A 132112-nucleotide genomic window follows, 5' to 3' on the forward strand; every position below is an offset into this window, starting at 1 on the left:
CGAGAATACTGGAGTGGGTTGCCATTTCCTTCTCCAGAGAATCTTCCCTACCCAGGGACTGAACCCACATCCCCATTCTTTACCACTGAGTCATTAGGGAAGACCCACACTCACTGGGTATATCTTGTCAAAACCTGAAGAATGAGCTTCCTCTGGGTCAGTCACGTCAGGTTATATCTGCTTTGAGTGGGAGGAGGCATTACGTAGCTATTACAGTGGGAAATTCCAGTGGAAATGGGGGACTACAGAAGTTTACACATAGGCAGTAAGGACAAAGTAGGTCAGAGCTCTACAAAGACCAGAACCAGGCAACTGAAGTGGAATGATGTTAAACTTGATGGCCAGGAAATGACAATTAACATCCAAGTGTATGACAGTTATAAATCCTGAGAAGTCCTAAAGACTACAGTAAGGAAGGGAAATGGTGCTCATCACATGCAGGAAGAGACAGCAAGACGATGTTCAGGGCTCCAGAGGCACTTGCAAGGACCTTCCCTTCCATTATTGTTCTTGAAGGATTTTTATCTCTCTGGACCTGGGAACTCTGCAGAACTGACCTGGAGCTCTGCAGTTATGTGTGCGGATACAGGGGCCCATCAAAGAAAAGACTACTTTCCTACCATTGAAAAAGGAACTTCTGTTTCTATTTAATTGATGCAATCATTTAGAAAACTCTATTTAGAAGGTACATTTTTATTTTTTTACAGTTGGCATTTCAATGTCCCAAATCCCTTTGCAGATGTTTCTTTCAAGGATCCCTGAATATAAAAGGTCCATAAATTTAAGGTGAGACCATGAAGACATAAGTAAGAAGACATGAGATGATATCTTTCAATAGTCACTTTGAAGAATTTCAGTTCATATAAATATTTTGCACTGCAAGAGTAATCACGAAAATAGAAATTTCTACAAAACATTCTCTGTAATGTCAGTTTTGGATTGCCTTTGAGAGTAGGCTCCATCCAGGAACAATTAGATGTTGCTAATCTTCCATGGTTCTAAAAGTTTTCCTTAAATCCATATCATGATGATAAGAACATGCTGTGGAAATCAACCAGGCTCATGGGACTGGTATTAGAGAATAAAGCTTTGCCTTTATAGTCTTTTGACCAAATATACTTTGTGAAAACTAATTGCTTACCAGCAGTTTAGTAATTAAGGTCTGCACAAAAGCAAAGCAGAACACATTTAGTTTCTGTGACTGAAGACACATACTAAATATTTTTTAATTAATTAATTTATTTTAATTGGAGGCTAATTACTTTACAATATTGTAGTGCTTTTTGCCGTACACTGACATGAATCAGCCATGGGTGTACATGTGTTCCCCATCCTGAACCCCCCTCCCACCTCCCGCTCCATCACATCCCTCTGGATCATCCCAGTGCACCAGCCCTGAGCACCCTGTCTCATGCATTGAATCTGGACTGACGATCTATTTCGCATATGATAATATACATGTTTCAATGCTATTCTCTCAAATCATCCCATCCTTGCCTTCTCCCACAGAGTCCAAAAGACTGTTCTTTACATCTGTGTCTCTTTTGCTATCTCGCATATAGGGTCATCATTACCATCTTTCTAAATTCCATATATATGTATTAATATACTGTATTGGTGTTTTTCTTTCTGACTTACTTCACTCTGTATAATAAGCTCCAGTTTCATCCACCTCATTAGAACTGATTCAAATGCATCATTTTTAATAGCTGAGTAATATTCCATTGTGTATATGTACCACAGCTTTCTTATCTGTTTGTCTGCCGATGGACATCTAGGTTGCTTCCATATCCTGGCTATTGGAAACACTGCTGCAATGAAGGATACACATGTCTCTTTCAATTCTGGTTTCCTTGGGACACATACTAAATATGAAAGATGCAAATTAGATAGTAAAGGTAGATTAACACAAATTTGTAAAATATAAATAAACTCAATTCTCTCTTAGAAATAATGTTGAAATAGTTTACCTTTCAAAGCAAGTAGTTTTAGACTTGGCTTCTCAAATGTATGTTGAGAAGTTAAAGAGAAATATGCAGATCTTATGACAAAGAGAAAACAAACACATTAAATCATTATCATCATCATTATCATCAGACATTACTTAATTCCATTTCTGCATGCTTGTGTTAATCAAACACAAAATTTTGGGCCCAATGACTTAACCGCAGTATTAAAATGCTATGAAATAAGACTGAAAAAAATACAAACTTCAAGCTTCCCCTTTTGACTTTAAGTATGGAAAATGTTGTTTAATCAGAAGAAAATCTTTCACCAAATTTCACACAGAGAGAAAACAGGATAGTTGGACAATTTAATGATAAATTCAATCTTTTATTTGAATAGATATGAAAATAAACTGTGCTTAGAAATAAAAGCAATACTGTCTTCCTTCATAAAATAAAGGAGATAATAATACTTACCTCATCAAGAATTGACCTAAATAAAGTCCTGACATGAAGAGATTGCTCATTATATGTTCATTTCCTTTCTTCAGTGACAACTATTAAAATGTAACTCTGCATATTCCTCTAGATCACTTAGGAGAAAATAAATTGTGATAGGAATTTAATTATATTTCATTTTTAGTTCAAAAGCCGGAAACTACAGAGGCAGGGAAATCTGTAAAAAAATATTTCCTCTCTTTCAAAGATGCACTCTCATCTACCCTCAATGATACTGTTGAATTTGGCAATAGTGACTAATATACTATCCAGTATTTTGTAACAGTTTGTAAGTAACAGAACTAAATGTTTAAGAGTTAAAGTAATTCTTGAAATTTTTTTTTAAATAGAATTATAAAATAATTAAAGGTGAAAAAATGACAACAACAAAAGAAAGACAACTTAAAGTCACTGATGGTGTGATGATAAACACATAATATCTATAATCATGAGATCTGGGTTTCAATTCTAGCTAACACATAAACTCTGTGTGCCTTGGAGACTTAATTTCCTTGCCTGTGAGATAGAGATGATGCCTGCCCTGAGAGTAAAATAGTTCATATAGAACATTTAGCCCACTGCTTGTCTCACAATCACTCATTCATTCATTCAGCTATGGTCAATGAGCTTTTACACTACATCCCACAATGTGTCAGGCATTGGAAATACAACAGTGAAAAAACAGTCATGATTCTGCTCTCATGAAGCTTAAAAATATGGCAGAAGAGGCAGACATTAAGAAGGTCATAAATAGTTTGATAAATAGGTAAAAGTTAATTCTGACTAAAAATTAATTCTCTTTCCCTTCTCCTCATTTATAGTAAAGGGAACACCTGTGCTTTCTACTTTCACTTATGAGAATTCAATGAATTAAGTGAATCAACTTTGTAAAGTGAATCAATTAAGTAAACTTTAAAGCTTTCTACAAATGTCTATTGCTATATTTGTAATGAAAAATGATCAAGTATGTAGTAATTGCAAGGCCCTAGGGTGAAGAATCTGGAGAAAGCGATGGCACCCCACTCCAGTATCTTGCCTGGAAAATCCCATGGACAGAGGAGCCTGATAGGCTGCAGTCCATGGGGTCACGAAGAGTCGGACATGACTGAGCAACTTCACTTTCACTTTTCACTTTCATGCATTGGAGAAGGAAGTGGCAACCCAGTCCAGTGTTCTTGCCTGGAGGATCCCAGGGATGGGGGAATCTGGTGGGCTGCCATCTATGGGGTTGCACAGAGTTGGACACGACTGACGTGACTTAGCAGAAGCAGCAGCAGGGAAAGTAGAAAAAATAGCTGGATGCAGGCTCTTCCTGCTCCTATGGAGGGAGGTAGGACAACTGGGCACTGTGAGCCAGTTGTCCAGACGTAAAGTACTCAAGGTGCTTTGAGAGAGGGAAGGGTGAGTCACTGGATATTTGGAAGAGGCAGAAGTGGACTCAGCTGGGAAGACTCTGTGCAGCAGGTGCATTTGGATTTGACAGGGGCCACATGGACTTGAGGAGATCAGCCAAAAGAATAAGCAAAGTATAGAAGGAGATCATCAAGGGGCAACGAAGAAACAGTATGTAGTGCATTTTGACTAGATTGAAGAAGGCTCTACAGGGAACAGTATAAGCTAAGCTAAGCTAAGCTAAGTCACTTCAGTCGTGTCCAACTCTGCGAGACCCCATAGATGGCAGCCCACTAGGGCATATACCTAGAGAAAACCATAATTCAAAAAGATACGTGCACCCAGTATTCATTGCAGCACTATTCACAATAACCAGGACAAGGAAGCAACCTAAATGTCCATCAACAGAGGAATGGATAAAGAAGATGTGGAACATATGTGCAGTAGAACATTACTCAGCCAAAAAAAAAGATTAAAACTGTGCCATTTGCAGAGATATGGATGGACCTAGAGACGGTCATACAGAATGAAGTCAGTCAGAAAGGGAAAAACAAATATTGCATATTCATGCATGTATGCAGAATCTAGAAAAATGGTATAGGTGATCTTATCTGCCAAACAGAAATAGAGACAGACATGGAGAACAAACATATGGATAAGGATACTAAGGGGAGAAGAGGGGATGGGATGAATTGGGAGATTTGGATTGACATATATACACTACTATGTATAAAATAGATAACTAGCAAGAACCTACAGCACAGGGAACCTATAGCACAGGGAACTCTACTCAATGCTCTGTGGTGACCTAAATGGGACAGAAATCCCAAAAGAAAGGAGATAAATGTAAACATATAGCTGATTCACTTTGCTGTACAGGAAAAATTAACACAATATTGTAAATTAACTATACTCCAATAAAAAATAATTTTTAAAAATTATGTATAAAACACGAAGGTGCTAATGGCAGTAGTTGGCAAGAAGAAGTTGGACAAGAAGTTTGAGATTAGATCCTGCTGCTGCTGCTACTGCTGCTGCTAAGTCACTTCAGTCATGTGTGAATCTATGCAACCCCATAGATTATAGCTCACCAGGCTCCCCCGTCCCTGGGATTCTCCAGGCAAGAACACTGGAGTGGGTTGCCATTTCCTTCTCCAATGCATGAAAGTGAAAAATGAAAGTGAAGTCGCTCAGTCGTGTCCAACTCTTAGTGACCCCATGGACTGTAGCCCACCAGGCTCCTCCATCCATGGGATTTCCCAGGCAAGAGTACTGGAGTGGGGTGTTATTGCCTTCTCCCAGATCAGATCCTGCTGCTGCTAAGTCACTTCAGTCGTGTCTGACTCTGTGCAACCCCAGAGACGGCAGCCCACCAGGCTCCCCCGTCCCTGGGATTCTCCAGGCAAGAACACTGGAGTGGGTTGCCATTTCCTTCTCCAATGCATGAAAGTGAAAAGTGAAAGCGAAGTCGCTCAGTCGTGCCCGACTCTAGCGACTCCATGGACTGCAGCCTACCAGGCTCCTCGGTCCACGGGATTTTCCAGGCAAAAGTACTGGAGTGGGGTGCCATTGCCTTCTCTGAGATCAGATCCTAGCAGACTCTAAATGCAGGGTGAAAGAATGTGACTTGTATTGTTGACAGCTGCAAGCCATTAACGGAGTTTGAGTAAGACAGTAAAATGACTGGAGCTGTGAGTTGGAAGAGTAATCATCCTACAACAGTATATCAAATGTATACAAATAAAACACTCTTTGTAATAACATCTCTCATTTGACTTAGCACAGGCCACATTACCTAAAATCTGTACTATAGACATAGGGAAGAGAAACACCAACAGTGTATCAAATGGATGTTTACCACTGCTGCTATGATTTTAGTTAAGGCTTTGGGGAAACCGCTTTTGAGGTCTTATTTTTTGGGGCTCCAAAATCATTGCAGATGGTGACTGCAGCCATGAAATGAAAAGATCCTTACTCCTTGGAAGAAAAGTTATGACCAACCTAGATAGCATATTGAAAAGCAGAAACATTACTTTGCCAACTAAGGTCCGTCTAGTCAAGGCTATGGTTTTTCCTGTGGTCATGTTTGGATGTGAGAGTTGGACTGTGAAGAAGGCTGAGCGCCAAAGAATTGATGCTTTTGAACTGTGGTTTTGGAGAAGACTCTTGAGAGTCCCTTGGACTGCAAGGAGATCCAACCAGTCCATTCTGAAGGAGATCAACCCTGGGATTTCTTTGGAAGGAATGATGCTAAAGGTGAAACTCCAGTACTTTTGCCACCTCATGCAAAGAGTTAACTCATTGGAAAAGACTCTGATGCTGGGAGGGATTGGGGGCAGTCGGAGAAGGGGACGACCCAGGATGAGATGGCTGGATGGCATCACTGACTCGATGGACGTGAGTCTGAGTGAACTCCGGGAGTTGGTGATGGACAGGGAGGCCTGGCGTGCTGCAATTCATGGGGTCGCAAAGAGTTGGACACAACTGAGTGACTGAACTAAACTTAACTGAACTGATTGATATTGGTCCTCTTGAAAGCCAGAGTCCTGAAGCTAACACAGTTGGAGTGGTCTGGGGAACTTGAAGTATTTTTGAACTGGGTTGGCCAATGGCCAATAAATTCGTTCAGGTTTCCATACGATGTAATAGAAAACCCGAACGAACTTTTTGGCCAACCCAATATTTGCTGGTACTGAAGCATAAAGAAAATAAGCTTCCTTTACTGAATACTATGGAACTCATAAGGTAGATCCAAAACACATATGTGTTTGGTGAAAATAAAGCACTCGGTAATTACATCTCTCATATGCCTTGCACAGGTCACATTATCTAAAATCTGTACCATAGACAAAGGGAAGAGAGACACCAAGAGGTAAAAACAATTGCTCTGAAAACAAAACTGCTATGACCCACCATTCCAAAAAGTACAGATCCTCTGCCTGCTTCACCCACACATCATCCAGTAATGGCTGATCAGAGCAGTTTAATGAAATATTCCTACTCCTGGAACTCCCATGGGCTACATGCACAGAACAAGCTGACCCTGACTTCCTCCCTCCCCACACTCCAACCTCTCAGAGGCAAAACAGCTGTGGGAGACAATGATGACTGGTCAGCCAATCAACAAGCAGCTGACAGCCGACAGGCTCCATTTGTCACTCTGCAGAGGTGGCGGAGGAAGCCAAGTTGCCCTGCCCAGTGTTCAGAAACTTTCGACTGAAAGAGAATAACAGATGTTCATTTAAAAGAACCAGCTACAAACCCCAAACATAATTTTATTACACAAATTCATTGCCAGTGAATATTTGGAGAATAAGAACACTTTTGCCAGCCCTCACAGGGTGTCTGGAAGACAGACACAGAGAAGGGTCTACATATTTCTAATCTACGTCTTGTTTCCATGATGAACTCCACAGAGTGTGAGACACTGTCTTGGTATGTCCCACAGAGGAGCTTTCAGGGATTGCTCTGGGTTTATTTAGAGCCAGGGGAAACAGGGGACTGGGTTTCCTATTCTTAAAACAAGGAGAACTAAGTAGGAGCAAGATAGGTGGCTGAAGACTTTATCCTATTACTTCATGTAAAAGTCATCGTGTTAAATAAACACATTTGGAATGAATTTACCAACATAGAGGGAAATGACACTAAGCCACACAGATAAGCCTTTTAAAAATTTAAAGTCCAATATTTAAAATTCTCTTCATCCAATTAAGCAACCAGCAACTAGGGTTGGGCCCTCAGTGAAGAATGGATTATGTAATACTGTAAAGGGAGGCAGCCAGAGGTTAAGTCCTTTCTTGCAGTGATGAGCAAATAAGTGAAAAATAGCCATCAAGGAGAATGCTACCTTAGGGTCTTTCTTCCAAAGTTGCACTGTGCTGCCTTGGCCCAAATGCCAATGTATTTGTGGTCATCATGTGAGATCATGAGTTCTGTAAAGAGAAAGGGAGATACCAGAAAGGTCAAGAAATGCTGTTTGGATTGATCTTTGGGCTCTTGTCTACATTTGAAGCTCTGTCTTATCTGAATCTTCCTCCAAAGTCTTCCTAGCTCAATTGGGAGAAGACCTAAACATCCACCTCTGTGCCAGGATTTCTGACCTTCCTAACTCTCTCCAGGGCATTATTCTGTGGCTAGGGAGGAACCAAATTTGCTTCCAATAAACTAGAAATTTTGACTGGCCCAAACAGTCTATCTTAATAATTTACTGTTAAGATGGAACTCTGGGGTAGAGATATATTTACTTTAAGGTAAATACCTGTAGAAGAATTTAATCTAAACTAGAACTGGAAAATATAAAGAAAATCTCACAGATGCCCTCAAGGAAGACAAAACATAAAGACTAAGAGTCTAATTACAATAAACCCCTGATTTACAGAAAACTGATGGTGTCAGAATTTTCTGATATGATGGGGGTTGGTCAGAGTTTGTCTCATAACAACCTTAAAAAGTTTTGTCAAAAGCACAAATGAGAGATGAGTCAGGTCATGTTGGATCTCACAAAGTGGGTTGAATTGAGCTTTGTGTGGCTAGGTTGATTTTGTCTGCTCAGAAAGTTTTCAAGGCTGATCTTCATTTGTTTTTCCATTTTTATTTATTTATTTATTTGTTTTTGGTTGCGCTGTGTCTTCATTGCTATGCTAGGGCTTTCTCTCGTTGTGGTGAGATACCGTTCATTGCAGTACATGGGCTTCTCATTGCCGAGGCTTCTCTCGTGGAGCATAAGTTCTAGACTTGAGAGCTTCAGTAATTGCAGCAAAGGGGTTCAGTAATTGTGGCTCATAGGCCCTAGAGCTTGCAGGCTTCAGTAGTCATAGCGCACGGGCTTATTTGCTCTGTCGCATGTGGAATCTTCCTGCACCAGACATCAAATCAGTGCCTCTGCAATGGCACGTGGATTCTTATCCACTGCAATACCAGGGAAGTTCTTTCACTTGTTTATTTTAACTGACTCTAACTGAACTCTCCCCTCAACATCCGCTGCCTATAATACAGCCTCACTTGACTCACCTGTAGCTTGTTGCAACTTGCATATCCCAATTGCAATTACTTTGCTATTTCCAAGTAAACTCATTTTTTTGAGTTTGACTCAGTTTACCTCTTTATTTAGGTCAACATATCTGTGAGGATTGTGGGAGCAGAAATTAACTCTAGTAGGCACTCAGACTGATGCACTGGACCCCAAAACACTAGAGGTTGGTCAAGAGGCCAAGACAGGGTAAATGGAGCAGAGGTCAGAGGCAGAGGTGGGACAGACTTTCAGTTCAGTTCAGTTGCTCAGTCATGTCCAACTCTTTGTGACCCCATGGATTGCAGCATACTAGGCTTCCCTGTCCTTCACCAACTCTGGGAACTTGCTCAGACTCACGTCCATTGAGTCGGTGATGCCATCCAACCATTTCATCCTGTCATCCCCTTCTCCTCTCACCTTCAATCTTTCCCAGCATCAGGGTCTTTTCAAATGAGTTAGTTCTTCCTATCAAGTGGCCAAAGTACTGGAGTTTCAGCTTCAGCATCAAAGATTTCTTTTGGCAAATGTCACATTGCACTTGAAAATGTGTGTGTTGTTTTCAAATATGATATTGATTTCTAACATAATTTCACAGGGATAAGAGAAGAGACTGTGCGATTTCAATACCTTTAGACCATGAAATCTGTGCACATTGTTTTATGTCCTTGGATGTGTTCTAGTGTCTCCTAGTTTATAGTCTGTGGGAACTAGAATAGAATTTTTATCCTACTGTTGTGTGAAAATTGTATAAATCTTAATTATGTTGAATTGGTTCACAGTTCAGGTCTTTTCAGTTGAGCTTTTCAGGTCTACCATATCCTTCTACTTCTCTATATATTCATTCTGTTAATTTTTGAGAGTTTGATATCAAAATTCCTACTAAAATTTTTAATTTATCTACTTAAAAAATAATTGTAATATATAGTGTGGAGCTATATGTAACCTTGTTTATTTTTCAAGTCTCCTGTAAATGTGTTATCAAACTTTCATAGTTTAAAAAAATAAAGAATTTTTAAAATAAGTAACATTTAAAAAACTTCTTAAAGATGATTCTGGATTTAAAATATTATTTGATGCTATATTTATGTTTATAATCACATACAGAAGTCTTGAAAATTTAGACATACTAGCTTACCATGAATAGTGTATATACATTATATACACTACTAATGTAAGAACATTACAATGTTCTTCTACCTTGATAAATCTTAAATTAAAAATAAAGTCACAATCTTTCTTTTAAAAATAACATAAATTATTTTATTTATAAAAATAAAATTAAAACCAAAATCTTCTTTTACTGCCTTTTTCCTTTTTCTAAGTTTCAAATATAACTGGGTTAATTTAGGTCCACCATGGTGGAAATAAATTCTTTTCATCTTATTCCAAGTTTACACTCAGGCAAATTTTCTAATAGCCAAGTTGTTAAGACCCATAATTAATGAAATCAGTGCTCTTCAATTTCCAAATCATACAACTGAGCTGCTCTTTAATTGGAAACAGAGGCTCTGGGCTCTGCTTTCCCTTCAAATATGGTGGTGTTCTTTTTTCAGTGTACCCAGTGAGATGTATCTCTACGGGGTTTGATAGTTCCAGTGAATTCTGTGCTGCTAATACTCAAACTATCAAGTAGTTTTTTCCTGAAGACCATGGCTTTGAGTCCACACATTTCTCTTGTTCCTCAAGGCATCTTCTACACCATATTCATCCGTTGATTAAAGCTCAAAATCTTCTTTGCAGGAGGCAAGCTCAAGGTGCCAGGCCCCACTTGGGTATAACATTGCAGGCATACCGTCTCATTCCTCCTTTCAACTTAATCCAACTTCATAGCATCACCAGGTTTCCATCGTTACTGCTAGCATCAATGTCAACTTTCCCATCTCACTTCTAGGCCAGAGGAACCTTGAGCTGAAGTTCTCTGCTCACTATTGAGGAATCTGCAGCAGGAATGAAGCATCAATGTTTGAAGACAATGAGAGTGACAATCATTTAGAGGATGGATTGTAAAGGATGAGTCTGGTGGCCAGAAAACCAGCTGGAAGACTATTACAGCCTTAGAAATGAGAGCCAACAGAAGACACAAAATGTAAACACTGCTCTGGTTTCTGATTTCATGACAGATTGGCACAAAAAATGTAATGAGTGAATCTCCATCCAACGCATAGTCATTCTTCTTTATGTTTGATACTTAGCACCTCTGTCTGACCCTTTAGCTCCTTCCCATATTGTTTCACTTGCCTTTTGCCTTAGGCTGGAAGTCTGAGTTTATGACTGCTCTGGTGTGAACACCATTTCTCCCACGACTGAGCTGGTATTACCCATATTTCATACATTAAAAATAGCCATTCTCAATAGAGACAGGTTCATAGAGACAGAAAGTAGAATTGTGGTTACCCAGGACTGAGAAAAAGGAGGAACAAGCAGTTATTGTTTAATAAGTACAGAATTTCAATTTGGGAAGATGAAAAAGTTTAGCAGGTGGACAAAGATGATGGCTGCATAACAACATGAATGTAGTTAATGTTGTCAAACTCTACACTTAAAATCATTGAAATACAATTGGTAAAATATTGTGTATTTCACCACAATAAATAAAAAAGACTTAGAACTTTTGAAGCAAATCAACCAATAATCTTCCCATACTTCAGGATGTTTTATTAGTGTGAGCTGACAAAGTTCCTGTCATTTACAGCAGTTAGCAGTAAATTTGCTAGTATTTGAACCATGAAGCACTCTGATAAAATAATCTTTAGAAAAAATTGAAGCCTATTATTTATATTAAAAAAACTATTCGCATTTTTGTAGATGAAGAAACTACAAAATAATTCAGAGAGGGTGACACCTTGCCCATGTCACACAGCTGGTGAACAGTGAAATGAGGACTCCAGTCTCAGGTTTGTCTGGCTGCAAATTTTGTACTCTTTTCTCAAAGGCAAAACAAATCTTATCCAATGAATGAGTGAAACCTCCAAACATGGAAACAGTTCTCTAATCAGGATTTTTTTTCAATCTAAGCTGCTCTTCTCATTTTGATGCAGTTACTCACTAACCTTTATTCGTGCTGACTGAATTTTCCCAATAGTTATTGCCAAGGCTTCTGCCAAAATCCACCATCACAAATTATTTGTAAAGGGGACCACATGTTTTTATTTCCCATACTTAACTTTTAAGTAAAAATATTATTTAAAACTTTGGAATGTTACCTGTTAACATATTCAGAAGGAATTCTACTTTGAGCTTTTTAACTTGCTTTGAAGACCACTTTATATTTGAACTTCATTCTGGAATTTTTGCAACAGATTTTGATTAAAAGCATTTAAGTTAGAACAATACCATTTTTAAACAGAGATTTTTGAAATGTGATTACAAAAAAACTAGAGTTCAAATTAATATCGTTGACTTCAATGTAGTCATCTTGGGAGACTGTAGATAATGATGTACCAATTATTCATTCATTGAAACGCATAGTAAGTCTTTATTCTATGCTAGACATTCAGAGCATTTTTTAAATTCCTTTTTCATATTTCCTCCAAAGCCAGTTAGTGAATTGTGCAGAAAACTTGTTACTTCATGGTCTTTTATTATTTTGACCCCAACCAGAATTATAAATTTGATCATCCACCTCATTCAACAGACTTAACTCCTAGAGAATATGACTAAAACTCAACTCCAGCATCAAAGGTTGAAGAATTGATGATCAATGTTGAAGGCATGCCTGATTCTTTGACATACAGCATAAAACCACTTTGATGAAACTAGCCCCTGACCACGTCTGATCACCCCATCTTAAATGGTATCTTTCTTCATTCACTATTGCTTTTCCCTTCATTGCTTTTCTTTAGAGTGCTTATCTCTCACTAACAGAATGTAAGTTCTACGAGAGGAGAGACTTCTGTCTGTTGCTGTATTCCCAATACTGAAATAAAGCCCAATACATAAAAGGTGCTCTATAAGTGGTTTTCAAATAAATGAATGAATAAAAGATTTATATTGTTACATAAAATGTTATGCCTCAATGTCACAATTTCATAACTCAATACAAGTATAAGGTTTAATTTTAATGGTTTATAGTGCTACATCTTTTGTTTCTAATATTATTTAATCAAGATAAAGAAATGCTCTGGTTCATTAACAGTGTGGATTTTTTTTTTCTTTTCTTTTCTTTCCTTCTTTAAAGTGTTATGTTGTACTTGGGTTGTGTTCTGGTATCTTGTCATTGCTTCTTATAACTGCATTTGATTGGTATAGATGTATAATACTTTTCCCCTTAACTATATGCAGGGTGTTAGGAATGATGCAAAATAAATGTTAGGCTATTCTATGTTCTCAGAAGTTTAAAGATCTCCTTGGAAGGACAAGAATCCATATTTTAAGGATGGAAAGTTCAGGAAAGTGATGCTCTACTGAATATCTTCTTAGAAAAAGGAAAGAGATTCCTATTGGAGTTTCTGGGGAAACTCTGTGGAAGAGAGAGTTACAGGGCCTGCTCGTTGCAGAATGAACTGAATACAATTTTCATTTTCGCCAAGAATTTTATTGAACAATGTATTCATTAACCAAATGAACCTTTTGGCCAACCCAATAAAATGGCTTCCTTCTCTTCATCACCTTTCCCTCCCTTCCCTCTTAAAATTTTCTTTCAAGCACATGTCTATGTCTGTATATTTATTCATATATTCTTGTCTGATTCCTATGATTGGCACAGAAGGTCCATGAAATCAGGGAGTGTTTGTTGCTGTATCCCCAGTGACTAGAACAATGTCTGGCAATGAATAAATATTTGTTGAATGAATGAATTGCCGTCCTCATGGTCAACCTCTTCTCATGTGAGGAAGGTGATGTCCTGAGTGATGAGACTGAAGCCTGAAGTGCCAGGTCAGTACGGAGAAATGAGTGAGAGACAGGGCAATCCCAGCAGGGCAGACGCCAGAGACAGAGCCAAGATGGGAACTGGGGCAGTGAGAACCAAAGGCCTGTCAGGCAATCCAGCACATCCTTCCAGACAGAGGATCTTGGACTCTTGTAGGCTCTAGTGTACTTTAGAACTGATGGAATAAACCAAGCAAGGTTTCTGGGTGCCACATAGTGGCTGCCATGGGAAGCCTCTTTCACGATAAAGCCTGCCCCGTGAATCAAAGAGGCAAAGTCTTCAATAGGAATAGAGCCATAGTCATGCACTGGATTTTTACATGAAGAGAAAGTTGGCAGTACTGCTGCAGACAGTATAATTGACTAATACTTGTTTATCTTCTCCAATGGGCTGTGGGCTTCTTAGGAGAAGAGACTGCCTGGTACTCTCTCATTCCTGGTATGAAGCCTGCACTCTTGACAAACATTTGAGAGAGAGGTTGAAAGAAGGGAGAAAGATATTGGATCATCACTCTTTACTGGGCTATACCTAAAGGCATGGAGAGCAACATACTCAGAATTGTCCTCTTGAAACCTGATTGAAATAAACTTTTGTATGCATTAAATAGCCAATAGTTAACCTTGAACTCAGTATAGTTCACCCCCTCCCAATTCACAACTAAACCTTCAAGCATCAAGTCGAGTGGTTAAAGATTTAAATTTTAAGCCTTAAAGATTTTAAAAGAGCCATTAAGTAATTCACAAAGTTCCTTAATCTCTACTGTGAGGGGGAGGGAACCCTTCAATTTTCTCTAATTAAGACCTCAACATTTTCTTAATTAAACAGCTTCCCATGGAAAATAAAAATCTTCAAGGCACCCCCCCCAAAAAAAAATCTCTGAAAGTAATCAAAACTAAGTGAATTTTTAAAAAAATTAAAACTATTCTTCCCAATAGTTTTGGCCACCATCAAATAACTTTTTTTTTTAAGGAAGTGTATGTATACCTTAACTTCAGATTCAACCTGTGAGCTTGTTGACATTTTGGAGACGATTTCAGAGTGTTTCTTTGTGGGGATTACCCTTTCTCAGGATTTCTCTGGGCTGAGTTCATGGTCACTGTGGGCTTTCCCCTTGACTTTGCCTTTTTTTTTTTTCTTTAGTTTGTCCTACACAAACTAAAAGAATGCTACAAAGAATGTGCTACAAATATTAAAAGATGTGAATCCTGAGAAGGAGAAGGGTTCACTTTCATTCATAATGATATAAATGTGGCTGGAGACTGAACATTAGTTACAGTTACAAACGGAAAGGAAAAGCACACAGCATTATCCTCAGGGTGAATATTGTTCTGTGTCTCTGTCACAAAAATGTGAAAAAATGGCTCTGTTATTCTTCCTGCTGAGGGTATAGGTTATCACAGAGTGGGAGAGGTGGTTTCCCTTCAAGACCACACTGAAGCGTTTACAAGTTTTTTTCTTCTTTAATTTTTTTCTGGTTTCCTCTTAAGCAAATGGTTTTTTCAGGCAATGGAATAATGCAATGAATCTAGTCAGTAAGGTCCATCAGGTGTTACTCTGTGTAGGGAACCAACTAGGCTAGAAATCAAAGTTTCTCTCCGGTGTCTGGGAAAGGATATCTTGCTCAGTCTTGGTCTGAGGTCACTGAAGCCTTGGTTCAGATCAGTTAGTCCATCCTCTTCTGGAAGCCTCCTTCCACTTACTCGCATTTTCATCAAATAATCACCCCCATCCTAGAGTCTCTAAAGCAAATCTGTTTTGCTTATTATTTCCTTCCCTGCTTCCAGATCACTGTGCTATCAGTGTCAGGCAGGGTCTTGTCAGTGAACTCCTAAATTAGCATTTCTAAAATCTAGTTTTGAATTTTGTTCTTCTTACCTTTCTCTGACTCAACATCAATCCCTCCACCTCTCTCCTTTCTTTCCCTTTTTTATCTGCCATTAGTGTTTCTTTCTTAGGTTACAGAAAAAAATGGACAGATCTAGGTAGGAGACGCTCTTAAATCATGGACTAGAAATTGATTTATTACAAATCCTATATCATTAAGGGCTTTTCCAGAGGGGTACAAACTAACTTGCTTCCTAACAGCTCTTATCAGACATGTGCTCCCAGAACTTGCCTGGCAGGCTTTTCTGAGGTCCTAGAAAAGGCCTTAGGTTTTGAGGCTGAAAAATCCTGAACAGGCAGGAGAAGCTGCATGTTGCCTGTGTGTCTGTGGGGTGGCTGTGGGGTATGGGGCGTTGGGGAGTCCCTGGAGCGTCCCTCTCCCGCATATGTGTTTAGCATGCCATCTAGTGGCAGAAGCTCATAGAAGGGAAGGGAAGAAAGAGAAAAAAGCCTGAGTCCGGAAGACACAGCTCAGGGTTGGGCTGGCTTCCCCTTAAGGTTAAGTACAGGTCAAATAAACTTAAGTGGTTTTATTTCAACTCTACACGTGGCATAGGTGACGAATGCTGTGCACACCGTTGGGAGGCTTCTAGAAGCCATGAGATATTAAAGAAAAAGGATAAAATATGTTAAGGACCTGAATTCTGAAAGATATAGGAAAACAAGACCACCTGACCTGCCTCTTGAGAAACCTGTATGCAAGTCAGGAAGCAACAGTTAGAACTGGACATGGAACACCAGACTGGTTCCAAATAGGAAACGGAGTACGTCAAGGCTGTATATTGTCACCCTGCTTATTTAACTTATATGCAGAGTACATCATGAGAAACACTGGGCTGGAGGATGTTAGGTAAAAGACCAGGACACCAACAAAATGTCTAATAGGCTTTTTAACGGCGAACTGCTCCCGGGCAGGGTTCCTGGACCCGAGCGAGGCAGATCGAGGAAGTCCACGCTCGGACCGTGTTGGGGGTGGCTTTTATACATTCGTTGCAAAGGATGGTCAGGCTAGATGGACGGGGGTTCGGATAGGTAGCCAAGTCGCGGCGTCGCGGGCTGACAGGTCCTTCTACGTGGCTGGGGTGGGGCGGCTTTAGCTGGCGAAGTGTGCTGTCATTGGTCCCCGGGATCTGGGAGGCGCCTTCCGTTAGGGACTTCCCCCGCTGGCAGGTGGGAGAGGAGGGGCAGCCCATCATGGCCCAGGGGTCTGGCCTTACAGAGGAAGCACAAGCTGGAATCAAGACTGCAGGGAGAAATATCAATAACCTCAGATATGCAGATGACACCACCCTTATGGCAGAAAGTGAAGAGGAGCTAAAAAGCCTCTTGATGAAAGGGAAAGAGGAGAGTGAAAAAGTTGGCTTAAAGCTCAACATTCAGAAAATGAAGATCATGGCATCTGGTCCCATCACTTCATGGGAAATAGATGGGGAAACAGTGGAAACAGTGTCAGACTTTATTTTGGGGGGCTCCAAAATCACTGCAAATGGTGATGGCAGCCATGAAATTAAAAGATGCTTACTCCTTAGAAGGAAAGTTATGACCAACCTAGATAGCATATTGAAAAGCAGAGACATTACTTTGCCAACAAAGGTCCGTCTAGTCAAGGCTATAGTTTTTCCAGTGGTCATGTATGGATGTGAGAGTTGGTCTGTGAAGAAAGCTGAGCACCGAAGAACTGATGCCTTTGAACTGTGGTGTTGGAGAAGATTCTTGAGAGTCCCTTGGACTGCAAGGACATCCAACCAGTCCTTCCTAAAGGAGATCAGTCCTGGGTGTTCTTTGGAAGGACTGATGTTAAAGCTGAAACTCCAATACTTTGGCCACCTGATGTGAAGAGCTGACTCATTTAAAAAGACCCTGATGCTGGGAGGGATTGAGGGCAGGAGGAGAAGGGGACAATAGAGGATGAGATGGTTGGATGGTGTCACTGACTCGACGGACATGGGTTTGGGTAGACTCCGGGAGTTGGTGATGGACAGGGAGGCCTGGCTTGCTGCGGTTCATGGGGTCACAAAGAATCGGACACGATTGAGCGACTGAATTGAACTGAACTGAATGTTAAGGACCTATTAAGAAAGGCAAAAAGTACTGCTACACAATTATTTTAGAAAGTAGACTCTAAAACTATAAGCGCTCTAGTTGAACAAATTAATGAGACTTTTCTGTGAATATAGGAAACAAAAACCAATTGAAGGAAAAGAAGAAAGAGAAGGTGTGGGAAGAAAATGAAAGGGGGAAGAGGCAGGATAACCCAGTGCTTTGTAGATAGTTCTACATCTGGGTTCAAATTTCAGGACCACTTCTTAGCATTTGTGTGACAGTGAGCAATTACTTAAATTCATTCAGTCTCAGGTTGCCCATCTGCAAATACGGGATGATCCCACCTGTCTCTTGGGGATGCTGTGAGGGTTAAATAAAAGCATATATGAAAGTGCCAAGCCCAGAGCCTCATGTGAAAACGCTCAATAAATGGTAGTTATTATTAGCAAGGAGAAGACAAAAGGAAGAGAAAGGAAGGAAGAGAGGAGGCTCAGCAAGGGATTGTGTAGAACACATTATGATGTGAGAAAGGAAGTCACATCTAGGACTGTGCAGTTCACCACTAGGCGTTTGATCAACTTAACAGGTGAATCCCATGAAAGGGGAAATCTCTGTCTTCAGGGGACAGAAGGTCTCTGCCTGAAGCCCATGTTTGTTCTGGACTCACAGAAGGCCAGAACAGAAAGGCTCCACAAAGGCTCTTCCTCCTTGGCACCCCCAGGTCTTCATGCTGTGGACTGACAACCTGACACCCAACCCTCCACAGATGTTCAATTCAGTGCCGGGAGCTCATGTGAAGGAAAAGGAAGTGACCAGTCGGAGATGGTGCTGATGGAAAGGAGCAACCAGGGACCAGGCTTATTCCAGAGAGAGTAGACATTAACATGATCTAGCTTACAAGGGGCCTCCTGAAAACACTGACTCGCCACTGTCTGGGGCAGTTAATACTGACTGAATACACTTGGAGAGGCTGGAAGAAATATCTGTGTAACCCAAGGCACCTTCCCTCCCTGCTAAAAGCTGATTCCTCATGGCAAATCTGTGAGGTGGATCCACAGAGCTGCTTCAGTATCTCCGATATAGCTATTTTTAAAGACTGTTTAAAGCCCTCTGGATACTGGAAGCCTCTGGAGTGCAATTGCAACACACACACACACACACACACACACACACACACACACACACATGTACGTACACTCGTGCCCTCTGAGGAAGCTCTTAGCCTACCACAGCCAGATCTCAGAATTGGAGGCCGTAGTGGCCTTTCCCTGTGTAATGGCTGACCACAATCTCAGGGGAACAGCAGCCATTGCTTGCATTTCTAACCTTTTACCAGCTTCCTTTCATGCCAAGGAGAAACTAGGAATAAGAATACAGTAATATGATCCCCAATTAGCATAAAATAAAAAACAACCCAGCCATGTTTTCCATCGGCATTTCCAACCTCAAATGAAACACATGAAGCAGGGAGAAAGAGATAAAAATACATTCACAGAACTATAAATATATATATACTGTCTGTGTATGTACAACCAAGCACCCTGACCCAAATGAGTTATCTGTCTCTAGGAAAACCAAGCAGTCAGATGTAGAAATCTGAGAATTTTCCCTTTCCCAAGCACAGTATGTGTACAGACAGGAAGGGACAGTGTCCTGATGACTCAGTAGGGAAGGGGTTAAGTCCTCAGCCATCCTGTTCCAAAGTGATTTATGATGATGTGCAGTGTTTCAACACCCCCACCCAAAGAACAGCCCCTTCTCTCCCTCCCAGTCCAGGCTCACCGCTCACCATGCTGAAATGGGAAGGAGGCGGTGTTCTGCTGATCTGTTAAATTCTTAGTGAAGTTTCCTTGATTTCCAGTGGCTGCTGTTGTTTGAGTTTGGTTTGGATCAAAACTGAGGTTGTCCTGGCATTTCTGGGACTGAATCCAGGCAAGAGGAAGAAGAAAAAGGAGAAGGAAGAGAGGAGGGAAAAGGTGGGAAGAAATAAAGGGAGGAGAGAAGCGTAAGGAAAAGAAAAAAGTCCTTTTCAACATCACATTCCTGTGTTTTCCCTCGGCCTGGAAAACATATTAATCCCAGTGCTTTTACGCTCGGAAACAAAGAGACTAAGCCAGACTGTGGGGGAAAGAGTGATAAGAAGGATCCTGGAACTCGAAAAAGAGAAAGAGCGAGATTTAGAAATAGCTGAGACTCCACTTTAAGGGGCGTCCAGTGCTGTCGGCCGGCCGGGGGGGATTGGCATTCGCAGACACACCGCCCGAGCAGAAACTGCAGACAAATGGAGATGCAACGACTTAAAAGGACAGCTCCTTTCACCTCTTTCTACTTGTCAAGAAGGTAAAAAAGCACAGCCAGAAAGAAAAGAAGAAAGTTCAGCCCTCAGGACCGGACAGGCGGTGGTCTGTGTGCGGCTCTGGGAGCTGGGGCTGCAGCACACCCCTTTGTATCGGCCAGCCTTGCAAAGGAGAAAGAGAATTGGGAGGAAAAGTATTTCGTCTAGGAACTGTCCTGGGAGCACACTTCAGATTGCTTTTTAAAACCTCTGCATTCCATCTCCATGAGCCACTATGTAAGTGTGTAATCCTGCCTGTCTTTACTGTGTTTGTTTGTTTCTTTGTCATTTATTTGAAGAAATGAAATAGGAATAATGTTGTCATAATTAATATGCTCAGTGTGCATTTTCTCTGGAGCATCAGACAGTTGAAACAGTGCAAGCATGCTGAATGGGGAACTGAGTTGAGTTTCCTGCTTAATGTAACTGTCTCTGCTAAGCACTGACAAATTACAGGGACTTAAAAGCAACAGGATCTCATCCGATTTTCCATTCTCTGACCTCCCTCCTTCTTCTCCAACCACCCCTTCCCCCTCTCCTTGGCCAAGATAGATAAAGAGATAATGCCCAGCTCTGTTTGCAATTAAATGATTTTCTTTCTTTTTTTTTCTCTGCCCTCCCCTTTCTGTGTTTTGACCCTGCTGTCTCCCCAAAGAGGACTGCACAATGACATGGAGAATGGGACCCAGTTTTACTATGCTGCTGGCACTGTGGCTGGTGTGTGGATCAGAACCCCACGGGCAGACCATGAATAGAGGGAGCCGCGGAGGGCAGAAAGTGCCTCTGGTTTCCGCCGTCAACAGAAGGCCAGCTCGGTTACTGAGGCACACAGGGAGGTCTCAGGGAATTGAGAGAACCACTCTGGAAGAACCAAACCTTCAGCCTCTCCAAAGAAGGAGGAGCATACCGGTATTGAGAGTAGCTCATGCCACCGCGCCGCCAGCCTCGCTGGGCATCCGTGGGGCCCCAGTGAGAACTCAGCAGAGGCCAGCAGCTCCGAGCTCTCCCCGTGAGATGGTCCGAGATGAGGGGTCCTCAGCTCGGTCAAGAATGTTGCGCTTCCCGTCTGGGTCCAGCTCTCCCAACATCCTTGCCAGCTTTGCAGGGAAAAACAGGGTATGGGTCATCTCGGCCCCACATGCCTCGGAAGGCTACTACCGGCTCATGATGAGCCTGCTGAAGGACGACGTGTACTGTGAGCTGGCTGAGAGGCACATCCAGCAGATCGTGCTGTTCCACCAGGCAGGCGAGGAAGGAGGCAAGGTGCGAAGGATCACCAGTGAGGGCCGCGTCCTGGAGCAGCCCTTGGACCCCAGCCTCATCCCAAAGCTGATGAGCTTCTTGAAGCTGGAGAAGGGCAAATTCGGCATGGTGCTGTTGAAGAAGACACTGCAGGTAGAGGAACGCTACCCTTACCCGGTCAGGTTGGAGGCCATGTATGAGATCATCGACCAGGGACCCATCCGCAGGATAGAGAAGATCAGGCAGAAGGGTTTTGTGCAAAAATGTAAGGCCTCTGGAGTCGAGGGCCAGGTGGTGGAGGAGGGGAACAATGGTGGAGAGGCAGGAAGGCCAGGCCTGAGCAGTGAGAAGAGGAAAGAGGAGCAGAGGAGAGCGCAAATGCCACCCACCAGAGAGAGTCGGGTGAAGGTGATGAGAAAACCGGCCACCACTGCAGGGGCCCCTCCCTCCGCTCCTCCAACCCCACGGGCCACCACGCTGCCTCCAGCTCCGGTCACAACAGTGACGCGGGCCACCTCTCGGGTGGTGACGGTAGCTGCAAGACCCACAACCACCACGGCCTTTCCGACCACCCAGAGGCCCTGGACCCCCCGAGTGCACCTTTCCTCGGCCCCCCACAGGCCCCCGGCAACAGCCGAGGTGACCACTGCCAAGGGGCCGGTGGCCTCCGAGAATCTCTACCCTCCGCCCAGGAAGGAGCAGCCCAGGGAAAGGCCGCCGACCACTAGGAGGCCCAGCAAGGCCACCAGCTTCGAGGTCTTCACAGCTGCCCCTTCCATCGCCATCTCTGAGCCCAGCACCAGGGCCGGCGCGGGCCGTTTCCGGGACAACCGCACAGACAGGCGGGAGCATGGCCCCCGGGACCCCAATGTGGTGCCAGGTCCTCACAAGCCAGCAAAGGGGAAATCTCCCAAAAAGAAAGCCCAGGACAAAATTCTTAGCAATGAGTATGAGGATAAGTATGACCTCAGCCGGCCGACCACCTCTCAGCTGGAGGAGGAGTTGCAGAGGGGAAACATGCCCCCCAAAAAGGCGAAGGAGTCTAAAAAGCACGAAAAGCTTGAGAAACCCGAGAAGGAGAAGAAAAAAAAGGTGAAAAGTGAGAAAGCAGACAAGTTACTCAAGAGTGAAAAGCAAGTGAAGAAGGACAAGGCTGAGAAAAAGAACAGGCAGGAGAAAGAGAAGAACAAGAAGAAAAAAGTGGGGAGGACAGAGCAGGATGGCCATCTGAAACCTGCAAAACCCTTCACTCAGAATCCCAGGAAGTCAGTGGCTGACCTACTGGGGCCCTTTGAAGGCAAACGAAGGCTGCTTGTAAGTAATCTTCTTGCTATTGTTCTGTAGGCTGTGGCAGTGTTAGGACTTGGAGTGTTATTTTTCTAAAATCACATTATTGGATAGCAGGCTATGGCTAAACAGGTAATCTGTCAGGAAGATCAGGAGGTTTGTCAAAGAAGGACAGCCAGGCCAGTAGCTCCTTTTGACTTAGATATTCTATGAACCTCTATCCACACAGACCCATGGCCCTAAGCAGTCAGTGACTGGGGGATCTTAGCCACGAGCTCAGGGAAGGACTCAGCTTCTTCTGTGCTCAACTTCTTCCAAACCCACCAGACCCATCCCCACCTTATGGCTCTCTTCCACAAGACAGTTCTAAATACAACTCCCTTCTGCCAAGTTCAAAGAAGAATAAAAGAATTAATAAAATGGAATGCATTGATGGCAGTCACAATTTAGGAAAAGAATTTCTTTCTGCATGAGCTTAAAACTAGAAGCATGTGTATGGGAAAATAGCAGGTCTATATCAACAGTTTAGGTCTATACCAACAATTGGGAGACTTAAAGGGGGAAAGTGTGGCAGCCTGGTTGGGGAGTGGGTATGACTGGTAGTGGGGAAGGGTCCTTGTTTGTCTGGCCCCACAAATATATTTTTTAAACCAGCTAGCTAAAATTTTCTCTCCTAAAGCCTGGCTCCCCCACAACTGCCCAACTACTAGTAAGAAGCAAAATGAACGAAGTGTGGAAGCTGGGTTAATTGCTCCATTTAGTGATCCCTTAGAGGCATATCTGAATTTGGAGTCAAGATGTCATGTCAGTTTCTCCTGGGCCTCTAAAATGTGTGTGTGTGTGAAAAAGGAGACATGCGGTCCTATTTCTACTCTGCCTGTGGTTCTGAGTGCCCTGGGTACTGAGCAAGTCCCAGGTCCATCTCAGTAACTCTTTTGGCCGTTCCTTGCCACCATCCAAAGAATGACACCAGAGTCTAGTCAGACCCAAGAGGGCTTTGGGCAAGAATAAGCATCATCTTAAATGTATGGGAAATTTTCATCATTGATGGGAATGATTCATCTTTTCTCAGTGTCTTCTTGCCCTTATTTTAGTGCCCTTCCAAGATTTTGCCCCTAGCTTCTTAATGCTGCATTTTAATCCAGGATGACTAGGAGGAAAAGGGCATGATGTGGTTAATTCAGAGAAATAGATCTGTAAGTTAATGCTGGGTAACCTGAGTCAGGAATAATTCAGCTAGCTGGCTGAGAGGGAGCTGTCTCATGTGAGGACAGCATCTATCCTGCTGCAGACACAAGGTGACTCCATGCCCTGCATTCCCACAGCTAAAAGAGATAGATGCTCATTTCTCAAGGCATCTCTTAGAGAGTCTTTTCAGTTTCCTAACTAAATTTGGATTAATGATCTGAGCAAAGTGACTCTGGTGCCCATTTATCTTTTAGGGGTTTCAAAAAGTTCAGTGTGCTCACTTTGAAATGTTATTCAGAGCAGAATCCCTTGTGATAGTTATCATGGATGGAGCATGTCCCCAAAGTCTCTTAGCTGTTCCATCTAGTCTATCTTTGTAATAGAACAAAACTTAAATTTTGATTGATTCTACAGATTCGTGTGTGTGTGTATGTCTTGTTACATATATTTTGTATGTTGGTACTCGTTTCTAACCAGAGCCTTAAAGTAACTCTATAAACTTAGGTTAACAGAAGATAGGCTATTAGAGTAGTTTAACAACTATTTGGTTATTGCCAGAGTACACAGGTTTAAATGGGAATGTTCCAGCCCAAACCAGAAGAATCACTGATTTTAGAGCAGAATTCTACCTAGTACAGAACTTTTGGAGGCAAACTGCTCTCTTTGGGGTGTGGGAAATCATCAGTAGCCTTTTCTGTTGCTCTCTTTCTGAGTACCTGGAACTTTGGCATGGTCAGGTTTTAACCAGGGGGGGAATAATCATGGGTAAAATGTCAGGATTGTAATTGTGCACCCATCTGGCAAATACTTCCACTGCCTGTAGCTCATGAGTCAGAAGAAAGGGGTTTTCATACTATATCCCTGATATTAGTCATGCCTTTCATTTCTTTCCACTCCCTTAGTCAGGGATTTGAAAGCCCGGCTGGGTCTTTTCTGCTTTTAACAGTATCCCTGATCATAAATTTCTAGCGAATGAAAGTTCAGACAGCAGCTTCTGCTGATGTCATGTGAGGCAAAACAGAAACCAGCTGGGCTTGCTCATGGCAGTGTTGCTCTTTGGGGTTGGACCAAGATCTAGGATTGTTATTAGAAAGAAAATACCAACAGGAGGCATTTTAGCCTTGCATTTCAGTCCCATGTGTGCCTGGCTGACGGTCATATCAGAACTGTGTTCTCTGAAGAGCTAATAGTGTCAAAAATAAAAATGGATTAGAAAAGACATTATAAAATAAATGCAGTGGAAAGTTGAAAGATGGAGAGGAGTCTTTAACCAGACAGAGAGGAGACCAGTGTCTGGGAGAAATATTTTGCTGGTACCGCTTATCTCTTTTCCATTCATTTTTCCTGTCAAACATGGCTGATGTTATTCAGGAAGTTTCAGTGATTTAATTAATATTCATTAAGGCACAGCAGCTTCCAAGCTATTAAAGTACAGATGACAACATAGCCCCCCCCAACTGGCCTCAACCTAACCCAGTTTGCTCAAACTGAAGTGAGATTTGCATCCAAGAAATTATGCAGGCCTTTTAGCTTCTCTTTCCAGATTTTCAGTAACCTGGTGCTCAGTGACAATAACCTAGTCCTTTGTGTTTATTTATATCCTTCTTTAATACTTAACTACTTAGAGAAACACTGGCAGTGATGGTATAGCTTATAGTTGGATGAATAGCATCCTAGTGGTCTTCAGAGGAGCTACAGGTAGAGCTAGGTCAGAGGTCACACCTCCAAACCTTCTGTCTCTCAGCCTGTCAATCAAAAGGGGCACATCCTGCAAGGTGCTTTGCTGAGATTGTGGATTAATTTTCACAACAATCCCATGAGGAAGGACTAATTAACTCCATTTACAGAAGCTTAGACAGATTGAGAAGTTTCCCAAGGTGTATAGCCAATCAATACATGACAAGGCCAGAATTAAAACTGAGATATGTTTGAGTTTAAACTCAGGGTCAATCACTTCCCCATTCTGCCTTCCCAGGGATGTGCACTTGCTGTGGGCTTGTGCCATAAAGGGAACCAGAAACTGAGAAATGAACCTGCTAGTAATACAAGTGTTTTAAAATTCCTTTTCAATGTTGAATTACTCAGAAAAACAGTAAGATATACCAATTGTCATCATTTTGTGCTGAGCACCAATGTAGAGTTTCTGCCTTTAATACTCAGCTAGTTCTTTGTACCTCAACTCACTGGCTTTCCACGTAGTCAAGTGGAGAACAATAGATTGAATCCCAGTTAATCTAATCCCTCAGACTGATCGATGCTGGTCTGGGGATGACAAAATTGAGAATATGGATGAGTCTTTTATCATGGAAACACTGGAATACGTAGGGTATAGCTGAAAAGTCATCATGCTGTTCTCTGTGCCCATTGACCTGTTTGTCAATGAACAAGAAGCCTCATCACACTGAAATACATAGATTCAAGTTCAAGGTTAAGTATTCTTTGGAGATTGGATCTCCCGTAATTCAAGTATGTTAGTACTTTTAACCTTACTACAGAAATTTGGATATTGGGACAATAATCTACTTACTTGGCTTAATTTTAGAAAAGAATATAAACCTCCTATTTTCTGAGGCAGACTACCAGCTGGAATGCCTTTTCTCAGAATCCTGTAAGAGTCTAATGTGTTTTGAGCTTAACATAGTACTTGAAGTAAGCTGACTTAAAATATCCTCCCCCCAGCATCTTCCCATTCCATTTGCACCCTTTACTTATGCAAACTAGCTTCCTTATAGCCTGAGGCTCCTTGTGCCAACATGCCAGTTGGAAAGTTGGAACAGAAACATAAAAAAGAACAACACAATTCTAGCTTTATGATACATGCCCTGATTTATCACCACCAGACTAGAAAGAGGCCAAGTGCCAGACAATAATGTTTACTGGGAAGTTCTGTGCTAAGTCTCTTCAGTCTTTTAAAATGCTCTTTTTTAAAAAAGGAGACTGGAAATGGTTACCATTTTAAACACTGTTTGAAGTACTGCCACGCTAGAAAATGAATGGGACATAGATGTCAATACACAGGGAAAGAGTCACTGAAATATGTTCAGATGATCAGCCTCCTTCATTTTGCAGCACTTTTTGTGCTGCAAACTCAAGGAGCAGATTGAATGTAAAAGAGAGTGTCTTTACCAATGGTCTGTGGGCTGCATCTAGCAGGGAACCACACCTCCAGCAGGAGTGATTGATGTAACGTGAGGAGCCTTGTGCTCCTACTACCTACTAAGCAGTAGTGGGGCTGGGGCTTCAGTGCCTTGGTGAATTGACACTCTAGTTACGGAGATGTGACATAAACATTAAAAAAATGGTAAATCAAGGAAATGCATAAATTCCAGGTGAGCCATGCACATAATAAGAACAGTAATTAAAAGGAGAAAGCGATCGTTGTGGAATAGATGAGACTTTAAGGAGGGTGCTGCATTTGAAGAATGACTCAGATTCTGATAAGGTGGAAGGGAGGGGAGGAGATTCTGGGTGAGAAGGTGACATGGGTGAAGGTAAAGGAAGGAATGTGAGTGAATTATTCAGAGGCAGCATACATCTATGATGCTTTGGTGTACATAGCCTGTATATATTTATGTAATATATATACTAATATGTATGCTTGATTCTCACTATTTTATGAATTTGTAGGGAAGTTGTTCCAAAGATGAGAAAACCAAGGTTTAGAAGGTTAAAAAGCTTTGTTGAGGCTACAGAGTAGCCAGGGGTTGAACTAGGACAAAAATGCAGGTCTTCGGATTTTGACTACCGTCACCCTTTCTCTGTGCCACTCGGATTCCTCTCATTTCATAATTTAGGCCACAGTCCAGCTACAGGGTGAAGAGGTCACATAAGGGAGGAATACGAGGAAAGTTTAGCAAGAGAGAGCCTGAGGCCAGGTTGTGGAGGGCTAGAATCCAGGAAGTGAATCATGCTAAATGAATGTCACCTCCCAGGTGGGTTAAGGCTTCCCTGGGCAAAGGGCCTGAGGTGAAAGTAAACATCAGAGCCCTCTACTTATTTAAGTGCAGTTCCCACTGGGTATCCACAGTCCAAGGCTACTGTGTTCAGAGATACATGGGAGAAGCTGCCTGGCAGGATACGGTTTGGTATGACTATATATTCTCTGAAATTCTCAGTTATGCACAAGGGGAAGAAAGAGACCAGAAGGGGCTTTGAGAACTCTTAAAATCTTGTCATAGCATGATCTGTCCATGGACTGCAAGGGTCCATGAATGGAATGGAGTCTATGCATGGATCTGAAGTTTCAGAGCCAGGGAGTTATCAACCATCTAGCATATATTCTAAATATGAGCCTATCCTTCCTTTGGGGCTTCCCTGGTGGCCCAGACAGTGAAGAATCTGCCTGCAGTGCAGGAGACTGGGTTCAACCCCTGGGTTGGTAAGATCCCCTGGAGAAGGGCATGGCTGTCCACTCCAGTATTCTTGCCTGCAGAATTCCATGAAAAGAGGAGCCTGGTGGACTACAGCCATGGGGTCTCAAAGAGTCTGGCAGAACTAAGTGACTAACACTTTTACTTTCTTTCATCCTTCTTTTAGGTCAGGGAGTCCAAAATCATTACCAGGACATGTTACTTTCTTTCTTTCTTTTTTTTTTTTTTTTTACTATTTTGTGTTCTCACTTAAACAGTCATTTTATGTATTTCAAAATAGTGTATCTGTGAGCAAAGAAAAGCCAAAAAGAAAAGACTAAAATATACCAACTGAAAACAAAACACCTGGATGTGGACTACCATCAAAACATAAAGAAATATTTTCAAATGCCATGTAGCTAATTAAAAAACTAACAAAGCAAAAATACCATCACTGTATCTTTCTACAGCCTCCTTAAATCCTTTTTAAGGCTAAGTGTGAATCAATGAATAAATTAAGGGGAATTTTATTATTTTTCCTCTTGGGGAATTATATTTCTAAACCAAGCATTTCCTACCCACCCTGTCCATCTGAAGAGGTTCATAAACACAAAATCGAAAATAAATGAAATCATGTCTTGTTAAAATAAATAACAATCTGAGAAAACATAAACAAAAGCTTCATCATGGAAAAATCTTTGTTAATGTTCTACTCAAAAGCTATTGAACTCATTTTGATTTCCATGAAGGATAGTATTTTTGTCAAGCACAGAGAATTCTTCGAAGGGAACGCCTGCAGGCCACAATAAATACATTTCAGACAGAGCAAAATAAACAGCAAAACGAGCTGGGACTAGATTTATTACTATCTTGATAAAGTATTTGATAAAGAGTTTAACAACATGGTGAGTTCCCTTCTGCAAAATGCCAAGCTAATAGCCACAAACTTCAGGAATATTTTGTAAGGTTAGATGGGATTAACTTTTTTAAAGTAGAAAAGTGCTTGATAAATTGATCAAATGAAAGGAAGTGTATAGATGGGGGGACTCTCTGGTGGTCCAATTCAATCCCTGGTCTAGAGGCTGGCCTCTGAGCTAATGAGAAACCTGCATAGGGTGACTAAACTGTGTTTTTTTGCAGACATCAGCTGATTAAGCTGTTTAGGGTTAGAGAGATCAAAAAAATCTAGTCATCATCAGAATAAAATTTCATGTCCTTCCACCTCAGGGCAAACAGCACATGCTCACACATTCGTCAGATGTGCTTCACAATCCTGGTTTCTGCTCAGGAAGAAGCCAGTAAAATTGGAGAAGACTCAGGAAAAAGCAACAAAAATAATCCCCATAGTAGAAAGGCTTTTATATCTGGCTAGATTACATCGTTGAGGCGCTCTTAGGGACAGAGTTCAAGAGGAACCTTGAAAAATAAGAGTATCCTCATTTTATCCAAAATAGTGAAGTCTGTGTTTTCCCACATAGCTGGTGACCAAAGCATCTCTTTTTATTGCTCTGTCTTCTTTTTCCTCAGGGGAAGTCAGGGGGTCAAACTGAGTGAGAGAGACACAGGGGCTAGGTGAAAAATGCCGGGTTTGAATTGGAAAGAATGCTGAACAGAAAGAGAAAAATTCATCCTCTTGGAGGGTTTCAGCATCACAGACATCCACCACGAGCTCTCTGCAGGCCCAATGTGACAATGATTATGTTCTGAGACAGAACTGGGCCAAAGGGCCGTTCTAAAAATTCTCTGAATTTTACCTAATGAAAATTCTAAGCCATGGAATGTTTTATAGTGCCCAAGACCTGGCTATGAAACTCAGCCCTGTAAGATGTGAAATAATAGTGGTAGCCACCGAATTCATGAATGTCTGAGCAGCCAATTAAGGTAATGAAGATCAAAACAAAAGGAGAGAGATAGCATTTATTGGACAATTATTGCATGCTAAGTGTCATGTAATGCTTACAACAAACAGCCTTGTGAAAGAAGTATTCCTGTGCAGAGTTCATAAATGAGAAAACCAAGACACGTGGAGACTGATAATGAAGGCAGACAATAGTGGAAGTGAGTAGAAACTCTAAACTGTCTGGAATCATTTTTTTAAAAAGGCATTTCCAAATGATCTCTTTTGGCTTTAATTATGCTAACTATCCAACAAAACGATCCAGTTTAGGTGTCAGTCTAGTTTAGGAATGGCAACCTACTCCAGTATTCTTGCCTGGAGAATTCCATGGGCACAGGAGCTTGGTGGGCTACAGTCCGTAGGGTCACAAACATGATTGAGCAACTAACACACACACCCTGTCAGTCACCATCAGTCCTCTATTCTAGATCTTCCCTTTGACTTTTCCCTCAGTGTGAAACTATCACTGTGAGTTAATTTTTTTGCTTGCTTTTGCCCTCCTCCAGCTGATCACTGCTCCCAAGGCTGAAAACAGCATGTATGTGCAGCAGCGAGATGAGTATCTGGAAAGTTTCTGCAAGATGGCTACCAGGAAAGTCTCCGTGATCACCATCTTCGGTCCTGTCAGCAACAGCACCATGAAAATCGACCACTTCCAGCTAGGTTCTCTGAAACAACTTAATGATTATATTACTGCTTTTCTCTTAGCTAAGGTGGGGCATACCTTATGGAGAGGTCGGTGGGGAATCAAAAGGAAAATTGGGGTTTCCAGAGGGCTATTTGCTTGTGGGAACAAAGGTCAGTCTGCCTAACTACTTATATAACTGTCCTGGATAGTTCTGGCTTAAGTTTTGAACACTAAAATGAAAAATATGCAAACAGTATACAGTTTGAAAGTCAGTAAGATGGAGGAGAAGGAGAGAAGTAATTCAGTGGGGCAGAGTGGGGGAGGTATTCTGATAAAGAATAGCCAGAGAGATATTCTGACACTTTCTTCTGTATCCTGAGTCTTCTTGCCTGTGAGCAGCACCCTCTGATCCTCCTTCAGCCTCTATGCTGTAGGTAACTCCCTCATAAATGGGGTCCCGCACACCCTTCGGAGTCCTTGACTCTGGCCAGGCTTGGGGAGAGTGAGCGGGGGCTGAGAGAAGCTGTGAAACTAAATGAAAAGTCAGTGGAAATATGGACTGAACGGCGCCCACGTCCTTTTGGAAAGCAGAAGAATTTGGCTGAATGTAGAGTTTTCACAATTTTTCATATTAATGATGCATATGAGGCGTACAACTCAGTGTTGGGCAGCTAAGGTCTAACTCGCCTCAGTTCTCGTGGGAACATGGCAAATTTACTGTGAGTAGTTATGCCTCACGGTCAGAAGCCCCAGATCTGACCCACCCAGTTTCTTTTATAACTATTACATCTCTAGAGCTTTATTTAAGAACAAAAATCTTTCTTTCTTACCTAATTTCTCTACTTTTGTTTACTGTTGTTTCAACTATAATGAAAATCCTTCTCGTGCCATTTGCATATCCTGCATATTTTTCATAAAATATATTTTGTCCGAAAGCACATAAAACATACTTTTTCCTGTTAGTTAGCAATTTGTGAGGGAGTGGGGGGCCTTACTGCGGCATGTGGGAATCTTACTTCACCTACCAGGGATCGAACCGTTGCCCTCTCCTGTGGAAGTACAGAATCTTAACCATTAGATCACCAGGGAAGTCACTCCATTAATTCACATTTAACTTCAGTACAAATAACATGTTACTTCATGGATTTTTGTGTCACATACTCTTGGTGCTATGAACACATATCGTTGTAATTAAGTCATGATAATGTCAGTTGATTTTTAACATAGTCTAGCTTTCTAAATCCGGAGAAGGCAATGGCACCCCACTCCAGTACTCTTGGCTGGAAAATCCCATGGATGGGGGATCCTGGTAGGCTGCAATCCATGGGGTTGCTAAGAGTCAGGCACGACTGAGCAACTTCACTTTCGCACATTGGAGAAGGAAATGGCAACCCACTCCAGTGTTCTTGCCTGGAGAATCCCAGAGACAGTGGGCCCCCGTTTATGGGTCACACAGAGTTGGACAGGACTGAAGCGACTTAGCAGCAGCAGCAGCAACTTTCTAAATCATATATATATATTTTTTACTTTTGTAAAGACAATTAGCTTGAGATCTATCCTCAACTAATTTTTAAGTGTGCAATACAGTATTGTTTACTATAGGTACAGTGTTGGCCAGCAGGTCTCCCTAATTTATTTGGGTATGAAGTTTCAGCTGTGTACTCTCTATTTTTATTAGCTCATTTTTCCCTGAGATAGTTCAAAAGGAAAATAAATAGCATCCTTTCCAATGTCTTAGGACCCCCTGGTGATTCAGATGGTAAAGAGTCTGCCTGCAGTGCAGGAGACCTGGGTTCTGTCCCTGGGTCAGGAAGATACCCTGGAGAAGGAAATGGCGACCCACTCCAGGATTCTTACCTAGAGAATCCCATGGATGGAGGAGCCTGGCAGGCTATAGTCCATGGAGTCACAAAGAGTTGGACACGACTGAGCAGCTTCACTTTTCCAATGTCTTAACATAAGTTATTAGTGGAGCAGTGATTGATTTGTGGACATTTATTTCTTACAATGCATATGTTTTTCAAGGAGAACAAAAAGAGAGAGTGTCCTTACCAACAACTACCAATAGTCATACCTGCAAAAGACACAAAAGAGGTTCTAGAGTCAAAGAGGTTCAAACCCACAGTCACAATGTATTTGCATGTAACCTTGAGCAAGTTACTTCCTAAGTCTCAGCTTTGAACATGGTTATAGGCATTTCATAGGTGATTATGAGGATTTAATGCTGTTACTGTGGTCAATGAGCTGTCAGAGGGCCTAGAGCACTATAATTGAAAAATACTTGCAATTGCTTTCTGCTAATTAACAAGGAATCCTCACAGCTGCTCCTCAGGGTCAGGCTGCATTAATCCTGTCGGTGACAAAACTGAAGCCCAAGAGACTAATACTGCAAAGCCACATATATGGTGCTTAACTGGGAGTCAACCTTTGGCTTCCAGTCTTGTCAAATAGTAGCAGGAGCCAGTGAGCTTGATTATAATCCAGATGTCTTGAGAGGAAGAAGGCATACAATCCAGTACAGAGACTTGCTGGCTGGTGATGAAAGCCTTCCTCCACCAGGTGTTCCTGGTGTCAAATGTGTCACTTACCAACTCACACAAAGAATTCTCGTTCCTTATTTCAGAGAAGTTTGGAAAAATCATTATGTCTTCCACCTCAACCTGTGCATGGTCCTAACTGTTACAAACATCTGGTGCTGCCTTGGCAACATGTTAGCATGAATCCTGCTGTCTTTTGGACATCTGGATTGAATATGAACTGTAGAGAATGAAGATTTTCTTTTCTGCCTTATTGGAAGTCAGGTATTGCGATTTGAGTGTTTGCCACTCATTGAATGGCAGCTTGGACATGATTTGAGGGGCCTTTGATTTTGTTCCTCATCTAATTCCTGGAAGGCCTGTCTCTCCTTGTGTCATGTCCCAGGTTACCCTTATGGGAAAGGCTGTAGTGCATTCAGCCAAGACTGGGAGTCAGCCATGAGAAAATAGAAGCTGGCATGCGCCATGGTCTCAGTAAACCAATCTCCAGCCTTGACCGATTTTCAGCTGGAAATCTATCAGATGGCCTTACTTTCCTTAAAAATAAATCAAGCACTGTCTACTCTTCCAGACTTTTACAGGGCCTTAAAAACAGAGGCCCACATCCAGCTACAGTGTGGGCTGTACTCACCAGCTGGTCCATCTTGCTAAATGTATTTTGAATTATAGGTGATGGACCTATAAACACCAGGAAGATTTAAGATTTCAGTCATTAGCCTAATGAAAGTTATTCATTCTTGAGCAAATTCCAGTGCAGAATAAGCCTATCCAATTTTGGCAGTCCAGAGTATATTATACGTGAGGGTTTAGAATGACCTAACATACACACACACACGCACAAATTAAAAATAAAGATAAAAAAATTAAAGATAAAATACAGAGTGACCTAACACATAAAGGCATTCTTAATTGTCGGAGATATTTAAAATATCAATTTGAGATAGGAATATTGGTGTCTATGCTAAGAGGATGGATTATAGAGGAAGTTTGTCAGGTGGGAAGGAGTTGCTGGCTAAAGGCATTTTATTACAGAATGAAAAGAGAAGAGAGATGAAAACATAGCGGGCATGAATATTTGTATATTTATATGCTTAGCAAAATAGGTGAAAAATATGTTGACACTGGTATTGATCACTAAACTTTAAGTGCTAAAACATAGGACATTTTTTGGAGGGGAAGGCAATTTTTTGATAGCTTCTTCTGAAGGAAGGAAAAAAGGAAGGAGGAAAAGCTGGTGAAAGTGGAATGTGGCCACAAGGAGAGGCAGTACTGATTCTTTATTCATGAGTAGGGAATTCCTAGGTGAGTCTCTGGAGTAACTTTTATACCTGAGACTGATAGAATCCATTTCAGCCTAGAATACTCTGTCTTTGATCCTGTTGAGAATTGTCCTTTATGGACAACCTCACAACCATCTGGATCCATAACAAGGCAGAAATGCTGCTTCCCCACAGAAGCATCTGAAAAATTGACCCTTTGTCCCAATTCCTCCCTTCTTCAGTGGTGACAATGCCTGGCAGCTGCCTTCTCTAGACCCTGCCACTCTGTGCTAGGAGACAAGGCTGGGTGAGTGATCAGACTTCCAAACAATGCCTTTGGTGTTGCTCTCTATTTATTCAGGTTTTGATTATCACCCTGTCCCCTAACTTGTGTGATCACCCATTGCACTGCCTTTAATACCAAGTTTATCGCTGTCAAGATCAAACCCTGACAAACAAGGGGTTAAAAGTATCTGATAAGTCAAGTGTATAAAACAAGTGCTTGAAGAATGTGGTGAAGGGACAAGCTCTTCTAGTTGTAGTTATCACAGTATTGTATGTATCACAGAGTTTTGAAAAGGGAGTGGATTTAAAGGAGGAACCTTGAAACTGAGTAGATTTTTTAGATAATGACTCTATCAAAAGTACTTTTTGTTTTTATTCAGGTTTTTAAACAAATGATACATTTTTTGGATTCCAAAGTCAACACTATATAAAAAGGCATTAACAGACAAGTCTTACACCCATTCTTGACCCTTATTATTCTCTGCTCCCACAGTAATATTTATGATTCCATCTTGATCCATTTAATGGCTTCTTTATGCAAACACAAATCAATATAGACACCTATATTCCCCTTCTCTCTCTTTTTTAAACAGAAAAATGTTTTATTACCTTGAGTAGGAAATTTTGTTTTTTAAATATAGCTGATTTACAATGTTGTATTAGTTCCAGGTGTATAGCGAAGTGATTCGTGTATATATAATTATAAACTCTTTTTCAGATTCTTTTCCATTACAGATTATTACAGAACATTGAATACAGTTCCCTGTGCTACACAGTAGTTCCTTATTCTTTTTCCTTTCTTTTTATACAAACAATCAGTTCAGTTCAGTTGCTCAGTCGTGTCCAACTCTTTGTGATCCCACAGAAGCATCTGAAAAATTGACCCTTTGCCCCAAAGGGTCTGCAGCATGCCAGGCTTCCCTGTCCATCACCAGTTCCCAGAACTTGCTCAGACTCATGTCCATCGAGTTGGTAAGGCCATCCAATTATGTCATCCTCTGTCGTTTCCTTCTCCTCCTGCCTTCAATCTTGCCCAGCATCAGAGTCTTTTCTTATGAGTCAGTTCTTCACATCAGGTGACCAAAGTATTAGAGCTTCAACTTTAGCATCAGTTCTTTCAATGAATATTCAGTACTGATTTCCTTTAGGATTGACTGATCTCCTTGGAGTCCAAGGGACTCTCAAGAGTCTTCTCCAACACCACAGTTCAAAAGCATCAATTCCTCGGCACTCAGCTTTCTTTATGGTCCATCCATACATGACTACTGGAAAAACCATAGCTTTGACTAGACGGACCTTTGTTGGCAAAGTAATGTCTCTGCTTTTTAATATGCTCTCTAGTTTTGTCATAGCTTTTCTTCCAAGGAGCAAGTGTCTTTTAATTTCATGGCTGCAGTCACCATCTGCAGCGATTTTGGAGCCCAAGAAAATAAGGTCTGTCACTGTTTCCGTTATTTCCCCATCTATTTGCCATGAAGTGATGGGACCAGATGCCACGATTTTAATTTTTTCGAATGTTGAGTTTTAAGCCAACTTTTTCACTCTCCTCTTTCACTTTTATCAAGAGGCTCTTTAGTTCCTCTTTGCTTTCTGCCATAAGGGTAGTGTCATCTACATATCTGAGATTTTTGATATTTCTCTGGGCAATCTTGATTCCAGCTTGTGATTCATCCAGCCTGGCATTTTGCCTGATGTACTTTGTATATAAGTTAAATAAACAGGTGACAATATACAGCCTTAACGTACTCCTCTCCCAATTTGGAACCAGTCTGTTATTCCATGTCCAGTTCTAACTGTTGATTCTTGACCTGCATACAGATTTCTCAGGAGACAGATAAGGTGGTCTGGGATTCCCATCTCTTGAAGAATTTCCCACAATTTGTTATGATCCACACAATCAAAGACTTTAGCATAGTTAGTGAAGCAGAGTAGATGTTTTTCTGGGATTCTCTTGCTTTTTCTATGATCCAGCTGATATTGGTAATTTGATCTCTGGTACATATAATAGTATATTATATATCTGTTTTGCTTCTTTTTTTTCACCTAAGTGTATTTCCTGGAGATCTTTTCTTCTGAGTACACAGAGATCTTTCTCATTCTTTATTAAGCCATTCTGAGATTCTACCATAGTTTATTTAACCACTCCCTTTGTTGAGGAACATTTGGATTGCTTTCAGTATATTGTTATTATAAACAATTTCAGAATTAACCTTGTACACATATCACTCTATGTATGCAGGCATTTCTTTACAATAGATTCTGAGAAGTAAGATTGTTGGATCAAATAGAAAGTATATCTAGCTTTGGTAGATATCACAAAATTTCTCTCCATGCAAGTTGTATGATATTGCAAAGCCACCAGAAATGTGTAAGAATGTCTATATCTCCAAACATCTTCAATAGAATGTATGATCAGACTTGCGAATGTTTTTAGCCAATGCTGTATGTGAAAAATGGTATCTTAGTGTGGTATAGTATTGGGTTGCATTTCTCTCTTTATAAATGTGATTGAAGATGTTTTTCATATGTTTCAGGCAACTTTATATTTTGTTTTTAGTGTCCTTTGCTTATTTCTCTATTGAGTTGTTGGTCTCTTTAATCTCAATTTATAGGTATTCCTTATAAGATATTGACCCAGTTTGGGGGGTGGAGTTCAGGAGTTTGTTTTAAAAGTGTTTCTCAAGTGATTCTGATTTGCAGTTAAATTTGGCCTAGAGCAGAAACTTGAGTGGCAGAGAGAATGGAAGAGAAGTCTAGAAATGTAGATTGGCACCCAATTTTAGAGAATTTCAAATACCAGGAGAGAGAATTCAAACTTAATTTGGTAAATTAAGTGAAGTCACTAAAGATTTCTAAACATATTTTTCAAATAAATTTTAAATAACTTCTTATACTTCTTAGTAGTCAGTCTGTAGGACAGAAAAGCACTTGACAGGCCACATTCTTCACGGATAAGACAAATTGTTCTTTCTAGGAACCAAATGCGAGCTTCAGCTTTGAGATCAGAAATGTCCAGGCTAGTCTCACATACTCATTCAAATCAGTCACTCACTCATCCCACAAATGGGTGCTAGGCAGGGAAACAACTCACAGAGTAAAACAGGAAGGAACAAGCGGATTGACAACAAAGTTAGTTAAGTTTATCCATTATCAACTAAAAACAATTCAGCCTCTGCTGGAGTCTTTACCTCCAGATTATCCAAAATGCAACCAAGAGATTTTTGGGCTATATTGACTTTTTGAATAGGATAATTATATTTTAAGTGCCTTATAAGTATGTTTTATTTACATTGTGCATTACTTCAGGACAGGGTTTATTAAGGTCTGGTTGTGCAGCAAAGTCAGAATGCCAAAGGAAAATGGAATATATTACTCATTCATTACTCAAAGAGGAAATTGCACCACACCTCACAAAGTCATGGGAGGAACACCAAGTTTTGGTCAGGAAGTAGAAGCCAGAGTGAAGAGAGAGCCTAGACCATGGTTATTATTGGGGTTTCCATGGGAAACACAGATGAGCTGGGTGAACAGCTGGTTAGGCTTGGGGCTGCAGGATATTTCCTAATTGCCCGGTTCCTGACCCTGAGACAACTGATTGGTGCTCCTGGGGCCATGAGCCAAATAGATCTGGGTCCAAGGATTGTAATTTTAACATGCACTCCAGGTGTTCATGATGAAGGTATACGGTGAATCCTACTTTGAAAAACTGCCAGAGCAGATTTGGAGCTCCTGAAGCAAACAGAGAGCTGAAGTTGTCCCAGGACATTGGAGGAATGGCCTGAATTTAGGGATGAGAAGGAGGAGGAGGAGAAACCATGGGTGTCACAGAGAGGCAGCAGTTACAGATGGAGGCTTTCGATACAATGCCTGGCATACAGTTGGTGTTTAATAAGTTGCCTTTGAAGCTGAATTTTTCTGCAGTGTCATTGCTGTCTATAGTCACACATGGAAAAACAAATACATGAAGAAATTTACTACTACCTGAATTTAACCACTGACTTTTGGAGCTGGGAGTTCTTAAAGGGTAGGAAACTAGGCAAGTGCTTCATTTATAGGGCCAGTCCTCATCAGCACACAGCAGAGCTCACCCTCCCTGCTGGCCCTCCTCAGAAATCTTAGGTCCAGGGGCAGGTTGTGTGAAATGACCAAATCCCACAAAATGGGCTTGGATCTATGAATCATTTTAGCTGGATTGGGACCATGTGGACAATTTATAGGATGTATTCTAAGGAAAGTTTGCTTTTAAGCCCTGCCACCCTTGACGAAGACTAGAGAGCTTCGGCAGAATCTGGATAAATTTAATAAGAAGTTCCAAATAAAAAAAACAAAAATGAATGTATGTTGAGGATTAAAAATAGCAGTTCCTAGGTTCAAGATAAAATCTGGTTTGTAAAGTGTTAAAATCAGAACATTAGTTGTTAAGGATGCTTACAAATCAGTTTTTTAATGATTTCCTTCATCATCATAATTCATATTAATATTATTAATTACAAAATAAAATATGCTCCTTGTTAAAATTTAAATAATATAGGCTCACATAAAGTAAACAGCCAAAGTTTCTACCTCACCTCTTCTCACTCCCCAGAGACAACTATTATTATTAGCTCTATGTCCTTCTGGACTTTTTCCTATGTATATTCCCATATGGATGTATTTTCTTTTGCTTTATTTCCTTTTAACCAAGAATAACATCATACTTTGGAGAAGGCAATGGCACCCCACTCCAGTACTCTTGCCTGGAAAATCCCATGGGTGGAGGAGCCTGGTAGGCTGCAGTCCGTGGGATCACAAAGAGTCAGACACTACTGAGAGACTTCAATTTCGCCTTTCACTTTCATGCATTGGAGGAGGAAATGGCAATCCACTCCAGTATTCTTGCCTGGAGAATCCCAGGGATGGGGGAGCCTGGTGGGCTGCCGTCTATGGGGTCACACAGAGTCAGACAATACTGAAGCGACTTAGCAGCAGTAGCAGCAGCAGCAACATCATACTTTGTATTTTATTCTTCAAGTTGCTATTTTTACTCAATACATAAACTAAACAAAAATCAACAGCATGTTGATGTGTGGCAAAACCAATACAGTATTGTAAAGTAAAATTAAAAATAATAATAATAATAAATTTTTAAAAATTAAAAAAAAAAGCCAACAGCATGAAGAACCTAACAATTCTTTTAAATGAACATATTTTATTAATGATAGTATTCTTTCCCCTCTCATTATGATCTACTTGGGAGAATCAAGCTTCTTATTTATATACTTTCAACAATCTTAATCGAGTAAACCAAAGTAATACCTAAATTATAATTGCCCCCTTTATATCAATAAAAGCAGAATAGTCTGTGATACTTGGCTAGATCACCTTTGTAGCTACAAAACTGTGGTTTTTTTCTACTGTAGTACTATTCATTGGGTAAGAGTGTTGATAATAACCAATAAGTTTCCTTCTGTAATAGATTTATTATTACATATTTGCTAAGTTTAATATCTGTAATTTTTTTAATACGGGGATAATTCTACCAATAAAAATTTTAATAGGGTTGAGGGAAGCCCTGTGACCTGTGTGGGAGGAAAGAAGTAAATAAACCCTTCTATCATTTCCAAAGTGTTTTCCAGGCGTAGTATTAATAGTTTCTCATGTTCATACTTCCCATTAACCCAGTGGCACCTGCAGGAACCACTCTGAATTATAATAGTTTTCAGGGCTTGATATTTGGAAAAAAAAAATATATATATATATAAAACATTAAGAACTTCTATAAATTTGGTAACATTTTACTTAACCTTGTATTCACTTACAAAATTTACCTTATGAATAGCTTGATTTTTGGGAGTCAAATGACCAGATTTGAACATAGGCTTTTTATTTTTCTCTATGGCAATGACTGGAGGATTCCATGGTCAGAGGAGCCTGGCTGGCTGCAGTCCCTGGGGTTGCATAGAGTCGGACACGACCGAGTGACTAATATACACACACATAGTAATGACATAGCTCACTGTGTCCCCAAACATGCTCTAATAAAAGGAAGAACAGACACCGATTTCAGACTTAAATAAATAACTAAAGCTAAAATAAAATTTTAAGTGAAATAAAGCTTAACCGAAGAATCTGGGTCTGTTTCCCTGGTAAGTGACAATAATGACTCATCCCAGGTTGAGCTGGCAATCTTCTTCCAAGAATGACTCAGTAGCTTCATTCCAATGTTGCTCCTTCTGATTCACTATAACCAGGGTGGGCAGAGATGGGGTTCGATCATCTTTGGAAGAGTGACTTTCAAAATGAGCTTATTTATTCGTTTGTTCCTATATTTGTTCACTTTGAAACATTAGTTCAAACAAAGTACTATTTGAATGTGTGCAACTAATGAAAGCAGTTCTAATTAACTCAGGATGGAGGCTCAGATCCTCCACCCTTTGGTTTCCCACTGATTTCTGTTTTTGTCACATCCATATTTATTCACATTTCATTTGCCTTAAGACAATGAGAAACCTATGCGAGTTGTGGATGATGAGGACTTGGTAGACCAGCATCTCATCAGTGAGCTGAGGAAGGAGTATGGAATGACCTACAATGATTTCTTTATGGTGCTCACGGACGTGGACCTCAGAGTCAAGGTACGGGTTCCTGTTTGGGATGGTGCAGTGCCATTCCTTAAGAGAGAAACTCATTTTGGGGGGATCAGTGAGTCTATTACAAATACAACTGAGCACAAATTATTTCATAAATGGGAAAGTTTGGAAATGGTCCAAATAGTTACCACTGTCCTCTAGAATTTGTGGTCTATGGAAAATATTGAACTGGATGACCCCCTGTAGCTCAGTTACTTGACTCAGACTAAACTCTTCTTTAACATTAAAGTCATGCATTCACCAGACACGTTTTGAATAGCTATGATGTGTCAGACCCTGGTGATAAAAAGTGAAGAGCATTTAGCTTCTGTTTTAAGAAAACTCAGATTTAATACAGGCATACTTTGGAAGAACCTGGAAATTTATCTCCTGATTCAGCATGGGCAAGACGGTAGGGCTTTACACCTAATTTCTTCCTATGATAGGGACAAAAGTTCTGAACCATGAAAAATTATGCCATGTAGTCATAATAACAATAATAACTAACTTTATTGAGTTCTTTCATTATGCCAAGCACTCACCTCGAATGTTTACAATTCTTATCTCAAACCTCTAAGAGAAATAACAAGTATTATCTTTGTTTCAGAGAGGCCAGGAATCTAGAGTTGTTAAGTAACTTGCCTAACTTTACCCAGTTAATGTTAGACTTCATATGCACACAGATTGGCTCCAGAGCCCATGCTTACATGAAAATCCTTAGGAAAAAGGCTGCCTGGGCTATTAGAATACCTGGTTCAGCCTGAAGTATTTTTCTGGATCTGGAGAGAGATCCCTTCAATAATTCATTCTGCTTTTGTGTTTTGCCACCTCTAATGTGAAAGTTTGGACTAGATGATCCCTAAGGTGTCTGCCAGCTTACACATTTCATGATTTACTAAATTCCCATTCAAGGCACAGCTCCAAGCCATGTCCAGACTTCTCTCTCTAGCTTACGCTGATTACGCTCAGCCAGCTCCCAAATCCATTTCAGGTTGCTGTTCTAAGTCCAGACAGCTTTGAGGCAGGAAACTGAATTTCATTATCCTTAACTTAGATTTCCAAAAATTTTTTCTGAGAATACATTAGCAAACATGACCTAATTTTAAGTAATGCTCACTCAATAAAATAGTCCCTGGGAATCACAAAGAGTTTATATAGATTGTTTATTCATTTATTTATTTACTTTTTTGGTTGTGCCACAAGGCATGTGTAATCTTCCCCCAACAAGGATCAAACCCATAGTCCCAAACTCCATAAGCATGGAGTCTTAACTAACCCTGGACCACTAGCGGCGTCCCATGTAGATTTCTGATGACCACAGAGCAGGTATCCTTCTGGTGGAAAATTACCCTTATTGCTGAGGTCAGATACTCTTACCTGTTCTTGCATTTGATTTTTTGTGTTAGGTACAGAGTTTCTGACTTTCCAGTTGTGTAATGAACAGGAACCAGGTTAGTCCCAGATATAGGGAAGTAAATCTAGGATATGTGTGGTGAAGAAGGCATGGACCCTTTCCAGTAAAAAGTGTTAAGAAGAAATCCTCATGGAAGGTAAAGGCAGTTGTTTCATGGATTCAGAACCTCAAAACATCAGCAGAGGTACTATTGCAGGAGAGAGTTTGTAAACGAATGAGCCCTCCAGGCTCTGTTTTCCCCAGAGCTCTCATGAATTCTCCCAGGCTCTCCACCCACTGGACAGAGGGAAGAAACACCTTTAATGTATTATATGCTTCTTATTTTTCCTCAACAGCAATATTATGAGGTGCCTATAGCAATGAAGTCTGTGTTTGATTTGATCGATACTTTCCAGTCCCGAATCAAAGACATGGAAAAGCAGAAGAAGGACGGTATCATTTGCAAGGAAGACAAGAAGCAGTCACTGGAAAACTTCCTATCCAGGTACATCTCCTTTGGAGACACTGAGGAGGAAGGCAGGAGAGCGTTCGGAGTGAGCTAATGAAAACCCCAGAGAAACTCAAAGCAGATGCATCTGTGCAGGGTGACCTTCCCTGTGAGAAGGGAAGTGTCTGTGTGCTTCACAGCACTATGCCCAGTAGGCTTATTCTTGTCCTGTTGGAAGTGGCTCTGGTTGCAAGGCTGGCTGGGATCAGTTCCAAGCTTGAGTGTTGATTTGGTGGCTTTGGATAAGTCTTTTCTTTCTCTTCTGCCTTTTTTGGCACACTGATACATACTTCTGACCTTCTGTGAGGGTTAATTCATTCAGTCAATTTGGGGGGCTTTGTATATTGTACTTATGTTTATTGGGCCCTTTCTAGTTCCAAATGGGATTTGGAACACTGCTTGATTTTCTGCTTCCTTCCAACTCTGCAGAGAACAACAGAAGTTCCACTAAGACCTTAAAAGGAGAAATTCTCTTGACCCAGATCCCTGATTCCTTGGGGAGTGTGGTTTGTTGAAAACCCTTGTAGGGAAACTCCGGTACATACACAAAAAAGTGTCTAAAAAAAATCACTCTACTTTTCCCCTTCATCCCTTCCCCCATGATGGATGAAAATTCTACAGATATTTGGGACTTTAAGGGGTACAGGGATGCAGAAATTTCACCTACAGCAGCAAAAATTCTATGATTAGGAAACAGATAATCTGAATTCCTCTAGATTTGGGAAGCTTAGGTCTCTTAGGAAATAACATCATGATGTGTAAAGAGCATAGGACTCACCATTCATCCAAGTTTTCAGTTTATAATTTTCTAGATATGTTGTCCCTATGCTTCCAATCAACCTGTCTTAAAAATCTCTCACCCATGAGAATAGCAAGAGCAAGTAGCCCTACCTCCACTCCAGTGTTGCCATAATCACCTTTTGTGCCAAGCACTTCATCTTCCCTCCTGTTGTTTCACAACAATCCCATGATCTAAATACTATAAGTATTCTCACACTAATGGAGACCACTCAGGCTAATGGAGATCAAATAACTTCCATCACTGAGTTAGAGTCAATAATACTGAAAGCTCGGCCTCTTTGCACCAGTGCCGAATCAAATCTTGGAGACAGAGTTTTGGGTGTCAAAATAGTCATTTTACATTTACCATATTTCTTTCAATTGCTTGAAATAAACACAATCTTTCTGAGTATTTATTTGATCCGTAAATTTAGTAAGTTAATCTTGTAAATACAGTAAAGTTTTCTCACATGTTCCAGTAACTGTATATGCTTAGTAAGATTTCAACCTAAAACCATACAACTAAACCACGTACTCAATCACACTTCCTAGTTTGGAGTTTCAAGGCTATTATTTCAAGCCAGATACTCTTAAGTTTCACAAGAACATAAATTTATACAGAAAATAGGATGCTTCTTAGAAAAATATATTATTACTATAATTTTGATTCTTTCCAAACTTCCTCTTCTTAATTCTAAATCTTCCAAGACTGAAAGATGAATACCTATTGAACCAACCCATTAAACTCAGATAGCCTGATCTGTAAAGCAGACAGTTATTGTCTAGCTCATTGATATTATTTACAACTCAGGATTTAGGCCAGCCATGAGACCTGCAGTTTCAAACATTAAGAAGAATTATTCGTGCCATTTCCAGGCAGAGGTTCTTTTTATAATCGCAATGTCACGGGTTTCAAAACTTCAAAGGAAGAGCTGGCATTATCTCACTTTTGTTCACTCACAAAGCTTGCAATGCTCGTTCAAGTTGGTCACTGATTTGCATTTGCATTTTTTTATTCTTAAGAAATTATACATATTTTGCATCTAAAGTCTTTTGAACTAGATAGGGCCCTACAACACATAAGCAAATGTATTTTCCTTCCAATGTGGAAGGCTACAAGTTCTTATATTCACTGCTGTTTCAAGAATATACATCTCTTATGGATATTCAGAATGGCCTATGATTATAATTTAGATGTCCTATGGCTATCTATGACTTATGGTCACAACTCATTGTGCTGATAATAATCATTGATCTTAAAAATTAAAGTGGAATAGTATATTACTTAATGGCATGGATAAGACAACCCTGACGTTGACTCCTGGTTTTCCACTTATCAGCTGTGTGACCTTGGATTTATTGCTTAATCTCTTTGGGCTTTAGTTTTTTCATTTGCAAAATGGAGATAATAAGTTTATCTATTCTTAAGATCATTATGAAAGGTAATACTAAAGGTAATGATAGCCTAGAACTTAGCACAAAGCAAGTAATTAATAAACACTGGTGATTAGTAGAATTCAGTTCAGGTCAGTAGCTCAGTCGTGTCTGACTCTTTGCGACCCCATGAATCACGCCAGGCCTTCCTGTCCATCACCAACTCCTGGAGTTCACTCAAACTCATGTCCATCGAGTTGGTGATGCCCTCCAGCCATCTCATCCTCTGTCGTCCCCTTCTACTCCTGCCCCCAATCCCTCCCAGCATCAGGGTGTTTTCCAATGAGTCAACTCTTCCCATCAGGTGGCCAAAGTTTTGGAGTTTCAGCTTCAACATCAGTCCTTCCAATGAACACCCAGGACTGATCTCCTTTAGGGTGGACTGGTTGGATGTCCTTGCAGTCCAAGGGACTCTCAAGAGTCTTCTCCAACACCACAGTTCAAAAGCATCAATTCTTCGGTGCTCAGCTTTCTTCACAGTCCAACTCTCACATCCATGCATGACCACTGGAAAAACCATATCCTTGACTAGACGGACCTTTGTTGGCAAAGTAATATCTCTGCTTTTCAATATGCTGTCTAGGTTGGTCATAATTTTCCTTTCAAGGAGTAAGCATCTTTTAATTTCATGGCTGCAATCACCATCTGCAGTGATTTTGGAGCCCCCCAAAATAAAGTCTGACACTGTTTCCATTGTTTCCCCATTTATTTGCCATGAAGTGATGGGACCAGATGCCATGATCATTTTCTGAATGTTGAGCTTTAAGCCAACCAGAAATGGCAACCTACTCCACTACTCTTGCGTGGAGAATCCCATGGATGGAGGAGCCTGGCAAGCTACAGTCCATGGGGTCACAAAGAGTCAGACATGACTGAGCGACTTCACTTTCTTTCTTTTCACTCTCCTCTTTCACTTTCATCAAGAGGCTTCTTAGTTCCTCTTCACTTTCTGCCATAAGGGTGGTATCATCTGCATATCTGAGGTTATTGATATTTCTCCTGGCAATCTTGATTCCAGCTTGTGCTTCTTCCAGCCCAGCATTTCTCATGAAGTGCCCTGCATATAAGTTAAATAAGCAGGGTGACAATATACAGCCTTGACGTACTCCTTTTCCTTTTTGGAACCAGTCTGCTGTCCAGTTCTAACTGTTGCTTCCTGACCTGCATACAGATTTCTCAAGAGGCAGGTCAGGTGGTCTGGTATTCCCATGTCTTTCAGAATTTTCCACAGTTTATTGTGATCCACACCGTCAAAGGCTTTGGCATAGTCAATCAAGCAGAAATAGATGTTTTTCTGGAACTCTCTTGCTTTTTCCATGATCCAGTGGATGTTGACAATTTGATTTCTGGTTCCTCTGCCTTTTCTAAATCTAGCTTGAACATCTGGAAGTTTGCGGTTCACGAATTGCTGAAGCCTGGCTTGGAGAATTTTGAGCATTACTTTACTAGCATGTGAGATGAGTGCAATTGTGTGGTAGTTTGAGCATTCTTTGGCATTGCCTTTCTTTGGGATTGGAATGAAAACTGACCTTTTCCATTCCTGTGGCCACTCCTAGTTTTCCAAATTTGCTGGCATATTGAGTGCAGCACTTTCATAGCATCATCTTTCACGATTTGAAATAGCTCAACTGGAATTCCATCACCTCCACTAGCTTTGTTCGTAGTGATGCTTTCTAAGGCCCACTTGACTTCAGATTCCAGGATTTCTGGCTCTAGGTGAGTGATCACACCGTGATTATCTTGGTTGTGAAGATCTTTTTTGTACAGTTCTCCTGTGTATTCTTGCCACCTCTTCTTAATATCTTCTGCTTCTGTTAGGTCCATACCATTTCTGTCCTTTATCAAGCCCATCTTTGCATGAAATGTTCCCTTGGTATCTCTAATTTTCTTGAAGAGATCTCTAGTCTTCCCCATTCTGTTGTTTTCCTCTATTTCTTTGCATTGATCGCTGAGGAAGGCTTTCTTATCTCTTCTTACTATTCTTTGGAACTCTGCATTCAGATGCTTATATCTTTCCTTTTCTCCTTTGCTTTTCACTTCTCTTCTTTTCACAGCTATTGGTAAGGCCTCCCCAGACAGCCATTTTGCTTTTTTGCATTTCTTTTTCTTGGGGATGGTCGTGATCCCTGTCTCCTGTACAATGTCAGGAACCTCCGTCTATAGTTCATCAGGTACTCTGTCTATCAGATCTAGTCTCTTAAATCTAAAGAGGAGACTTAATAAACACCTTCAGAACTGAAACTCAAGCAAAGAGAACTGAATTTTTTCCTTTATTTTCTATATAACAGCTCTATAAATAAACTAGTATCCAAATGGGAATTTTCCTTCAAATTTGCTGAGTTGGTGGGTCTACACAGCCTGGTTTCAGCTGACCAGACTCTGAAGCCAGTCTAGTTTTTAGTGACACTCATCTGGTTCAGGCTATAATTATCTTTTTCTAAGACAGAAGCCCCAAAGAGTGGGCACACACACACTAATTTGGGAATGCCAGCTAAGAAAAGCAAATATATACATAGCTTGAAGTTTTTATTTACTGACACACTAAAGTGACAAAAAACCAATCTGTCCAAAGTAAGGATCTGGCCACATTCACATCTCTTCTACTTCCACTGAAGTAGTTCCATTAACATTTGTTCCTTTAGGGCTGGGAGCTGGGGCCTTGGATCTTAATAAGAAGGTCTGTGGGATAAAGAATCACCACTTAGGGGAAACGATCCTCTCTCCGTTGTGTCTGCCACAAGTCTCAGATCCCAGCCCTCTCTAATCCGACAGCATTCAGTGGTGCACACAGGTAAATAAGCCAAAATAGACCTCACCCAAAATAGCTCCCTCCAGGAGACCCTGCAGCTCTGTATGGGGGCCAGAAAAGCTGGCCTGGTGTGGGTGCTGGCTGGGAAGGGGTAGAGGGGCGGGGAGGCTGGTCTGGCAGGCCTCCTAAGGAAGCAGGGGAAGCACAGGAGACCGTCTGCTGTGATCCAACACCAGTCCTGTCCCCTTTCCCAGGAAACCTTGGACAGTCTCAGACTCTCTCCTCCCTCCTTTGTGCCAGATACATTCAGACTCTCTCCTCCCTCCTTTGTGCCAGATACATTCATCTTCTATCCTCAGTGGAGATTTAAGTTTTTCTTTCCCTTTGAAGAAAAACAAGCGGAGGAAGCTAACGTAATGTCACAGCAAGCAACTCTTGGCGAGTCTTGCTAAGGCGTCCATTCAGATGTTGTATTTCATCAGACTATCATTTTCTCTCATTCACCCAAACCACTATTCCCCCAAGAGGCCATTTTCTTTGGGATTGAAAACTCTCCTGTTCACTGAGAGGCTAGAAGGGGCACATGGAGAGAAGCCATGAATATAATCAACTGGCTTCTGGCTCCTTGAATGCATTGACACCCTGCAGTCAGCAACACTGAAGGCAGAAAGCAAAAGCCCTTTCTCCAGTGAAGGTGGACTTTGAGACTGCACTCAGCCTCTCTCTGGATGCACACCCCTTCTCTTTCATATCCCCTTAGGGACCCTGACAGTGCCCGCCAAGCATTAGCACCTCTGAGAGAGGTAGACCAGGGAAAGCACTGGACCAGGAGTTAGAGAAATCTGAATTTTGGTACCACCTCTTAGATTTATTGGTTAGGCAAGTCACTTCACTTATCTAAACCTTGTTTTTTATGTGCAAAATGGGGAAAGCAAGACATGCCCTCGATGAACTCCAGTGAGGAATGTATGTTTTTTGTTTTTTAATTATTATTTATTTACTTATTTATTTTTGGCGGCGCTGGGTCTTTGTTGCTGCACAGACTACTCTCTAGCTGAGGTGCGTGGCCGTCTCATGTCAGTGGCTCCTGGTGTTGGGGAGCACGGGTTCTAGGGCGAGTATGCTCAGCAGTTTCGGTTCCCAGGCTCTAGAGCACAGGCTCAACAGTTGTGGTGCACAGGCTTAGCTTCTTGGAGGACGTGGGATCTTCCCGGATCAGGGATAGAACCCATGCCTCCTGTATTGGCAGGCCAATTCTTTACTACTGAGCCACCAGAGAAGCCGGCCAGTGAGGAATGCGTGTTGTGCAGGTGAAATTGAGCTATAAAATGATATACAAACATAAGGATTAAATTGATTATCATATGGCATCATGATAGATAATGTCCAAGATCTGTTAATGGACAATGGACGTTATCCATCTGTCAATGTTCTAAATCTAAAGCTTGCAGACTAAGGCACTGTCAATGCTAACACATGGATAACTTACATTGATGGATTTTCGAGTTTAGTTCTTAAAAAAAAAAAAAATTACTCATTTGACTGCCTGGATCTTAGTTGCAGTACTCTGAATGTATAGTTACAGCATGTGAACTCTTAGTTGTGGCATGTGGGATCTAGTTCCCTGACCAGGGATCAAACCCAGACCCCCTGCACTGGGGGTGTGGAGTCTTAGCCATAGGACCACCAGGGAAGTCCCTAGACTTTAATTCTTATAACACCTCTTTGAGGTAATGCTCTTTTTGATTCTAAAGCTAAGGAAAATCTATAACTTAGATGAATAGACTGACATGCTCAAGGAACCCAAAAAATGGAGCAGTGAGAAAATATAGAATATATCAAGTTTCTTGGCTACAAGACAAAATCTCTTTCCACTGCCCAATTGTGTTGGAACTATAAGAACAGGAAGAAGTTTACTATATATTCTAAAATCCTATGACTGTAGGTTTAGGTCCATTCTACTTCTTAGGGGTACTCTGTAGGTGATGGTTCTTACTATGATGATAGTGTACATCTTAGAACTAGCATTTGCCTCTGGAAGAACCACTGGCTACATAAAGCTTTATTTTTCCAGGAACCTTGCTTGACCCTTTAAGACACTTTTCTATTTTCCTTCTTACTGTCACTGCCATCTACTTAAAATTCAGTTCTTTTTTTTTTTCCTGTACTATTTCCTGTCCATATTCACCACCACCACCACCACCACCACCCCTGCCAAACTGGAGGGAATTCAACCAGAACTTCAGTTTTCTTCAGTTATTTTCTAATTCCTTTATTTCTGTTGCTATAATTTGACAAACAATTTCAGCTATTTTTCATTGTATCTGAGGATGTCTTCTCTCCCTAAGTGACCTCATCAGGCATGGTGACCAGACTCATGCCTGACACATCAGGCAAATGCTACAATAGGCAGACCATGAAGTTACAGAGGAAAAAGTGCAAGAAATGTGGTCATACAGTTTACTGTTAGGCTTTGAGGAGCTATGAAATATTTCTAAGGTTACTGGTTTTTTATTTGAGGCATAGGGAAAAAGTGACAGTCGACGTTACTCTGCTTTTTCACACTGGCCTCTATTGTTTGAAGCAGTAATTGTGGTCTTCTACTTCTTTTCCAGGTTCCGTTGGAGGAGGCGGTTGCTGGTGATCTCGGCCCCTAATGATGAAGACTGGGCCTATTCACAGCAGCTCTCTGCCCTCAGTGGTCAGGCATGCAATTTTGGTGAGTGGGAAGCCTCGTCGTCACTGCTTTCCCATACCACCCTCTTCCTGGTCTAAAATGGAACACAGAAGCTTAGGTCATCCAAATATTCCCCAGCCCAGACTGTAGATTCCCAGACACTTACTCAGTTATATTGAGGATAAAGTTGCTTTCAGGCTGGAATCTTAGTCAACTGGGGTCTGTTTTTCTTTTTTCAACATTCTGCCCTCTCAGGTTTTTTACTGAAATGTTTGAAAATACCTGCTGCTGCCTTACTTACAGTGATCTATATTATGTGTCTTCTTATTTGCTTTTTAAAAATTTCTCTCAAGATCATACAACTCAGATATCATCAATTACTTAGGTAATAATTAGGTACCAACACTGAGTACTCTTCCATAGATTTAAGTATTTTTAAGTAAGACAGGAATGGCTTTGAGAATTAATTAATGAACTGAACCCCACTGTACTATATTACCAATCTTTTTGAAAGGATTTTGATCTCTAACTAAGCACCAGGAAGACAGCAAGATTTGTTAAACAGTGCCTTATGCTTTAAGACAAGTAGGTCAAAGAGAAATGCTGTTTATTATTACTATCATTATTTGCAGTGAATTGCTCAGTGTTTTGAAAACTAATGTATGCTTTCTTTACCAAACATTATTATCCTAGTGGTCAGAAAGGGCTAATACTATTCTGAATATGTACATATAGAAAGGAAATGCATAATACGTAGAACATTATTAATAAGTTCAATGTTGAACCAGAGAGATAATGGTAATTTCAAAAGTTGGAATCACTACAAAAATTTTATTTAAGATATACCTCTGCAGAGGAAGAATTTTTGAGAGTCAGTAGAGGGGTGGACTGGAGAAGGAAATGGCAATCCACTCCAGCACTCTTGCCTGGAAAATCCCATGGACGGAGGAGCTTGATAGGCTACAGTCTATGGGGTCTCGAAGAGTTGGACACAACTGAGCGACTTCACTCACTTAGAGGGGTGGAAAGTAGCTAGTGGCCACATATTTAAAACTTCATAATTGGAACATAGATGAACCCACATTATTTTGATATTTCTATTAGGAAGAAGAATCATTTATTAGTTATAAAACTGTGTTTGATTTATAAAAGGGAGGGGTGGTTGTATAAGTTTTATAAAACATTAACAGAGACTGGGTCCTTGCTATGACCAGGTACCTATAAATAATAAAAACTTTTTAGTTTTAAGATGTAAAATAATAACTCAAAAAAAGGCAGAAAACAAGCTTATAACAGTAAGGATAATTAGAAAATTTGTAAATGTTTATTTATACTCTATCAAGATTAATGCTTTAAAAATTTATATCAACATATGTAAGGAAGATTTGATTATGCCAGTATTTTTAGGCATAATTTAAATTATTAACAGCCACCAACAGTGGTGGGTAAGACAGAAGTTCTTAGAGCAGTTAATGACCCTCCATGATATGAATATATAAATAAGATCATGGCTTGCTAATTTTCTAAAGACATCTTTGCAGCAGCTATTAGGTGATGTTTCGTTTTGAATTGCTACACAAAGAGTCTAAGTCAAACTCTTTTGTAGTAGATAGGGGAATGTGAACAAGTCATGTTTTAAAGGGATAATTAAATTCATGATCCTCCCTTTTGAAAACATGACTTAACATGCAGAACAGAAATGCTTCACTTCTCTGGGAGAAGAGTAAAGCCCATAAAATTTTTTTGAAATAGCATTTTGCCTGGATTTCAGCTCTTCTTTAAAAGAGCCCTCCGAGGTGGCTTTTAGTTTTCTCTCCTGGACAATCAACACTGTCAATGTTCATGTTTATTATTAATAGTTCCAAGTTACTACTGTGACTAGGCTCGGATTTTGTCTAAAACCATGAAATATAAATAGGATGACTCCACAGCCCCCTTGCCTTCCTATGTTCTTTCTCCTGAACCTTTTCATAAGGGCTTCGTCTTCAAAAGAATTCCAGCAAGCTACCAAGGCGTGACCTTCTTTCCTTTCCTGAAACTTTAGCTGAGGGTGGGCGGGAAGCAAGCTGTGCCTCCCTCAGTGCCACCCCTTTGAGTCTTCTAAAAAAGGGATAAAAACCTGCCCATTGAGCAGACAAACTTTCGTTTGAGGAAGCCAGAACAATTTCTTCAGCAATCACATTGGCTCACTCTGTAGTCTTTTCTTTGAGAGAAAATTAAATTATCCATGTAAGCTGTTATAACATCAGCCGTGACTTTTTTCCAGAACACTGATCAGCTTAGATCATCTCAGACACTTTAAAGTTCCAATGGCTTCATTTTTGTTTTGTCATTTAATAGAGTGAGAATCACAGTTTAAGAGCAAATTCTTTTTCAATCTGCAAAAACAAAACGAAATCACATTTGACCCTGTTGTTAATCCTAAAATCTGCAATTAGTCTCTTTTCAAGATTTTATAAATGTTTAAATGCATTTTTTATGGAAAAAATTTTAATGACTTGTTTTACTTAATCAGATTATGTTTTATATTCTTTTCAAACTTAAGAGATTTTAATTGTCAGATATCCAGTCTTTGGAAGTAAAAGACTTACTACAGCTTCTATGGCTTTCTTTTTTCTCTCAGGTCTGCGCCACATAACGGTTCTGAAGCTTTTAGGTGTTGGAGAGGAAGTAGGGGGCGTTTTAGAACTGTTCCCAATTAATGGTAAAGTTTTGTTACTTTAAAAGAGTATAAACTACTGATAAGTTCAATGAAGTTATATTAATTCATATGTAAGCAATAGATGTACCCTCAGTTGAAGGTCCTGGTGTGTGCCCCATGCATGTGTGTGTGTGTGTCTGTGTGTGTGTGTGTGTGTGTGTGTATGGGTGTGAGAATTTATGTATACACAGAATGTGAAGGGGAGCATAAGCACTCATGTTGTTTTTATTAAAAAACCATACACAAATGACAGCAAAGATAGTCATTTCTTAGTAGAGATATGTAATTCTTTTTTGTCTGCATGAAGCTTTATTGGCTTACAAAGCATTTTCACCTATGTTATCTCATTTAGTTCTGGTGGTAGTTTTATAAAGCGTGAGAAATTAAATATTTCCTGCCATATCAGTCAACAAGGGATGCCAGAGTTGATCTTGATGTCAGTTGATCTTGCAAGGATTAAATAAAGAAATTGGTTTTATATTTTATAACACTCCTATAAAGAGACATTTGCCTCAAAATGTGATCCATGTTGTAGAATAGCAGGAACATTTCATTGCTAGTAGAAAGACCAGCAAAGTTCCTAAATTGGATTTTTAAGCTGTAGAGAACAGACCCTTGGGTCCTTTCTCTGTTCTCACAGTGATTTCTTCTCACTTGATGCTTTCCTGAGTGTTGCCTCTTTAATCCACTAACAACTTTTCTAATCCTATTCTAGGGAGCTCTGTTGTGGAGCGAGAAGACGTACCAGCCCATTTGGTGAAAGACATACGCAACTATTTCCAAGTGAGCCCAGAGTACTTCTCCATGCTTCTAGTTGGAAAAGATGGAAATGTGAAATCCTGGTATCCTTCCCCAATGTGGTCCATGGTGATTGTGTATGATTTAATTGATTCGATGCAACTCCGGAGACAGGAAATGGCCATTCAGCAGTCACTGGGGATGCGCTGTCCAGAAGATGAGTATGCAGGCTATGGTTACCATAGTTACCATCAAGGATACCAGGATGGTTACCAGGATGACTACCGTCATCATGAGAGTTACCACCATGGATATCCTTACTGAACAGAAATATGTAACCTTAGCCCCAGCCAGTTTCCCCTGCAACTGTTAAAAAGTCACATGTGGCCAGCTACATAAAGGAGAGTTCTTCCACACTGCCTGCACTCCCTGCCTTTTTCTTTCAGTGTTCTTCCAAGATTAAATAAATAGCAACATTTTGCCTACTCATGAGTTGTCAAGAAACCTTAAATCATAACGATGTTCAAAAGAATTGCTTCTCTAACTGGAGAATAAGTATCTATACCTCTGTTTTACTCTTTTAAAAGTATTAATTGGTAAGTGAAAACTAGGATTGTTAAAGATCACAGCACAGATGTTTTCAAATAAACATCTGAGCAGATAGAACAGACGGAGCAGATAGCGTCTTAACCCTTTTTGAAATGTCAGTCTAAAAATGATTAAGATGACTCTGCTTTATACTGTGAGTTTCTTTCCTGAAGCTTGATACCAGAGGAGTCCAGTGATATTGACTTCCAAAGCCAGGGCAAGTACCAAACTCCACTTTGTTACCATAGCTACTTCCTGCCCTGTTTCTCTTATCTCTAGTGTCAGGGGAAAGGAAACCCTCAATCACCTCCAGAACTGGCTGTGCAGCTAAAGGTGACACTTTCAGAGTTCCATCAGGTACCATGGAATTCCCAGCATGGGAAACCTTGGCTCTTCACACTTGACTTCCTGAGCATGCTTGCTAATGGGCCCATTACACACTGGCACCTTGTAAAATAAAACTACAAAGGAGATTATTTCCAGGTATTCTTTTTTTCTTCAAAGGAAAGTGTTCCTAAATTACAGTGGATAAAATTATAACTGGAGTGCAAAATATAATCCTTGTCTTTGAAATAGAGCATTGATTTTCACATAGGGCATACAAACTAAATATTCTCCCTTCTTCCCTCCCTCTTTCCCCTCCTTCATTCTATACGATTTTACTTTTTACCAGCAAACAATGACCAAGTAATATGGACGAGCTTGCCTGAAGGCAAGGAGTCAGAGTCCCTGGATTTTAGCATCCTGATAGTGTCAGCCTCTGTCAGTAATGGGGATGCTTACTTTTTTTTTTTTTGTCACTGTGATTAAAATTGATTAATCTTGATTATTGGTTATTGACTTAGTGAGCCCAGATATTAATAACTGCTTTCAAGTCACATGTGAATACTACCAGCATTTAACTTATTTGTGCCTAGTTGCACAAATCTGTCTTTTACTTCATCTGAACTTTCTTATAATTACAGTAAAAGTGGAATTTCTACCTCAGATGAACTTGAGGGATTACTTATTTTGCCCTTTATTCTCCATAAAGACCATTCATTCTTACCTGTTTTACAGGTAACTGAAGTTCAGAAAGTACAAGTGACTTCAGAGCATACTTTTCTTATTGTATAAATTATGCTTCCAGTTCACCCCTCCTCCCATGGTGGGGATCTTTCCTCCTCTTTGCTAGAACAGTCTGTACCAGCTGCTTGAGGAGGGCAGGTGCAAGAACCAGGCTGATGTGCATTGCACTTAAATTGTTGGCAAGGTGAAGCACAGCTTAAAATTGCCAATAAAAATGGATTTATTTATTATTGCCTCTGAAATTACATAGGGGCAATATCTAAGTAAGGGGCCCAAATTGTCTCAATTTCAGGAAATACAATAATGAAGGAGTTTCATCTCCCAAGGAAACTAATTAGATAGGAATAATAAACATTTTCTTATAGAATAATTGTATTAAGGTTCTAGCTCCTGCACCCAAAGAAAGAGAACACTTTTTCATAACATGAGGTTACTTTTTCAAGCATTCTTCTGGATTCACTGGCACTGAGATGGTCTTTAGCAGTCCATTGGAATGGTTCTTTGCTCTGATGAGTGGGTGGAGAAGTCCTGGGTAATCATTTAGGGGACTGTAGAATAAAGAAGCCACAGCTCAGCAAAGGGACACATTCAGAGGAAGATGCTATTAGTAAATGTCCTCAAATCCTAGAATCTGGGAAAATACAGAGTAAATCTTAGCAAATGGGAGGACTGAAAAATAAGGTAACCTGAATCTCTGTTTTCTAGGGCTATAGATCTGGTAGTTGGAAGTCTGGGTATTGTTTTTTGTTTTTTGTTTTTTTATAAAAACATTTCCTTCCCCAAACAGCAACAACAACAACGAAAAAGGTAAAATACAAATAAATTCTAATTTTTGAGAAAGATTTTGGAATTATGGCATTTTGAAAGAAAAGCACCCAACTGAGTTAGGGAAATTTGAAAGACTGAAAAGAACAGTCTCACTCAAGTTGCCATAATTCCCTTCCATGAAATTCCAAGAACTGTTTTTCATCAGAGAAGTCCCAGGGCTCTGAAAGTGAAATGAAAGGGCTAGTCGCTTAGTCGTGCCCGACTCTTTGCGATCCCGTGGACTGCAGACTGCCAGGCTCCCCTGTGCATGGAATTCTTCAGGCAAGAATACTGGAGTGGGTAGCCATGCCCTTCTGCAGGGGATCTTCCCAATCCAGGGAGTGAACCCAGGTCTCCCACACCACAGGCAGATTCTTTACCGTCTGAGCCACAAGGGAAGCCCAGGACTCTAAGGTGAACGTTAATTCAGCAGAGAGATTCTTCCCCTGCCACAGAGGGTGGTGGCCCAGACACAGCAGAGTCGGTGGTGCCCTCTGATCTCATCCTCTAGATTATAGCTGATAATGAAGCCCATACCTTCTCAACTCCTGAAACCTTGAGCACAAAAATAGCTCAGGGCCAGGGTGAACGATGGCCTTGGCTGACCCTGATGGATAATCTCAGTACTTAGCAGTATATGGAGATTCCAGAAAAAGAGAAGCCTCTTGAAAAGAACCTCTGTCCATATCTGTGCCATCACTAATTCCCCTTTGCCTACTGAGGAATCCTTTCTGCTCTGTGGCTGCTCTGTGGTTTGGGGTGTGCAAATAGAGGGTGTGGTCAGTGTATACTCTTAACTTCCAACTCAGGTAAAATGCTAACTCCTTTCTTCAATCCTCTCAGAGTTGGTGCAAAGCTCCCAGTGCAAGATTTTCCTCTTAGTTTTGTACATGTTACTAGCTACTAAGAATTCAAGAATCAAAGTTGGGGTGGTGTTTCTTCTGATCTCAGTCAGTCGATAGTGATGCTATCAGCACTCACCTGGACCTGCATATTTGAGGTCGCCCCCACAGACATTTTCCAACAGGATCCAATGTTGTGGACTGGCCTTTGTGGTTTGTATCATGATCACAAAACGCACCTCAGCAACAACTGTGTTGATGAAAAGCTAATAGTTGATCTAAGAAAGAAATAGAAGTTTCTCTTTGAGCCAACCAGAGGATTATAAGCTGGGAGATGGTCTTTCCACCCATCAGAGATCAAAGTAGGTTTACGTGAGTTCTTGAGACAGATGATTATGTGTCATTTGACAGTTTACAGATCAACACGTACAGAACGAGTAGCAGGTTATGGGTCATGGTAGTCCCTGATGGGGTTAAGAAGGAAGGTTATCTTCTAGGGAGGCCTGATTAATCCAGACGCACACACAGTACACCCTACAGGGGGTGGGGTGAGGGGAGGAGGCCCAAATAGGCAAAGAAAGATGTTATGTTTAAAATTTTCTCATCTTGCCATAAAATACGAAGTTTATTTCATCAAACATCAGGAAACTTTGTAAGAAAAAAAAGGTTTATTACTCACAGGTCCTGGAGGATATATACACAACAAGGCTGGAGGGAGAGCAAAGACCTGAGGTTCTGCCTGTATTGGGGTTGAGGTGAGGTTTGCAGGTTACTCTTTATTGGTGAATTTAAAACAGAAGAGTGGGGGTTAGTTATGTAGGTGACCCAGGGGTCTCCAATAGGGGAACTTCATGGGTTTGCTGGATCGTTAGGTAGCTGTGTAGCTGGCAACATGCTTATTCGAGATAGATTCTTTGAAAATGGATGCCTTGACAATCAAAAACTTAATGTTAAGCATTTACATTACACTCAAAAAAGCTGTCAGGCACTTACACTAAAAGTGATTAGAGGCAAAGGGCCAGTTGTAACAGAATTCGATAGGTGCTTCAAAAAGGCCACTGGACTTGGGACAACTACTGGTCTTTGTCCTGACCTGTTACTTTCCCTAGAACTTAGTTTCTCATTTCCAAGTAAGATAGGCTTTTACGTAATAGAATGCAAAGTTCAGAGATTTCCTATCATCCAATCAATGTTAAATTCTCAGATAACTCAGACTTCATAATTCAGAATCCAGTTCTAAGTTGTTATGGGAATGGGGAAGGTATTAAGCAACTTCACTGCATTCTTCCCAGCACAGTGCACTGCTGCGGCAGAGATCCAAAGGGGTCGTCACCTCTAACACACTGGCATCCTCATCATTGCCTTCAGGCTTGAGCTTCCAAGGAATTCAGGCTGGCAAGGACTGTGAGCTTCCTGAACATTTAAGGAGTCCCTTCAACAGGCATATGCTTGTTCTTCAACACAAGTTTCCTAATTTGGGGACCACATGCATCACCTGAAGCTTGGAAAACTAGGCAGCCCTTGGGTAGACTCTAGAGTTCTTAACTATTAATGCTTCCTTCTAGAAAGCAAAAGAATGGTCCTCCATCCTCAGCCCATGGGTTAATACAGATGCCAAGGAGGCTGCTTGTGAAGGGGTGGGGGGATTTTAAACATCCAAAACTGACCTTGGGCAAAATTTTCTTTGGCTTTTCTCCTCTGCCATAAGCATTCCTTTCCTCTCACCTGGCCCTTTTCTCCTTCCCCCTTCTTTCATGAACCATTCTGGCTTTCACGAACAGATGGCTACAACTGATTAGGTATAACTGACAGGCTAAAAGTCCTACCCTTCCAAGGACATCTACAACACAGGGGAAGTTCGTTGAAGACAGGTAGTAGGCAACATCTTGCCAAGCCATTTCTGAAAGACTGCGAATCTCTGTAAGCAAGCCTCACTTTTCTTCCTAAAAATATTGGAGAAAGAGTAAATTCATCCTGCAGATTTCACCGTTGTTCTGTTTGCTTTCTTTTCTAGCTTTTCCAGCTTTGGCTTGCTTCTTGTTGTGAGCACTCTTCAGAGAGCCATGTTAGAAGAAGGTAGGCAGTGTGCTCAGTCACTCAGTTGTGTCAGACTTTTTGTGACCCCACGGAATGTGGCCCTCAAAGCTCTCTGTCCATAGAGTTTTTCAGGCCAGAATACTGGAGTAGGTTGCCATTTCCTACTCCAGGGGATCTTTCAGATGCAGGGATCAAACTTGTGTCTCTTTCATCTCCTGTACTGGCAGGTGCATTCTTTACCACTAGCACTACCTGAGTAGGCAGAGGCAGGAATACACCCAAATTTGACAAGACTTGATAAAAAATAGCTGAAAGCCTTGATGTATAAAAAGAACCATCTAGTCATTCCAGTTCTTAATCCAAGATACTATTTTCAGGTTATGCTCAAGTTACATGATGAATCTAACATTTATTATAGTAATGGTATTCTCTATGTTTTCTGCTGGAAACCAGGAATACAGAACTGAAGGTCATCTCTCAGTACAGATTAGTAGAGAACATCCATGTACACAGTCAATTATAAGACAGTATAGAGAAATACAGAATCAACGGTGGGGAGAGAGGTGTGAGGAAAGGACCGGGGAGAGAAAAGTGATGACAGTTCTTCAGTTAGTTCTTCAATCTTTTGGCGGCTAGAATTATTCCATTGCTCTTCCTGTCAGGTTCCACATGATTTGAACAAGTACCTCATATTGACTTCATTGTCACCATGCTCAATGGCTTTTGGATACTCACCGTGCAGGCACTTATACTCCTGGGAACTTCTTACCTCTCCCAGATTTAAGAAGTTGTCTGGATGTCCATGGAAAGATGGTGGCACTAATATTAATTCATTCATAAACACTACCCCCTCCCTGAAATAAACCAAAATGAACAATAAGTATGAATTTATATTAGAAGAAAACTTCAGGATTGGAACCAGGGAATAGCTTTGATCTCAAAGCATGAAATTGGAGTGATGTGTGCCTACTTACCGGAGAAAGCAATAGCACCCCACTCCAGTACTCTTGCCTGGAAAATCCCATGGATGGAGGAGCCTGGTAGGCTGCAGTCCACGGGGTCACAAAGAGTCGGACATGACTGAGCAAGTTCACTTTCACTTTTCACTTTCATGCATTGGGGAAGGAAATGGCAACTCACTCTAGTGTTCTTGCCTGGAGAATCCCAGGGACGGGGGAGCCTAGTGGGCTGCTATGGGGTCACACAGAGTCAGACACAACTGAAGTGACTTAGCAGCAGCAGCAGCAGTGTCTACTTACCATCCCCACCTGAGGGAAACTGAGCACTAGGAAATGCAAGAAATAACTTGTGGTCTATGGCCCAGGCAAGAATCAGCTGTGGCTGAGAGGTCAAAAATAAGTGTCATGCTATGTCCTGCCTTTCCCTTCCCCTAACTTCCTAATTGGAAAAAGGAGGTTTGGAGATAAGGGTATAGATATGGAAGACCGAGTTAGTTTACAGTTAGACTAGAAAAGCTCTCTTTATCTCTGGGGACATTATGGTGTCTGTTTTTTTTTACTCTTGGCCAAGTTAAGGGCAGTGAGATTTACGATGTTAAGTTTGAATTTACCCTGGGGATTCCCAGGGTTAATTTCTTTAATGATGGCTTTCCAACTGGCCTAATAGATTATGCAAACTTGATTGCATGGCTAGAGAGGCATAAAAATCCTGGGAAATTCTACTTTGAGCTCTCCCAAAGTCAGGATCCCTCCTATAAATCATGGTAGTTCCAGCTGGAGACAGTGCAGTCTCGGTATAATAAGGACCCTGGGAGTTTAGGCATGGGTTCTCTCTTGAATCCCAATGTCTACTCTCCTTTCTGCACTCTTCTTGCTGCACCTGTATCTTTGCCTTACACAAAAGTCTTACTTGAGTGCACTCTCTGGAGTCTGGTGATCTTTGTAGCAGGGCAATGACATTCAAATGTTAAGTTTGGAAACAAACAGTATGACCATGCGTGTATTCTCAGTCATGTCCAACTCTTTGCAACTCATAGACTGTAGCCCACTAGATTCTCTGTCCATGGGATTTTCCAGGCAAGAATACTGGAGTGGGTTGCCATTTCCTTCTCTAGGGGATCTTCTTTAAGACTTCTCCAGAATCGTAAAGACTTTGCATTTATCGTATAAATCTTCCCAATCCAGAGATCAAACCCACGTCTCCTGAATTGACAGGCAGAATTTTTTTTACCACTAAGCCAGCTGGGAAGACTATATACATACAGAAATACATACATGTATAATATAGCAGGGAAACAACTTCTCAGCAACACTACATGATAAAAAAAAGAGATTTCTAATGAAAAAATGGTGCCAAGAATGATTTTTCAGATAAGCCATCATTTATATTAAATAGTTATAGAAAGTAATAAAAATGCAAAACCTCTTTGAGTAGTAATATGACTAGAAAAAATTTCAGTTAATAAATAGCTATTAGACAATAAAAAATAAAGAAATAAAAAACCTCAGGAAGTGTATCAAAGACAGTCTCAGAAGAGAAAAATCTATTTTAAGACAGCTCCCAGCTATTGGAATGAACTGGCATTTAAAAGCCATGAATGAGCACGTTATGTCATGAACAAATAAAGTTTAATTAGCTATGATAACTGGAACTATAAACTAGAAGGCAAACTATTAATTCTTGAAAGGAACATAATAAATCATTTTAAAAAGAACTTCTGAATTTCATCATATCCAGGACAGCTCAAATCTAAGAGGCACCACCATTTTGTGTCATGCTAAGAAACACTGTTAGTTAAATATATCACTTTCCAGTCATTTAAAATTGTCCTTTTTTATCTTGTGTAAAGAGTCTTAAAGACTTTGTATTTCTCATGTAGCATTTTCTGATTGCATAAAAAAGGAAATACAAGTTAAATAAATTAAACTATTTATAAAACATCTTCCAGCCTGAATCTCTTGAATCACTTCTTGACACTCAGAGTTGTAGATGTCTGAGGTTTTCCAGGCAGAAAGTTCCCTATACCATTGAGAGATGTGATGATGCTAAAGCATTTTAAGAGAGTTTCTTTGCTGTCTCCAAGATCTTCTTCCAAGATACTGACACTCATTCTGTAAAATCTGATGCTGACATGTTCTTGATCTTACCAGGAGGTATCACAAAAGGTGTTCATACAACAACCAGGACTCTTATTCTCTCCTCAGATGGTCTCTAAGTGGTTTGTTGACTGAAATATCAAGAAGTTGTATGCCCATGCCAAATGCCAGCTTGTGTAAGCAAAGACAATTTCATCCTTATTGCCAGGAGGCAGCAGTTATATTAACATGCCATAGCTTAACACACCCCAACTTCAAAGATTGTATGAAAACATATGAGTCCTAGAATAGATAAAATACACTCTAGTGGACCTGGATAAAATTATCAGAGTTTATTAAGAAAAATTGGGAGTTGGAAGGAAATGCAATAACCTAAGTTTCACATTTTTCAATGAAAGGAGTCAATGACCATATTTTAATTTGAGGTTGAAACATTTTTATAAATGTAAAGTTCGAAGTTTGCTTTTTAAAATGTAAAAGTAAATACTAGCAATGAAATAGACTAGAAGTGTAAGTTGAATAAATCTAAAATATGACAAGAAACTTTCAAATTGGCATAAAACTAGTATCAACTTTCTCAAAAAGGTTTTTACACAAAGGATGAGTCAAACAACAATAAAAAAATTCAATAAAATATGCAAATAACAACAGGAAGAGTATAGATCTCACCTTCCAACCAAGTGTGTAAAAACTAGAAATTAAGAAAAGTATAAATAAAATTCTCAATGACACTGCTCTTGACTCAAAACAGAATTAGAAAAATAATGACAATTTTATATTTTAAAGTGTTTGGGATAGAGTCTACTTCCAGGGAATTTTTCTACTAGTTATAAACATGTTCATTAACAAGCAAGAAAGAAAATAAATGCATTTGAAGTAGATAAGATGGAAAAACAACAAATTAAACCTCAGAAAAGCAGGGCATAATAAATTTTAATAAAGTAAAAATTACTTAGAAACTGCTCATTGATCTATTTTTTAAAAAGACAAGAGACACTATTCAAACACAAAGTCAAAAATGAGAAAGAATATAGACTAGAGTAAAAAGGAAATGAAAAGAATTATGAGAATGATTCATAAATCCCTATGGAAATAAATTTGAAAACCTAGATGGTTAAAACATAAATGGAGTGAATCAAGAAGAGATGAGATGAAACAAAGAAAATTGTGGGGGGAAAAGTACCTGTCAAAAAAGTGCCATGCCTAGGCGATTTTATTGGTGCGCTCTTTCAAAGCTTCAGGGAACACATAAAGCTGACGTTTTAAAAATCTTTCCAGGGCATTGCGGGCAATGGGAGTTGGCAGCTCGACCCACACCACATCCGTATGGGATTGCTGGGGACATGGATTGATAAATCGCAGCAGGATTAAATGCATTACCAGCACTGTCAGCAGGTTTCAGTTATCTTGGCAGAGACAGGATGGAGCGTGAAGCTAGTAAAACAACAAGTGAGGACAGAAATTCCACAGATCTATTAGGGAGCTTATTGTTGAGTCCATCTGAGCAAAATAGCACCTTCTCACTAAACTATTTGAATTGAAAATTTACTGGTTAATTTATAGCTTTATTCTTTAATTGTAAGTGTTCTGTTTTCATCCAAAAGCTATAGGCAACATGCTTATACTTTATGTTTGTAGGCATTTATAGTAAAGTAGAAAACGGCTAACTCTTGAGATCTGGGAATTTTTTTTTCCTTTAAAGGAGGGATATTTATTATCAGGGGCTTCCCTGGTGACTCAGTGGTAAAGAATCCACCTGCCAATGCAGAAGACCCAGGTTCCATCTCTGGGACCGACAGAGCTACTGGAGAAGGAAATGGCAACCCACTCCAATATTCTTGCCTGGAAAACTCCATGGACAAGAGGAGCCTGGCGGGCTACAGTTCACGGGTCGCAAAGAGTCAGACATGGCTTAGTTGACTAAACAACAGCAACAAATGTTATTACTCAATTACAGAAAGTTTGCTCTAGGCTTTAGAGAAGGAAAACAACTCTCTTTCCTTTGGGTTTGATTTTTTCTGCCTCTGCTCCATACTAGAAAGAGTTTATAAGAAAAATCAGGACTTAAGTAAAAGGAGAGGTTGCCAAGGAGGACCTGGTATGTTTTGGGTCAAGGCTGGGCCTGTACAAGAGCAGGATTCCCTGCAGCCACACATGGCCCAACTCAGCTCCAAGCTGTTGCTTCCCCATGAGGATTCAGACACAAAAAGCCTTAGTTATAAACAAAACTCTTTCCTTAGAGTCTCCTCTGCATATGGACCTTGAAAACCTCTGGCAGCAGGACACAGCTGGCCAAGGATTTGGGATCCTGGGTCTAAGCCATCTTTCCCTCTACAACCAATGGCCACACCCTGCTTCCCCTTGGGATTAGGTGCATTCCTGGATAGAAGTTTGATCCTAGGACCAGTAACAAAGCTGCAATCAGGTCACTGCAGGACATACTTGTGGTCCAACCGAAGGCTATTCAAAAACTATGGAGAGAGCAGATTCAGTGCATTAGTTATAGGTCATAAGTGCTTAGAAGAGTATCTAAAAATAGGAAGTTCAGTTCAGTTCAGTCACTCAGTTGTAACTGACTCTGTGACCCCATGAATCGTAGCACGCCAGGCCTCCCTGTCCATCACCAACTCCTGGAGTTCACTCAGACTCGCGTCCATTGAGTCAGTGATGCCATCCAGCCATCTCATCCTTGGTCGTCCCCTTCTTTTCCTGCCCCCAATCCCTCCCAGCATCAAAGTCTTTTCCAATGAGTCAACTCTTCGCATGAGGTGGCCAAAGTAAATTCAGCTTTAGCATCATTCCTTCCAAAGAAATCCCAGGGTTGATCTCCTAAGGGACCTTGGAAATCACTTAGTCCAACTTTTATACCAATGACAGAATCGCTTCTGAATCATCCGGTTGATAGAATCTCTCCTTAACACTTTAGTGGTGGAGAGTTTACTACTCCTCTTTATTACTCTTCAGGAGGGCCCTCTCCATTGTTGCAAAGTACCATTTGTTAGAAGAGTCTTCTTATAAGGAGAGAATAAGCATTACCTCATAACTTGTTCTTTAGAACAGAAAAGAAGTCTACTTTTTCCAAATGACCTTCATTCTTCTCAGATTATGCACTTGATACAGGAACATCCAAGATGATAAGATGTGGTTTCTAGACTTTTTACCTTACGAAGGTATGAAGAGAATTATTCTCTTATTATTAAAACAGTAGCACCCACAAAGTACAGGTGTCCCTTGGGATCTGCAGGGGATTTGTTCCAGGACCTACTGAGGATACCAAAAGCTGAGGATGCTCAAGTCCCACAGACTGCCCTTCATTTCTTCAGTTATGTATCTGAGGATTCAACCAACCAGTGATCATATAGTACCGTATTTATTGGGGAAAAAAAATCTGCATGTAAGTGGAGCCATGAAAGTTAACCATGTTGAGGGGTCAACTATACTCCAGTGCATCCATATCAGAACTTCACATTTTATTTAGTTCCAGCTCCTTCCTTCTAATTTGTAAGTTAGCACAAGTAAACCTTACTTTAGGCAAGCAATGCTTTCCTGAAGACGGTGAAAAAAAGTAACTGTGAATGAGGAAACCAATCTCTATGAATTAGTGGAATCTGCTATTTAATATATTCTGTAAGCAATACCTTCACAAATAATACTGTTGCAATTTTATCTGTCTCATAAGTATGTTTTGTATGCTATATTTCTTCAAAGTGAGGTGTTCCTAGAACTGATTTTCTTTGCCTTTAAAATGAACTGCAATAATAAGGTAATCTTCCTGCTCACAGTACTCTGATGGAAAAGCTATGACTAAGGTAAGAATTTTGTTATTCTCAGAAGTCAAGATCTCCTGAAAGATAAAAGTTTTAAAACTTTTGAAATTAAAAATACTCTGTATTCCACCTCATATGACAAAGTGGCAACACAAGGTAAGGGTTTAATAATTATTTTATTTATAAATTTCCACCAACTCTTGCCATTCATATTATTCTGGCTATTACAGATGGATTAATAGCATTATATTTATCTATACGAAAATTAGGGGGAAAAAAGACATACAAACTACATGAAAATGACACCTTAAAGCTCATATTTACAGTACTCTGTAAACACACAGGCCTATTAGCTGAAGTCAGCTCTTGTCCTATCGCCATCCAGCTGTACAGTCTTGGGCAAATCATTTGTTTCCTCATTTTTAAATTACCTATCACCTGACTTTTCTAACTCATAGACTCAATTGGATGCATTCAAAAATACCTCTAAAAATACCATGCAGTTTAAGTGTGAAATGTTACCATAAAGTGCTTTATTTATGACTAGCCTTCCTCTTTTTAGAGTAACACTATTCATAGTTCAGTAAAAGTCATTTGTTTGCAAAGTGACCCTTTTAGAAGGAAGTCTTCGGCACTAGTCTTACCAGCAGTCTGGCAGGATTTGAAGCCAGTGGCTTAACCTTTAGGAACAGAATATGCTATAAATATATATAATAATCATAACTTCTATTTAATAACTAATAAAAGTGGCTTATTAGTTCTCTGAAATAGAATAATCCAAAAGTGACATGCTCAAACTGTGGAGAAAAAACCCATCACAGCTGTAACTGATGTAAAATACAAGAGATAACTGAGGACTGGAAACCAACTTTCACCTAAATTGAAGCTTTTTGTGTATAGAAAAACATCAAAGGATAATCACTAAAACTAAAATTCCCTGAAAATTCCTAAAAATTAAAATTCTGAGATTTTTGTTGAAAATTCTGTTTCTTTGGCAAAATATTTAGCACAGACTACATTATTCTCAAATCTATGTTGTGGCCTTCAAGCAAATTTTTACAAAGAGTCACATTGCTTTTTAATTACAAAATGACTATCTCCATGACCTCAAAATTCAAAGGACAACCTAAGTGACATTTATGATGATATAAAAGGGAAGACTATGGCATGCAGAGCAGAACTACACAATTATGAAAATCTAGCAAACTGATCTCTATTTGTATACTTATAGGGTAAAGCTAACATGATTATCACAAGGTTTTTTTGGAATGGAGGAAGAGGAAAATAATCTGCAAATATATCTTGACTTACTCTTTGAGACCCCATGAACTACAGCCTACCTGGCTCCTCTGTCCAAAGAATTGTCCAGGCAAGAGTACTGGAGCAGGTTGCCATTTCCTACTCCTGGGGATCTTCTCAACCCTGGGATTGAACCTGCATCTCCTGTAATGGATTCTTTATCACTGTGTTACCTGGTAAGCCCACAAAGTACTAAGTACCACGTCATTAATGCAGTCTCCATACTACTACTCTTATGTCAGTTCCTTAGAACTTTTTAGTCTTTAGGTCCTCTAAGCTTTGGTTGGAATCATTTTGGGAATGGTTAGATATATGCAAAGAGTTTTATGCTTTAGAAATGTTCTTGGTTTATCAAAGTGAAAAGATAATTACCACACATAGTGAAAATGTTTGTGAGAGCTGCCAACTATTTGGGTACCACTTAGAAAGTATCTTCATCTGATTCAATATCACTCTTGGGTTTGGTAAGTCTTTCCAGTTCTTCTCCATCCTAAAAGGAAACATGAAATAAGTAATTAATTAGGACAAAACTAGAAATGCTCCATTTTTAATGATTACTAATGAGAACCTTTACTAACAAATCATGGATCTTATTTAATTAAACTATAATCTGGCTAAATGAAATGAAATACTTATTCTTGTAAAGTTAATTTTAGACATATAATGAGATCATAAAAATTGGAATGCACTTCAATGTATTTGAATTTCAAAGTTAACAAGAGCAAAGTAAAGCGTGCCCTCTGCTGGTCCTGAAGGGAAATGACTAAAGGTTGCAGAAATAGATATAAACTAGGTGTTGTTACCTAAATTCATTTTCTTTTACCTAAAAAAGTAGGGCAAATGGTGTTATTAGACTTTTGGAAAAGAATACAGAATTTATAAATCTATACTCTGACTAAGATCAAAGCAGGCTTCTTGTTTTTCCATCTTAAGAATCTGTCGTATCATCACTTCAGAGGGAAGTTCTGCCATGAACTCTAATAAGCAATAGGCTAACTTTGTCTCAGAGTAAAATGTTCATTGTATGAACTATCACACGAAGTATGTTTATTGTGTGAACTATCTCATGGGTTCATGAGAACTGTAAATTTAAACCTAGATAGAGGACTCTATCTCATGTTTTATTTAAACATGTATCTAACTCCTAACTTGAGCCTTCAAAAGATCACTATTCATTTGCTAAGAGTATGACTGGCAGACCTTCCTAAAACAATTATAAGCACTTAGAAGAATATTCAGAATAACTGCATATGTACTTTTCTAGAAAAGAGTTTTGGTCAACCTGCAGAGATCCTTTTGGGGACTACCTTCTTAGTGAGATAAACAAGGCAAGTCCTTCAGGAACACTCTGGTTTATGAGTAACTACCAAGAAATGGAAGCAGCCAGGCTTTCAATTTAGTGATACATTTAACAAGACTTAACTAATGCTGAAGATCAACTTTTCTTACCAAAGAAGCTTTTTTCCTCAACTATGCTGGAGTGAGAAGAGTAACGAATGGATAAGGAGTCAGACCTCATGAAGTTCTTTCACTTACTATCTGTCACCCAGTAAGCCTCTTAGAGTCTGGTTCTTCATTGTAAAACTATGACAAGATAAAACTGGACAAGATAACCTATGAAGCATCTCTGGCTCTATGACTCTATAATATTCTATGATACAGCTAATGTATAAGGCCCTTGACACTCTGATTTATAATTTTTTTCAACCCCTGACAGTACTATCATGAGCCCTTACACCCAAGGAGTCCAACAAATGTTGAATGATTTTTTAAACTCACAGAGATCAGATAAATCCTGTGATAAAACAGCCCTGATCTATTTCTTTTCTCGTATAATCGTGCTTTGAATTTGGGAAGCAGCAGCATCCTCACAAACTTACCCCACTGGAGCGCTCCCAAAGAGTGCCACTTAGATCTCGAATCCTTTCTTTCCTAGGTACGTATTCCACACCTTGAGGATTGCTGGCATTGTAAATAAGTATTGAGAGAAGAACTGATGGGGCTTCTAAGAAAAACTCCAGGGAGGGCCTGAAGTTAAAGACCAAGACAGACACCGTTGTGATAACGACAGTGGTGACCTGTGCCATCAAGACATGGAACATGTTATCCAGGAACTTCAGAATACAGGCCACTGAAAGGCCCTGGAATGCAGTTACAAAAATAAGGGCTACTGAGAATGCATTGTGGCCATAAAAAATCCCACAATTCTTAATCTGATCACGGTTACCGCTCTGAAGGCCCAGGGTCAGTCCATTAAAAAGAACGCCAAAGAAATAGAGTTTGCTGTTCTGTATGAAAATGCTTTCGGTGATTTGGTTCCCTTCCTTCAGTATCTTTTCATTATAGATATTGGCCATCGAAGAAATAAAACACTGGACTATAATAAGAACATGGCCCAAGCCAAGACGGATGTGACTGAAAACTCTGGCTGTCGTGTTCCACTGAGCTTCAGAAAATGTCCACTCCTTTGCTGTGCAATTGTCTTTGCTGGGACACTCATTTCTGAAGAGAAGACAGGAATTGGATGGGCTGAAGAGGGCATCATGATGAAATCCATGTCCTGCCAGGCTATGCTGTGAGGTCTCAGTCCCAGAAGTGAGAGCCACAATAGACAAAAACAGAATCAGGAGGGAAGCCCACTGTATCCCATTTAGATGCCTCCTGTTCAAAGATGAAAAAGGAGATTTTTAATTACTCATTTTCTCCCCTCCCACATCAACTGTTTCTATTGAAAACTCAATTACTTGAGTACTTGGTTGCCTGAACCACACCATTTTTGCTAGCATTCTCTACAATTCAAGTTCAAAGGAAACCTGTTGGGTGAGTCTGTTTCTTGAACTTATTTTTATTCACTTTTTAGAGTAATTGTCCCTTAAGGCCATCCAGTCATTTCTCCTAGTTGTTGCTTAGTCGCTCAGTCATGTCTGACTCCTTTGCAACCTCCCCTAGGCTCCTCTGTCCATGGAATCATCCAGGCAAGATTACTGGAGTGAACTGCCATTTCCTCCTTCAGGGGATCTTCACATTGTAAATTTCCTTCTAACTTTTATGTTTAACCAAGTCTCCTTTTCTACCTTGAGAGCTGATCTTAGTTGTTTGGTACAATTACTTTTTATCTGGGAATAAAGTACGTTAAAGCAGGAATTCTTAATCTAGTTTCCATGAATTGGAAGAAAGCATGATGAACTTTTCTGTGAATTCTTACAGTGTGTGCCAAAGGTTCTATAAATACATAGGTCAATTTCTGGCCTTCCCCACCCTCTCCAGGAGACCCTTAAAAGCTCTGTCAAATTTTCAAAAGTATCCATGATCCAGAAATGATTTAAGGAGGAAGTTAGCTCCCTGATCCACAGCCTCATCATAAGGTATTACACCCCAAACTACTGTTGGATAAGACAAGTTAAAAATATATATATATTTTTTAGTGTTTCAGTTGACAAATTATTTATTTACTTTGTCCAACAACACATTTTGAGAAAAAGAGGATGTAATGATTATTATCCCATTTTCTGAATTCAGTTTAACAGACATTTAATGAGTAGCAACTATGTGCCAGGCATTCTGCAAAGAGAAAAAAGACTTGGTCTCCATTCTCTAAGAATTTATACTTTAACAGGGAGAGTCATACCTAAATGACAATATAACGTGTGACATGTGATACACAGAACAACTAGGGTACATTGAGGAAGGAACACTTGAGTCTGTAAATAGAATCAGGTATTGCTTTGAAGAGGAGATGACACTTAAGCTGAAAGATGAAAAATAAACGAAGTTTGTCACGTGAAAAGAGGCTTGATGATATATCCAGGCAGAGGCAAGAGTCTATGTAAAGGCTAAAAGAATGTACATTGACTAAGGAAAGAGGAGGATGGCAGTCAGGTGGGAACAGCCAAGGAGGCTTCTGGAAGTGACATCTTCAAGTTTGAAGATGAGTCAGTCAGATGAAGAAGAAGGATACCAAGAATAGAGCAACATAAACAAAGGCAGACGTGTAAAGCAACAGGTAAGAATTAAAAGTAAGAATTCTGGAGCATTTGTTGAGCATCTACCATGGGTCAGGCAGTTTGTTCTAGGGAAGGAAATGGTTCTCAGAGGTTAACTGACTTCCCTAAGGTCATGTATTCATGAGAACAAGGAAGCAGTCCGAGTCACGGTTTTCTTAAGTCCTCCTCCCAGACCAATGTACCTCTTATATATCAATACAATTCTGAGTACCCAGTATGCCTATATGAGAATACATGTTTGATCTCACCAATGCTTCCATGGAGTTTCATGCTGTGAAACTGCTAACTAACTACACAGTCTTAAAAGCAGCACTATCTGATCATAATATCATATCTTCTTGTGCAGACACTTTAAAATAACCAGATCTAGCATTTAGTGATTGGACTAGCATAGTCTTACTTCATGAGGTCAGAAACTGTTAACTAGTCACTTACATTTCTGAAGGTGCAAGTGGCATACCTTCAGTGGTAGAAAGCTAATGTGATGGAAATTGATAGATAAGTGCTTAATTTATAAGAATCATCATATAAGCAATTACTATGCATCAAGATAAAAGAGGCAATGATAATACTCTACAGGTCCTTTAGATGCTATAGATTTTCACTAATATTGACACTGAGAAAAAAGAACCTAAGAAAGTAAAGCATTATACAAGCTAAATGGTACCTAATACAAATAATTACTCATTAAAAATGTTCTGGGGAAGGTTAAAAATTACTAAGGACTAGGCTGAAAATAGATTTTCAGCAAAGAAAATATAACAGTAAGTTATTGTGTAAAGTGAGCTAAGAATCTGTGCTCTTAGAAATGATGACTGATTATGCCCAGAAGACTCCTCCTCAGTTTAGGGGATGGACTCATGCAGAAGCTGAAGCTCTAATACTTTTGGTCACCTCACTTGAGCCAAAAGCTGACTCACTGGAAAAGGCCCTGATGCTGGGAAAGACTGAGGGCAAGAGAAGCGGGCAACACAGGATAAGATGGTTGGATGGCATCACCAAGTCAATGGACATGAGTTTGAGCAAACTCAGGGAGATAGCGAAGGACAGGGAAGACTGGCGTGATGCAGTCCATGGGGTTGCAGAGTCGGACACAACTCTGAAACAGAACAGGAGACACTCAACTGACCTCTCCACTGCTCTGTGAAACATTCAGATTGGTGTGTGGAACTGAAGGCTGCTGACTGGAAGGCTGCCTGCTGAACCTGACGGCCTCTCCTCCCAAGTGAACTCTTTGCTCAAAAAGTGTCCATTCCAAAACTTGTTTTTGCAAGGTGAGCTCATTATTCTAATCATATATTTTAATGCTTATAGAAACCATAAATTATGTGTGAAAGAAAAGGATTGCTATTTTTATGAAAACTAAGTTGAAAGCTTTAGGAAGATTAAAGGCAAATCACAAGATTAAAAAAAAACCTGCCTTTGAATTAGGTGCAGGTGAGTTGTAAGATTGAGGAATGAATAATAAAGAATCTACTATAAAAATATTTTTAAGGCTTGTTCCACTTTAAAGAAATTGGAACTGGAAACCATGGATGATGTGTAATGAAGGTAGGTTCAAGCAAGAAAGAAGCCAAAGAACTCCTATCAGCAAATCCCAGATACACACAAAGGAAAGGCCTTAGCTCTTCATCAAAGGAATGATGAATGGAAACTCACATATCTTAAGTTAAATTTTCTAAAGTGTGTATATATGTACATACATATACACACAATACATATATACACCATATCTGGTGGTAAACCAAGGCAGAGCAAGAAAATATTTAAGTGGAAAAATACTTTTTTCAAGAAACCGTACATCATACCTTTCACAGAGGATGACCAGGGACATATTTATCATGAGAAATAACAAAAAATAGTTATCATGTGAGTGAATGGTTTTGGGGAAATGCTTGTATTACTGAGTGGCACTTTTGTTTTTCCTGCTACTTCTGAAAGTAAAGTTTACCACAACTTCCAAGATACCCATCAAAGTTTCAAAATCTGTTTTTTAATAATTTTTTCCCTGCCCTTTGAAGAAATCAGCGAAATTCATATACATATACATATATTCATATACAAACTCATATACATATACATATACATATAAATCTTTAGGTAAAAGTAAGTGCTGTTCCTGGTTCTGTTCCCAATTCTCAATGTCCAGGTTGAAACAGGATTCCCTAAAGCCTAGCAAACGAGATTATACAACTCTGCCAAGCTTTAAAAGCAAACCAATGGGGCTTTGAGGCATGCTCATTGTATTTCCACTTTGAATCATTAATTATACTTCAAAGAGGGAATCTGTGCGTTCACATGGGGTTTAGAATAAGACATTTGGATGGTGGTAGTTTTCTTTTTCCCACTTTCAAAGTCTTACAAGTATATTCCTGCATTAGTCATTGGACTTATTTTTTTCCTACCTGTATAGCCTTATACTCTTTACCTGTATGGGAAATGTATTTGATGGCTTTGCCAGAGTCAACTATAAGACAACATCTTCAATATTCTAAATGAGTTATTTATGGCAAACAAATTAAGAACTTGTGATAAAACTCAAACTATTTTTAGGTCAAAATTTTATTGCAAAAGACCATCAAAGAGTCACAAAAATTAAGTTACATAGGGGAAAACAAGCAACATACATTACCACCAATAAAAAGATCAAAACAGAACAAAGTTGATTTTAAAATTAACAGGTAATACTTAAAAGGTACTTCCATAAAATCCATTATTAGATTTATTATATTTTAGCTCTACTATTTTAAGTAACTTCAGGGCTGATTTGTGAATTACTCAAACCAAGACTTACTCTGGGAACTAAATTAAAGCTCCTGGAAATAATAAAAATGGAGTGATTTATTGTTTCTTTACCAAGTAACTTCTAAGTATTCAAAACAAAGAGATATTCACAAACTTACAGTTGCAGAGGGAAAGAATGGAGTGAACGGATACTAGGGAGTTTGCGATGGACATGTACACACTGCCATATTTAAAATGGATAACCAACAAGGACCTACTGTATAGCCTGGATGGGAGAGATGTTTGGGGAAGAATGGATACACATACTATGTATGGCTGAGTCCCTTTGCTGTTCACCTGAAACTATCATAACACTGTTAATCAGCTATACCCCCAATACAAAATATAAAGCTTAAAAAAAAAACCGAAAAACAGAGATACTAACAACAAAGTAAACAAATGCCTAAGAATCAATATTACTGCTTTGAATATTAAAAGGTAAAATACATGAAAAAAAAAAGTTTGAACTATAGTTCATGTCGTTTGCCCTTCTGCCCCCAGCCTATTCACCTAGACTCCCTCCTCTGCAGCCAAGGGGAGCTGCCCAAAGGCTGCAAAATGCTTAGTGGCTCTGGGCTCCAGGCAGACCCAGTCTAACTGCACCTACCATTAGTGGTCCTTATGGGATTAAGTTAAAATAGGGTGGAGAGGCCCTGTGGAGGCCTTAGGGTTTTCTGGTCACTGCCTAATGGAAAGCCTCCCTGCATAGATGCCCACATGGCAGTCAGGGCACCCTGGGCAGGGCTTTTCCAAGTGGCCCTCACCTCAGCCTATGGCCCTGTTCATGTTCTGGAGTCACACAAAAAAAACAACCAACCAACTCGGGGCACAGCTAGAGCTACTGGCCAATCTCAAGCCAGGCAATAACATACTTTTAACCTTCTCTTTGGTAAAATCAGTTTTAAATTAATGTAATTTTGGTATAACACTTATGCATTACATAGTAACACCATACATACTCATAAACTGTCATTTCATAGGAAAAAACGTTTTTTAAACTTAAAAGTAAAAAAAAAACCTCAAACAAAACAAAACAAAAAATGCATGTTTTTGAAACCACTGCTCCCCTAATAGTGAGCCTTTTTGTGTGTCAGAGCCAATATTTTTTCCTTTATGGAAATGAATCTCGATATTATCACAGGACTCAATATAAAAATATAATTGCTTACATATGTCTCCTCAGAAGCCAACTTTTATCCTACTAAGTGACATTCATGCTGATTTTAAAGACTATAAAATGTTTTTGGATGAGCATTCTTTACTTACTAGTTGGACTGAATTATTCTCACAATTCATAAATGAAGAGAGTGATCAAAAAGCAAATTTCAGTTACTCTACATTTAAATTGGTTGAAATGCTATGTTCATTTTTTTCCCCATATCTTACATCAACCATTAAACTGAATGCTTCCTCAAGGTAAAAGAAAATCTTTCAAGAATATCATATAATTTCTAAACTGAATGCATCAAGGGATTCCACAAATAACTACTGAGTGCCTATGTACCAAGCCTTTCACCCTTCTGTGCACATCAATTATGAAAACACTCTGTCAGAGTACAGTGAGAAAGAAATTAAAAACAGAAAGTGAATGTAAAATTAAAACAATCACAACAAACATAACAAAAAGTTATTTTATTTTCCATCATCACCACCATCATCAAATAACAAATTAAACCGGAGTTAAGTACCCAGATCCTATATTACCTTAGGACATTTTGGCCTTTGCTTTGCAGCACAGCCTATTTAAACTTGAAGCAAATCTGCTGCCAGTTACAGCTTAAATAATATACTTATCTCAAGGACTTTAATAACAATTTGTCACTTTTTATCATCTCCAAACTCCAAAAAACAAATATATTAATTTTAGGAACTTCTTGGTTCCCTATTAACGTACAGAGATTCTGTTTAAAAAAAGAAAAAAGCTAATGAATTCTTTGTTGAAAATCTGGCACTAAAAATTAAAATAATTAAAATCTAGTCATTCGTCTCTTTTTGAGATGCTAAGGAAAAACATTTCAAACACTGAATCGCAGGCTACCACTGTAGCTGCTTTCCAGATGGGTTAGACAACCTGCCCAATACACAATGCCAATTAGCAATAAAATCCAGGCCTTGGGATTCAGAGGGTATATCATCTGAAACAAGGCGGTGCTACTTTAAAGTATGATATATGCTTTCACAACACGTTACTTACTTCAGCACTATTCTGAATAGGAGAGCTGTTGTTATAATGCTAAAATTTGAGAAGATAACAGCCATGGCCTAGAAAGAAAGAGAAGATAGAGTTACAATCCAAACAAAGCAATGACCTCAGAAATCTCCCAGCTTGGTCCAAGTTCACCTGACAAAAAGCTTTTTGGTCAAAACCCAGAGGGGTTATTAGGGCAACTACTTCACTAGAGGATTAAATTCTATTTTTATTGCTGGTTGAATTTATGCAGATATGATCAAATCATCGTACAAGCTGTTGAAATGTGTTGAAGTTCAGCAAATGCCTAAGTAATAATCTGTATGAGCAGATCTGGAAATACTTATAAACTCTAAAGGTTTAAGTCCAGAAATAATGGTTACCATGACTATAAAGCATATTTTTTCAAGCTCTCAAAGAGATTTATATAGTCTTTTTAACGCTGATTCTGTGGGTAGAGAGAAAAAGCAAGTACTGTTAGGCTCATTTATACAATAGGAAGACAGAGGTATAGATTTTTAAGCATTTTTAATGTTCTAGAATGAAATCAATTTACTTGGTTTAACTATAGTGATTCAATATCAGTGATTCATTACCAAACTCATACTTGACAGTCCTTTGGATTTATTCCCATTGTTCTGAACAATGGGAAAAAATTAGAAAGGTGCTAGCCAGATTTTTATAAAGGTTTGTTTCTCTGAATTTAGTCAAATTGCACATATGAGAATATTAATCTGAATATATGTACATTTTGGCCCAGAAAGTATGAAATTTATCACTATCCTCATAACTGGATCTGACAATGTTAATTATTTTTAAAAACAAGTCCTACTGCCTTCCTCTTGTCACTTTACATTGATTAAACCCTAAAGAATTTCCACAATCTATACAACCAGTAAACATGACTAACATACAGCTGAATGAGAGAAATAAGTAAATCCAATAAAAACTAGCAAAAACTCCAAGAATACAACAATGCTCTTTTTCCACTCCATTTTTATGGGAATCATTATTTTAAGGTTTTCTCTGCAGATGAATGCTTGCGAACCCCTGGTTAAGAAGAGATGAGAAAAGTATGTGGCTGTTAAGTTGGAAAGTGGTGGCTCTGATCAGTCACAGTAACAGCAGTGCAAAGGTCCACAGTGAAACAGCCCGCTGGCCTGGGCACTGTATCCACTCTTTCCCGACAGTAGTACAGAATAAATAAAATATCAGAGCTCTTTGCCCCCAAACTGCCATGCATCTCTAATTCTTTCCCACTAGGCTTGGGCACAGCAATACACAGAATATGAGTGCCAAGGGATTTATTTTGTAGTATCTGTGGTTGTAAGCGATCAGGAAGGAAGAGCAAAGCAATAAGTTGTAAGAACAGGAAGCTGCAATCTTGCTTCAGTACTGGGGATTTAGCAAAGCGGTATAAATTTAGAGCTAGTCTGTTAGATAACAATGAAATGCAACAAGCATATACTTGTTGAATGTGAAAAATTATGTCGTTGGGTACAGGAATTCTCAGATCTGAAAAACAAAAGTGCAAGAATTTAGAAGGACACAGTTTAGATGCAATGAACACTTACTAAGAAAATGGACCACAGGTAAAGGAACTTCAGGTGCTCCTCTAGCCTAGGTCCTTGCCTTTGGCTAGTATGGTAACATATTCTATTTTTATCGAGCAGTTTGGTTTTGCCTGGTTCTAATCTTCTAAACTGTGCAAAAGAATCAAACTCCTGTTCTCTACCTCAGTGCCTTCTTGAACCCTCCTTTTCACCCCACTCTCAAACTGATTTGGCTATACCTAAAGAGGCTTCAACGGAGAAGGCAATGGCACCCCACTCCAGAACTCTTGCCTGGAAAATCTCATGGATGAAGGAGCCTGGTAGGCTGCAGTCCGTGGGGTGGCTAAGAGTCGGACACGACTGAGCGACTTTCACTTTTCACTTTCATGCATTGGAGGAGGAAATGGCAACCCATTCCAGTATTCTTGCCTGGAGAATCCCAGGGACGGGAGAGCCTGGTGGACTGCCGTCTATGGGGTTGCAGAGAGTCAGACACGACTGAAGCGACTTAGTAGCAGCAGCAGCAAAGAGGCTTCAAACACAGGATTAGTGTCAACAGAAATCCTACTTATAATCAAAATGAATGAATTTGCTCTTTAAAATAAAACACATTTTGTTAAATACAGCAACAGAAACCTTCATTTTATAAAATAAAGTTATAGAGAGGAAAAAGTACATGTGATCCCAAATGAATAATAAGTAGAAGCAGAAGTGTGTGTTAATTGCTCAGTTGTGTCTAACTGTTTGAGACCCCATGGACTGTAGCCCGTCAGGTTCCTCTATCTATGAAATTCTCCAGGCAAAGAATACTGGAGTGGGTTGCCACTTCCTGCTCCAAAAGCAGAAGACCAAGTTTAATTCTGATTACTAGTGGCTCTCTAAATTGGCACAGGGAATGCCAGGAAAAAGCATTTCTAGTATTATCAGTCATGGATAGCATTTAGATTGGGAGGACAGAATCTCTACCCTTAAACAATTGGTTAAATGACAGGACTAACACAAAAAGACAATCAAACCAATAGAACACATATCAGCCACATTAAAACAAGTATAAGAGCAGTACACTAAGAATATAATTTTCTGAGTTGAACACTGGAGTCAGCTTGGAGGTCCTGGGTATTGTGATTAGCATTAGAGGTGCGTGACCACAGAATGGCTCAGAAAATAGGCAGACAGGTTAAGATTACGCAGACAGAGATGGCTCTGGATTCAGGGATCGGGAAGCAGCTCCCTCAGATCAGTCAGCACCGTGTAATACAGTTATCCTTCACAGTGGGAGAGTCAGGCAAGTGGACTGGCTCAGACGATTCTGGTAAAACCTTAGGAAGGCCAGTGAGGCAATGAGAAACTAACAAAGGTACGGAAAACAATTAAAAAAGAGAAAAAGGTTAGTTCTGGGATTCATTTCTCTTGTCTTTTCAGTGCTATTTTCTTTGTCATTATTTACTTACAGGCTGAAGATAGGAAAGGACATAGAAGACAATCAAATTATCCAGGAAATAAAGAAAGGCAGGAATGGACCACTTCATGAAATTAAAGAATTCCTTCCAGGAACCACATCTCAACTTTCTATTTTGATGATCTCCTGGAGAAAGAAATACAGCAATAAATATATGACCTTGATAAGAATGCACATACTTTTAGAGTAAGTAACTTATATTGACTCCTGACACAATTCTTTAAAAGAGGCTTAACAAATTTGCTTTCGTAAGTGACTATTAGTCTTGAGAAATCAAGGACAACACAGGATTTCATTACTGTCTTTCTTCACCCCACCACTGTGCCCATCACTGGTATCAGCAACACCTTAGGAATTACAATTTTCTTAATTTTTGCTAACCTGAGATAGATGTATCACTGAAGAATGCAACTCAGGATACCTTTAGTTTCTCTTACTACTCTGAGCATAAAGCCAAAAGAGATCAACAAGTTAAAATTTTTAAGTGGAAAGAAAAATCAATCACTCGTGCTGGAATTTTTTTTACCCTTCGGGGCTGTGTGAGGGGAGGAGGGGGAGGGAATCACAAAAGGGAGATATGAACTAAAACAAATAGAGGGGAGTAGATAAAATTAACTTTTACTCATCCTAGTATGAGTTATTATCCTATCTCGAGGTTTCCAAAAACTTAGCAAGATACTGTAACAGAGAATGTAAAGTAAAATGAAAAGATAGAAGTCAATTTAAATTTAAGCCCTAGTAAATAACACATAAATTTTATGAGATAAGAAATGTATTCTACCAACTAGAAATGTCGCACAGACTGAAACTTTAGAAAATGAAAAGACATCTTTTGGGGCAAGCCTTTAGCAGTCTAAAGTTCTCTGTTTACCTGATGTGGGAAGGCAGACCAAAGTAGTAGAGAGGTAAGGTTCAGTAACTGGAGAATTAATAGCCACAAAAGGCTACTTACTTTAGATGTGAGGAAGGATTAGTACCCTTATTTGATAGCTAATGAAACTGGAACCCAGAAAAGTAAAATAATCTGCCCCAGAATATAGTTTCTCTGACTTCAAAGTGGTATGCCGCCTGCCCTAAAGGAAATGAAGACTGCTGCCCAGTATGCTACATACCAAGTTAGACAGCAGCGACTTAGATGATCCTGAACTTGAATACACACTCACTCCCTCTGGGACCCAGCACAGGAACAAGTCAGGAGGCAGAGCAGTGGACAGGATGCTTGGACAGCTGGGGCTCTGATCCCTCCTACCCAGCGCCGCCGCATACTTGCTGTCTGAGCCTGTTCCTTACCTGCCAAACATGGGTAATTGTACTTCTATTGGTATCTTAGCATCCTCATATATACAATTAGTGGGCTAGGCTAACTGACATAAAATGTTCCTTTCAGTTCTAAAATTTTTTGATCCTCTGATTTTTAACCAGTTATGTAGTACCATGTCAAGACTCACCTTTCTTTAAAACCCAGAATGACACAAGCGCACAGAAAACCAGCTTTACCAGTTCTGAGCACACATTCACAGTAGTTGGAAGATAATCATATTTGTTCTCTGAAATGAAACAGAAATGGTTTTTAATTATAAATTTTGGTCTACACAATGTTTGTTGTTGTTTAGTTGCTCAGTTGTGTCTGATCCTTTTGTGACTCATGGACTGTAGCCCGCCAGGCTCCTCTGCCCATGGGATTTCCCAGGCAAGAACACTGGAGTGGGTTGCCATTTCCTTCTCCAGGGGATCTTCCAGGGATTGGACACGCATCTCCTATACTGGCAGGCAGATTCTCTACCACTGATCCACCAGGGAAACACATATAATGCTTACATATACTAACAGTTAATAATTTAGAGTTGTTTCTAAACTTAATAGTTAGATTTTAATACTGGTTTACATTAAATTTCATCCAGCTGGCTTTGTTCTTTCCGATGTTTGAATCAATGCACCTCACGTGTTAGTTAGCCCTACCTCAGTCAGTATCTTATTATCCTTGAAATTGAGAACTACATCTCTCACGTTTTCATTCAAGTTGTTGAAAAATGTGCTGAGGGGGCTAGGGTTACCAGCAAAGAAAGCTTTGTGGTACGGCGTTAGAGACCACCTTTTAAATGGACTATTAATTAACAATCAGGGCCTGACTCATCAACCAGGTATCAACTTATGTAGCTGAATTATTACCCAGCTCATGGTTCCTCTTATGTGTCTTATGTGCCTTGCTTAAACCAACATACCTTCTGTGATAGTCCCTAACTCAGAGGTTTCCTATCTGTTTCATATCATGGTCCACATAGAAAACATTATTTGTTAGGCACTTTGGGACAAACAGATGTTGAGGTAACAAGAAGGAAGCAGCCTGAGGCAAGAGGCAACTGGCCCAGGGCTCTGGGGTGGACAAACACGCTCTCAGACACATCCAAACCCACTGACACATTAGGAAGAGATGTCCCGACTTACAAGTCAATCTAATTAGGAAATGAGATTTGGTTAGTATATATTGACTTAGCTGTTACTTCTTTTTTCCAAATACAAACAACTTGTTCTATAATTTTGCCAAGGACAAACTAAATTTTATCCAGTACTATTTTGAGGAATGGGTTTTAAAAAAAATATTTGCTTTGTTTCCCTTGGTTGTCATATGAAAAAACCAAACTGGCTAAGTAGAAAGGAAAAAAGCCAACTCAACATTCTTTCTCCCCAGAACATCCTTTCTTCCTCTATTCTGTGGTTTTCCCTGATCTTCTCAACCCATGCATAATCAATCCTTTATTCTTCTCCAATCCTGTAGCACTACTATAAGCAGATGAGGTGGGAGGTCCCTGGAGAGAGAGAACAGGCATGGCTCTCTTGACATAAGAGATGCCATTTTTAGCTTAAGTCATCTTGTGACCTAAACTTGGCCACAATGCTTATCTCTGAACAGGTCTCAGTAATTAAGAATCTTATGGAAACAAAAGAATGTAGGAATAAACTGTTATTAGTCAAGAAAAGTAACTGATAACAGTCAGTTTTAGTGTTACAATTTTACTGTTGTAAAGATATCAGTTCATAAGATATTCGATAAAAGTAAAGATATCAGTTCATAAGATATTCAACCATATCAGTTATAAAGACTCCCAGTTCAGTTTCAATGGTAAAGATGAGACTGCAGTGTTCAACCACCAGATCAATCAGAACCTAAAGGGACGGCGATGTTGATCTTTTCTGCCCCTCACAACTTCAGTCAGCTAGTCTGGATTCTGTCAATAACCCAAGCCCCTTCATAAAATGCAGCTTAACTTAAAACTTCCCCAGTTTTGCTGTTTGGGGAGACACTGCTTTGGGAAAGCTCTCAGGTGCTCTCCTTACTTGCTACAAGTAATAAATCCTTTCTTCTCCTGATCTTTGGCCTGGTTGTATCTTTTGGTTCAACACCCACCAAGAGATGAACCCAGTTTTCAGGTAACTATCTATAAGTCTTTTAACAGTGCTTCTAACATTGTATTATGTTTACTTTTTATGTTGTATGTCTTACCCTTAAAGTGTAAGCTTCTAATAAGACAGGGACCATGCTAGTCATCTTCCTATACCTGACAGTTAAGTGTTCTGTACTACAGGTACTTACTAACTGCCTCTTAAACTTCGTCCATCATTAAAAGCTTAGCTAAGAACATCTTTTCCTCCCTTTTCTGAGCTCAAAGCTAGACTGAAATCACATTCTATTATCCTCCATCAATACTTGCATTATTCTCTGGCATGATATACATGAGCATAAGTGCACACACAAAAATGGAGGGCCTCAGACCACAGCTTTCAAATTCTTGTCCCTGCTCTTTAACTCATTCTTGTTATTTGTTTTTTTTCTTGCATTTCTCTCATGGCTGATTCCAAATCATGCCATTCCACTCACCTTCTGCCCATACTCACAGTCTTGTCTACACCACACCCATTCTTACTGGTTTCTCTTCAGTCCCAGAGAGGACAGCCATGGCCTCATATTCATCTGTTCTCCCCATTAAAACCTTCCCTTCTCTTCAGGAGCTTTGTTACAGCAGGTATTTCCTCTGGCTTCAGTGTATCTTCTTTGTCTTTCTATTAACTGCCTTCTTCTCCTCTCCTACACATATGCTCAAAATTACCAACTTAAAAAAAAAACAACTCCATTACACCCACTTTCCACTCAGATCTTGTCTCCAAACAGTCTGGAGACAAGATCCCACCTCAGTACTCCAACTGTCTAGTCCCTGAGATTACACCTTCTAATTAGTAATTCCAAAGGGCAGGTTTTAATCCTTATCTCATCCTGATATTGCAATTCTCTCCCAGTCTTCAAACTCCCTTCTACAAGTCACGTGCATTTAGTTCTCTCATCTTTCTAATTCCTTCTTAAGATCCTTCTGAGTGTTCGCATGCCTGTTAAACCATTGGCATTCCTCAGATTTCTATCCTTGGCTCTTATTTTCTCATTCTGTGTGCTTACCCTGAATGAGCCCTCTGCTCATCAAGTTTTAAATGTCAATTTAATATTAATGTTTCCAAATCTGTATTCTGGAACATTTAATGCTCACTAAATATATCCACATTAATAACTATCTTCTATTTATTCACTGAACTGGCAGTTCCTTGACATGTGTGAAGTGCTAGACATTGCAGGACACAGCTCCTGGCCTCATGTGAGGTACAAGAGCTAAAATTTTCATCTCTATGAGCTCTGTCCAATCTCCTCTTCCTCCTTGGTCTCCATCTCAGTTGGGAGCATCATTAGTCTACTAGGCATCTAAACCAGAAACCTCTGAGTGAGCTATCCAATACTTCGTCTCCTTCAATCTCCACATTCAATACACTCTCCAAGTCCTGTCTTTTTTTTGGGCACACCACACAGCTTGTAGGATCTTAGTTCCCTCGACCAGGGAATAACTAGGGCCCTCTGCAGTGAGAGGGTAGAGTCCTAACCACCAGACCACCAGGGAATTTTCAAGTCCTGTGCTTTCTATGTTTAGAATATTTCTTGAATCTATTCTCTTTTCTCTATTCCTACTTTAAAATCTTTCATTAGTTTTCATCATCTGTGGCTCGAATTTGTAATAACTCCCCAACTGGCTACTTCTCTTTTCCTTTAGTCTTGTCTTCACCCAGTTATTGTAACAGTCTTTCTCATTTTACCCAGCTGTTTACACTTCTCCAAGTACTCCCTGTCCCCCAGAATCTACAGCCTAGAGAATGAAGTGTCAGATCCTTAGCATGGCCCGTGGAGTCCTCAACTACGTGATCATTACTGCCCTCTCTAGCCAAGCACTCCTTCCTCCCCTCCACCAAGTCCTTAAAATTTTTTCTCTGTAATTCTGAATGACATGTTCTCACAATCCATCCTGCTTCTTGATACATCTGTTCATTTTTACAGGCTGCTGGTTCTGTTTTGAATACCTTTGCCCACCTTGTCTTCTTGTATGTCAACTGTCACCTTAACAGAGAAGTGTTCCCTGATCTCTTTGCAGTCCACATCACGCTCTCTCAGAGAGAATATTTCACCTTCTACTCTAAACTACCTCTGCATCTTTGGTATAGAACTGCGCTTATTATACTGTATTTTCTTGATGCATTTACATGTATTTTCTCTACTAATAAACTGTGAATTCTTGAGAATAAGGTCTACATCTTATGCATTTCGAACCTTAATACTAACATTTAGCCCAGTGTGAATTAAGCTGTTAAAATATAAATTTTTACATCAGGAATAATAAAAGATTTCTTGAATATGTATTTACCAAAACTAATAACCTGTACTGTTCCACTGATAATATAATTAAAATAGTACCTTACAAATGCCAGGTGATCAAATATATCTCCTGTCTGTTTCAGAATAAGTTATATATTGCTATACGCTCAGAAACACCTGCTGACTGAACAAAAGTCAGATATTATAATCTGTTCTATAAAAGTTTTGATCTGTACTTAACTGACCCAAATTTTACTCAGCATCGAAAATTTTTCTTGGTAGGAATGTAAGAGTAAAGAATCATATTTAAACATGTTTTATCATTTACATGAAGCAGAGGGCTTTTAAAGATAAAGTGAAAGTTGCTCAGTCCTGTCAGACTCTTTGTGACCCCCATGGACTGTAGCCCTGGATTGTAGCCCACCGGGTTCCTTTGTCTATGGAATTCTCCAGGCAAGAACACTGGAGTGGGTTGCCATTCTCCTCTCCAGGGAATCTTCACCAACTAGGGATTGAACTGGGGTCTCCCACTTTGCAGGCAGATTCTTTACCATCTGAGCCACCAGATGGTGGCCAACTTTTAAAGGTATTATTCCCATTTTATATACAAGGAAACTAAAAACAAGAAAATGTGGTTAGATGGAAGCGCTCCATACATATTCCAAATCTTAACTTACCTTCATTAGCTGAATATTTTACCAGTAGGATGCGACTTGAGCTTAAAGTAACAAATATGGCCCCCAGCAGGAATGTATACATTGCTGACGAGGCACTTAACATGGGATGACCACAACTGCTTTCCATTCCACTGTTTTTTAATTCCCTTAAAGAGAATAATAAGTTCATGAGCAACCATGCTGGCAGATTAAGCATAATACAAGTACCACTTATTTGTGGAAAACAGAGAAGGAATTCTTTTAGATGTCTAGCTATGGCTATACCTAAACCAAAAGTTGAGGAGTACAAGAGAACCAGGGGAAAGGAAATGAAAGAGTCAATTTTATCAAATCTCTGATAGGAGGGGGGAACTCCTTAGACAGTAAAGACAAAAGCCAGGTTAGAAGTGCTGTCTTCTAACCTGGACACTTTAGAACTGCAGCATTCTGCAGAAAAACAATGCTTTAACTTTCATTCTTATGAGCAACTTTGCTCTAGAAGATAATTTCAGATTTGTATTCTTCTCCGCAGTAGCGTCTTTCCATAAGATGAAAAAGCCCTTGCTGGGTAAGATTTCGTTGCCATAAAGACCAAATGAAAATATCCGAAACACTACTGTTAATTTATACTGAATTACTGTTGAAAGTAGAAGAAAACTTAAATATCAATGATTCTAAAAGGCCTTCTTTCGATATATTAAGGCTACTAAACTCTAGGCCGCATAATTAACTTGCCCAAATCAACATAGTATAAAGACAGCGCACAGGACCTGGGAAACTGATGGGAGACGGGTTGAAAATGCCAACACCCACAGCCCAAGCGGGCCTAAGCCTACAGAGGCCAAAGAGACATCTCCCCTCCTCGGTAAGGACAGGTTTCTCTCCATCATCTAGGAACGCCTTCTTGTCACACATGCGCAAGAGGGATCTGGTCTGCTGCGCCCTCCCCTCAAACGCACGCGCACTTCTTTGCCCTGGGCGCGGGGGGCGCGGTTACCTCGGTCCCTTCGAAGAGCTTCTAGTGGAAGAACGCACATCCTAGAGCTGAGACAATAACTGTCTCGCTTGGCAACAGCAGCAGCAGCGGCAGCTTTTAGGGTCCATAGGCGAGGGAGCTATGGGAGGAAAAGAAAGGCGAATAGGCCTCTGGAGAAGACCCTCCTATTCCGGAACAAAAAGCACAATACCGACCTGACGGGGACTGAGCGGACCTGCCGCCCATTGCGCAGGCGCGCTCAGTGTTACGCTTCCGGAGGGAGGGGAGAAGCGACCCGATCCCGCCCCAGCGCGGCCTTTCTCGCGTCACGTGTCGGGAAGAGTCCTGTGTCACGTGAGGCCCAGGTGGCGGCTGAGCTACGGCGAGAGAGTGAGAGGAAAAAGGGGAAGCCGGAAGGGGCGCGAGTGAAGCTTGGTGAAGACAGCTCCCCAGAGGGCGAGGGGTGCGCGTGCGCCCGCTTCTCCCCGCCAACTCGGCCCCGTCGCCCTCCCTCGCGGCCGGGGGATAGCCGGGCCGGGCCTGTGGCGCGCTGCCGGGGGCGAGAGGAGCGCGCGCCCTGCCCTCGCGCGCCGCGCCGGCCGCCCCTCCCCCTCGTCCCGTCCGTCCCGTCGCGACCCGTCCCCTCGGGTGCCGCGGGCCGGGTGCTGAGGCGCGTCGGCGGCAGCGGGGACATTTTCTGACTCTCGTTCCTGCCCCTGCTGCCCTTTCCACTCCTTCGCGGGGCCGGCCGCCCCTCCGGCCCCAGGATGCAGAATGTGATTAACACGGTGAAGGGAAAGGCACTGGAAGTGGCTGAGTACCTGACCCCGGTCCTCAAGGTAAGCCGGCCGTGCGAGGGGCTGGCAGGCACACGCTTGGCTCTGCAGGGACCGAGGACCTGGCGCCGGGGTGTCACTGTGGTGTCCGGCGGGGCGCGGTGTAGCCAGCTGGTGAGGGTGGTACGCGGGAAAAGGTGCAGCCCCCTACCGCGGTGATTCTGTTTTCGGAGCGACGCTCTGTGCGTCTGTACTCTTGTCTACTCCCGTCGGAACTCAGCTCCTCTAGGTACCTTGGGTTGGAAGGTGGTCCGCAGCCAGCTGGGTTTGAGAACGTTAAATTTTAACATCGGAAATCTTTTGAACTTTTAAAAGGATTATTGCTTATCTTAAATCAGTGTTTGATACTGAAATGACATGTCACTTTCGGGGTTTGAAATAGTTGTGAATGAGGTCGCAGCTTTGTTAGACTTCAAAAGACACGGTGAAATTTGCAGCATTTTTTTTTCAGTACCACTGAACCCAGTTTACAGGCAAGGCCCCCCTTTTTCAGGTTTTAAAATAGCTGAAACTAGTTCATCTTGGACGTGAGCAGCCTGACCATTCTAAATACATAATTTTATTTTACATTGGCAATAACAGCGTTTTAAAAGTAAAAATTGTGACATATTACCTATTAAACCGGTGAGTGATTTCTTATTTTCAAAGATAAATTTCTCGAAGTGCATTCGAGTTTTTCTTTTATAACTCAGGGTAATTTTTTTGTTGTTATTGTAACTTTATTTTTCTTTTCTGAAAAGTGAGCAATGATGAAAAATAAATGAATAAGGATTTCTTGCTTAAGTGTTTTTTTCTGTAAGTTTTCAATTAAAATTTTACATTTCTTAGCGTGGGGATGAAATACCCTTGGAAATGGTTCCTCTTTATTCAAGTAGTTACTCTGGTATTTTAAAATTTTACTTTACTCCCTTTTCAGGACAATGGGAAATGTTAATCCTATGTTTCTAAACACTTATTTTTAAGAATTATTTAAAATTATACCTTGTTGGGCCAAGTTTAAAAAAAAATTTATAAATGAGAACTCCAACACTTGCTATGCCTATATTTGTTTAGTGTGAAGCCCATCCTAATTAAGATTATTCAGTCTATTGAAATCGAAAATGATTGACATTTAAATCAAGTGATTCTTATGCATATTATGCCATCTCTTCAGAAACATGTCTAACTAGGCATACAGCATTTAAATAATACATGCTTATTAAAATTGTTTAGTTTCAGGGAGAGAGGAGCAAGAGAAAAAGACCTCTTAATTATGAAAACTGCTATTTTATTGACTAGTTGTATTTAACAAAAGATTATGTTTTTAGGAAGCGTTCTGCTTGTTCACCAAACTGAAAAAATGTCTTAGCTTCTTAGTATGTAGTTTTAGTAATAAGGAAAAAAGAATTAATGACCCTCTTCTTGTTTTTCCCTGTGCAAACTTCCCTGTTTACAAAACTAATTCTTGTATTGATAGTTGCCTACTAGACATGGGAAGGCAAGGAGAAAAAAACTAAATTCCTGGGAAAGAAAGAATGATTTCTCTTAGGAAGTAAAAGTTAAGAAAAATCGTGGTTTGAAAGGCATATGTGTAGTGAAAGCCAAAGTCCTTACAGGGATCTTCAAGCCTATACTTGTTTTGTGGTTTTTGTTTAGTCGGAAAGTTGCTTCTGATGGTTTTTCGACCCCATGGCCTGTATGTAGCCCACCAGGCTCTTCTGTCTGTGGGATTTCCCAGGCAGGAATACTGGAGTGGGTTGCCATTTTCTACTACAGGCAGTCTTGCTGACCTAGGGATTGAACTGGAGTCTCCTGCATTGGCAGGCAGATTCTTTTAACACTGAGCTGCCAGGGACGCCTATACTGGTTTGATAAAGGGTCCTATCTCACCTACTACTGGTTTTTAAGCAAAACCTCTTGGTCACTTTTGCTTAAAAGCCAGTCTAACCTCTATATTATCTATCAAGAGCTCCCCCCCCCCCCCAAAAAAAAAACAAAAACAAGAACTCTCTTGCCTTGCGTTTTGCATTTGCTCTGAAATGCTCTTCCAACATTTGGCTGTTTCCTTTTCTTAAGGTCTCTACTGTACAGTCACCCAGCCCTGAAGTCTTTGTTCCCTCACCATCCCATTTGAAATAACCATCTCTCTCTTTCCACCCCCACTAGTATTCTCTCTGCCTTATTTTTCTTCCTGGTATTGATTACCATTTGGCTCTTCTCCCTGCACTAGAGTTTAAACTTCTTACGAAGACAAGGATGCATTTGGTCTATTTTATTCACTCTATGTCCCTATTAATCAAATAGTGCTTAGTATATATTATTTGGTATTTGTTGAATCAGTAATGTTCATAAATGGATCTTCATTTTTGTAGATTTCTACCATAAAATCTTATGTAAAACTTAAACTTTAGAAAAATTTGTTAAGTAACATCCTTGCTTTAGGGAGAGTATAGTGTATACTATCTTGATGGAGATGAGAATAATGGGAAAATATTAAATGGTTTAGGACTTCTAGATTGGGTTTCTAATATTACTCGATTTCAGTGAGACATTGAATTGTAAGATGTCTAAACATCTTAAGATATTTTTACTGTCTTGTAAAATAATGATATTTGGTCATTTTACAAAATTATTTTGATATTTAGTGTTTGTATAAACCTTTGAATGTTTTTCCAAAGAGCTTTGCTCTAATGTAGCATTGATCCCATTGTATTTTAATTATTTTCATGTCCGTTTCCTCTGCTACATAATCCTGAGGTCAGGTACCAGAGACAGATTCTTTTTTTGTCATTCCATTACCTAGATGGGTGGCAGGCAAATAGTTGCCCACAAATGTTTGTTCAATTGAAAATGAGAGAGAGTGTAATACTGTTATTCTTTTTACTCTCTTTAGGAATCAAAGTTTAAGGAAACAGGAGTTATCACCCCAGAAGAGGTGAGTATTGAAAATATTATAAAGCTGTTATATTCTACAGTTAGAGGAAACTGGGTGACTTTTTTGCTTTATAAGAAAACATCTTGAAATTTAATCTTGAGTAAAATTAGATCCTGTTGACTGTATTAGCAATCTTGTAAGGATTTCTACTTCCCATAAAAGAAAATGTAACTAACTTCCCTCCCAGTTTGTCACTTCTTATATTTTTCTATAGTTCCTCTTTATTTAAAAATGAGGGTGGGAGAAGAAATGGAAAAGACTCCTGTAGTCATTTATCCTTCAATCGTATTTGTATTATATTAAGCTGTGCATTGGATTCTGATATTTGTTGTGATTCTTTCTACCCCAGACATAAGTATTCATGGCTTTCCATTTAGAAACTTTGGTTTGATGCTTGGATATTAAGTTTTCTATCAGTATTCAGCTTACATATTTTATTGCTACATACTTAACACTGATTTTTTTCACCATTCTTTTCACTTGTTCTACTAGCCAAACAATATCTGCTTAATGCTAAAACTCATGGATCTTTTATAGAACAATTGTGTTTTATTGAACTTTTAACATAGAATTATGTTTTGAGGAATCATTTTGCTTGTTCATCAAGCCTATATAATAAAAGTTTTCCTTTTTCTTTAGATAATTTATTTTGTTGTCTTCAGAGAAATAAATTCTGGTCTAAAAATCCTTTTGGACTCCAGTTTAATGAGTAGTTACAGTTATATCACATTTATTTTTTATTGTTGATGAATGGCAAATAATTTAAGCTTCACCTTCAGCTCTCATTAAAAGTACCAGTCATTGACAATGGAACTTTAACTCACTGTTTTGAAAGAAACATTTTGAAATGAGCCATGTTACATGATCATGTTGTAAATTCCAAGACCTGAAGTCAAAGAATTAACTGATTTTTCAGTTTTCAATTGTGATGTAATCTCTTCAGTTCCAAATCCTTTTAAGTTCAAAGAATGGTGTGCTGAACCGACAGTTTTATCTAAAATTGTCTTTATTTTTAGGGAAGACACATAGCGGTACTGACAAAACCTGGAAAACTTGCCTTCTAGACCCATTTCTCTTATTTCTCCTATTCTGACTTGGACAAATCAAGCTATCTAGGCACAGGCCTCATGTTTCCTTATTTTAAGATGAGGAGTTTTGGCTTGACATTCTCTAAAGGACCTGCCTGCCTTAGATATCATAAGTTTAATACCTTGAATGCCAGGTAAAACTTAAGTTTTGAGCTTAAGGATAGTATTAATGTTCTTGCCAGGTATAATTTAGACATGAGTCTTAAAACTCACCATCTAAAATAAAGAGCAGAGATGAATGTATGCTGTTTTTCTTGTATTTTTCAGCTTTATCTCCTCTGTGTGAAAGTGACATTGATCAAAGTGACAGTGATGGATAGCTGGAGTTAGAGATGCAAGCCTGTGGTCATTGAATAGAATTAAGCTGTTTTAAAACAGCTACTAATCCTACAATGTACTTAGTTGTATCATGAAGTGAGTTATAAATTTCCCCCTTTTTAAACAAATGCACAGCAAAAACTAGCTCAGTTGGGTACCAACCACATAATCCTGGATTGAGAATAGAGCACAATTATAGGATTTAGTTTAGAATGAGCCTAGAGGAAGAAGATCAGAAGACATAAAATGCTTTGTTGTTGTTCAGTTGCTAAGTCGTGTCCGACTCTTTGTGACTCCATAAACTGCAGCATTCCAGGCTTCCCTGTCCTTTACTGTCTCCTAGAGTTTGCTCAAACTCATGTCCATTGAGTCAATGATGTTACCTAACCATCTCATTCTCTGCCGCCCCCTTCACTTCCTCCCTTCAATCTTTCCCAACATTGGGGTCTTTTTCAATGAGTCAGCTCTTTGCTCAGGTGGCCAGAGTACTGGAGTTTCAGCATCAGTCCTTCCAAAGAATATTCAGGATTGATTTCATTTAGGATTGACTGGTTTGATGGAATGCTATACTGATTTGATCTGTTCAGTTGTTTTCTCTTACTGTTTCTTGGCTTCTGTCTGTCAGCATTTAGCTGTCTTTTTGTTTTCATTGAGAGATGTGGAAGTATTGTTTTTAAAACAAGGGACAAGCATTAATATGGTACTTTTTGGACTAAAAATACTTCAATGTACAACATGTATATGGCTTAAGTAGAGTACTAGTAATAAAGAATAGCTTGAAGAATAAAGCTGTTTATCAGAATGTTAACATTAATTCCATCTTGTTAGAGTTATCCAGTGTTTAGTCACTAAGAGTAAGCAGTTCTGAGAATTCAGAAATTTGAATCTTTCATTTGAACATAGGAAGCACGTAATAAAAATAATGGCCACTGCTAATGAGAGCAAGAGATACCATATACTAAGTATCATTGCGATGCTATGTTTTATAGTTTTCTGTATCTTACAGTGTTTTTATTTTTTCAGTAGTGTCACCAGAGGTGCTAGTAAATAAATACCAGAGTCTTGTGACCTCAAAGCAATGCCATTAAAGAATTTAAAATTTTTTAATTCTTTGTTTTGCTTGCATTTTGTTAATACTTTTGTGTTAGTGATGAATTAATTCCTGATAACCACAGAGTTGTTAAGTAGCATCTGGTTGCAGGGACCCAAAATGTATAAAACTTGGGAAAGAAAGTATTGCTTTCATTTGGGTTTTTGTCTTTACCTAATCACTTTAAATAGTCAAGAAATTCTTTAAATAAAAGAATAAAAACATTTTGTAAAGTTGCTGTTGGGAGTATGTTGTTAAATCTTGTTAATCTGTCTTCTTAGAAGTTAACTCAGAATTCTTAAGAGTTTTACTCTCAAATTAAAATAGGATATCACATATATAAATACTTCTCTCAGAAAGGCATTAGAAGATTAAAGATAATGTAATTTTTTTGCTATGTAATAAACATATGAAAACTACATAATTTTAAGTTAGAGCTGTTGTGAAATAGAGTGGGGAAAGTGTGCGTATTGCTTGAGTCAGGACACTGCAGATATGCTTAACAGACTCATTTTCTGCTTTTAAGAATAAGCAGAATTTCTGTCTTGCAATTAAGATCAGTCCATGCTCACTTATAATGGAAATTTTCAGAAGGTTAAACTATTTCTTCCTAAATCTCTTTTGAATTTTTAAAGAAAAACAAAAACTTGTACAATATTCAGCCTGACCAGAAAGTCCCAAGATTTGTTAGGAGGATTCAATTTCTTAATTATCTTATTGTTTTCCAATTCAATCCAAAAGCTTCTAATTTTTCCCCATTGGTTGGCAGTATATTTCTCTCTTTTATTAATGATTGCTTTAACAGTGTGAAAAAGCTTTCAAAATTATGTTACTTAAATTTTTTTAAAAAATGAGGAAGAAAAACTGTACCCTATGAAGTAATAAACTATTCTTACATCATAGAACTGTGTTTATTTAGTAATTTTTTCAAAGATTTTCATTGAGTTTTCAACTGTTAGCAAGAATCTCTCTTCATTTTATTCATCCATAAAGTGGTTTTGGTGTTTTAGAATACTGCTATGTTACTTTTATTCATTTCATGATACTGTATGCTTTTGGCATTATCTCATCTAGTGATCAAAATTGAATAAAAAATTAGTAGCACTCAATATTTTCTCTACTAAAATCAATTTGGACTTTTTTGAGTGTTAAAATTTGTAGTTTTAATACATATTCAAAAATAAATTTTCAGGCTGTAGAGCAAGTTGGTGCTGTTTGCATTTTAATTGACTATTTTGTATCAAGATTACACAAGATGATCCCTTTGGTATTCTGCCACCTTACATTCAGTGATGTTAATTTTTCTTTTTCCCTTTTTTTCATATTTCTTCTAAATCTTGAATAGTTTGTGGCAGCTGGAGATCACTTGGTCCACCACTGTCCAACATGGCAATGGTAAGTACTCTTGATTGAGGAACACAAAGTTCATATAAGGTATGACTTCATGATTATGGCAAAACTAGAATAACCAGTTTAATTTTCCTCTTATAGATTGCTTGTTTAAATAGTTTCCCGGTATTACTCAGTGAAATAAAGAAAAATTGAATGTTACACCTGTTTTGTTCTGCTGTGCTAACACAAAAGATGGACATTTTTGAGATCAGTGCCTTCCTTTGCCAGTATTCCCTTTCTTTACAGTGTTTAAGTCAGTTCTTGTGGTAGGTCTTTAAAAAATATTTTCAAAAATTTAATAATTTTGATTAGCTTATTTTTCAGATTAAAAAGTATTGAATTTTTTATGACATAAATAGATACAGAATTTTTCAGAATGTCATGTTTCTTTACCATAAGAATTTCTCTGAGGTTCAAAAGTTTCTCCCCAATTTTAGGAATTTTAGCTCAAAAGTTGAGAGATTCATGATACCAAATAAAGGCTTGATTGGAAATCTACCTGTAGCAAACTTTTCTAATTTTTATTTTTCTCATTAACTTTTCTTTTCATTATAAAGTAATTTAAGCAGCTTAGCAGTTTTCATAATGTATCTTTAAAATATCTGAATAATAATAAATTTAGTTTCATTACTTTGAGAGCTTATGATAAAGCTACCTGGCAGTAGCTGAAAAAGTGATCCCAATACTGGCACATTATTTTATTTAGGCTAGAATTGTTTGGAATTATTATCTTGTTTGGATATGAGCGGTTCCACTTGTTACATCCTTTTTTTCCCAGTGACACTTTTTCAGTTGTAGTTGAAAGGTAGAGTTTTGATTGGGGAGCAGGGATTTTAGGATTAACAAGGTTCTAATTGATAATGTTTTCTAAAGAGCTTAAGTAAACTATTTAAAATCACAGTTGGAACTCTTTCATCTGTGGCCTATTCTGTTACCTTTAATTTTTATATTTTAACACATCCAAAATAGTTCTTCTCGAAAATTGTTTCCTGTGTACCAAAGAAAGTCTGAAATGTCAGGTTCATTTACTTTTATCTTGTCTTTCTTGTGTATATTTCTGTTCCATATTTTAAATTGAGTTCATATCATAGAAGCTCTCAGATTTAGACTTTTTCCCATCTTCTAAATTGTTAAAACTGTATTTAGCTACATTCTGATCTACAGTATATCAATATATATTTCAAGTCAAATAGGTGTATAACATTTAAAATAATAAGTCATTTTGTAGGAAAAGAACTAAAGGATTTTCTTCAATACATCTGTGATAGACAGACATTTTATTTATTCAGATTTGGTTGTTGTAGTCCTTAGTTGTCTAATTATATGATTTATAGTATTGTTTTAAGGGTTGATATCCATGGACAGAATCATCGTTTAGCAGATAGTATTTATAGTTCCCACTTCGTGAATTATGATGGTTGGAATAATTTTATTGTAACTTAGAACGCAGTTATATCACACTCCAGTGTTTATGCTTTTGACTGAACTCTTGGGGCTAGAGGAACAATTTTAAATCTGTGCTAGAAGCAGACCACTTCTGTGCTATATGTTCATGTTTACATGTGCCATCATAACTGTATTATATCATCTTCCCTCAGAACTTCAGGCATTACCATTTCATTGTTGAGTTTGACACTTTGGAATGGTCTAAAAAATCCTAGAAGCCTGACAGATGGTTTGGGGGCATTTCCTGGCTTTATCTTAGGCTCAAATCTATGATTTGAAGTTTAGATGGAAGCTTAAGGCAATAGAACTCCAAATCATTTATATTTGTGAGAGATACCACATGCCACCCCAGCTCTGACCAGTTCTAGTAAGAGTCAACTCAGAATAATCTTTGAAGAAATTTCTTAGTGAGATATTCCAGAGTAGACCCCCAAATCAGAGATGTTATACCTGGCTCTGACCCACAGAGGGTGCAGTATTCAAGAGCAGGAGCCCCAGAGTAACTTGACTTGCTCCTTGTTTATACCTTCTGGTTTTGTGACTGTGGGCAATGTGACTTCTTTAAGCTTTTGTTTAACGTATAAACTGGGGCTATTAATATTATTCATTAATTAGATTTCTGGGGATTATATGAAAATAATACATGTTGGAGTTCTAGATCCTGTACTTAATAGAAATAAAGTGAAAGTGTTAGTTGCTCAGTCCTGCTGGACTATTTGCAACCCCATGAACTGCAGCCCACCAGACTCCTCTGTCCATGGGGTTTTCCAGGCAAGGATGGTGGAGTGGGTTGCCATTTCATTCTCCAGGGGATCTTCCTACCCAGGAATCAAACCTGGGTCTTTTGCACTGCAAAAGACAAATTCTTTATCAACTGAGCTACCAGGAAGCACTCAATAAAAGGTTTTATTGTTTATTTCTGTCGTTATCATTCTCAGCATTATCATCTGGTGATTCAAAGCATCTTATCTCTGAGTGCCAGTTTTAATACAGCAGTATGAATGTGAATCTTGTCAACTACCTACTTTGTTATGCAATATCATGCAGCTATTTTTCTGCCTCCTCTTGGTCTTTCAATCAGCCCTACTTTAAAAATCTGGTTCAGATTATTTTTGTTTCAAGGAAGACATAATAGTTGTTTAATATAGTTCCATATTATTCTTTTTTTAATTTAATCTAAATTCTCTTGGTCTGTCTGCAGTCTCTTAGTACATTTCCCTTAAATACATTTCACTTATATTATTGCTATGCTGTTCATTGCCCCAACATATATCACTTTTTGGATCCTTCCCAAAGCAATCCTGAAATAGTTTTCTCAGGGGTGTGGGTTGTGTGGTGTTGAGATTAACATGTGATATATTCTGTTTTTGCCTTTTAAAATATTTTTTGTATTTTGGTGCTTTTCACTCTTTTTAAAGGGCTACAGGGGAAGAATTGAAAGTGAAGGCTTACCTACCATCAGGCAAACAATTTTTGGTCACCAAAAATGGTAAGAATTATGTTGCATATATATTTAAAAGAAAAAAAAAAAACCCTAGTACTTACTAAACTTTTTTTTACTTTTTTATTGAAGGAGAATTGCTTTACAGAATTTTGTTGTTTTCTGTTAAACCACAACATGAATCAGCCATAGGTATACATATATCCCCTCCCTTTTGAACCTCCCTCCCCATCCCACCCCTCTAGGTTGATACAGAGCCCCTGTTTCAGTTCCTGAGCCATACAGCAAATTCCCATTGGCTGTCTGTTTTACATATGGTAATATAAGTTTCCATGTTACTCTTTCCATACATCTCACCCTCTCCTCCCCTCTCCCCATGTCCATAAGTCTGTTCTCTATGTCTGTTTCTCCATTGTTGCCCTGTAAATAAATTCTTCAGAACAATTTTTCTAGATTCCGTATATGTGTGTTAGAATATGATATTTATTTTTCTCTTTCTGACTCACTGTACTCTGTATAATAGTTTCTAGGGTCATCTACCTCATCAGAACTGACTCAAATGCATTCCCTTTTATGGCTGAGTAATATTCCATTGTGTATATGTACCACAACTTTATCCATTCATCTGTCAATAGGCATCTAGGTTGCTTCCATGTTCTAGCTATTGTAAATAGTGCTGCAGCGAACAATGGAGTACATCGGTCTTTTTCAACCCTGGTTTCCTCAGTATATGCCTAGGAGTGGGATTGCTGGGTCATGGTGGTTTTATTCCTAGTTTTTTAAGGAATCTCCATACTGTCTTCCATAGTAGCTGTATCAGTTTACATTCTCACCAACAGTGCAAGAGCATTCCCTTTTCTCCACACCCTCTCCAGCATTTATTGTTTGTAGACTTTTTGATGATGGCCATTCTGACTGGTGTGAGGAGATAGCTCATTGTGGTTTTGTTTTGCTTTCTCTAATAATGAGTGATGTTCAGCATCTTTTCATGTGCTTGTTGGCCATCTGTATGTCTTCTTTGGAGAAACGTCTGTTTAGGTCTTTTTCCCACTTTTTGATTGGGTTCTTTGTTTTCATCAGCATCTTATAATTTTCTATGTACATTTCTTTTGTCTCCTTAGGTAAATTTATTCCTAAATATTTAATTCTTTTTGTTGCGATGGTGAATGGGATTGACTCCTTAATTTCTCCTTCTGATTTTTCATGCTGATATATAGAAATGCAAGTGATTTCTGTGTTATTGATTTCGTATCCTGCAACTTTGTTAAATTCACTGATAAGCTCTAGTAATTTTCTGATACTATCTTTAGGGTTTTCTATGTATAGTATAATGTCATCTGCAAACAGTGAGAGCTTTACTTCTTTTCTGATCAGGATTCCTTTTATTTCTTTTCCTTCTCTGACTGCTTTAGCTAGGAATTCCAGAACCATGTTGAATAGTAGTAATGCAAGTAGACACTTATCTCATTCCTAATCGTAGGGGGAATGCTTTCAGTTTCTCACCATTGAGCATAATGTTTGTTGTAGGCTTATCATATATGGCCTTTACTGTGTTGAGGTAGGTTCCTTCTGTGCCCATTTTTCGAAGAGTTTTAATCATAAATGGGTGCTGAATTTTGTCAAAGGCTTTTTCTGCATCTATTGAGATGATCATATAGTTTTTATTTTTCAGTTTGTTAATATGGTGTATCACATTGACTGATTTGTGTGTATTGAAGAATCCTTGCGTTCCTGGAATAAACCCAACTTGATCATGGTGTATGAGTTTTTCAGTGTGTTGCTGAATTGTTTGCTAAAATTTTGTTGAGGATTTTTGTATCTCTGTTCATCAGTGATATCGGCCTGTAGTTTTCTTTTTTCGTGTTGTCTTTGCCTGGTTTTGGGGTCAGGATGATGGTGGCCCTGTAGAGTGAGTTTGGAAATGTTCCTTCCTCTGCAATTTTTTGAGAGAGTTTTAGAAGGACAGGCATTAGCTCGTCTCTGAATGTTTGATAAAATTTTCCTGTGAAGCCGTCTGGTCCTGGGCTTTTGTCTTTTTGTGAGATTTTTTTATCACAGCTTCAATTTCAGTGCTTGCAATTGGGTTCATAATTTCTATTTCTTGCTGGTTCAGTCTTGGAAGATTGAACTTTTCTAAGAACCTGTTCATTTCTTCCAGGTTATCCATTTTATTGCCATATAGTTGTTCATAATAGTCTCTCATAATCCTTTATATTCCTGCATTGTCTACTGTAACTTCTCCTTTTTCATTTCTAACTTTGCTGATTTGATTCTTCTCTCTTTTGTTCTTGATGAGCCTGGCTAAAGGTTTGTCAGTTTTGTTTATCTTCTCAAAGAACCAGCTTTTAGTTTTATTAATCTTTACTGTTATTTCTTTCATTACTTTGTCATTTGTTGCTGCTGGGATCTTTATGATTTCTTTCCTTCTACTAATTTTGGGGGTTTTTTTGTTCTTTTGTTTTCAGTTGTTTTAGGTGTAAAGTTAGGTTGTCTGTTTTCCCTTTTGATTTCTGCAGGAACCTGTTGGTTATTTAGAAATGTGTTGTTTAATCTCCATGTGTTTGTGTTTCTTACACTTTTTTTCTTGTAATTGATATCTAGTTTCATAGCATTCTGGTCGGAGAAGATGCTTGATACGATTTCAGTTTTCTTGAATTTACTGAGGTGTGATTTGTGACCCAAGATGTGGTCTATCCTGGAGAATGTTCCACGTGCGCTTGAGAAGAAGGTATATTCTTCTGCGTTTGGATGGAATGTCTGAAGATATCAATGAGGTCCATCTCCTCTAATGTATCATTTAAGACTTGTGTTTCCTTATTAATTTTGTGTTTAATGATCTGTCTATTGATGTGAGTGGGGTGTTAAAGTCTACTACTATTACTGTGTTACTGTCAATTTCTCCTTTTATGTTTGTTAGTATTTGTCTTATGTATTGAGGTGCTCCTGTGTTGGGTGCATAGATTTTTACAATTGCTGTCTTCCCCTTGGATTGATCCCTTGATCATTATGTAGTGTCCTTCCTTATCTCTTTATTTTAATGTCTGTTTTATCTGATATGAGGATTGCTACTCCAGCTTTCTTTTACTTCCCATTTGCATGGAATATATTTTTCCATTCTCTCACTTTCAGTCTATATATGTCCCTTGGTAACTGAAGTGGGTTTCTTATAGACAGCCTGCATATGGGTCTTGTTTTTGTATCCATTCTGCCAGTCTGTGTCTTTTGGTTGGAGCATTTAATCCATTTACATTTAAAATAATTACTGATAGTATGTTCCTGTTACCATTTTCTTAATTGTTTGGGGTTGATCTTGTAGATCTTTTTTCTTCTCTTGTGTTCCTTGACTATATAAATCCATTTAACATTTGTTGTAAAGCTGGTTGTTGGTACTGAGTTCTCTTAACTTCTGCTTGTCTGAAAACTTTTTATTTCTCCATCAATTTTGAATGAGATCCTTGCCAGGTACAGTAATCTTGGTTGTAGATTTTCCCCTTTCATTACTTTAAATATATCCTGCCATTCCTTCTGGCCTGCAGTTTCTGCTGAAAGATCAGCTGTTAAACGTATGGGGTTTCCCTTGTATATTACTTGTTGCTTCTCCCTTGCTGCTTTCAATATTCTTTCTTTGTGTTTAGTCTTTGTTAGTTTGATTAGTATGTGTCTTGGCGTGTTTCTCCTTGGGTTTATCCTGTATGGGATTCTTTATGTCTCCTGGACTTGATTGACTATTTCCTTTTCCATGTTGGGAAAATTTTCAACTATAATTTCTTCAAAAATTTTCTCATACCCTTTCTTTTTCTCTTCTTCTGGGACCCCAGTAATTCGAATGTTCGTACATGTGATATGGTCCCAGTGGTCGCTGAGACTGTCCTCAATTCTTTTCATTCTTTCTATTTTATTTTGCCCTTCAAAAGTTATTTCCACCATTTTATCTTCCAGCTCACTGATTCATTCTTCTGCTTCAGATATTCTGCTATTGATTGCTTGTAGAGTATTTTCAATTTCAGTAATTGTGTTGTCTCTGTATGTTTCTTCTTTAATTCTAGGTCTTTGTTAGTTGATTCTTGCATTTTTTCCATTTTGTTTCCAAGGTTTTTGATCATCTTACTGTCATTATTCTGAATTCTTTTCCAGGTAGTTTGCCTATTTTCTCTTAATTTATTTGGACTTCTGTGTTTCTGGTTTGTTCCTTCATTTGTGTAGCATTTCTCTGCTGGTTTTTTTTTTTTTTTAACTTACTGTGTTTGAGGTCTCTCTTTCCCATGCTTCAAGGTTGAATTCCTTCTTCCTTTTGGTTTCTACCCTCTAAGGTTGGTCTAGTGGTTTGTGTAAGCTTCTTATAGGGTGAGATTTGTGCTGAATGTTTGTTATTCTTCTGATGTTCAAGGCTGAGTGAGGTGATAATCCTGTCTGCCGATGACTGTATTTTTGTTTTGTTTGTTTAGATGAGGCGTCCTGCACAGGGTACTACTGGTGGTTGGAGGTGATTTCCTTTGTGGGAGTTCTCACTATTTGATACTCCCTAGGGTTAGTTCTCTGGTGGTCTAGGGTCTTGGAGTCAGTGCTCCCACTCCAAAGGCTCAGGACTTGATCTCTGGCCAGGAACGAAGATTCCACAAGTGGTTTGTTAAGGCATTAAGTGAGATTAGAACAAATATCCAAAATGAGAAACCAAAGATGACCCCCTGACAAATGGCAATTATGAAATCAGGCAAATACTACTTTAAATAATGGTATATACACACATATATACACCCATGAGCAAAGTCCAAACAGTCCAACAAAATAAAGTACAATAGATTGACCCAGCGAACACGGGGAATCAAAGGTTATATTTACCAGTTAAGAACAACACTAACTAAAGTACAAACTGGAAAACAAAACTAAAGCAAGGTGCCAGTTGGGGAATAAAGCAATGAAAATAATAGTAACAAATATGTTGAGAGGAAAGAAAGAGTAGCTATGCAGTGTTAAATAGAGGTAGATGAAGACGATTTATATACATTGAAGATTAACTGCAAGGGGAAAAGAACAGTAGGAAAGGCAAACTAAGGAAGAAAAGTAGAAAAGTATAATAGGTTTAAGAAAATTATAATTATGAAATAAAAAATACAGAAGAAGAAAGAGAAAAGGAAGAAAAGGAAAACTCCGCAAAACTTCAAAGGCCCAATGTAGAGGCAGAGGTTTATAATGACTATTAAAAGTGTGACCGGATGTGCACATATACACCCAAAAGCAGATTCAAAACAGTCCAGCAAAAATAAAGTACAATAAGTTGACCTGGTGAACAAAGGGGACCAAAAATTATATCTACCAGAACAAAACTTTATAAAACACAAACTGGAAAACAAAACTACAGCCAGATGCCAATTAGGATAGAAAGCAATGAAAATAAAACTAACAAATGAAACTAAAGAAGGAAGAGAAAGAATAGATATGCAAAGTTAAATAGAGATAGATAAAGAAGATTTATATATTATTAAAGGTTAACTGCAAGGGGAAGAGCAAATGGAGGAATAAATGTAGAAAAATAATAATAGGTTTAAAAAATTAAAATTAAAAAAGAACTCCCCTAACTGCAAAAGCCCCATATAGAGGCACAGGTTTATAACAGCAATAAAAAATGTGACTGAGGGGAAAAAAAGCTCAAAAGCTTAGTTAGATTTCATAGTGCCAATAAAATTGACAACTACAATAGAGGGAGGGGAAAAAAAAATCCAGAAGAATCTACAGAACAAGTCAAAACATAAGAATAATAAATGTATTTCTTGAGTCACTGCTGTCAGAGTACTTTCACCTCACCTCCCTAGGATGCTCTCTAACACCGTGCTGATCTCTGGACCTGCTGTGAGGGCAGCTCAGATTCTAATCTGGTCCTTCTACGTGTTCTTGCCTCCATTGTCCACAGCTTTCAGAACTAGTGCGTTTTCTTTTTGTGGGAGCTCTCAATGACCTTTTTATATTCTGCAGACTCAAAATCTGCCTAGTTGATTGTGTGGATTTAATGTGCAGCTTGTACAGCTGGTAGGAGGGTTTTGGGTCTTTTCCTTTAGTGACACTGCCCCTGGGTTTCAATTATGGTTTTATTTCCACCTCTGGATATGGGTTGTCCACTGGGGTTTGCTCCTGAAGGCTGCCCTGGAGGACCTGGGTTTGCCTCTGTGAGGGTCAGGTGTGGAGGTGGTGCAGCTGCTTGAGTTGCAGGGGTTCTGGCAGCACCAGATACTCAGAGGAGTTGGGGGCTCAGGCAGCAGGAAATATAGTGCTCTAGAAGGGTTTGGCAAATAGTATTGGCCAATATTGAAGAAGGAAATGGCATCCCACTCCAGTATTCTTGCTGGAGAATCGCAGGGACAGAGGAGCCTGGTGGGCTGTCATCTATGGGGTCGCACAAAGTCGGACATGACTGAAGCGACTTAGCAGCAGCAAGCAACATAGGCAAATATGTTCCAGTATTCTTGCCTGGAGAACTCCTATGCCTGACAGAGAAGGCTGGCAGGCCACAGTCCACGGGGTCGCAGAGAGTTCGACACAACCTAAGAGACCCTGTGTGCATAGACACAGACTTTTTTTGCCTGTGGCAGCTCTACCCCAGTGAGAGTTGAGCATGAAGGTAGCGCAGCTGCTTGGCTTGCGGGTACCCTCGCGGCGCCAAGTGTGCAAGGACACGGACTACCTCTGCCACAGGAGTTATGGCCCTATCAGTGTTTTTGAGCCTCTTGTAGCTGGCGATCAGAAGGCCTATTTGGCCAGTCTTTCTCTGTAGTAGCTCTGCCCGTACAGGCACTTACAGGGCTCCCTTGTGTGGGTCCTTCTCTGTTGTTCGGCGCATCAGGCACATAGAGGGGCCCCCTGCCTGGGATCCTACTCTGTAGGTCAGCGCGTCAGACACTTAAAGGGGCACTTTGGGTGGGGTCCTACTCTGTAATTCAGTGCATCAGGCATTTGATGGGCTAGCCTCTTGTTGTTCAGCTGCTGATGCTGGCGTGTCAAGGGAGAGAGATTATGGTTATGGCTCTACCCCCTACACATGACTCAGCCGTATTGCCTTGCTTCCTTGGCTGCCCAGCTTTCCTCCCTCAGCATTTCTGACCACAGTCTCCTCCTTCACATCCCCTCAATCCATCTCTCCACAGTCAACAGCAGCCCTCATCCTGGGATTGCTCCACAATCCCTAAACTCCAGCTCCCAGCCACCGTGCCATGTAGGGTATGTATGGCTGTGGCAAGGACTGTGTGATTCTCATTCCATTTCAGTCAGTCAGTTCAGTTGCTCGGTCGTGTCCAACTCTTTGCGACCCAATGGACTGCAACATGCCAGGCCTCCCTGTCCATCACCAACTCCCGAAGTTTACTCATGTCCATTGAGTCAGTGATGCCATCCAACCATTTCATCCTCTGCCGTCAGTGAGTGGGGGAACTGAAGCAGGGGTCTGATCCCCACATTGGGGCGTCTGAGTCACAGGAGAAACATTTAAGGCTGAGAGGGAAACAGCTGATTTGTGACAGCCTAAATGGCTCCAAAATCACTGCAGATGATGCCTGCAGCCATGAAATTAAAAGGCCTTTGTTCCTTGGAAGAAAAGCACTTCTGTGTCTGAAGGTGTTTTCCTGATGTATCCGTGGAGAGAGATGTATTCCATGTCCACCTACTACTCTGCCATCTTGTTCCTCCTCCTTACTGATTGTAATTTGTGCTTAAAGCTGTACTTCTAGCTTCTCTCCGACAGAATGTTGGGAATTTAATGAAATTCTGAATGTTATATGAAAGTGAAAGTCATTCAGTCATGTCCAGCTCTTTGTGACCTCATGGACAGTCCATGGAATTCTCCAGGCCAGAATACTGGAGTGGGTAGCCTTTCCCTATGGTAAAGGTTTTTTTTTCTATGGTAGACTATTTTTTCCTTACTTGATTTTATCTCCATTTTGTTATTTCTTTTTGTCAGAAAGTGTAGATTTATGATGAGAATGGCTCTAAGCAAAATTGGACTTCTTATTGGGCTTTTTGTTGTTGTTGTTGTTTTTGCTGCACTGTCCGCAGTGACATACAGAATTTTAGTTCCCTGGCCAGAGATTGAATCCATGCTGCCTCCAGTGGAAGTGTAGAGTCATATCAGCAGGACTGCCAAGGAAGTCCCCTTGTTGGACCTTTTTTTTTCTGTACATCTGTTTCTCTTGCTGTCTCACATACAGGGTTATCGTTACCATCTTTCTAAATTCCATATATATGTGTTAGTATACCGTATTGGTGTTTTTCTTTCTGGCTTACTTCACTCTGTATAATCGGCTCTAGTTTCATCCACCTCATTAGAACTGATTCAAATGTACTCTTTTTAATGGCTGAGTAATACTCCATTGTGTATATGTACCACAACTTTCTTATCCATTCATCTGCTGATGGACATCTAGGTTGCTTCCATGTCCTGGCTATTATTAACAGTGCTGCGATGAACATTGGGGTACACGTGTCTCTTTCAGTTCTGGTTTCCTCGGTGTGTATGCCCAGCAGTGGGATTGCTGGGTCATAAGGCAGTTCTGTTTCCAGTTTTTTAAGGAATCTCCACACTGTTCTCCATAGTGGCTGTATTAGTCTGCATTCCCACCAACAGTGTAAGAGGGTTCCCTTTTCTCCACACCCTGTCCAGCATTTATTGCTTGTAGACTTTTGGATAGCAGCCATTCTGACTGGCGTGAAATGGTACCTCATTGTGGTTTTGATTTGCATTTCTCTGATAATGAGTGATGTTGAACATCTTTTCATGTGTTTGTTAGCCATCTGTATGTCATCTTTGGAGAAATGTCTGTTTAGTTCTTCGGCCCATTTTTTGATTGGGTCGTTTATTTTTCTGGAATTGAGCTGCAGTAGTTGCTTGTATATTTTTGAGATTAGTTGTTTGTCAGTTGCTTCATTTTCTATTATTTTCTCCCATTCTGAAGGCTGTCTTTTCACCATACACAAAAACTCAAAATGGATGAAAGATCTAAACATAAGACCAGAAACTATAAAACTCCTAGAGGAGAACACAGGCAAAACACTCTCTGACATAAATCACAGCAGGATCCTCTATGACCCACCTCCCAGAATATTGGAAATAAAAGCAAAAATAAACAAATGGGACCTGATTAAAATTAAAAGCTTCTGCACAACAAAGGAAACTATAAGCAAGGTGAAAAGATACCCTTGTTGGACCTTTTAAGTAGACTTCATAATTACAGTCTTTTCAGCTACTTAATATCAGTCTTTTTTAAACCTAAGTTTTTCATGGAAAGTATAATTGATACTACCTTTCATATTCAAAGTCTCAAAGCTAGAGGTTTTATTATCCATTGTCATTGAAAGATTACCTGTAGGCACAAATGTGTTTTTGAAACAAGTATTTATGAAATTAATGAGGTTGTTATGAAGCTAATTTGAAAACAACATTAAAAGGTTGTTACAGTCTAATGACATATCAATGCATTGATTTGTGTTCTACTCATTATAGGAAAGGGAAAATAAGTACAAAACATCAGTTTTTTATCTCCTACAGTATAGTTTTTTATGGGATTGATCATGTCTATCTTGCTTGTTTTTAAAAAAAAAAAATCAAGAGATTAATAGCACTTTGTTGACCCCACATTGTAATGTTTTTACCTTATAATTTTTCAGTTTTAGGCTTATATGAATAATACCTTCATATGCTATATGAAGAACTTGGCACCAATTTGTGTAAGAGAGTAAAGTTTAGCAGATTAGTGAACTTTACACTGGTTTATCTATTATTAATAGCTGGAGCTTAAATACAAATTATGAAGCTCATGTTGAAAGTTACTTTAACATTGTAAACCAGAGGTCGCCTCTACCACCTCTGAGTATGACAAGTAGTGCCTCCATGTTCTGAGAGTAAAGTCACTAAAATGATATTCATTAGCCTGAGGTTGAACAGTGTTATCTCTGACTTCAGGCTTGCTGATCACAGATCGTAAAGGTAGAGCATACTTTGAACACTCTCAGTAGAGCCTTTCTACTTGTCTTCTCACAAAGCTATTTAGGGAAAGGTAAGTGCCATCAAATAATTATATGTCTGTGGATTGAGTGTAACTCTCAATTACTCTTATTAGAAATAAAATATAATATTCACTTAATATTTTGGTGGTAGGAATATATTTTATGGAATACTCTCTTTTACAAGTGGATTTACAGGAAGCAGAATATATCCTAATAACTGCCTTTGCCATTTATTTATAGTTCCATGCTACAAGCGGTGTAAACAGATGGAATATTCAGATGAATTGGAAGCTATCATTGAAGAAGATGATGGCGATGGGGGATGGGTAGATACTTATCATAATACAGGTAAGAGGAGAATAGAATGGCATGTGTTTAATTTGTTTTAAACTCATTTGCAACCTTTTATAACAGCCTTGATTTAAAAAATAAAGAAAGCAACACAAGGCATAGTTTTGTACCAGAAGATTTTTACCTGAAAAGAAGCTGGAGAACAAATTAGGAAAAAATGCCCTTGGAATGTACCACATTTTATAGTACTGTGCTACTTGCCGCTACACACTGCCAAATATACTATGAAGGCAAAATTATTGCTCTCAGTTGAGATTCATTGCAGTAGTCAGAGGGCTAAATAATCTGCACAGGAAAAAGTGCCTCTTTAAGTTCGTTTTTCCTCTGCTCTGAGTAAAGGACACTGCCATCTGTTTCCTTAAATGATTCAGAAACAGATTCAGGACCTGAGTTCCTTGAAGCTTTCTTGTTCCTTAATGAGTTGAATATTGTTATGTCAAGGCCTAGAGAAAATAGCAGTTAGAACAACTTAAAATAATTTCAGAATCATCCTCTTTCCTCAACTGAATAGTACTGTTAGACTTTTTGTGTTTTTTCCCCTGCATCTTCCCAAAATGTTTCCAGTTTTCTGTTTTTGTCTTCATTACTGGATGATGTGGATGGCAGGTCTGTAAGAAATTGCCTGTTGACAGTAGAGCCACTGGTTACAGCACTCTGTTTCTGATGTCAAGTTAGTGAGCCTCTCAGTTGTCTAGTTGTATTCCTTAATCCCTGTCCCAGAATCCAGGTGCATATTTACAAAGGTATTCATCACAGAGATAAGCAGGTGTTGGAATGGTTGTACTGTGCTGTCCTTAGTCACTCAGTTGTGTCCAATTCTTTGAGACCCCATGGACTGTAGCCTGCCAGGCTCCTCTGTCCATGAGGATTCTCCAGGCCAGAATACTGGAGTGGGTTGCTGGATATCCCTCCAGGGGATCTTCCCAACCCAGGGATTGAACCAGGTCTCCACATTGCAGGCGGATTCTTTACGGTCTGAGCCACCAGGGTAGCCCAAGAATACTAGAGTGGGTAGCCTATCCCTTCTCCGGGGGATCTTCCTGACCCAGGAATCAAACTGGGGTGTCCTGCTTTGCAGACAGATACTTCACCCACTAAGCCATTAGGGAAGTCCTTACATGATTGTGGAAGCTAGCAGTTCTGAAATGTAAAGGGCAGGCTGGCCAGCAGTCTGAAGACTGGTAATGGTCAGTTCATACAGCTAGAGTCTGAGGCCAGTCTGGAAGCAGAATTAATTCCTCTAGAAACTGTCTTTTTTTCTTAAGAAAAAAAGTCTATTAAGAGACTAAGTCTCTTTTTCTTAACCATCTGCTGATTGAATGAGGCTCACCTACATTATGGAGAGTGATCTGCTTTACTCTTAAGTATACTGATTTAAATGTTAAGCACATTTAAAAATAACCTTCAGAAGTAACATTTAGACTGCTGTTTGATCAAACTATGGGATACAATTTCTAGAAAAATTACTCTGATATAAAAGCTTTATGCTCAAGCTATGGATTGTGACTGACATTTTCTATTTGAAAGTGACTCTTTGGATATATTGAACAGATAGATCAAAGCTTCAGAAGATAAACAAAAGAGCAAAGCATATTTTGTGTTTAGGTTTTTTGTTTTTATTTTTCTTTACTGTTTCCCATCCTGGTTGAGTCATTTGAAAACACTGATGGATATTTTGAATTAGAAATATTATTTAGCTGACTTATGATCCTGCCATCTTCTTAATGTCACCTTCATTGAGATACGTGGTTTCCAAGGTAGCTGCTTAATGAGGAACAGTGGACAGAGCATTGAACCGAAGAGCAGGTGTGGATTTGAATCCCAGGTTCTTCATGTAACTGAGATTTATACAAGTTTCTTTCTCTGGAGACTTCATTTCTTTATAGGGAGAAACCATCACTGTGACTATCTTACAAAACAGTGTTTGTGAGGACTATATAAAACACAGAAGCAGTAAAATAGAAAGTCTCATATAAATCTGATGTGATATTACTTCCTTTGGATGTCCTAGTTCTCTAAAGCAAATAGCATATTTAACATAACTGTTATCTTACTGAGAAAATTTCATTGCAGATTATATGACTCCTATAGTCTCTTTACTTTGTGAGAATATTTATTCTGATAGGCTCACGCAAGGCAAGTAAATAAAATAAATGAAGGATACTAAATGAGGAAAGATAGGCTAGGATAATTTATGGTAAAATAGTAAACTGATATTTTAAAAGTTATTTAATTTTGAGAAGTACCTTTGTGATTATTTATTCCCATTAGAGTTCATTTGTAAAAGTGCTGCTAACATTGCTTTCTCATTTCAGAGAACTTTGAGAATTTAGATAATGTTAAAAGTTTTTATATTGCTCAAATCAGGTAAATTGAAGGTCTTTACAACTTAATTTTAGTTATTTTCTGCTGAATTTTAAACAGGTATTGCAGGAATAACCGAAGCAGTTAAGGAGATTACACTGGAAAGCAAGGTAATGGTTATTAGTTATGTTTTTAAATTCAGTGACCTAGTTATTTGCTTGTATATTTATTTTGAGGTTGTTCATATCATTCATATACAAACTCTTACTATCGGTATTTATTATCAGCTCTTTTAAATTCCAGCTATTTTATTTCCTCTCATTTTTCTGCATCAGCATACCAAAACACAGCTGTTTCCCAGAGCTTCTCTTTTCTTTACTCTGTCAAATGGTTAAGAAAAACATTTTTTGAGACTGTAACTGGTTAAAATCTATAAATTTTTACTATTTGGGAAGCTTTCTAGGCCAGTTTACAAGAAATGGCTTTTTATTTTTAAACAAAAGTCCCACACATTCTATAAGTGGAGGTTTTTGAGGGGGTTTACTTACTGATTACTGTAATAGATGGCTGATAATATCGTGTTTAAATTTGTAGTTTAAACATTGTCCTAAGCAGTTTATTTATTTCTTCTGAAGTTTCTTAATTTACTGCTGATTTGAGGGGTTCTTGTTTTTCGTTTTGAAAATTTAAAGGAAACTTTATAGCATCCAAAATCATGACGTTTTGAATGAGTGGAAGCTAAATCAGTTGGCTTATATTGTACAGTTTATTTGAAGGAAGGGTAAAAATATACAATTGGGTAGAAATTTTCTGCTTGAAACTTTTCAATAATTTAGACTATCTATACTAGCTTTTCATTTCTAAAGAATGATTATAGTTGTCTTCATATTTTTGTATAGTTGTTTGAAATAATATAAAATGATGCAAAACACTTTCACCTTTATATTTTCTTAACTATTTTGTTAAATACTCCATTCTCTTAGAGGATAGAATATTTGACAGAGTAACTGTTCTTTTTGTCTTTCTGAAACAGCTGCAGCAGTTCCTAGTTTAAGATCATTGTCTTTATGTGTTTTTGTCACCTGGATATTTTGGGATTTGTTACTGGGGCTTAACAGAAGGTGTTAAAAACCCAAAGAAGGTTTTTTCTTTTTTTTTTTCCAATGTACAGTTTTATGCTTGTTAGGGATTACAGTTCAGTTCATTAGTCTGAGAATTCATCCTTTTGAAGTTCTGCTTTTTGGAGAATTTGACTAAGGAGAAATTACATAAATAGCATTGCTGCTTCGGAAGCTCTTGTTTATTCCAGCGATTAATGTGTATGGATCAGACTTTGGGAATAATAAATGGCAGAGTGTGGATCCATTGTTTTGATAGGTTTATGATAAACCCTCTCAGGAATTTTTAATAAATTTAATAATGGTTAATATGGTACTTAGTATCCCACTTAGCATTCTCATGTCTTACTAATGGTTGAGTACTTGGAATAATTTGCAACTAGAATTTATCTTCCCTGTCATTTTCTATTTAAAACAGAATTTACATGATTTTTTTTTAATTTAGTGCTTAGAATACATACTATTAAACTAAAATTATAAATTAGGTGAAACTAAATGTCCAGTTTTTTGACCTACTACATTGACTTCAGATTTTTAGAATATTAATTTTGTGAAAGTGGTAATTGTATATTATATTAGGCTTGTCTTTGGTTAGCATTATGTCATTTTAATGCAGATATAGTTAAGAAATTGAACTGAAATCTTATGTGTTATAATAATTGTAATTGCTTAATTCAACCAGGAATGTTAAATTAGAGAATATGATAGTATTTGATTTATAATAATATTAACATGTGAATGTATTGTGATTTATAAATATATATATATACTTTTTTTCTCTTAAGTGTATGAGTTAACTTTGAACTGACTTTCTAATACTAGTGAATTGGTTAGCTAGAAATACTGTTTTGTCAGAACTGCAACTGGCAACAATTTTTAAATGACTCCTGGTGCTTCTATGATACTTTTTATATTTTTCAGTCACAGTGGTTAGCACATGGTTTTTAATGATTGGTTTATGGGTTTATCATATGAAGTAGAAGTTTTTTGAGTATAAGAAATATCTCATCATGCTTACTTTTGCAGTGGTTAGCACTGTGCTGGCATGTGGGTGCTCAGTATTTGAACTCATGAACATATTTAAATGACTTTAAATTTAATTAATTTCAAAGGACAGTATAAAACTCCAAGATTGCTCAGCTTTATGTGAGGAGGAGGAAGAGGAAGATGAAGGAGAAGCTGCAGATATGGAAGGTATTGGTGTCATGGATTTAATTGGTGTGGATTAAGAATTCTACTTTATAGAGTTCTGAATTTTAACATTTAACAGCCTAGAGAGGATTTGTTTAGTGTAAATTTAATCAGTGCAGAACTTACCTTGCTCTTGGATTTTACCCAGAGCATGGCCTTGATAGCATTATTTCTGCTGGATCAGTATTGATCATAAATATTTAATGCTGGAGACAGCCATAAGATACAGATTCTTAAGCTAATTCCTAAATTCTTTCAGAACAGAAGAAAATTTGTTTAGGGATTTAGTATTTTCTTTTTCCTTTTTGATAGCATCTTACTACTTAAACCTTATGATAGTTATTCTTAATGGGGCCTTTTGAACTATATGGAATCCTCCCACTGCTTTCTGAAAATCTGAAGTGCCTTCCTAGGATTGCCAGTTGAGAGTTTAGACTTCGTGTGTTAGTAAATCATTGTTACAAGAGATTAAAACCCATTGTACTAACAGAACACAGTAATACAGGTCTAAAAGTATATGGCTATTCAAAACTTCATATTTCATTAGCATGATAATCTTAAATATGAAATTTCAGATATTTAAAAGTAGATGGAAGAAATTGCTGTCACCAGGACAACCTCTCTATTAAGCCCAATCTGTCTTTATAATACTTACCTTCTCTGTATATTTGTTTGATTCTGTTAACCTTTTCCTCCCTTGGTATTTATGATGTGGGATTTTCCTCCTCCTTCCTTGACTGTTTCTTCTAAGTCTTCTTCCCAGGCTCTTTTACTTCTTCTTAGCTGTTAAATGTTGCTATTTTATGGTGTTTCACTCTCTTTTTCTGCTCACTCCCTATACTCCCAGGTAGATTTTTATCTACTCTTGTAATTTCTGTAATTGGAGACTGTAGTCTGGCAGGAAGAGGGGTGTGTAAACTGCATTAGATTTTCTATGCAGAGAGTTTAAATATGAATATATGTATGTATAGAGAGAGGGTTAGCAGTTGGAAAAAAGAAGAGAATATGAAAAGTAACAGGGCAGGCATTTTGGAGGCTGTAAGGTGGCCAAATCCCCCCAGTACTTAGAATTTAGTGAGATAGAATGCAGAAGTAGAAGGTAGTATCTGTAGAGATGGCAAGTGGTGGTTGCTGAAGAGGCGGTGGCAGTTTAGCCTAATCAACCAGAGTAGCCTTGACTTAAAAAGTGGAAGTGTTAGTTGCTGAGTTGTGTCTGACTCTTTGTGACCTCATGGGTTGGACCGTAGCCTGCCAGGTTCCTCTGTCCATGGGGATTCTCCAGGCAAGAATACTGGAGTGGGTTACCATGCCCTCCTCCAGGGCATCTTCCCAACCCAGGGATCAAACCCAGGTCTCCCACATTGCAGGAAGATTCTTTTACCATCTGAGCCACCAGGGAAGCCTTTGACTTAAAAGTACCTTTGAAAAAGAATAAGTACCTTTCAGTTTTGTTTCCTAAATTACTTTTGAACTTCCATGAAACCTAGCTGTATATCTGTTCCTGGATTCTAGTGAGAATTTTATCCTTATTTCCATGTATACTCCTATTCGTTGAAGAAATCCAGATGAGTTTACTTGTAACCAAAATTGATCACAGGAACCTCATATACCGTGTCTACGCTCAAGACATCCACATTTAAACCCCATCCCAGATCTACTTGTTTAGATTGATTTCCACATGGAAGTCTCATAGTTGTCAGACCACCTTCTTGCACAAATGCTCGTTTCTGGATTCTGTCTCTGAATGGTATGCAGTTGTTAAGTTGGAGCAGGAAACATTATGAATAAAGTACTGTTTTAGTTCTTCAATACTTCGGCCACCTGATGTGAAGAACTGACTTGTAAGAAAAGACCCTGATGCTAGGCAAGATTGAAGACAGGAGGAGAAGGGGATGACAGAGGATGAGATGGTTGGATGGCGTCACTAACTTGATGGACATGAGCTTGAGCAAGCTTCGGGAGTTGGTGATGGACAGGGAAGCCTGGTGTGCTATAGTCCATGCGGTCGCAAAGAGTCGGACATGACTAAGCAATTGAACTGTTTTTAGAGTTAAAGCTATAGAATTGCCTTAAATATCTGACCACCTTCTATATGTTTGTTACATTTCCCTTGGATAGAATTAAAGAAAGAATTGCTGTGTATGGAATTTAGCTTAAAAAGTGTCATTGGTACCTAATACAGTAGTTAATTTTCATCCATTTTTCAGCAAATATTTATTGAGCAAGACAGTATCTATATATCAGATACTACATTTGGTGCTGGAGGTAAACCAGTAGACAATCTCACAGAGCTAATATTTGATTTAGGCGACACAGACAAAAACAATAGATAAAGCAAAACATAAACTGTCTCAGATGGTTATAAGTCTTAGGCTGAAAAGTAAAGGCAGGCAGAGATAGGCTTGTAGTAGGATGAGTGTTGTAATTTTTAAATAGGTTGGTTAAGAGAAACCTCACTGAGGATATGCCTTTTGAGTATAGCCTGACAAGAAGTAAGCAGACAAGCTGTTTGATTATCTGAGGAAGAGTACAAAGGCCCTGAAATGGGAACACATATGACTTATATAAATACTGCAAGGAGGCTCCTATGTTTAGAGAGGCATGAGGAGAGGGTAATAAGGCGTGGAGTTAGAGAGGTAACCTAGGAACCAGATGGTGTAGGGCCCTGGCTTTAAGTCTGAGATGAGAATCTGTTGGGGTTTTTTTAAGGAACAACAGAATGAGATTTTAAGATCTCAAAAGAATGGCTATGACTGCAGTGTTGAGAATAAAGACTGAAGGGGTTTGGGACAGCAGTTAGGCATCTATTTTGATAATCTAGGCAAGAAACAACTGTGACATGGGCTCAGGTGATAACTGGAGGTGATGAGAAACTGAAGATTCTAGATATTTTGAGGGTAGGGCCAAAAGAGTATTTGTTGCTGGATTGAATGTGACATGAGTGGTCACGTGTGACACCAGGGTTTTTGACCTGAGTGTGTAGAAAGATGTTATTCAGATGAGGAGTGAATGGCTTTGGAGGGGAAGTCAGGGGCTCAGTTTTTGACATGTGATACTTGTGCTGTCCCCTAGTCATTCATTCGAGTCATAAATAAACAGTTGGGTATCCATGTTTGCAGTAAGGGAATAAATTCAAGAGTCATCAGCATTTAAAGTCATTGGGACTAGATGAAATCTTCAAGGGAGTCGGTGTGGATGAAGAAGAGGCAAGTTCCAAAAACTGAGCTTTCGGTTACTGTAGATGTTGAACAGGACCTGCATAGGAGATAGTGGAGGAAAAGTTAGTGAGGTGGGAGGAAAGCCAGGGAAATGTAGTATCTTAAAGGCTGAGGAAGGAAAACGTTGCAAAGAAGAAGAAATAAATCATGCCAGATGTTCTTAAGAGGCGAAGAGTTGACTCATTGGAAAAGACGCTGATGCTGGGAGGGATTAGGGGCAGGAGGAGAAGGGGATGACAGAGGATGAGATGGCTGGATGGCATCACCGACTCAATGGACATGAGTTTGAGTAAACTCTGGGAGTTGGTGATGGACAGGGAGGCCTGCCATGCTGCGATTCATGGGTTTGCAGAGTTGGACATGACTGAGCAACTGAACAGAACTGAAGATGAAAACCAGGAATTTACCACTGGATTCAGCAAGTAGAAGTCACTGATGACCTTAACGAGCATGTCTTATGCAGTTATATAAATATCCTTGCATACCCTATGGAGTCACCAAGGACTCTGTAGTATTATCGTGCCAGTTGGTATTAGTAATAAATCAAGCCTCAAGTATGCCAACTGTCTCTGGCACTGTTAGGTAAAGTATTTGCTCCTTTAGAAATATAGAATTAGCTCTCTCATTTATTCAATATCTTCAGTCAAAACTAAAGCAAAAACCCAGGTTTTGCATTTTCTGAAGTAATATGTAATTTGGTTTAGGAAATTATTTTGAACTTGATTAATCTTTTGTTGCTTTTTATAACAGAATATGAAGAGAGTGGATTGTTGGAAACAGATGAGGTTTGTAAATCGAGTTTTCTTTAGTTAATTTTTAACGAGTAAACTTGGGGATTAGTGTTCCTAATATCTTGATCTATCAAATGAGTTTTTTATGTGTACATTGTTTATAGCATATAACATTTTAGCTTTGAATTTTGTTATATCTGCTGTTGAATAAAAAATACATAGGATGGGAAGATTTGCCAAAACACCACATAGTGATTTTAATGGTTGTAAATTTTTCTCTACTGTTACCAGGCTACTCTAGATACAAGGAAAATAGTAGAAGCTTGTAAAGCTAAAACTGATGCTGGAGGTGAAGATGCTATTTTGCAAACCAGAACATATGATCTTTACATCACTTATGATAAATATTACCAGACACCACGACTATGGTTGTTTGGCTATGATGAGGTAAAACTAAAGAAAAATTTGTTTTAGTGTAAATATTTAAAATTTGAGGGTTGAATTCTTTTGTCATTAAGTCTATGGGTATATATTTTGGCCTTTAAAGTTTTAGGAATCATTTGTTTTGTAATTTTGTGATTAATGTTGAATTCGATTCTTACTTTGAAGAAACTAGGAATTATTTAATGTGAAACAACACTGCTAAGAATTAAACAGAAATAATCTGTGAACATTTATTCCTTGGTCCCTAGAGCTTACCCCTTCGAAATGTGAAGAAAATTGAAGTTGGTTTGTTATATTAAATTTTGTTTGGGATTATAGATAGACATCTACAGAATGATCATATTGCATGTGAGGTTTTTTTCCCTGTAGACTTTCATTTAATTGAATTAAAGGAAAACTAAAATAAAATTAACTTGTTTAACCTGTCATTCCAATGACTATAAAAGGAAAACAAATAGGCCTAAAAGATGTTATAAAGTTAAAAATGTTTTGATAGCTCTGAACTTGCCTTTTTGTGGACTTTTTTCTGTATTAGATGATAGCTGATGTCACATAGCCTTGATGGACAGACCCTCCTCTGTGCCTATTTGGTACTTTGCCCCCAATAATCTGGTGATTCTAAATAGTATAGAATTTGAAATTGCAAGTGATGTGGAAGGTGGGGTTAAGTATATTTATAAAGACTAAAGTTTAGGCCTAAAAGGTTTTAAACAGTAATTTCAAAGCATTTTTTATGGTTTCAGCAACGGCAGCCTTTAACAGTTGAGCACATGTACGAAGACATCAGTCAAGATCATGTGAAGAAAACAGTGACCATTGAAAATCACCCTCATCTCCCACCACCTCCTATGTGTTCAGTTCACCCGTGCAGGTGTGTGTGTGTGTACACTTCATGGATTTACCACTTGAGAGTCTGTATAAACAGTGTCTGAACAGAAAAAAATTTACTTCAGAAATAAAATTTTGTTGTCTTCCTTAGAAATGTTTTTGTGTTTAAGTAAAGATAGGACCCCAAAAAAATTTATCAATTTCTTCTAAGTTTCAATTCATTAAGAATATTTTTTTTCTTTGTGTATTGTGTTACGGTATAGATTTTTGTGATTTTTACTTCTGCTATTAGCTCCAAGAATATTTTGGAAGATTCTTTTTAGATTAAAAAATACTAATGGTTTGCTCGTGATATCTTTCTGTGAATGTGGAATATAAAGTTAACTTTGTACTTTTTCTAGATGACCTATTAATCTCCTTTTATTGGTTAGTGAAGGGAGATGTGTGCAAAATTTCTATTCTCCTCTACTTTTCAGTTAAGTTTCCAACCCTACCAAATCAAGTACATTTTCTTATTTGGTACTTTTTTGTATTGGTGTGTTTTCACAGGGCTAAAAAAGTGAAACTGAGTCTATATACATGATCAAGGCATTTTAGGCCTTGCCATTGGCTGCTTCAGATTATGTCTTCATATTCTCAGGGCCAGTACATTTACTTTCATCTTCTAAGTTGATTGCCTCTGTCATGAAGGTTGTCTTCAGAGATTGAAGTAGCTTTATTTAAGCCAGGATACATATAAAAGTTCATTTCTTCTGTATGATGCCCTTTACTCAGTTAATTTACTTAGGTAATTACTCTGATATCACCATTTTATGTAGCATAGGACATTCACCGGTTGGCCATGAAACGATTTGTGGAAAACTTTAGGTAAATATCCTTTATATAAAGGCAAAAACTTTTTTTCTAAATGGAATCAGATTATTTTTATCTGAAAAAAATATATGTATGAAGTTTGACCAACTGGCTTTTCTTTAATTCAGTTGTGGCTTATTCTCAGTTAAATATTTAAGCAGTCAAAATCATAGCATTATAAATACCTCTTTGTTGTTATTGTTGTTTTTTACCAACCATTTTCATGTAACTTTTTTTAATTTGTCTGGTTGGATTCTTTTTTTTTTCCCTCAGAGCAGAAAGCCCTTGCTCTGCAGTTGTGCCCTGGCATGATTTCCCTTTCTCTGATTTTCTGCCCTACCCCACTTCCACCCCCGTCATAGGAAAGCTAACTAGTTCCATTGTGTTCCATTGTGACTACCATAGCTTTTTAAAATTACCGCCTCCCCCAGTAAAATTGTTTGCATGACTCAACAGTCTGGCTTGTTGGAGAGTAGGGAGGAGAATATTTTACATAATTATTGTTATATATTAAAATAAAATCACTGACAGTAAAAATTTTTACAAATTTTCACAAACAAAAACTTGATTTTGCTATTTTGATCCAGTTGATCTATACTAATATTTATTCTTTTGCATTTAGGCATGCTGAGGTGATGAAGAAAATCATTGAGACTGTTGCAGAAGGAGGGGGAGAACTTGGTGTTCATATGTATCCTTACCTGTCTGTGTATGTGACTAGAGGCAAAGTGCTTCTGTGATTTTTTCCCCCACTTTTTGAGAAATTTAGCCCCTCAGATGTGGAAATCTTAGTGGGAGTCTTTATTTGGAAAAGGTTGCATTGTGATAATTCTGGCCTTGTTCAGTTGTTGAGCACATATCCCTTTGTGAACCAGTTCACTCTGCTTTGTTACAGAGCTTCAGAGCAATATGTGCTTCTAGGTAGCAGCTTGCCAAGTGCCTTTGTTCAGAAGGCAGTGGCTGAGAGTATGCAATTCACAACTGTTAACTCTTGATGGAAAAGAAACTCAATTGAAACGCTTAATCTGTTGATGAAAGATGAGTAACCTATGAATTTAGAGGATAACACATGAATATCTTTTCCTCAGATATATTCCTAATTTAGCATGTTATCAAAACTGTACTTTCCTATCAGGTAAAAAGTAAAGTTGGGTTTTGTCAGTCTGAGATCTCTGAAGTGAAGAAAAGTAAAAAGCACATGAATTCTATTTTAGGTAGTCTTCAAATACAGTATTCTCATTTTTCTCCAGATAAGAGCACCCATTTATTTTTCTGGGGTTGACAAGAGGAATTAAGTGAACTACTGGATCCTGAAATACATGTGCCCATAGCCTGGATTTGTGAAAAGCAGCTAAAGTCGATGGTTAAATACCAAACAGCTTGAATGAGTGGTTCGTGCCACTCACTGTTAGATGTAGACTGAGGGGTTGCCACTGTAATGGAACTATAGATAACATGAGCATTGCCAATAGGATGTGTGTCCCTTAGAGAAACATTGAGCTGGTGTGATATTGAAACAACTAGGAGTTTTTGGTCCAAACCAGATTTACTGTTGAAAGTCTGTTATGCATAATATGAGCATTCATCTCTATTTTTGAATCTATATAGCAACTTGGAAGACTCTATGTAATTCTAATTGAGTCATCAATTAAAAATTAAGCTCTTAATGTTTCTAAGTGCAGTGGAACATAGGAAAAAAATTCAGAAATTTGTTAAAGACAGTCCAGGATAGCAGATTCTATGGCAGGTACATATACTAACCAAGAATCAGTCCTTATGGAGGATTTTTTGTTCTTTGCTTCAGTATTTTTATATTCTTCACACTGTCTCATTTTCTAACATTCTCAAAAACTTGTAGGCAATAAAAAAGCCATTTCCCACTCATTTAAATATGTGCAACAATGTCCTTATTTATATATTAAAATATTTGGGCTAGTAAGAACTTGTACTCTTTAAGAAGTCTTAACATGCAAATATTAAATCGGGATAAGTCAAGCATTCTTAAAGTTGTAGAGTGCCTTGTGTTGAATAGACACCAGCTTGTGTGAATGAATGTTTTTTTAATATACTTGATTTAAGATTCTGTCTTCTATATATTTTCTGAGGAGTTACTTCTTAATAAAATGGATAATTACAATGTTAGCTTAAATCAGAACTATTTACCAATCTATTTTCCTTAGCTAAAAACCTTTAGGTATCTTCTAATTTTCTTGAAATTTGTACAAGCTGTCATTCCAACAATAGAATATGACTACACAAGACACTTCACGATGTAACAAAGAGAGCATAGAATCTATCCTAATTATTGGTTCTGACTTTTAAGGAATTAACCCATAGATGTGACCATTGACCATATTCACCAATATGTATAATTTCTCTAATAAAGAGACTTATGTTTATGCATTAAATAAAAAAAGTTCCACTACCAGCCTTATTTGTTTAATAAAAATGAGTGTAAAGAGATTGTTTTTCTTGCTTCTTATCAAAAAGGTGGTAATAGCATTTTTCTTAAATAATAATGATTCTTTAAGTGTAGAAATATACAAATGATGATAAGAGTATTTTTGGTTCACATTTATGAGGAAGGTATTTAAATGTGTATTTGTGTGTGAGAGCTGGGACTAGAAAATACTGCATAGACTCCCTCTCCCTTCTTTTCTCTTGCTCTTTGTTCCTTTTGTTTTCCCTCTATCTCCCCAAGTCTCCTATCAGCAAATAGTTAACATTGATGAAGTACTTACTGTGCACCAGGAAATTAAGTGGTGTTGCTTATTTTGTTAAGTTAATACTTCCAGAGTAATTCTGGATTCAAGAATATTTTTCTTACTGTGATTGCCTGCGTGTGCATGTGCACACGTACACACTTAGTTGTGTCCATCCAACTGTTTGTGACCCCATGGACTATAGCCCACCAGGTTCCTCTATCCATAGGATTTCCCAGTCAGGAATACTGGAGTGGGTTGCCATTTCCTTCTCCAGGGGATAGAATATTAAAATTGCAATTGAATTAAATTTAAGTTGAATTAAATTTAAATTAAAATTAAGTTAATATTAAAGTTTAAAGAAGTCCCTTTGTTAGTATAGTTTATAGATCTATAGATCTGGGTCTGGAAGTTCAGAAACAGTAAAAAGAGTAAGTGTGCAAGAACACTTACAGAGCCAAGGAGTAGAACCCAGGTCCTTTGAGAACTCCATTTACATTCTCTTTGTTACTGCTTCATTGCCCTTGTCCCTGTTTTTTTCATCCCTGCACATACCAGGAATGGCTGACTGCATTTAAGGAACATTAGTTTCTAGGTTTGTTTTTTTAATCCTCATCTTTAAAGAATACTCTCTTTACCTTCAGTGCCCCTTTATCTTTCCCCCTTTTCCAATTGTAACCCAGTGTTTGTGTTTTAAGGAAATCTCCATAATGAAAATAATGACTGAATAGCTGCTTGTTCATGTATGCCACCAGGTTACTCTTTTAATTTCAATTAATCTTCAGCTGGTGTTGGGCTTCCATGGTGGCTCCGACAGTAAAGAATCTGCTTGCAATGTGGGAGACCTGGATTTTATCCCTGGGTTGGAAGGATCCCCTGGAGGAGCGCATGCCAACCCACTCCAGTATTCTTGCCTGGAGAATCCCCATGGACAGAGGAGCCTGGTGGGCTGCAGTCCATGGGGTCGCAAAGAGTCAGATGACAACTGAGCAACTAAGCACTCAACTGATTTTACTGAAATATCCTATTTTTTAATACCTTTGCTAAGTCGCTTCAGTCGTGTCCTACTCTGTAAATGATACGTAATAATAGGTATTATCATATTGTCAATGTTTTTTCTTATTGTAAGTACAGATATTCTCAAATCTTATTTTAAATCTTATTTTAAGCTAATAGTCATTTATTTCAGTCACCACTAGGTGGCATAAATGATTTTGTTGGTCAGACCTTATTAGTTTCAGATCTTTTTTTTCCTATTGAAATCTTTGTATGAGTGCCTAGTATATAAAATAGGGTTTCCGTGGTGGCTCAGTTGGTAAAGAATCTACCCGCAGTGCAGGAGTAGGGAATGCCCCCAGAGAAGGAAATGACAACCCCAAAATAAAAATGGATATGTTAATGGTATAAATGTGTTATTTATGAGTTCAGGTTTCTAGCACTCAAGAAAAGTGGGGTTGGTTTGATGAATAGTGAAGTTGATGAACTTAGAATTGGGATTCAGATTATGTGCGACAGTCTTATAAGCCCTCATATCTAGTTTATTTTTTTTATTATCTTCATGTCATTTTAAAATGTCTGATTTGTATATGTAGTAGTAAATGGTGATAGTTTTTTTTTTTTCTTTTTTTTGGAAATAATTTTATATTTTTAGAAGAATTTCAAGTCCTGTACATCCTTCACTTCGTTTCCTCTAATGTTAATATCTTGCATAACCATGATACACTTAGCAAAACTAAGAAATTAATGTTGATACAATACTATTAAGTAAACTACAGATTTCTTTGAGCTGTTTGTGCATTTTTTTCCTTGCCTCTATTATGCTAGTGATATATAACATTACATTTTTTCATGTGCCTGTTGGCCATCTGTTTTTTCTCTAGAAAAATTGTCTATTCAGTTCTGTGCAGTTTTAAATTAGATTTTTTTTTTATGATGAGTTGCATAGGTAATTAATTTATGTTGAATATTAACCCCTTATCAGTCACATTATTTGCAAATATTTTTTCCCATTTAGTAGGCTGTTTTGTCGGTGGTTTTCTTTGTGGAATAGCCATTTTAGAGAGGAAACTGGTAGTAAGTGGTCACATTAAGTATGTCTCCTCAGGTTCAGTAATTTTGCTGAAGTGGCTAACAGAACTCAGGGAAACACTTAATGTTTATCAGTTTCTAAAGGATATGATGAAGAGCACACATGAGCAGCGAGATGAAGAGTGAGGTCTGGAAAAGTCCCGGTACAGAAGCTTCTGTTGCTGTGGAATTGGAGTGCATCACCCTCTCAGAGTGGATGTATTTGCCAACCTGGAAGATCTCTAAACACTATACTGTTGGGATTACTGTTCTTACATAGGCATGATCAATAGTTAACTCTGTTTCTAGCCCTCTTCCCTCTCTGGAGGATGGGGAGGTGGGACTGAAAATTCTACATTTCTAAGCATGGCTTGGTCTTTCTGGTTGAGTCCAATCCAAGAGCCTACTCAAAATTCTCTTGACAGAACAGAAGATGTTCTTAGTGCTCTTATCACTTTGGAGTTTAAGGATTTTAGGAACACTGTCAGGAACTGAGGATAGAGTCCTATGTATATATATATACACACACAAACATTGATTATTACAGGGAACATGTAGGAGGATGCTTGTTAACTGTTTTGTTTCTGGTGACAGGACTTGGAAGTGATCTGGGAAATAATCATTGGTTGAGATACCAGGTCCTGTACAGCCATTAAATACATAACAGATACACATGAAACAGCATGGCTAGATCTTAAACATAGTTGTACATTTAGTAAGCCTCAGTTATTTCCTTTGTAATTTCCTCTATCTTTCATTTTTATTTTGTTCCTATTTAATCTCAAATATGTCTAAAGCATTCTTTGGCATTGCCTTTCTTTGGGATTGGAATGAAAACTGACCTTTTCCAGTCCTGTGGCCACTGCTGAGTTTTCCACATTTGCTGGCATATTGAGTGCAACACTTCACAGCATCATCTTTCAGGATTTGAAAGAGCGCCACTGGAATTCCATCACCTCCACTAGCTTTGTTCGTAGTGATGCTTTCCAAGGCCCACTTGACTTCACGTTCCACACGTTCCAGGATGTCTGGCTCTAGATGAGTGATCACACCATCATGATTATCTGGGTCATGAAGATGTTTTTTGTACAGTTCTTCTGTGTATTCTTGCCACCTCTTCTTAATATCCTCTGCTTCTATTAGGTCCATACCATTTCTGTCCTTTATCGATCCCATCTTTGCATGAAAAGTTCCCTTGGTGTATCTAATTCTGATATTCAAGCTGGTTTTAAAAAAGGCAGGGGGACCAGAGATCAATTTACCAACATCCACTGGATCATGGAAAAAGCAAGAGAGTTCCAGAAAAACATCTATTTCTGCTTTATTGACTATGCCAAAGCCTTTGTGTGGATCACAATAAACTGTGGTAAATTCTGAGAGAGATGGGATTACCAGACCACCTGACCTGCCTCTTGAGAAACCTGTATGCAGGTCAGGAAGCAACAGACTGGACATGGAACAACAGACTGGATTCAAATAGGAAAAGATGTACATCAAGGCTGTATGTTGTCACCCTGCTTATTTAGCTTATATGCAGAGTACATCATGAGAAATGCTGGACTGGAAGAAACACAAGCTGGAATCAAGATTGCCGGGAGAAATATCAATAACCTCAGATGACACCACCCTTATGGCAGAAAGTGAAGAGGAGCTAAAAAGCCTCTTGATGAAAGTGAAAATGGAGAGTGAAAAAGTTGGCTTAAATCTCAACATTCAGAAAACGAAGATCATGGCATCTGGTCCCATCACTTCATGGGAAATAGATGGGGAAACAGTGGAAACAGTGTCAGACTTTATTTTTTTGGGGGGGCTCCAAAATCCCTGCAGATGGTGATTGCAGCCATGAAATTAAAAGACGCTTACTCCTTGGAAGAAAAGTTATGACCAACCTAGATAGCATATTCAAAAACAGACATTACTTTGCCGACTAAGGTCTGTCTAGTTAAGGCTATGGTTTTTCCTGTGGTCATGTATGGATGTGAGAGTTGGGCTGTGAAGAAGGCTGAGCGCCAAAGAATTGATGCTTTTGAACTGTGGTGTTGGAGAAGACTCTTGAGAGTCCCTTGGACCGCAAGGAGATCCAACCAGTCCATTCTGAAGGAGATCAGCCCTGGGATTTCTTTGGAAGGAATGATGCTAAAGCTGAAACTCCAGTACTTTGGCCACCTCATGTGAAGAGTTGACTCATTGGAGAGGACTCTGATGCTGGGAGGGATTGGGGGCAGGAAGAGAAGGGGACGACAGGATGAGATGGCTGGATGCCATCCCTGACTCGATGGACATGAGTCTGAGTGAACTCCGGGAGTTGGTGATGGACAGGGAGGCCTGGCGTGCTGCGATTCATGGGGTCACAAAGAGTTGGACACGACTGAACGACTGAACTGAACTGATGTCTAAAGCAAAACTCCTGATTTTATATTCACTGCCAAACAGCACCTACCATAACCAAAATGCTAACACAAAAAAACCATTCACTTTCAGTTCTATCCACTTGACATCACTACCACCTACCCAGCTGCCAAGCCAAAACCCTGAGTCATCCTCTTGTCCTCTGTCCACCCCATCCCACTGATAAATTTCATGTCTCTCAAAAAATGAGTCCTGTCTTCTACTTCCACATGTCTGGTGCCTGGAACTCTTGTGTATTAAACCAGCAACTCATAAGGCTTTATTGTAGGAGATTGATTCATGGATCACACTTAGAGAAACCTAAAGAAACACAGTCTGTTGCTCTTAGCTGAGTGAACTTCCTTTTTGATAAATTTTGGGGCTTAAGAAGGAAAAATTAGAGGAGGGTACTTTGAGAGGTTTTTCAACAAGTTACTTTTGTGATTCCTTTATTAACAGTTTATCAACTGGTCGTAAAATGTAATACCTTCCAGATTTATCTCCCAGTATAGCTGATAGCAAGGAAGTTTAGAAAACCGGAAGTAGCTAAGAGCTGTCTTTGGAGACAATATTTTAATTCTGTGGTACTTTTCTGGGATGTTGGTTGGTTCTCTTGTCACTGAGCATCCAGGTTCCTCACCTACAAAGGGAGCATACCATTTTCTAGCCATAGAGTTGTTAGGAGGGTTGAAGGAAATGATGTATATAAAGCATTTAGCATAGTGCTTGACCTCTTTGCTGCTGCTAGTGTGGTGATGATAGTGATTATAAATAACTGTTCCCACTCTAGAACTTGCAGTTTTGATGAAAGAATGATCACATCCAGCAGAGGGCAGTGGAAGAGCACAAGGTTAAGCATTTAAGCATTCTGGAGATGGCAATTATCAAAAATCATGTCTTAGTTTTTTTTTTTTTTTTTTAATGGGGAAAGGAGGTGTATGATATTGGTTAGCCTCCTTTATGTTTGAGATCCTCACCACTTGGTTTATTGAAAAACAAGGCATCCAGTTTGTCCAGTGTTTGCTTGCAGTTACTTGCTGTCTTCCCTGCCCTTCATATCTACCTTTCAGAATTAGGGGAATGGATTAATTTTTTTTGTTTGTTTTAAAGTGTACTATGTGATGATTTGAGGTATGAATAATTTGTGAAGTATTCTCACAATTGAAACAACATATCCATCATTTCACATACTTTTTTTTGATGAGGATGCTTAAGATTGATTTTTTTACCTAAATTTCAGTTGTGGAGTGTTATCAACTATAATTACCACACTATAATTAGATCCTTATACCTTACTCATAACTGAAAGTTTATATATCCTTTCACCCACCTCTCCCCTCCCATTTTCTCTCAGCCCCTGGAAATCACCATTCTACTCTGTTTCTACTCAGTTTCTAAAGGATATGATGAAGAGCACACATGAGCAGCTAGATGAAGAGTGAGGTCTGGAAAAGTCCCAGTACAGAAGCTTCTGTTGCTGTGGAGTTGGGGTGCATCACCCTCTCAGAGTGGATGCATCTGCCAACCTAGAAGATACCTAAACACCATACTGTTGGGATTACTCTTCCTTACATAGGCATGATCAATAGTTAACTCTGTTTCTAGCCTTCTTTTTTTTTTTTTTTTTAAGTTTCTACATATAAAGGGTAACATGAAGTATTTGTCTTCTGTCTAGCTAATTTCTGGTGAAATGCCCTGATTAATCCATGTTATAAATGACAGGACTGCCTATTTTAAGGCTGAATAATGTTACAGTGTATATATACGTCACATTTTCTTTATCTGCATCCTTTGAAGGATACCTGGGTTGTTTCACAATCTTGGCTATTGTGAATGACGTGAGTACAGATATCTCTTTGAAATAATTATTTTACTTCTTTGGATATATACCAAGAAATGGGATTGCTGGATCATGTGGTAATTCTATTTAATTCATTGAGGAATTTAATACTGTTTTCCATAGTGACTGTACCAGTTTACATTCCCCAACAACACAAGTGTTTCCTTTCTTCATAACTTTGCAATCATATGTTACCTCTGGTCTTTTTCATAATAGCCACCCTAACAAATGTGAGTTGATACCTCATTGTGGTTTTGATTTGCATTTCCCAGATAATTAGTGATGTTGAGTATCTTTTTAAGTACCTATTAGCTATTTGGATATCTTTGGAAAAAATATCTGTTCAAGTACTTTGCTCATTTTCTAATTGGATTGTGTGTGTGTGTGTGTGTTTGCTGTAAATTCTATCACTGGGGATAATGGGCATCCTTGTCCTGTTCCTGATTCTACAAGAAAAACTTTCAGCTTTTGCTCGTTGAATACGATGTTCAGTTCAGTTCAGTCGCTCAGTCGTGTCCGACTCTTTGTGACCCTTTGAACCACATCACGACAGGCCTCCCTGTCCATCACCAACTCCCGGAGTTCACTCAGACTCAACGTCCATCAAGTCGGTGATGCCATCTAGCCATCTCATTCTCTGTTGTCCCCTTCTCCTCTTGCCCCCAGTCTCTCCCAGCATCAGAGTCTTTTCCAATGATTCAACTCTTCGCATGAGGTGGTCAGGGTACTGGAGTTTCAGCTTTAGCATCATTCCTTCCAAAGAAATCCCAGGGCTGATCTCCTTCAGAATGGACTGGTTGGATCTCCTTGCAGTCCAAGGGACTCGCAAGAGTCTTCTCCAACACCACAGTTCAAAAGCATCAATTCTTCGGCGCTCAGCCTTCTTCACAGTCCAACTCTCACCCATACATGACCACAGGAAAAACCATAGCCTTGACTAGACAGACCTTAGTTGGCAAAATAATGTCTCTGCTTTTGAATATGCTATCTAGGTTGGTCATAACTTTTCTTCCAAGGAGTAAGTGTCTTTTAATTTCATGGCTGCAGGCACCATCTTCAGTGAATTTGGAGCCCCCAAAAATAAAGTCTGACACTGTTTCCACTGTTTCCCCATCTATTTCCCATGAAGTGATGGGACCGGATGCCATGATCTTCGTTTTCTGAATGTTGAGCTTTAAGCCAACTTTTTCACTCTCCTCTTTCACTTTCATCAAGAGGCTTTTAAGTTCCTCTTCACTTTCTGCCAGAAGGGTGGTGTCATCTGCATATCTGAGGTTATTGATATTTCTCCCGGCAGTCCAGCTTGTGTTTCTTCCAGTCCAGCGTTTCTCATGATGTGCTCTGCATATAAGTTAAATAATATGATGTTACCTGTTCAGTTCAGTTCAGTCACTCAATCGTGTCTGACTCTTTGTGACCCCATGAATCACAGCACTCCAGGCCTCCCTGTCCATCACCAACTCCCAGAGTTCACTCAGACTCACGTCTGAGTCAGTGATGCCATCCAGCCATCTCATCTGTCGTCCCCTTCTCCTCCTGCCCCCAATCCCTCCCAGCATCAGAGTCTTTTCCAATGAGTCAACTCTTCGCATGAGGTGGCCAAAGTACTGGAGCTTTAGCATCATTCCTTCCAAAGAAATCCCAGGGCTGATCTCCTTCAGAATGGACTGGTTGGATCTCCTTGCGTCCAAGGGACTCTCAAGAGTCTTCTCCAACACCACAGTTCAAAAGCATCAATTCTTCGGCGCTCAGCCTTCTTCACAGTCCAACTCTCACATCCATACATGACCACTGGAAAAACCATAGCCTTGATGAGACGGACCTTTGTTGGCAAAGTAATGTCTCTGCTTTTGAATATGCTATCTAGGTTCGTCATAACTTTTCTTCCAAGGAGTAAGCGTCTTTTAATTTCATGGCGTTTTTCATGATGTACTCTGCATATAAGTTAAATAAGCAGGGTGACAATATACAGCCTTGACATACTCCTTTTCCTATTTGGAACCTGTCTGTTGTTCCATGTCCAGTTCTAACTGTTGCTTCCTGACCTGCATACAGATTTCTCAAGAGGCAGGCAGGTGGTCTGGTATTCCCATCTCTTTCAGAATTTTCCACAGTTTATTGTGATCCACACAGTCAAAGGCTTTGGCATAGTCAATAAAGCAGAAAGAGATGTTTTTCTGGAACTCTCTTGCTTTTTCCATGATCCAGCATATGTTGGCAAATTGATCTCTGGTTCCTCTGCCTTTTCTAAAACCAGCTTGAACATCTAGAAGTTCACAGTTCATGTATTGCTGAAGCCTGGCTTGGAGAATTTTGAGCATTACTTTGCTAGTGTGTGAGATGAGTGCAATTGTGCGGTAGTTTGGGCATTCTATGGCATTGCCTTTCTTTGGGATTGGAATGAAAACTGACCTTTTCCAGTCCTGTGGCCACTCCTAGTTTTCCAAATTTGCTGGCATATTGAGTGCAGCACTTTCACAGCATCATCTTTCAGGATCTGAAATGGCTCAACTGGAATTCCATCACCTTCCCTAGCTTTGTTCGTAGTGATGCTTTCTAAGGCCCACTTGACTTCACATTCCAGGATGTCTGGCTCTAGATGAGTGATCACACCATCGTGATTGTCTGGGTCATGAAGATTTTTTTGTACAGTTCTGTGTATTCTTGCCACCTCTTCTTAATATCTTCTGCTTCTGTTAGGTCCATACCATTTCTGTCCTTTATCGAGCCCATCTTTGCATGAAATGTTCCCTTGTTATCTCTAATTTTCTTGAAGAGATCTCTAGTCTTTCCCAGTCTGTTCTTTTCCTCTATTTCTTTACATTGATTACTGAGGAAGGCTTTCTTATCTTTTCTTGCTATTCTTTGGAACTCTGCATTCAGATGCTTATATCTTTCCTTGTCTCCTTTGCTTTTCGCTTCTCTTCTTTTCACAGCTATTTGTAAGGCCTCCCCAGACAGCCATTTTGCTTTTTTGCATTTCTTTTCCATGGAAATAGTGTTGATCCCTGTCTCCTGTGCAGTGTCACGAACCTCACTCTATAGTTCATCAGACACTCTATCAGATCTAGGCCCTTAAATCTATTTCTCACTTCCGCTGTATAATCATGAGGGATTTGATTTAGGTTATACATGAATGGTCTAGCGGTTTTCTCTACTTTCTTCAATTTCAGTCTGAATTTGGTAATAAGGAGTTCATGATCTGAGCCACAGTCAGCTCCTGGTCTTTTGTTGTTGTTGTTGACTGTATAGATCTTCTCCATCTTTGGCTGCAAAGAATATAATCAATCTGATTTTGGTGTTGACCGTCTGGTGATGTCCATGTGTAGAGTCTTCTCTTATGTTGTTGGAAGAGGGTGTTTGCTATGACCAGTGCATTTTCTTGACAAAACTCTATTAGTCTTTGCCCTGCTTCATTCCACATTCCAAGGCCAAATTTGCCTGTTACTCTAGGTGTTTCTTGACTTCCTACTTTTGCATTCCAGTCCCCTATAATGAGAAGGGCATCTTTTTTGGTGTTAGTTCTAAAAGGTCTTGTAGGTCTTCATAGAACCGTTCAACTTCAGCTTCTTCATTGTTACTGGTTGGGGCATAGACTTGGATTACCGTGATACTGAATGGTTTGCCTTGGAAATGAACAGAGATCATTCTGTTGTTTTTGAGATTGCATCCAAGTACTGCATTTCGGACTCTTTTGTTGACCATGATGGCTACTCCATTTCTTCTGAGAGATTCCTGCCCGCAGTAGTAGATATAATGGTCATCTGAGTTAAATTCACCCATTCCAGTCCATTTGAGCACTTCCAATTTGCCTTGATTCATGGACCTGACATTCCAGGTTCCTACGCAATATTGCTCTTACAGCATCAGACCTTGCTTCTATCACCAGTCACATCCACAGCTGGGTATTGTTTTTGCTTTGGCTCCATCCCTTCATTCTTTCTGGAGTTATTTCTCCACTGACCTCCAGTAGCATATTAGGCACCTACTGACCTGGGGAGTACCTCTTTCAGTATCCTACCATTTTGCCTTTTCATACTGTTCATGGGGTTCTCAAGGCAAGAATACTGAAGTGGTTTTCCCTTCTCTAGTGGACCACATTCTGTCAGACCTCTCTACCATGACCTGCCCGTCTTGGGTTGCCCCGTGGGCATGGCTTAGTTTCGTTGAGTTAGACAAGGCTGTGGTCCTAGTGTGATTAGATTGAGTAGTTTTCTGTGAGTATGGCTTCAGTGTGTCTGCCCTCTGATGCCCTCTTGCAACACCTACCATCTTACTTGGGTTTCTCTTACCTTGGGCGTGGAGTATCTCTTCATGTCTGCTCCAGGAAAGCAAAGCTACTGCCCCTTACCTTGGATGAGGGGTATTTCCTTACTGCCACCCTTCCTGACATGGGATAGCTCCTCTAGGCCCTCCTGCACCCGCGCAGCCACCGTTCCTTGGATGTTAGCTGTAGGCTTATCCATAAATGGATTTTATTATGTTGGAATACCTTCTATCCGAACATGATTTGTTGAGAGTTTTTACCATGTGTTTAATTTGTTGAGAGTTTTTACCATG

The 132112-nt window shown here is 39.1% G+C and overlaps 3 protein-coding genes across 5 annotated transcripts; 2 read left to right on the top strand and 1 right to left on the bottom strand.

Annotated features, from left to right (window-relative positions):
- The first annotated feature begins 19371 nt into the window (after positions 1–19371).
- CCDC80 (coiled-coil domain containing 80) lies at positions 19372–55303 on the top strand. The gene is made up of 8 exons (XM_040224021.1): positions 19372–20216; positions 20635–22535; positions 30449–30605; positions 41129–41265; positions 43009–43157; positions 50739–50842; positions 53424–53504; positions 54217–55303. Exons 2-8 carry the CDS (start codon positions 20646–20648, stop codon positions 54561–54563), a joined length of 2865 nt encoding a protein of 954 aa, XP_040079955.1. The 5' UTR covers positions 19372–20216; positions 20635–20645; the 3' UTR covers positions 54564–55303.
- Positions 55304–66561: 11258 nt separating this feature from the next.
- Positions 66562–87275, bottom strand: SLC35A5 (solute carrier family 35 member A5). 3 transcript variants are annotated; one of them, XM_040224579.1, is made up of 7 exons: positions 87028–87275; positions 86052–86197; positions 81140–81238; positions 79684–79814; positions 76686–76753; positions 69584–70364; positions 66562–68193 (listed from the first exon to the last, which is right to left on the bottom strand). In XM_040224579.1, exons 2-7 carry the CDS (start codon positions 86176–86178, stop codon positions 68125–68127), a joined length of 1275 nt encoding a protein of 424 aa, XP_040080513.1. In that variant the 5' UTR covers positions 86179–86197; positions 87028–87275; the 3' UTR covers positions 66562–68124. The 3 variants fall into 3 exon arrangements, with proteins under 3 accessions (XP_040080513.1, XP_040080505.1, XP_040080523.1); XM_040224571.1 differs by having other exon boundaries at positions 79684–79817; positions 87028–87270; XM_040224589.1 differs by lacking the exons at positions 79684–79814; positions 81140–81238 and having other exon boundaries at positions 87028–87233.
- Positions 87276–87278: 3 nt separating this feature from the next.
- ATG3 (autophagy related 3) lies at positions 87279–121018 on the top strand. The gene is made up of 12 exons (XM_040224647.1): positions 87279–87845; positions 90715–90756; positions 94598–94647; positions 97509–97579; positions 107759–107866; positions 110294–110343; positions 112404–112485; positions 116451–116485; positions 116723–116878; positions 117619–117746; positions 119178–119246; positions 120750–121018. The coding sequence occupies exons 1-12, from the start codon at positions 87774–87776 to the stop codon at positions 120829–120831; spliced, it is 945 nt and encodes a 314-aa protein (XP_040080581.1). The 5' UTR covers positions 87279–87773; the 3' UTR covers positions 120832–121018.
- Positions 121019–132112: the final 11094 nt, after the last annotated feature.

The sequence above is a fragment of the Oryx dammah genome, unplaced genomic scaffold (assembly GCF_014754425.2).
Source record: "Oryx dammah isolate SB20612 unplaced genomic scaffold, SCBI_Odam_1.1 HiC_scaffold_2, whole genome shotgun sequence".
NCBI classification, from domain to species: Eukaryota; Metazoa; Chordata; class Mammalia; order Artiodactyla; family Bovidae; genus Oryx; species Oryx dammah.

Bases quoted from the DNA above. Each gene is read 5' to 3' on its own strand.
- CCDC80 (XM_040224021.1), top strand. From the start codon at position 20,646: ATGACATGGAGAATGGGACCCAGTTTTACTATGCTGCTGGCACTGTGG. The intron at 41,266-43,008 runs GTACGGGTTCCT...TTTCCTCAACAG, and splicing joins ACGTGGACCTCAGAGTCAAG to CAATATTATGAGGTGCCTAT. The intron at 53,505-54,216 runs GTAAAGTTTTGT...ATCCTATTCTAG, and splicing joins AGAACTGTTCCCAATTAATG to GGAGCTCTGTTGTGGAGCGA.
- SLC35A5 (XM_040224571.1), bottom strand. From the start codon at position 86,178: ATGGAAAGCAGTTGTGGTCATCCCATGTTAAGTGCCTCGTCAGCAATG. The intron at 81,239-86,051 runs GTAAGTTAAGAT...GTTTCATTTCAG, and splicing joins AAAATATTCAGCTAATGAAG to AGAACAAATATGATTATCTT. The intron at 79,818-81,139 runs GTGAGTCTTGAC...TTCTTTCTCCAG, and splicing joins ATTCTGGGTTTTAAAGAAAG to GAGATCATCAAAATAGAAAG.
- ATG3 (XM_040224647.1), top strand. From the start codon at position 87,774: ATGCAGAATGTGATTAACACGGTGAAGGGAAAGGCACTGGAAGTGGCT. The intron at 107,867-110,293 runs GTAAGAGGAGAA...AATTTTAAACAG, and splicing joins AGATACTTATCATAATACAG to GTATTGCAGGAATAACCGAA. The intron at 110,344-112,403 runs GTAATGGTTATT...TTAATTTCAAAG, and splicing joins AGATTACACTGGAAAGCAAG to GACAGTATAAAACTCCAAGA.